The sequence below is a fragment of the Rhinoderma darwinii genome, chromosome 4 (assembly GCF_050947455.1).
Source record: "Rhinoderma darwinii isolate aRhiDar2 chromosome 4, aRhiDar2.hap1, whole genome shotgun sequence".
Lineage (NCBI taxonomy): Eukaryota > Metazoa > Chordata > Amphibia > Anura > Rhinodermatidae > Rhinoderma > Rhinoderma darwinii.
In genome coordinates this window covers 238114198-238258376 of record NC_134690.1, presented here as the reverse complement: position 1 = coordinate 238258376, position 144179 = coordinate 238114198, and the positions used below count along the sequence as shown (strand labels likewise).

At 43.1% G+C, this 144179-nt stretch overlaps 1 protein-coding gene across 2 annotated transcripts; it reads left to right on the top strand.

Annotated features, from left to right (window-relative positions):
• The first annotated feature begins 26651 nt into the window (after positions 1-26651).
• On the top strand, positions 26652-134030 carry LOC142759767 (amine sulfotransferase-like). 2 transcript variants are annotated; one of them, XM_075862302.1, is made up of 7 exons: positions 26652-26671; positions 96534-96709; positions 99433-99641; positions 101066-101192; positions 102653-102747; positions 103865-104045; positions 132494-134030. In XM_075862302.1, coding segments are annotated over exons 1-7 (921 nt in total). In that variant the 5' UTR covers positions 26652-26669; the 3' UTR covers positions 132625-134030. The 2 variants fall into 2 exon arrangements, with proteins under 2 accessions (XP_075718417.1, XP_075718418.1); XM_075862303.1 differs by lacking the exon at positions 26652-26671 and adding an exon at positions 96417-96470.
• Positions 134031-144179: the final 10149 nt, after the last annotated feature.

Below are 144179 nucleotides of genomic sequence, written 5' to 3'. Positions count from 1 at the left end.
TGCAGGGCATAGGACACAATGAACGTGAGCCGTTCATTGCTTCTGCTATCTGGCTCTGTACTGTCCTTCTCTCTCTCTCACAGACCCCCGCTCTCGTGACCCCCGGCGGGCCCCTCTGTCGCTAGATTTATTGTCAGTGTGGACGGTGTGCGGACTGTGAGAGGAGGTGAGGTATCCATCAGCAGGAGGTCGGGGAGGAGACTGTCAGCAGCAGATGGTTATTCCTATCACAGAGTGGTGTGACAGTCTCCTCTACTGCGGAGGAGACTGTCAGCAAGATTGTATGGTGATGCGTCCCCATCCAATCTTGCTGGAGAACACTGTCAGCAGGATTGTATGATGACGCTGGAGGAGACTGTCAGCAAGTCAGCTGCATTAAAACAATCACACCCAAAATTGCAGCCGGACACTGCATTTGAAGACACCTTTTCCTGGCTTGTGATTCCCTCCCACATTTATGTCAGATTGTGAGTCAGGTTGCTTTGCCTTATTCATCTTGCTGTAATTCTGGGAAGTGATCCCTCTAGTGGCCAACATAGGAAAACATGTAAAATTATTATTTCATTTTTAATACTTTCCACCATGTGGAAGGAAAAAAAAAATACAGCAAAAAACTTAAAAAATGTAATAGAAATAAGTAACTTAAAAAAAAAAAGTTTCATTCGCCACACATTCCCTTTAAAGAGGCTCTGTCACCACATTATAAGTGCCCTATCCCCTACATAAAGAGATGGGCGCTATAATGTAGATATCAGTGCTTTTTATTTAGAAAAACAATCTATTTTTACCACGTTAGGAGCGATTTTCGCTTTATGCTAATTAGTTTCTTAATGCCCAAGTGGGCGTGCTTTTACTTTAGACCAAGTGGGCGTTGTACAGAGGAGTGCATGACGCTGACCAATCAGCGTCATGCACTCCTCTCCATTCATTTAGTCAGCGCATAGTGACACTGCGTTGTTTACTATGTGCTGTCTTATACTGACATATTAACGTTACTGAAGTGTTTAGACAGTGAATAGACATTCCTTCCAGCCAGGACGAGATGTCTATTCACAATCCCGGCACTTCGTTAACGTTTCTGTGGTACTTACAGCAGAGCAAGCGTAATCTCGCGAGATCACGCTGTAAATGACAGGTTACAGCGAGATTACGCTTGCTCTGCTTTAATTACCCCAGAAACGTTACCAAAGTGTCGGGATTGTGAATAGACATCCTGTCCTGTCTGGAAGGAATGTCTATTCACTGTCTAAACACTTCAGTAACGTTAATATGTCAGTATAAGACAGCACATAGTAAACAACGCAGTGTCCCTATGCGCTGACTAAATGAATGGAGCAAAGTGCATGAGCGTACCGGCATTGTTTAAATAGCCCTGCGTCGGTGCGCTCAGTAGCTGGGACCTGCCCTCACCACTTCACCAATGACGCTCTACTTACCTGCTCCCCTGGACAGCGAGCAACCCTTTCATCCCTGTCCTAGCCCCACACTTTAACCCTCTCTCCCCCCTACTCTCCCAGGTTTAACCCTTGCTTCCCCTGAGTTAACTATTTACCATCTGCCTGAACCATTTACCTACCTGCACATCCCCTGGTACACATCCCTTGTTAACCCTTTCCCACCTGCCTGTACATTCCCATTGTTTACCCTTTACCTGACTTCCCTGGTAACACTTTATCCTCCACCTCTCTTGTTAACCCTTACTGTACAGGGACAGTTACCCCCCTTCCTGACCAGGCCCATTTCTAAGTTTTAGCCATGTGCCAATTTAAAAGCAAATTATTTTTCTATTGTTTTTCCAACCTACATGTATTTGGTCTTGTTTTTCTCAGAACATATTGGACTTCCATATTGTGTAAAAAAAAATACATTTTACTTTTTTAAGGAAAAATGGAAAAAAAAAGTTCAAAAAAAATGTGAATGTGTGATTTTAGGTGATTTTTTTTTTACATCTGGTGCATGCCACTAGGTAAACACACCTGAATACATATTTGCCAACTTCTGCTGACTTCAAAACCGCATCGGAATCGGCACCAATATACGGCCGAAATTGTTGTTTTTTCCTGCAGGGCTGGGAGGCAGAAAAAAATTGTTTTACGCCCGCGTCCTCAATGGCCTCGGGCAAAAAACACGGCATAAAAGGGCAGGCAGGTCTAAATCTTCCTCAGAATTCCTTCAGGAAGATGTTTTTCTGCCTGCAAAATACTCAGTGTACAGGTCGTCCGACCAAAGATCGCTACATCCCATAGCCTACACCGCAAGTAATGAAAGTCATTGTGGTTGCGTTGCGACCTGCAAGTAACTGCGACACGACAGTTTGGATTTCTTGCAACTGTCAGGTCGTGGCAACTTGCGTATTGCGACACAACCACATTGACTTTTTATTACATGCAATGTAGGCTACGGCACATAGCGATCTTTGGCCGCTCAACCTGTGTCGTGCGTGGCCAAATTCGCCGTGTAGCAGATAGACAAATTTATTTATAGAGAACATTTTTAATTTAAAAAAAAAGTGTGTGTGTTTTTTTTTGTTTTTTCTTCTCCCTCTCTGGCAGTGTGCCAGAGAGGGAGAAGATACAACTGGTGATCCCTGTGACAGGTTGTCACAGTGATCACCTGACCAGAAACCACTCTGAAACTTGGTGATACAGCTCTACTCCTTACTGTCGGCACGCATGTCATCGCTGTGAGAGGCTGTCACAGCGTTCACATAGCTGAGCTTCTTACCGTCGGTGCGCAAACGCTGCTGGGAGGAGAAATTTGATAACGGTGACATGCTGTCACAGCGATCACATGACCGGAGACCACACTGAGTGGTCTCCGGGTGAAAGCTCCGTGATATCAGCTGTATCACAGAGCTCCTCACATTTGGCACATAAGCGCTGCTCTTAGGAGCAATGTGATCGTTGTCACAATGATCACATGACCAGAGACCACGCAGAGTTAAAGTTCCAGGATACAGCTGTCTAGAGACAGCTGAATAATGCAGCTAAATGCTGCCGGGGCGCGGCAAACCTGCTAACTTTGCAAGACGTTCTGGAACGGCCCTGCAGAGTTAATTGCGGACCGCCCGGATGTTTATAGTCTATGAGCGGTCCTCAAGTGGTTAATTAGTAGCAAAAGCAATTAGACTAAGGTTAATACAGGAAAAAGGTAAGGGAACTAGGCATAACCCTAGTGACCCTGCCCAATTCTAATGAAATCTATCAAACACCTGTGGGGTCAAAATGCTCACTTTACCCCTAGATGAATTACTTAAGGGGTGTAGTATTCCAAATGGGGTCACTTTTTGGTAGTTTCCACTGTACTGGTATCTTAGGGACTTTGCAAAAGCGACATGGGGTCAAGAAACCAATCCAGCAAAATCTGTGCTCAAAAAGCCAAAAGGTGCTCCTTCCCTTCTTAGCCCTACCGTGTGCCCAAATAGCAGTTAATGACCACATATGGGATATTTCCATACTTGGAAGAAATTGCTCTACATATATTGGGTGGCTTTTTTTCCCTTTATTCCTTGTAGAGATTTTATTTTTATGTTTTTACGGCCAAATTCTAATGAAATCTATGAAACACTTGTTACGTCAAAATGCTCACTGCACCCCTAGTTGAATGCCTTGTGAGATTTAGATACCAAAATGGGGTCTCTTTTGGGGTGTTTCCTTTGTTTTGGCACCACAAGACCTTCAAACCTGACATAGTGCCTAGAATATAATATAATAAAAAGAAGCCCCCAAAATCCACTAGGTACTTCTTTGCTTCTGAGGCCTGTGTTACAGACCATTAGCACACTAGGGCCACATGTGGGATACTTCTAAAAATTGCAGAATCTGTGCAATAAATATTGATTTGCATTTCTCTGGTAAAACCTTCTGTGTTACAGAAATTTTTATATTTTAAATGGAATTTGCAAAAAAATTAAATTTATAAATTTACATACTCACTTTGCTTCAATTCCTGTGAAACACCTAAATGGTTAAAAAAAACTTTCTAAATGTGGGGGGCGGAGCTTGCCTTGCTGTGGGATCGTCGCTTGATCCCGACGCTCTGCACAGAGACTTCGCTAGGCTTCTACAGCTTGAGGACTGATTTCTTTTTCGCGATGGTCTGAACGAGCAGAAATAAAATTGGAGACTCTCAGGGGACACCAAGAATCTGTAAATCCCAATCTCAAATGGAGAAAATTTCTTCAAAATAATCATCCCTCCCTGGCGGAGAAAAGCAAGATAGTGAAGGAGACGCTGAGACTGCATGACGGGCGCCAGGATGAGAAGAGATCATGCAATAATTCAAATTCCACAGGTGGGCCTGTCCCCCTACCCATAAATAGAGCCTTTATAAAGAAAACACTGGCACAAACAAGGACTACGGTGTCCAAAGTACTATCCTCTATTAAGACAGACATACACAATATTGGCCAGAGAGTAGACGTGTGGCAGGAGACGCAGTCCGCCATCATACAGTATGTGGACGTTCTACAGGTTGCCAAGCTCGCCGAATTTTCACTTAATAACCGGGTCAGTAACTCGTCAGGGGTCTCCCCCTTTTTCTGTAATTTTGGGTTTAATCCACATTTCTCCTCCATTTCTTCTGATGGTTCCAACAATCCCGAGGTAGATGTGGTTCATCGGAAACTGTGCACAGTCTGGGCCCAGGTTCAGAAGAACCTAGAGGCATCCCAGAGCATACAAAAGACTCAGGTAGATAGAAGACGTTCTGCTAACCCCTTGTTTGTGGTGTAGGATCTGGTGAGGATCTCTTCAAAAAATTTGCACCTTAAGGTTCCATCCAAAAAATTTGTTCCCCGGTATATAGGGCCGTACAAGGTCATTGAGGTCCTTAACCCTGTCTCCTTCCGGCTGGAGTTACCCCCGTCTTTTCAAATACACAACGTGTTTCATGCCTCCCTCCTTAAACGCTGCTCCCCGTCCTTGGTTACATCGAGGAATCCTCCGGTCCCTGTTCTCACCCCTGAAGGGGTAGAATTCGAGGTGGCCAGGATTGTGGACAGCAGGATGGTCCTAGGCTCCCTCCAGTACCTGGTCCATTGGAGAGGATACGGGCCTGAAGAGAGGACTTGGGTACCCGCCCGGGATGTTCACGCTGGGGTATTGCTCAGGAGGTTCCATCTTCAGTTCCCTAATAAGCCAGGTCCACCTAGGAAGGGTCCAGTGGCCCCTCATAAAAGGGGGGTACTGTAAAGGATCTGCCAGACACAGCTTCTGTGTCGACGCCCGTGGATAATCAGTCTGCATCTGCTCCTAGGTCTGATAGTGACTTGAGCTGCTACCACTCAGGCTGGTAAGCTGAGGAGTGGGAGTACCTATCACAGCCTGGCCAGACTGTTCTAGCTCCCGCCCTCGGTCTATGTATACCTTCATTTGCTTCTTGTCTTTGACTGTGATTCTCTTGTTTCCTGGCTCTGCTGTTCCTGCTAATACTACTGACCTCTTCTTCATATAGACCCTGGCTTTACTGACTACGCTCCTGCTCTGCGTTTGGTACCTCGTACACTCCTGGTTTGACTCCGCTCGTTCACTACTCTTGTTGCTCACGGTGACATATACAAAAACACTGAAAAAGGCCATACTTACAAATGGACACAGCCAGGCCAGAAATGCTGATGAAAGGGCGAGCAGGTGCTTTAAATAATAATAGCCACTCCCACTAGTCTTGAGGGGAGTGGTGTGTGGTGCATGGGATGTGTAGTAAGAAATAATAAATGAATAGTGTGTGTGCAAGTGTAATACTATAAGTGAAATATAGGGGGCAGTAATAAATGAAGTGCCTCAATAGAAATAAATGGATAATGGGGTGCAAGTGAGTGAAACATGGAGGGATAGTGTGTACGTCATGAGGCACAACGTGTATAGCCAGGTAGAAGGCTATTTGTGACGCCTTGATAATTCATAGAGCGGGCTACCCTGCTTGCTATGCCAAACAACACACCATGCTCTCCCAGCATCAAAGACCCGGCTGTGTCCAAGAGAAGCGAATATACATAGTAATGAAAAATACCTGGGGTATTGGTAATCATTTTGGCCAAAAGGACGCAAGCTCGCAATCCACGACAAGGATCCCCAGACTTGCGAGTCCCTAAATCCTAAACTGGAACAGAATGTTCCTGATGCACAAACAGAACCGATAAAAACACAGGGACATATACAAAAACACTGAAAAAGGCCATACTTACAAATGGACACAGCCAGGCCAGAAATGCTGATGAAAGGGCGAGCAGGTGCTTTAAATAATAATAGCCACTCCCACTAGTCTTGAGGGGAGTGGTGTGTGGTGCATGGGATGTGTAGTAAGAAATAATAAATGAATAGTGTGTGTGCAAGTGTAATACTATAAGTGAAATATAGGGGGCAGTAATAAATGAAGTGCCTCAATAGAAATAAATGGATAATGGGGTGCAAGTGAGTGAAACATGGAGGGATAGTGTGTACGTCATGAGGCACAACGTGTATAGCCAGGTAGAAGCCTATTTGTGACGCCTTGATAATTCATAGAGCGGGCTACCCTGCTTGCTATGCCAAACAACACACCATGCTCTCCCAGCATCAAAGACCCGGCTGTGTCCAAGAGAAGCGAATATACATAGTAATGAAAAATACCCGGGGTATTGGTAATCATTTTGGCCAAAGGGACGCAAGCTCGCAATCCACGACAAGGATCCCCAGACTTGCGAGTCCCTAAATCCTAAACTGGAACAGAACGTTCCTGATGCACAAACAGAACCGATAAAAACACAGGGACATATACAAAAACACTGAAAAAGGCCATACTTACAAATGGACACAGCCAGGCCAGAAATGCTGATGAAAGGGCGAGCAGGTGCTTTAAATAATAATAGCCACTCCCACTAGTCTTGAGGGGAGTGGTGTGTGGTGCATGGGATGTGTAGTAAGAAATAATAAATGAATAGTGTGTGTGCAAGTGTAATACTATAAGTGAAATATAGGGGGCAGTAATAAATGAAGTGCCTCAATAGAAATAAATGGATAATGGGGTGCAAGTGAGTGAAACATGGAGGGATAGTGTGTACGTCATGAGGCACAACGTGTATAGCCAGGTAGAAGCCTATTTGTGACGCCTTGATAATTCATAGAGCGGGCTACCCTGCTTGCTATGCCAAACAACACACCATGCTCTCCCAGCATCAAAGACCCGGCTGTGTCCAAGAGAAGCGAATATACATAGTAATGAAAAATACCTGGGGTATTGGTAATCATTTTGGCCAAAAGGACGCAAGCTCGCAATCCACGACAAGGATCCCCAGACTTGCGAGTCCCTAAATCCTAAACTGGAACAGAACGTTCCTGATGCACAAACAGAACCGATAAAAACACAGGGACATATACAAAAACACTGAAAAAGGCCATACTTACAAATGGACACAGCCAGGCCAGAAATGCTGATGAAAGGGCGAGCAGGTGCTTTAAATAATAATAGCCACTCCCACTAGTCTTGAGGGGAGTGGTGTGTGGTGCATGGGATGTGTAGTAAGAAATAATAAATGAATAGTGTGTGTGCAAGTGTAATACTATAAGTGAAATATAGGGGGCAGTAATAAATGAAGTGCCTCAATAGAAATAAATGGATAATGGGGTGCAAGTGAGTGAAACATGGAGGGATAGTGTGTACGTCATGAGGCACAACGTGTATAGCCAGGTAGAAGCCTATTTGTGACGCCTTGATAATTCATAGAGCGGGCTACCCTGCTTGCTATGCCAAACAACACACCATGCTCTCCCAGCATCAAAGACCCGGCTGTGTCCAAGAGAAGCGAATATACATAGTAATGAAAAATACCTGGGGTATTGGTAATCATTTTGGCCAAAAGGACGCAAGCTCGCAATCCACGACAAGGATCCCCAGACTTGCGAGTCCCTAAATCCTAAACTGGAACAGAACGTTCCTGATGCACAAACAGAACCGATAAAAACACAGGGACATATACAAAAACACTGAAAAAGGCCATACTTACAAATGGACACAGCCAGGCCAGAAATGCTGATGAAAGGGCGAGCAGGTGCTTTAAATAATAATAGCCACTCCCACTAGTCTTGAGGGGAGTGGTGTGTGGTGCATGGGATGTGTAGTAAGAAATAATAAATGAATAGTGTGTGTGCAAGTGTAATACTATAAGTGAAATATAGGGGGCAGTAATAAATGAAGTGCCTCAATAGAAATAAATGGATAATGGGGTGCAAGTGAGTGAAACATGGAGGGATAGTGTGTACGTCATGAGGCACAACGTGTATAGCCAGGTAGAAGCCTATTTGTGACGCCTTGATAATTCATAGAGCGGGCTACCCTGCTTGCTATGCCAAACAACACACCATGCTCTCCCAGCATCAAAGACCCGGCTGTGTCCAAGAGAAGCGAATATACATAGTAATGAAAAATACCTGGGGTATTGGTAATCATTTTGGCCAAAAGGACGCAAGCTCGCAATCCACGACAAGGATCCCCAGACTTGCGAGTCCCTAAATCCTAAACTGGAACAGAACGTTCCTGATGCACAAACAGAACCGATAAAAACACAGGGACATATACAAAAACACTGAAAAAGGCCATACTTACAAATGGACACAGCCAGGCCAGAAATGCTGATGAAAGGGCGAGCAGGTGCTTTAAATAATAATAGCCACTCCCACTAGTCTTGAGGGGAGTGGTGTGTGGTGCATGGGATGTGTAGTAAGAAATAATAAATGAATAGTGTGTGTGCAAGTGTAATACTATAAGTGAAATATAGGGGGCAGTAATAAATGAAGTGCCTCAATAGAAATAAATGGATAATGGGGTGCAAGTGAGTGAAACATGGAGGGATAGTGTGTACGTCATGAGGCACAACGTGTATAGCCAGGTAGAAGCCTATTTGTGACGCCTTGATAATTCATAGAGCGGGCTACCCTGCTTGCTATGCCAAACAACACACCATGCTCTCCCAGCATCAAAGACCCGGCTGTGTCCAAGAGAAGCGAATATACATAGTAATGAAAAATACCTGGGGTATTGGTAATCATTTTGGCCAAAAGGACGCAAGCTCGCAATCCACGACAAGGATCCCCAGACTTGTGAGTCCCTAAATCCTAAACTGGAACAGAACGTTCCTGATGCACAAACAGAACCGATAAAAACACAGGGACATATACAAAAACACTGAAAAAGGCCATACTTACAAATGGACACAGCCAGGCCAGAAATGCTGATGAAAGGGCGAGCAGGTGCTTTAAATAATAATAGCCACTCCCACTAGTCTTGAGGGGAGTGGTGTGTGGTGCATGGGATGTGTAGTAAGAAATAATAAATGAATAGTGTGTGTGCAAGTGTAATACTATAAGTGAAATATAGGGGGCAGTAATAAATGAAGTGCCTCAATAGAAATAAATGGATAATGGGGTGCAAGTGAGTGAAACATGGAGGGATAGTGTGTACGTCATGAGGCACAACGTGTATAGCCAGGTAGAAGCCTATTTGTGACGCCTTGATAATTCATAGAGCGGGCTACCCTGCTTGCTATGCCAAACAACACACCATGCTCTCCCAGCATCAAAGACCCGGCTGTGTCCAAGAGAAGCGAATATACATAGTAATGAAAAATACCTGGGGTATTGGTAATCATTTTGGCCAAAAGGACGCAAGCTCGCAATCCACGACAAGGATCCCCAGACTTGCGAGTCCCTAAATCCTAAACTGGAACAGAACGTTCCTGATGCACAAACAGAACCGATAAAAACACAGGGACATATACAAAAACACTGAAAAAGGCCATACTTACAAATGGACACAGCCAGGCCAGAAATGCTGATGAAAGGGCGAGCAGGTGCTTTAAATAATAATAGCCACTCCCACTAGTCTTGAGGGGAGTGGTGTGTGGTGCATGGGATGTGTAGTAAGAAATAATAAATGAATAGTGTGTGTGCAAGTGTAATACTATAAGTGAAATATAGGGGGCAGTAATAAATGAAGTGCCTCAATAGAAATAAATGGATAATGGGGTGCAAGTGAGTGAAACATGGAGGGATAGTGTGTACGTCATGAGGCACAACGTGTATAGCCAGGTAGAAGCCTATTTGTGACGCCTTGATAATTCATAGAGCGGGCTACCCTGCTTGCTATGCCAAACAACACACCATGCTCTCCCAGCATCAAAGACCCGGCTGTGTCCAAGAGAAGCGAATATACATAGTAATGAAAAATACCATCAAATTCCTTGTCGTGGATTGCGAGCTTGCGTCCTTTTGGCCAAAATGATTACCAATACCCCAGGTATTTTTCATTACTATGTATATTCGCTTCTCTTGGACACAGCCGGGTCTTTGATGCTGGGAGAGCATGGTGTGTTGTTTGGCATAGCAAGCAGGGTAGCCCGCTCTATGAATTATCAAGGCGTCACAAATAGGCTTCTACCTGGCTATACACGTTGTGCCTCATGACGTACACACTATCCCTCCATGTTTCACTCACTTGCACCCCATTATCCATTTATTTCTATTGAGGCACTTCATTTATTACTGCCCCCTATATTTCACTTATAGTATTACACTTGCACACACACTATTCATTTATTATTTCTTACTACACATCCCATGCACCACACACCACTCCCCTCAAGACTAGTGGGAGTGGCTATTATTATTTAAAGCACCTGCTCGCCCTTTCATCAGCATTTCTGGCCTGGCTATGTCCATTTGTAAGTATGGCCTTTTTCAGTGTTTTTGTATATGTCCCTGTTTTTCTTCTTGTTGCTCACGGTGTTGCCATGGGCAACTGCCTCATTTCCCTTAGCTTCTGTGTACCCTTGTCTCTTTGTCTGTCATGCACATATTGAGCGTAGGGACCGTCGCCCAGTTGTACGCCGTCGCCTAGGACGGGCATGGCAAGTAAGCAGGGACTGAGTGGCGGGTAGATTAGGGCTCACCTGTCTGTCTCCCTACCCCGACATTACATAATCACAGGCCGATATACCTTTTCTACCCTGGTTCCTACTCTACTATGGACCCCCTTAAGACAATGGCTCAGCAAATGCAAGGTCTCTCCCTACAAGTCCAAGCCCTGGCTCAGAGGTGCAACCAGCGTGATGCTAACCAGGTAGTGCCCTCCATCTCACCTCTTGAACCCCACCTCAAGTTGCCTGACCGGTTCTCAGGGGACCGGAAGACTTTTTTCTCCTTTCGAGAGAGGTGTAGGCTCTATTTCCGTCTAAGGCCCCACTCCTCAGGTTCTGAGAACCAGCGAGTGGGTATAATTATGTCCCGGCTCCAGGACGGCCCCCAGGAATGGGCCTTCTCCTTTGCCCCTGACGCCCCTGAACTCTCTTCTGTTGACCTTTTCTTTTCGGCTCTCGGACTCATCTATGACGAGACTAACAAGACTGCCTTTGCCGAGAGTCAGCTGTTGACCTTACGTCAGGGTAAGAGACCCGTTGAGGAGTACTGTTCTAACTTTAGGAAGTGGTGTGTAGCTTCTCGGTGGAATGACCCTGCCTTGAGGTGCCAGTTTAGAGTGGTTCTGTCGAACGCCCTGAAAGACCTATTAGTTAGCTATCCCTCTTTTGACTCTCTAGATCAGGTTATGGCTTTAGCGGTACGTCTTGACCGACGTCTCAGGTAATGACGACTTGAACGTTTTTGTGCCTTCACCTCTGGCTCCCCCATGATGGCTCCCGAGGTTCCGTTGCTTCGTTCTTCCACGGAAAACTCGGACGAACCAATGCAACTCGGGGCCTCCGTGGCTCCCCAACAACGTAGAGAGCTCCGCAGGAAGAATGGTCTCTGCTTCTACTGTGGGAATGGCAAGCATCAAGTGAACAACTGTCCTAGGCATAAGAATAAGCAGCCGGAAAACTTCCGCGCCTAAGTGAACAACGGGGAGGTCGCTTGGGCGCACAGGTATTTCCCATAAATATGAAACCTAATAAGATCTTGCTTCCCTTTCAGGTCTCTTTTGAGGGTAGGTCTGCCACCGGCAGTGCCTTCGTGGATTCAGGGTCTTCTGCTAATATTATGTCTGTGGAATTTGCTATGTCTCTAGCTATGCCATTGATTGATTTGCATAAACCTGTCCCGGTAGTGGGTATCGACTCCACTCCACTTGCTAATGGTTATTTAACACAGCATACCCCTGTTTTTGAACTCATTGTTGGCTCCATTCATTTGGAGCAGTGCTCTGTACTGGTGAAGCAGGGATTATCGTCCGATTTGGTTTTAGGCCTTCCCTGGTTGCAGATGCATAATCCCACGTTTAACTGCAATACTTGGGATCTTACTAAATGTGGTAATGAATGCATGACGTCCTGTTTTTCTGTTAATTTTATTTCTCTCCCTGAGGAGGTGAACACTCTACCTGAGTTTATTCAGGACTTCGCTGATGTTTTTTCTAAAAAGGCCTCCGAAGTGTTAGCTCCTCATAGAGAATACGATTGCGCAATCAATTTGGTACCAGGAGCTAAGCTCCCTAAGGATAGGATATTTAATCTCTCTTGTCCCGAACGTGAGGCCATGAGAGAATATATCCAGGAAAGCCTGGCCAAGGGTTACATTAGCCCCTCTACTTCTCCGGTAGGTGCTGGCTTCTTCTTCATAGGGAAGGATGGTGGTCTTTGGCCGTGCATCGATTACCGAAACTTGAATAAGGTCACTGTAAGGAACCAGTATCCCCTTCCTTTGATTCCTGATCTCTTCAATCAGGTTCAGGGGGCCCAATGGTTCTCTAAGTTTGATCTTCGGGGGGCTTATAACCTTATCCGAATCAGAGAAGGGGATCAGTGGAAGACTGCGTTTAACACGCCCGAAGGTCATTTCGAATACCTCGTCATGCCCTTTGGGTTGTGTAATGCTCCCGCGGTCTTCCGGAATTTCATAAATGAGATTTTAAGAGACTACCTGGGGGTATTTCTTGTAGTGTACCTTGATGACATACTTGTGTTTTCCAAGGACTGGTCCTCCCACATTGAGCATGTCAGGAAGGTGCTCCAGGCCCTTTGGGAAAACAAACTCTTTGCTAAATCCGAAAAATGTGTGTTTGGGGTTCAGGAAATACCAGTTTTGGTTCAAATCCTCACTCCTAATGAATTCCGCATGGACCCTGCCAAGGTTCAGGCTGTGGCGGAATGGGTCCAACCTGCCTCCCTGAAGGCATTACAGTGGTTCCTGGGGTTTACTAAATATTAGAGGAGATTTATTGCTAACTTCTCGGTCATCGCTAAGCCTCTTACGGACCTTACTCGCAAAGGTGCTAATCTCCTCCACTGGCCTCCGGAGGCGGTCCAGGCTTTTGAGATCCTTAAGAAGTGCTTTATCTCTGCCCCAGTGCTGATTCAGCCTAACCAAATGGAGCCATTCATCATGGAGGTTGACGCCTCCGAGGTGGGAGTGGGTGCTGTCTTGTCCCAGGGTACCAGGTCCCCATCTCCGTCCCTGTGCCTACTTCTCCAGGAAGTTCTCGCCCACAGAGAGTAACTATGACGTGGGCAACCGTGAACTCTTAGCCATTAAGTGGGCATTTGAAGAGTGGCGCCACTTCTTGGAGTGGGCTAGGCACCAGGTAGCGGTCCTTACCGATCACAAGAATATGGTTTTCCTAGAATCTGCCCGGAGGCTAAACCCGAGACAAGCTCGATGGGCGTTGTTTTTTACTAGATTCAACTTTGTGGTCACCTATAGGGCTGGGTCTAAAAATATTAAAGCTGATGCACTGTCGCGTAGCTTCATGGCCAGCCCTCCTTTGGAGGAAGATCCTGCTTGTGTTTTGCCCCCAGGTATAATCATTTCCTCTATTGATTCTGATTTAGTCTCTGAAATTGCTGCTGATCAAGGTTCAGCTCCCGGGAACCTTCCTGAGAACAAGCTGTTTGTTCCCCTGCAATTCCGGCTAAGGGTACTCAGGGAAAATCATGACTCTGCACTATCTGGCCATCCAGGCATCCTTGGTACCAAGCACCTCATTGCTTGAAACTATTGGTAGCCTGGGTGGCCTAAAGACGTTAAGGCCTACGTCGCCGCTTGTGAAATTTGTGCTAGGTCCAAAACTCCCAGGTCCCGACCAGCGGGCTTACTATGTTCTTTGCTCATTCCCCAGAGACCTTGGACCCATATCTCCATGGATTTTATCACCGATTTGCCTCCATCTCAAGGCAAGTCGGTGGTGTGGGTTGTAGTAGACCGCTTCAGTAAGATGTGCCACTTTGTGCCCCTCAAGAAACTACCCAATGCAAAGACGTTAGCTACCTTGTTTGTCAAACACATCCTGCGTCTCCATGGGGTTCCTGTCAATATTGTTTCTGACAGAGGGGTACAATTTGTTACATTGTTTTGGAGAGCTTTCTGTAAAAAGTTGGAGATTGATATGTCCTTCTCCACGGCCTTCCATCCTGAGACTAATGGCCAAACTGACAGGACTAATCAGTCTCTAGAACAATATTTAAGGTGTTTTATCTCTGACTGTCAATATGATTGGGTCTCCTTCATTCCCCTCGCCGAATTTTCCCTTAATAACCGGGTCAGTAACTCGTCAGGGGTCTCCCCCTTTTTCTGTAATTTTGGGTTTAATCCACGGTTCCCCTCTGTTTCACCTGGTAGTTCCAACAATCCCGAGGTAGATGTCGTTCATCGGGAACTGTGCACAGTCTGGGCCCAGGTTCAGAAGAATACAAAAGACTCAGGCAGTTAGAAGACGTTCTGCTAACCCCTTGTTTGTGGTCGGGGATCTGGTGTGGCTGTCTTCAAAAAATTTGCGCCTTAAGGTTCCGTCCAAAAAATTTGCTCCCCGGTATATAGGGCCATACAAGGTCATTGAGGTCCTTAACCCTGTGTCCTTCCGGCTGGAGTTACCCCCATCTTTTCAAATACACGACGTGTTTCATGCCTCCCTCCTGAAACGCTGCTCCCCGGCCTTGGCTACCTCGAGGAAACCTCCGGTCCCTGTTCTCACTCCTGAAGGGGCAGAATTCGAGGTGGCCAGGATTGTGGACAGCAGAATGGTCCAAGGCTCCTTCCAATACCTGGTCCATTGCAGAGGATACGGGCCCGAGGAGAGGACTTGGGTACCCGCCCGCGATGTTCACGCTGGGGTATTGCTCAGGAGGTTCCATCTTCGGTTCTCCAATAAGCCAGGTCCACCTAGGAAGGGTCCAGTGGCCCCTCATAAAAGGGGGGGTACTGTAAAGGATCTGCCAGACACAGCTTCTGTGTCGACGCCCGTGGTTAATCAGTCTGCATCTGTTCCTAGGTCTGATAGAGTGACTCGATCTGCTACCACTCAGGCTGGTAGGCTGAGGAGTGGGAGCACCTATCACAGCCTGGCCAGACGGTACTAGCTCCCGCCCTCGGTCTATTTATACCCTCATTTGCTTATCCTTCATTTGCTTGTCCTTTGCCTGTGATTCTATCTTGTTTCCTGGCTCTGCTGTTCCTGCTATTACTATTGACCTCTGCTTCATATAGACCCTGGCTTTACTGACTACGCTCCTGCTCTGCGTTTGGTACCTCGTACACTCCTGATTTGACTCCGCTCGTTCACTACTCTTGTTGCTCACGGTGTTGCCGTGGGCAACTGTCCCATTTCCCTTAGCTTCTGTGTACCCTTGTCTGTTTGTCTGTCGTGCACATATTGAGCATAGGGACCGTTGCCCAGTTGTAGGCCATCGCCTAGGACGGGCCGTGCAAGTAGGGCTGGACTGAATGGCGGGTAGATTAGGGCTCACCTGTCTGTCTCCCTAACCCGACATTACAGATTTAGTCTCTACTCCACCTTCCTTCCTCTCAGTCATCCGTGGCTGAATGTAGGCCCAGCCAGTTACACTGGGGCCTAAAGTACTGCTGGAGGATGCGTCTGATGCGTACCACAATCAAACTTAGACTCAGCTCTACTGTCTCTAAACCAGGCTAATTCCATGTTTCAGCAACATCCATGTCGATGCGCCCTCAAGTGGATACCTAATTATTAGACCTCCACAGCTTCTACTGTGGTTTAAAGTGATAGTACATTTTTAATACATTGCATAGAACAATTATATAAGGCTATAACATGGTAACACATTAAAATGATTATGTCCACTTGCTGCACAACGTAGTGGAATAGAAGTACCATTTCTGGGACACTACATCCCCGATGATTAACCCCTTAGAAGTCGCGTTCAATAGCGATCGCAGCTTCTTCTGGGTTAAACCACCGTCGACGTCCCGCTACATGATAGTGGACGGCGATGATTGCTATGGCAACCAGAGGCCTAACAATGGCCTCCGGCTATGCCACCTACGGAACCCTAGTGGATCCTGACAAAGTCAGGACCCACTATGCTTGCTGTCAGCATGTAGTGCAGTGTATTAGAATTGTGATCAGGGCCTCCTACCTTCACGTCCCCTAGTGCGACAAAATAAAAAAAGTTTAAAAAAAAGTGGTGTAAAAATAAAAGTTTTACAGTAATAAAAGTAAAAATCCCTCTTTTTCCCTTATTTGTCCTTTTATTTAAAAAAAAATAAAATAAACTATACATAATTGGTATCGCCACGTCCGTAACGGCCTGAACTACAAAAGTATTTCATTATTTATCCCGTGTGGTGAATTCCATTAAAGAAAATAATAATAAACCATACCGGAATCACAATTTTTTAGTCACTTCACCTCGCAAAAAATTTAATAAAAAGTGATCAGTCGCATGTACCCAAAAATGGTATTGATCGTAACTACAGTTCGTTACGTAAAAAAACTAGTCAACACACAGCTTTTTATAGGGAAAAATAGAAAAGTTATAGCTCTCAGAACATTGGTTCCCAACCGGATTGCCGCGAGAACATTCCACTCCGCTCATCCACTGCAAAAAAAAGAATATTTTTTTATTTTTTTTTGTTACAAGATTCGCCCCCGCCCTTGTAGCAGACGTGCGCGGGTCACGTCTGCTACAAGTACCGCCCACCACTTCCTACTAGAAGAGCCTGATGGAGGGAGAGGATCCATTAATGCTGGGCAGGGTAAGTATTTTTTTCTTTAGTTTGTTAGCAATTGTCTGAGAACTGGAATTTTGGAAGTTGTAGTCCTCTCCTCTTATACCTCCTCACTGTAATGTCCTCTGATATCACATAACAGTTTGGTCATGCTGGTAGTTGTAGTTCTCTCCTCGTATATATCCTCCCTGTAATGTCCTCTGATATCACATAATAACAATCTAAACGTGCTGCAAGTTCTAGTTCTCTCCTCTTTTATACCTCCTTATTTATTCCTTCCTCAGCTGTAAGCACACTCTGTTTGTGGTGGTCACTTTACTAGATGGGCTGATGGTGACTTTACTGGGGGGGCTGATGGTCATTTTACTGGAGGGGACTGAGGCTGATGGTGACCTTACTGGGGGAGCTGATGGTCATTTTACTGGGGGGGGACTGAGGCTGATGGTGACTTTACTGAGGGGGCTTAGGCTGATGGTGACTTTACTGGTGGGGGGGCTGATGGTCATTTTACTGGGGGGGGGCTGAGGCTGATGGTGACTTTACTAGAGGGGGCTGATGTTCATTTTACTGGGGCGGACTGAGGCTGATAGTGACTTTACTGAGGGGGCTGACGGTCATTTTACCGGGGGGGGGGGGGGGGGGCGACTGAGGCTGATGGTGACTTTACTGGAGGGGCTGATGGTCATTTTACTGGCGGGGACTGAGGCTGATGGTACTTTACTGAGAGGGCTGATGGTCATTTACTGGGGGGACTTAGGCTGATGGTGACTTTAATGAGGGGGCTGATGTTCACTTTACTGGGGGGGCTAAGGCTGATGGTCATTTTACTGGAGGGGGCTTATGGTCTCTTTACTGGGGGGCTGATGGCCATTTTACTGTGAGTGGGGGGCTGATGGTCATTTTACTGTGACTGCGGGGCTGATGGTCATTTTACTGTGAATGGGGGGGCTGATGATCATTTTACTATGAGTGGGGGGTTGATGATCATTTTACTGTGAGTGGGGTGGCTGATGATAATTTTACTGTGAGTGTGGGGGGGGGGGCTGATGGTCTTCGAGTGGTTTCCGCCTCTGACCTCCCATTGAAATTAATAGGAGTCAGAAAAAACCTGCGTGCTTTTTTGCCTGCGGTTTTTGCATTAGCTTCAACGGCTTAAATAAAATGTGGGCAAAGCACATCGGACGCTGTCAATTAAAAATCTGCCTTAAGGAATTGAGGCAGATTTTTCTTTTCTGCCTTACAAAAAAATGCTGCGTGAACATACCCTAAGAGCATAGTGCTGGTTTTCTAAACAATTTTTGGTAGGGGTGCACTGAGCTAAAAAAAAATTTTTTCCAGAGGTGCCTCGAGCCTGAAAAGGTTGGGAAACTCTGTCTTAGAAAATGGCAACACAAAAAGTAAATGATTTTTTAATAAAAACGTATTTTATTGTGAAAAAGACATAAAAAACTCGAAACCTATGGTATCGCCGTAATCTTATCGTCACTCAGAATAAAGTGAATACGTCATTTATAGTACATTGAATGCTGCAAAAAAATAATATAAAAATGAATAAAAAACAATAGTAGAATTGTTGTTTTTTAGTCCCCACGCCTCTTAAAAAATAGAATAAAAACTGATCTAAAAGTCACATGCACCCCATGAAAACTACAATGAATTCCTCAAGGGGTCTAGTTTCCAAAGTGTCACTTTTAAGGGGTTTCCCTGTACTGGTACCACAGAAGCTCTGCAAATGCGACATGGCACCCAGAAACCAATCTAGCAAAATCTACATGCCAAAAAGCGCTCCTGCCTTTCTGAGCCCTGCCGTTTGTCCAACCATCAGTTTGTGACCACATATGGGTTATTGCGGTAATCGGGAGAAATTGCTTTACAAATGTTGGGGGGCTTTTTCTCCTTTATTCCTTGTAAAAAATAAAAATGTGTACCTTTTATCAGAAAAATTAGACTTTCAATTGCACAGCCTAATTCCACAAAATGCAGCAAAAAACCTATGGGGTTTAAATGCTCACTACACCCCTCGATAAGCTCCTTGAGGGGTGTAGTTTGCCAAATAGGGTCAATTTTGGGGGGTTTCCATTGCTTTGATACCTCTGGGGCTCTGCAAATGCAACATGACACCCAAAAAACAATCCAGCAAAATTTGGACTCCAAAGAACACATAGCACTCCTTCCCTTCTGAGGCCTCCCATGGGCCCAAACAGCAGTTTATCACCACAAATGGGGTTTCCACTGTTTTGGCACCACAAGACAACTTCAAACCGGACATGATGCCTAATAAAAAGGAGACCTCAAAATCCTCTAGGTGCTCCTTTGCTTTTGAGGCCAGTGTTTCCGTCCAGAGCCACGATTGGGAAATTTCTAAACTGCAGAATCTGGGCAATAAATATTGAGTTGCGTTTCTCTGGTAATACCTTTTTGTTTTACAGAAAAAATAATGAATCAAAAGGACTTTCTGACAAGAAAAAAAAAATTTGTAAATTTCACCTCAACTTTGCTTTAAATTCCTGTGAAACACCTAAAGGCTTAAGAAACTTTCTAAATGCTGTTTTGAATACTTTGATGGGTCTAGTTTTTAAAATAGGGGTTTCTCATATAGAAGGCCCTCAAAGCCACTTCAGAACTCAACTGGTACCTAAAAAAAAAAAAGAAGCTTTTGAAATTTTCCTCAAAATATGAGAAATTGCTGCTTATGTTCTAAGACTTGTAACATCCTAGAAAAATAAAAGAATGATGCCAACATATAGTAGACATATGGGAAATGTGAACTAGTAACTATTTTGTGTGGTATTACTCTCTTTCTTACAAGCAGATACATTTAATTTCAGAAATTCTATAAATTTTTCTTTTTTTCACAATTAACCCCTTCAGGACCCAGCCTGTTTTGGCCTTCAGGACACAGCCGATTTTTTCAAATCTGACATAGTTACATAGTTACATAGTTTGTACGGTTGAAAAAAGACACATGTCCATCAAGTTCAACCAAGGGATGGGAAAGGGGAAGTGGGATGGGAAAGGGGAAGTAAAAAATTTCTACACATAGGAGCTAATATTTTTTTGTTCTAGGAAATTAGCTAAGCCTTTTTTAAAGCCATCTACTGTCCCTGCTGTGACCAGCTCCTGCGGTAGGCTATTCCATAAATTCACCGTTCTCACAGTAAAGAAGGCTTGTCGCCTCTGCAGGTTGAACCTTTCTTTTTCCAGACGGAGGGAGTGCCCCCTTGTTTTTTGAGGGGGTTTTACATGGAACAGGATTTCACCATATTTTTTGTATGTGCCATTCATATATTTATATAAGTTAATCATGTCCCCTCTTAGTCTCTCTTTTCTCAAGGCTAAATAGGTTTAGTTCTTTTAATCTTTCCTCATAACTTAGATTCTCCATGCCCCTTATTAGCTTCATTGCTCTTCTTTGTATTTTTTCCAACTCCAGGGCATCCTTTCTATGAACTGGAGCCCAGAACTGGCATATTCTAGATGAGGCCTCACTAATGCTTTGTAAAGTGGTAATATTACATCCCTGTCCGGCGAGTCCATGCCTCTTTTGATACACGACAATATTTTGCTGGCCTTTGAAGCAGCTGATTGACACTGCATGCTGTTATTTAGTTTATGATTTACAATTACACCCAGATCCTTCTCATCAAGTGACTCCCCCAGTGTAGCTCCCCCTAGGACATATGATGCATGAAGGTTGTTTGTACCCAGGTGCATAACTTTACATTTATCTACATTAAACTTCATTTGCCAAGTGGACGCCCAAACACATAGTTTGTTTAAATCTGCCTGCAATTCACAAACATCTTCCATAGTCTGAACTATATTGCATAGCTTGGTGTCATCTGCAAAAATAGAAATAGTGCTATTAATCCCATCCTCTATATCATTAATAAATAAGTTGAATAATAGTGGTCCCAGCACTGAACCCTGCTTCACTTTCAGTATCAGAAATGTGATTATTTGACATTTGGGCCTTTTTATTTTCACTGCTGTTTTGTAACGAAAGGATCTCCTTATCTTGTTGCCTAGTCCTCTCCCCACCGTCTGTTTCTCCCCCACCAATATAGTCTGACCCCTCTCTAACCTAACTACCCCTTTATTTTCTACATTGGCCTCCCTCCTCAGCCCTAGTTTAAACACTCCGCCACCCCAGCTAGAATTCTCTCCCCCAGCACAGCGGACCCCCTTCCATTTAGGTGCAAATCATCTGCAGAATACAGTTTGTACCCCAATGAAAAGTCAGCCCAGTGCTCTAGGAACCCAAATCCTTCTCCTCTACACCAAGACTTAAGCCATGCATTTAACTCCCTGAGCTCCCGCTGTCTTTCCTGTGATGCGCATGGCACAGGCAGTATTCCTGAGAAAACAACCTTGGAGGTCCTTCCCTTCAGCTTGTAGCCTAGTTCTTTAAAATTATTCTTAAGGCTCCTCCACCTACCATTTATTCTGTCGTTGGTACCGACATGGACCACAACAGCTGGATCATCACCAGCCCCTCCCAGCAATTTGTCCACCCGTTCCACCACATGCCGAACCCTGGCACCAGGGTGACAGCAAACCATTCGGTTGAGGCGGTCTTGGCGACAAATGATTCTATCCGTCTTCCTGATTATAGAATCCCCTACAACTATCAATTGTCTTGGCTTACCTGCATTACCATCCCGCCGACTACTAGCTGGGCTGTTCTCCCGGCTGTTAGGAAAGGTATCCACTAGGGCTGCCATTTCTGAGACCGACACCCTTGCATCATCACCCAATTTGGCAATTTTGCTTGGAATGTCAGAAACCGGATCGGCCTTCCTTTTCTTTGACATGTGGTACTTTATGTAGTAATAACTCCGGAATGCTTTTACCTATTCAAGCGATTCTGAGATTGTTTTCTCGTGACATGTTGTACTTTACGTTAGTGAAAATATTTGGTCAATAAATTTGGTATTTATTTCTGAAAAACACCAAGATTTATAGAAAAGTTGCAAAAATTAGCATTTTTCTAAATGTAAACGTATCTGCTTGTAAAACAGATAGTAATACCACAAAAAATAATTACTAATTAACATTTCCCATATGGCTACTTTATGTTTGCATCGTTTTTGAACGTACTTTTATTTTTCTAGGACGTTACAAGGCTTAGAACGTTAGCAGCAATTTCTCATATTTGAAAGAAAATTTCAAAAGGCCATTTTTTCAGGGACCAGTTCAGTTCTGAAGTGGCTTTGAGGGCCTTATATATTCGAAAATCCCCATAAATCACCCCATTTTGAAAACTGCACAAGTTCCCCCCGTGTAGTTTTCGGCTGAGCTCTTACCTTCCTCAGGGATACCCCACGAGGTGAGATTTTGCATGGAGCCCCAGATCGATGTCGATTGACAGTCATTTTGTATGTCTTCCATTTTCTCACTATTGCACCAACAGTTGTCTCCTTCTCACCCAGCGTCTTACTTATGGTTTTGTAGCCCATTCCAGCCTTGTGCAGGTCTATGATCTTGTCCCTGACATCCTTAGAAAGCTCTTTGGTCTTGCCCATGTTGTAGAGGTTAGAGTCAGACTGATTAATTGAGTCTGTGGACAGGAGTCTTTTATACAGGTGACCATTTAAGACAGCTGTCTTTAATGCAGGCACCAAGTTGATTTGGAGCGTGTAACTGGTCTGGAGGAGGCTGAACTCTTAATGGTTGGTAGGGGATCAAATACTTATTTCTCTGTGCACAATGCAAATAAATATATATAATTTTGACAATGTGATTTTCTTTTTTTTTTTTTATATATATAATCTATCTCTCACTGGTAAAATTAACCTAGCCTAAAAATTCTAGACTGTTCATGACTTTGACAGTGGGCAAACTTACAAAATCAGCAAGGGATCAAATACTTATTTCCTCCACTGTAGTTAGCATTTAGACCCCACAGGTTTTTTTCAGAATTTATTAGAATTAGGCTGCGAAAATGAATATCACAATTTTTCCACTAAAACATTGAATTTCTCATTTTCACAAGGCTTAAAGGAGAAAAAAACAACCAATTTTTGTAAAACGATTTTTCCCGAGTACGGAAATACCCCACATGTGGTCATACATATTTTACTTAGAAATTAATTAACCCTTTCAGGACTGATCCATTTTTTGCTTTCTTATTTTCGTTTTTCACTCTCTGCCTTCCAAGTTCCATAACTTTTTTTCTTTTTCCGTCAGTGTGAGGGATTATTTCTTGCGGGAAGAGTTATAGTTTCTATTGACACCATTTAAAGTACCATAAAATGTACTGGGAAACTGCAAAAAAATTCTTTGTGTGCTGAAATTGGAAAAAAATCTGATTCCATTTTTTTTGGGTTTTGTTTTTACAGCTATCGCCGTGCGGTAAAAATGAAAACTTTACTTTATTCTGCGGCTCAATACAACGATGCGATTTTGGCGGTTTAAATTATTTAAGTTTTATACGGTGTTCACCTTACAAATTAAATAATGCTATATTGTAATAGTTCGGCCTTTTAGGGTATGTGCACACACACTAATTACGTCCGTAATTGACGGACGTATTTCGGCCGCAAGTCCCGGACCGAACACAGTGCAGGGAGCCGGGCTCCTAGCATCATACTTATGTACGATGCTAGGAGTCCCTGCCTCCTGCACTGTGTTCGGTCCGGGACTTGCAGCCGAAATACGTCCGTCAATTACGGACGTAATTAGTGTGTGTGCACATACCCTTACGGACAAAGCGATACCAATTTTGTTTATTTTTTTTACATTACTTTAGAAGAAAAAGGGGAAAAGGGTTTTTCTTTTAACTTTAACGTTACATTTTTTTTTCTCACTGCAAAAAACGTTAAATTCTTCTACACATTTTATTAGTCCCCATAGGTTACTTGAACCAGCGATCATTGGACCGCTGGTACAATATACTGCAATACTAACATATTGCAGTATATTGTTATTTTTACAGGCTTCTGTAACAGCACGATCGCTGTTCCTGTCCGTTAGTACCGGGTGTCAGTACGTGAGCCCACTCCATGCATCAACCCCCACACCATGACGTGCTATTAAGTCATAGTGCGCAAAGGGGTTAATGCACAGCGGATGGTTCAAAGTGAATATTGCAATTATCCACGGATATGCCATTTTAGTGCATAATATGTTGTGCCCAGTTTGTCCAACTGAAGACAAATACCTCAAAAAATGTTGAGCTGGTTCTCTCGGGTATGGCGATGCCATATATGTGGCCGCAAACGGCTGTTTGGGCACGCTGCAGGGCTCAGAAGGGAGGGACCACATTTTGCTTTTGGAGATCAGATTTTGCTTGGTAATAGTTCTGTTTGGGGTTTTACTGGTGTTTCAGTTTATAATGTGGGGGCATATGTAAGCTGTGTGGAGTACATCAGTGCATAATAAGAGGGTATAATAATGCGGTAAATAAATAATAATTCATAGATATGTGGCCGATGTCGCACTGATAAATGGGGCTGAAGCAAGCCCTCTGCAGGACGTACAGTTGCGGCGCAGCACTTGAAGAGGGGTAAACACTGAATATATCAACCAAATTTTACCACTAACATAAAGCCCAATGTGTCACGAGAAAACAATCTCAGAATCGCTTGGATAGGTATAAGCATTCCAGAGTTTATTACCACATAAAGTGAGACATGTCAGATTTGAAAAATGGGCTCTGAGCCTTAAAGAGGCTCTGTCCCCACATTATTGATGGAGTTAGGACCTATTTTAGCTTTATGCTAATGACTTTCTTAATGACCAACTGGGCGTGTTTTACTTTTTGACCAAGTGGGCATTGTGGAGAGAAGTGTATGACGCTGACCAATCAGCGTCACAGACTTCTCTCCATTCATTTACACAGCACATAGTGATCTAGCTAGATCACTACGTGCAGTCCCTTACTCACACATTAACGTTACTCGTGTCCTGACAGTGAATAGACATCACTACCAGCCAGGATGGGATGTCTATTCAGAATCCTGACACTTCGGTAACGTTTGTGTGAGATTTACTGCACAGCAAGCGTAATCTCGCAAGATTACGCTGTAAACTGTAATTTAAAGCGAGATTACTCTTGCTGTGCTGTAAATCTCACACAAACGCTACCGAAGTGTCAGGATTCTGAATAGATATCCCGTCCTGGCTGGTAGTTATGGCCTTTTTTGTGGTTTAGATATAAGGCTGGGTTCACACGACCTATTTTCAGACGTAAACGAGGCGTATTATGCCTCGTTTTACGTCTCAAAAAATACGGCTACAATACGTCGGCAAACATCTGCCCATTCATTTGAATGGGTTTGCCAACATACTGTGCCGACGACCTGTCATTTACGCGTCGTCGTTTGACAGCTGTCAAACGACGACGCGTAAATTTACTACCTCGGCAAAGAAGTGCAGGACACTTCTTTGCAACGTAATTTGAGCCATTCTTCATTGAAGTCAATGAAGAGCAGCTCAAGATTACGGGCGTCAAAGACGCCTCGCATAATGCGAGGAGCAGCTTTTACGTCTGAAACAGTCTGTCTTTTCAGATGTAAAAGACAGTTCTCGTGTGCACATACACTAAGATCTTGTCCTACTAGGAGTTTTGAATGTCTCGAGACTGTATGGAGCTCTGTGGAACTACAGGGATAAGAATAACCATCTGTACCCTCACTGGATCGCGGACTGTCTAATGCATTTTACTAGGAGATAAGGAGGTAAAAAATGGAATATCCGAGGGCGCAGCCGTACTGAAAATTGCTTTTATTTTTGTACAATAACAACAACAATGTGTTTCAAGGCCGTACCGGCCCCTTCGTCAGGTTAGGTACAAGTGATTAGTCTATTCACGATGTCTGTGGTTATATAGCTGGTTTAGAGATCGGTAGTCGAGATGGCTACCGGGTTAGGTTATAGGTCAGAAGGTCAATCGTGTAAGCAAGTGTAAGCAGTGAAGTATAAAAGTTATTCATTTTAAAAAACAAACCAGTTTTTCATTCATATTAAAGGCTATACAAAATGATGATAATGGGTTTAAAAATAAGCGTCTTATACAAAATAGTAGAAAATTAATTTAGAAACATTTACAAACATATAAAAATATATACAAAAATACATTTCAAGTGGAGTGTCTGAAATATATATTTATTTGTTAGGGATAGTATGCAGTTTTTTATTATTTGTATGTATTACGAGTGTTTTGTACTTCTAGTTTAAAACATCGTTCATTCAGAGCTGTCAGTGGTGTGTGCCGTCGTCTTGGTGATATGACGCTCCTAGATGTGAGTCATGTAAGCAAGGTGCGGCAATGAAGTATATAAGTTATTCCTTATTAAAAAGCAAACCAGTTTTACATTAATATTGAAAACCATACAAAAGGATAAAAGTAGGTTTAAAACTAAGCATCTTATACATAATCGTAAAAAAGTGATTTAGAAACATGTAAAAATATACAAAAATATATTTAAAATGGAGTGTCTTTGAAATATATATTTATTTACTAGGGATAGTATGAAGTTTTTTATTTATTATTTGTATGTACTTCGAGTGTTTGGTACTTCTAGTTTAGAACATCGTTCATTCAGAGCTGTCAGTGGTGTGTGCCGTCGTCATGGGGATATGATGCTCCTGGGTATGAGTCCATCTATGCAGAGAGTACTGCTGCCGACTCAAGGAAAGAGCCGTGCAGTTTGAGGAGGATTTATCAGAACAAGAATATACAGAAAAACGGGGGAAGGGAGTTGCCTGTATTATAGCCCACAAATGTGAGTATTTTTGTCTGTATATATGTATAAGAGGATTCTTTTATTTATTACTTTTAAAGTTGTGAAAAAGGTTACATAATGGTCTCTGTTATTTCATTAAGACCTGTTGGTTTTAATGTCTTAAGTTTATACATCCAAAAGATTTCTCTTTTGCAAAGAATGTTATAACGGTCTCTTTGATTTTCTGTGATCTGATCAATCGGGGTGATAGTTAAACAGTTGAAATCACTATCATGTACCAGTGTGCAATGGATATGTCTGGATATGCTGTGGAGTAAAAATGTATTTTTGCAGTTAGATCTATGTTTGTTTAATCGACAGTGTAAGGGTTGGATTGTTCTTCCCACGTATTGAACTCCACATTTACAGTTTATTAGATAGATCACGAATTTTGACTGACAGTTTAAATTTTCATTAATATTAAATATTTTTCCTGTTTGTTGGGACCGGAATGTATATGTTTTATCAGTGATGGATTGACAGCGCAGGCATCTTGTTGTTCCGCATTTAAAACTGTCTGTTTTAGATAATTGATTATGCTGTTGTATTTCTCGTTCAGAGTTGCCTTTTATTCCTGAGAGGTTCACCCGGCTTGGGGCTAGAATATTTTTAATAGTTCTAGCCCTTTTGAAAGTAATTGTAGCTTTTGCTGGTAGAATTTTTTGGAGAAAAGGGTCAGTTTGGAGTACATTGCCAATGATTGTTGAGAATGTCTCCTATTTTTTTGTATGATGTGTTATATTGTGTGATAAAGTTAAAACCAAAGTTCATAGTTGTTTTAATATGTTCTTGTGGTTCTATTGTGGCTCTTTGGTCACTAGTGGTTGGTTGTGGTAGACAGTCCTCTTGGTTGAGGATTTCGTTTTTTTTGTAGGCATCATTCAGAAGTGTATTTGGATAGCCTTTCTCCTTAAAGCGTTTATATAGTATTCGACTCTTTTAAAATCTGTTTTGAGTGTACAATTTTTTCTAATTCTCTTGTATTGGCTATAAGGAATGTTCTTAAGCCATTTAGGGTGGTGTCCACTGTTAAAGTTCAGGTAACTATTAGTATCCACTTTCTTAAAGTGGGTACGTGTGATAAAATTATTTCCTGATGAAATTATTGTGAAATCCAGAAAATCTATTTCTTTTTCTTGTATATTAGATGTAAATGTGATGCCCCAATTATTATTGTTAAGTGAGTGACAAAAATTCTTGGCACTTGTTTGATCACCGTTCCATATGAAAAAGAGGTCATCTATGTATCTTTTATATAATAAAATGTGGTTCATTGCCCAAGGGTGTTTCCAAATGAAATGATCCTCGAAAGCGCCCATGAAAATGTTGGCATAACTTGGTGCTACCCTAGTACCCATCGCAGTGCCCTTCCTGGTGATATATAGTTTCGTCAAAAGAGAACACATTGTTTTTAAGGATAAATTCCATACTTTTGCAAAATAACTGAATTTGAGGTGGTTGAAGTTCGGTGTCCCTCTCCAGGGTGTTTCTAAGGTTTTTAAGACCTAGGGAGTGTTCAATGTTACTGTACAATGCGCTTACATCTAGAGTGATGAGTAAATTGTTTTTAGAGAGTATCGGGTGGAGTTCACTAATGAGCTGAGTATAATCTTTTAGATAACTTGGTAAAGTTACTACATATTTTTGAAGGATGAAGTCTAGGTAGTGGGGCAGGTGACAGGTGGGTGATTGCATCCCAGAAATAATTGGTCTGCCCGGAGGATTTTTAGGGTCTTTATGGATTTTAGGTAGATGATAGTAAAATGGTAGATTGATATTTCTAGGTGTGAGATAATTCTTTTCATTTTTGTTTAGGATTTTATCTGTGAATGCTTGGTCTATCATCAATTTTAAACGTTTAGTGATGTCTTCAATGGGGTTATAGTCGAGGCTGTTATAATAATTGGTATCAGATCGAATTTGTATTGCTTCAGAGTAATAGTCTAGTGTGTTCTGGATCACTGTCCCTCCACCTTTATCAGCAGATCTTATTACGATCGAATTATTCTCTTTGAGGTTTTTTAGGGCTCGTTTTTCATTAAAAGTCAGGTAATTTTTATGTGGAAATTTATATTGTTCGAGATATTCCAAATCTCTACATACTAAATGGTGAAAGGTATTAATGAAATTGCCCTGGTTAGCTATGGGATAAAATTTTGATGGAGGTTTTAAATTTGTATGTTTAAAAGTTATATATGCTTCATTCTGTAAATCCACATCATTAGCTATGTCGACGTTGTTTTTTGCATTATCGGCTTTATGAGTTGTCAATTGGAAATGTCTTTGGAGAGTAAGCTTTCTGGTGAAACGATGTAGGTCAATGAATAAGTTAAAACCATTTGTTCCAGTAGTTGGACAGAAAGAAAGGCCTTTGTTAAGAAGAGAAATTTCTGTTTTATTTAAAATATGATCAGAGAGGTTCAAAATAGACATATACGGTATAGGGGAAGCTAGTATTATTCTCTTTTTCTTTTTGCCTCCCCGGGTTCCTCTATAACGTTTTTTTCTTTTTTTCGGGCGGAAAAAGTAGTTTATGGTCAATTGTAGGGGATTGGAGACTGGGGTAATTTCTAAAAAAGGAGTGTTTCCTAATAAAGGAGTATTTTCTAAAAAAGAAGAAGAGGCTTTTTCTTCTGGAATTGTAGTACATATTGCAGGGGTTAAAAATGGAACGACATATTAGAACCAGCTTTTGTGTTATCGATCGTGGTCATAATACTTGGGGATAAAGGTAGATCCAGGACAAATGCTCGTCCATTGACAAGTGTACTGTTATCGGATTCAATATTGTTGTCAGATTCAATATTAACAACTGTATGAGTTGATGAATCATTAGATGTGTTGTGTATTGTTAAAATAGATAGGTCTAAGGTATCAATTGGTGAGGATATGGCTACCTGTTCACTCATTGTGTTCGATTTATGAGTGGGGATGGAATTAGTGTTTGTTTTTTGCGTTTCTAAATTAGTAGTGTTCATTGACTGTTTTGTCGTTTTATTTGACCTAGTGTATTTGCTGTTTAAAAAAAGTCTATTTGATTTATTGTATGCAATTCTTCGATCTTCATTTGTTTTTGATGAATGTGCTGGCATTAACCGTTGCTGGATGTTTTTTAGGGTGTCAGCTCGTTTAGGGTGATGCTGTGGTGTGGGTTTACTCCAGGTTCTAATCTGATCTAATAGGTAGTCTAATCTGTCTCTGGCCAGTTTGATTGCTTTTTTCTCAATTAGGTCTTGTTCGAGTCTGAAAATCCGATTAGTGATGTTGTAATTGATGATGTGAAAATCATGGTGTAGATAATAAGGTTTGAGTAACTCTATAATAGTTTCTATTTTACATGTTATTGTTTCACACATGCATTGTCTTTTGGTGAGCAATCTACTCATCATCCCCCTTGTGCATTCCTCCATGTAATTCTCCCAGTCAGAGGAAAAAGTTATGTCATCTTTGAAAGTAGATGAAAAGGGCATGCGTAAGCCCCTCAGGGATATTTTTTCGTTCAGGTAAATGGTTAAAAAAAAGAACATCAATATGATGTTGCATCTCAATTTTGGAAAAATCTTCCAAATCTTTAAATAAACTAGTCATAAACTTCGTGTCCTCATCATTAAAAGTAGGGACAGTTACATCCAAAGGTAGATTGAACAGAGTACTTGCAGTTAGCTTTTGAACCAGTTGGACTGTTTATCCAGTGCCGTCTGAGCGGTAAAATTGTGCTGTGTTTTATTTTATGTTATTTAGGGTGTTTTGGATTCCACCCAATTTATTTTACCTGCTCCGGCCCGAGTTTATACACATTGTTGATATCAGAGCCAGGAGAAACTAATATATTTAATGATAAGGATATGCTGGAACAGGCTGTTTCACAAAAAACAAAAAAACCTACCCCAATCATTCCACCCATCATCTCGCTGCAAATCATATATGGACTACATTACTGATTAGAGGCAGAATAAACATTTACATTAAGTGACTCCACAGTGAGGTCTCAGATTCTAATTCTTTTTATCAATTCTTCTCCATCCAGTCCAGTCCTCTATGATGACTTCTCCCAGCCACAACCAATTTCTGCAGTTTGCCACTCAGATGTCTTCAGCTTCTCTCTTTTAAAACATTTCTGCACCTATTAACGAACATAAAATTCTCAACGCACCTAAAATAAATAGAGCCATACACTGTCCCTGATTATAATGGTACCATACACTGTGTCCCACACACACCATGCCCCCTGTAGACAGTGCCCTATAGCCCCCGTGTAGTGACTCCCAGAGAGCATCTGTAGATAGTGCCCTACATACAGCCCCCTGTAGATAGCATCCACATATGGGCTCCAGAGCTGCGAGGCAATAGTGCTAACCACTGAGCCACCGTGCTGCCTTACATATAGCTCCCCCATAGATATTGCTCCACTTATAGCCCACCACAGTAGATTGCGCCTCACATATAGCTCCCCCTGTATATAGTGTCCCATATATACCCCACCCCTGTAGACAGTGCCCTACATATAGTCCCCCTGTAGATAGTGTCCCAGAGGTAGCCCACCACTGTAGATAGTGCCCTACAAATAGTTCCCCTATAAATAGTGTTCCACATATAGCCCACCTCTGTAGATAGTGCCCTACATATAGCACTCTCTGTAGATAGTGTTCCACATTCCCACATATAGACCACCCTGTAGATAATGCCACTCCGTTTGATTAGAGAAAAAAAACCTTTACATACTCACATGATCCCGTTCCCATGCCTTCAGGTGGGAATGCAGACCTGCTCTCTTCTGAGCAGGTCTGCTGGTAGTGAACGACACAAGCAGCGTGATGACATCATCGCGCTGCTAGCGTTGTTTAACCCCTTAGTGTCTAAGCCTGTTTTGGCCTTGTGGACACAGCCGATTTTTGCAAATCTGACATGTGTTACTTTATGTGGTAATAACTCCAGAATACTTTTGCCTATCCAAGCGATTCTGAGACTGTTTTCTCGTGACATGTTGTACTTTATGATACTGAAAAAATGTTGTCGTTAAATTCAATATTTATTTGTAAAAAACACAAAAATTGTGAGAAAATTTGCAAAAATCTGCATTTTTCTAAATTGTAATGTATCTGCTTGTAAAACAGATCGTAATACCACACAAAATAGTTACTATTTAACATTTCCTATATGTCTACTTTATGTTTGCATCATTATTTGAACGTCCTTTTATTTTTCTAGGACGTTACAAGGCTTAGAACTTTAGCTAGAATTTCTCGCATTTTCAAGAAAATTTCAAAGGCTATTTTTTCAGGGACCAGTTCAGTTCTGAAGTGGCTTTGAGGGCCTTATATATTAGAAAGTCCCCGTAAATCACCCCATTTTAAAAACTTCACCCCTCAAAGTATTCAAAATAGCATTCAGAAAGTATTTTAACCCTTTAGGCATTTCACATGAAATAAAGCAAAGTAGAGGTGAAATGTACAAATTAAATTTTTTTTAATGAAATTCATTTGTAATAATTTTTTTCTTTAACACAGAAGGTTTTACGAGAGAAACGCAAATCAATACTTATTGCCCAGATTCTGCAGTTTTTAGAAATATCCCACATGTGGCTCTAGTGCGGTAATGGACTGAAACACAGGCCTCCGAAGCAAAGGAGCACCTGGTGGATTTTGGGGCCTCTATTTTATTAGAATATATTTTAGGCACCATGTCAGGTTTGAAGAGGTCTTGTGGTGCCAAAACAGTGGAAACCCCCCAAAAGTTACCCCATTTTGGAAACTACACCCCTCAAGGAATTTTTCAAGAGGTATAGTGAGCATTTTTAGCCCACAGGTTTTTTGCTAAATTTATTGGAACTGGTCTGTGAAAATGAAAATCTACTTTTTTTCTGAAAAAACATACAATGTTTTAGTTTTTACAAGGAATAAAGGAGAAAAAGCACCACAACATTTGTAAAGCAATTTCTCCCGATTACGGCAATACCCCATATGTGGTAATAAACTGCTGTTTGGACCCACGGCACGCCTCAGAAGAGAACGAGGGCCATTTGGATTTTGGAGCGCAGATTTTGCTGGAATGGTTTTCGGTGCCAAAGCCCTGGAGGGACCATAGCAGTGGAAACTCCCCAAAAGTGACCCCATTTTGGAAACTACACCACTCAAGGATTTTTTTTTCTAGGTGTATAGTTAGCATTTTGACCCTACACGGTTTTTGCTGAATTTATGGGAATTATGCAGTGAAATTGAAAATCTAAATTTTTTTCTAATAAAATGTAGTTTTAGCTCAGATTTTTTTCATTTTTACAATAGATAAAGGAGAAAAAACACCCCAATATTTGTAAAGCAAACTCTTCTGAGCACAGCAATACCCCATATGTGGTAATAAACTGCTGTTTGGACACATGGCGGAAGTTAGAAAGGACGGAGCGCCATTTGACTTTTGGAGCTCAAGTTTTGCTGGAATGGTTTGCGGCCCGATGTCACATTTGCAAAGCCAATGAGGGGCCAAAATAGTGCAAACGCGGCAAAAGTGACCCCATTTGGGAAACTATACCCCTCGTGGAATTTATCTAGCGGTATAGTGAGCATTTTGACCCCACAGTTTTTTTGCTGAATTATTGGAATTATATAGTGAAAATGAAAATCTACATTCTTTCCACTAAAATGTTGAATTTTTTTCATTTTCACAAGGAATAAAGGAGAAAAAGCGCCCCAACAATTGTAAAGCAATTTCTCCCGAGTACGGTAATACCCCACATGTGATCATAAACTGCTGCTTTGATACACCACAGGGCTCAGAATGGCAGGAGTGCTACTTGGCATGTAGATTTTGGTTGATTGTTTTTTGGGCACCATGTCGCATTTGCAGAGCCCCTGAGGTACCCATACAGTAGAAACCCCTGAGAAGTGACTCCATTTTGGAAACTATACCCCTCAGGGTAATCATCTAGGGGTGTATTGAGCATTTTGATCCCACAGGTGTTTCATAGATTGTATTAGAATGAGGCAGTATGAAAATTAAAAAAACATTTTTTTTCCCAAAAATATGTAGTTTTACACCCAATTTTTTTCCACAAGGGGTAATAGGAGAAAAAACAACACATAATTTGCTACCCAATTTCTCCCGAGTACGGCAATACCCCATGTGTGGCCCTAAACTGCTGTTTGAGCACATCTCAGAGCAGTGGCGGACACAGACTGCAAAAGGCCCCTGTGCAGATAATGTGCCAGGGCCCCCCCGCCCCCCCCCCCAATACCGACAAAGTTACCTAAACATATATATGCATATAAAAATAAACCTTACTAATAAAAATTATGAAGGAAGATTTATATTGTACATTTTATTACCAGTTTAGAACACAAGTAACACATTTTTTTCCGGGTTAAATTCTTATCTAAACTAAGTCCCTAAATGTGGGCAAAGAAAATGAAAAACCTATACTCACCTCCTCCGGCGCCTCCGTTCCCCCTCCGCAGCCCCTATCCCTTTCTGTGTTTACAAAGCTGCTGTGGTGACGCGCGGTCGATGGCACATGACCGCTGCAGCCAATCAATGCCCTCAACAGCGATTTGCTGTGGAACTACTGTCCTCAGCAGCACACCAATGAGGAGTTATTGGCAGCAGCGGTCACGTGCCATCGGCAGCGCGTCACCAGTGCAGCCTTGTACACTTGTAACACAGACCGAGACAGGAGGATGGGGGCTGCGGCGGGTGAACGGAGGCGAGGGAGGAGGTGAGTATAGTTTTTTTATTTTCTTTGCCCACATTTAGAGACTTAGGTTAAATTGAATCATTGAATATAACACAAAGCACTCATGCAACTGAGATGCAATAATTTAGATGATCTTATCATGCTTAGCTTACTGCACTGTTACCTATCAAGCAGGACTGAATCTCAAGATATCTACAGAGGGGGCTGTATGGCGTTATCTACAGGGGGGACTGTATGGCGCTATCAACAGAGGGGGCTGTATGGCGTTATCTACAGGGGGGACTGTATGGCGCTATCTACAGAGGGGTCTGTATGGCGCTATCTACAGGGGGGTCTGTATGGCGCTATCTACAGGGGGGACTGTATGGCGCTATCTACAGGGGGGACTGTATGGCGCTATCTACAGGGGGGACTGTATGGCGCTATCTACAGGGGGGACTGTATGGCGCTATCTACAGGGGGGACTGTATGGCGCTATCTACAGAGGGGGCTGTATGGCGTTATCTACAGGGGGGCTGTATGGCGTTATCTACAGGGGGCTGTATGGTGTTATCTACAGGGGGGACTTTATGGCGTTATCTACAGTGGGGTCTGTATGGCGTTATCTACAGGGGTTCTGTATGGCGTTCCCTACAGGGGGGGTCTGTAGGGAAAGTCATACAGCCCCCCCCTGTAGGGAACGCCATACAGACCCCCCTTTAGGGAACGCCATACAGACCCCCCTGTAGGGAACGCTATACAGCCCCCCCTGTAGGGAACGCTATACAGCCCCCCTGTAGGGAACGCCTTACAGCCCCCCCCTGTAGGGAACGCTATACAGCCCCCCCCCCTGTAGGGAACGCCATACACCCCCAATCACTCAAAAAAATGCGACCTACAGTGTGAAAAGACAAAAGACATGTATCCCCTATCCACAGGATAGGGGATACATGTGTGATCGCTGGCATTGATAGGGAGAGCGGGGGACCGAAAGTCCCCCGAAGTTCTCCATCACTCACCTCTGACTTCCGGTGTCTGCGCAGCTCAAGTGTGACCGGCGCTCCATTCATTTCTACGGAGCTGCCGACACAGACCCCGGAAGTCCGAGGTTTGTGATGGAGAACTTCAGGGGACTTTCGGTCCCCCGTTCTCCCTATCAATGCCAGCGATCACACACGTATCCCCTATCCTGTGGATAGGGGATACATGTCTTATGTTTAATGGCAGAGCGGGGAGATACTCCCTGCTCTGCCGTAGTGTTCCGTGGCATCGCGCTGTAGCAGCCATAGCGGCAGCTAGCGGAGATTCCGGCCAAGGTGGGGGCCCGTGCCGGCAGGTGACGCGGGCCCCCTCATGCCGCGGCCCCGTAGCAGCCGCTACGGCTGCTATAGCAGTAGTTACGCCCCTGTGTTAGGGGGAGTTCACACTGAGGTTTTTTTCGCGAAAAACGTCAGAAAGTGCCTCCCATTGAAATCCATGAAATTTTTCCTGCGAGCAGTAAAAACCGCATGCGGGAAAAAGAAGCGCAATGCCCTTTCTTCGGGCGTTTCTGTCTCTGACTTCCCATTGACAACAATGGCAGGCAGAAAATGCGTTTTTTGCTGCGTTTCCCTGCCCACGGCCCGATGGCCGAAAAACGCCACAAAAAAACGCAATGAAAAACGCGGGAAGTGTTCTACCGGCAGGTCAAAATATGCCTCAAAATTCCGGAAGGAATTATGAGGCAGATTTTTCTACATAAAAACTTCTCCCTTCTGACATGAACTTTTTAACTTCATCTACCTGTCCTCTGCAGTCTGCACGTCCTCCACTCGTCCTGTGTCTGTCCTCCGCTCATCCTATGAGTTCTCCGGCAGTCCTGACTGTACTGTCCAGCCGCCCGAAGTCTTACGTCGCACCGCCCCCTGTCCTCTCCCCTGCCTGAGCGCTCCTCCTACCACCAGCATCGCCGTCCTGTCCTATTCATCTGTGCCAGATTGGCAGTGCAGTGTAGCGGCTATCACCGGGCCCGGGCACCCGCCCCCTCCCTCCCGATTGGTAGTGCAGTGTGGCGGCTATCACCGGGCCCCCGCCCCCTCCCTCCCCTCATGCCTAGTGTTGTGATGCTACTAGGCATGAGGGGGCCCGTGCCGCCAGGCCTGGTACATAAAATGTAATGTGCCTGTCAGGGCGACACGGGCCCCCCCATGCCGCGGGCCCCGTAGCAGCTGCTACGGCTGCTACTGTGGTAGTTACGCCACTGAACGGGCCCCCTTCCCACGCGGGGCCCTTGTGCAGCTGCACCGGCTGCACATGCGGTATGTCCGCCCCTGTCTCAGAGCTCAAAATGGAAGGAGTGCCATGTGGCTTTTAGAGCACAGATTTTGCTGGACTGGTGTACGGGCGCCATGTCGCATTTGTAGAGCTTCCTTAGGTACCAGAGTAGAGTGTAAAACCCTGAGAAGTGACCACATTTTATAAACTACACCCCTCAAGGCATTTATCATTTGCCTGGACATATGACAGGGCTTAGGAGTGAAAGGCGCATGTGAGACCTATTTTGGTGATTTTCGCAGCATTAGCCCACAATGGCAGGGCTCTGGGGTCAAATAGTAAAACAAACCCCCAAGTAGTGACCCCCATTTTGGAAACTGCACCCCTGAAGGCATTTTATTAACGAGTGTAGTGAGTATTTTGACCACACAGGTTTTTTTTTTTCTATAATAAATGAATGCTCAGTGGATGGTGCAAAGTGAAAATTGCAAATTTCCACAGGTATATGCCATTTTAGTGCACAATATTTTTTGCCCAGTTCATGCCACGGAAGACAAATACCTCAAACTGTTAAGCGGGCTCTCCCGGGTATGGCGATGCCATATATGTGGACATAAACTGCCCGTTGAGCACGCTGCAGGGCTCAGAATGGAGGGAGTGCCATTTGGATTTTGGAGCGCAGATTTTGCTTAGTGGTAGTTTTGTTTGGGGTTTTGCTAGTTTATGATGTGGGGGTATATGTAAGCTGTGCGGAGTACATCAGGGGCATAATAAGAGGGTATAATAATGGGGTAAATAAATAATAATTCATAGATAGGTGGCTGGTGTCGCACTGATAAATGGTGCCTTATCCGCTTTTGGAACACTCTGCACATTTTGCATCGCCATATTCTGAGAGCCAGAACTTTTTTTTTTTCTCCACCGGAGCTGGGTGAGGGCTTATTTGTTGCGGGACAATCTGTCGTTTTCATTGGTACCATTTTGGGGTACATGCGATTTTTTTGATCACTTTGTATTTAATTTTTTTTTTGGCAAGCAAGGTGACCAAAAACCTGCAATTCTGATGTTTTTTATAAAAAAAAAATTTACGGTGTTCGCTATGCGCTATGAATGACAATTTTACTTTATTCTGCGGGTTGGTACGATTACGGCGATACCAGATGTATATAGTTTTTCTTATGCTTTGAAGCGCCTGCACAATAAAATCACTTTTGTTTCAAATAAATTTTTTGTGTCACCATATTCTGAGAGCGATAACTTTTTTATTTTTCCATCAAAAAAGCTGCGGGGGGGGGGGCTTGTTTTTTGCGGGACGGGCTTCAGTTTTTAATGGTATAATTTTGGGGTACATGCAACTTTTAGATCCCTTTTTTTATTCTGTTTTGCGAGGGGTAGTGACTAACAAACAGCGATTCTGGAATAGTTTTTTATTAAATTTTTTTACGGTGTTCACCGTACGGGTAAAATAGCGTGATATTTTTATAGTTTGGGTCGTTACGGACGCGGGGATACCACACATGTGTACTTTTTTAATGCTTTTCCTATAATAGACTTATTATAGGAAAAAAGGCTGTTATAGTGTTTTTTGCAACTTATTTTTTTCATGAAACTTAGGGTATGTTCACACGAGGGCGTCCGTTACGGCTGAAATTACGGGGATGTTTCAGCCTGAAAACATCCCCGTAATTTCAGCCGTACCGGCATGTGCAGGCGCTTGAACGTCGCGTCAATTACGGGCGTAATTAGCGCTGCTATTCATTGGAGTCAATGAATAACGGCTCCAATTACGGCCAAAGAAGTGACAGGTCACTTCTTTGACGCGGGCGTCTAGTTACGCGCCGTCATTTGACAGTGGCGCGTAAATATACGCCTCGTGTGAACAGACAAACGTCTGCCCATTGCTTTCAATGGGCAGATGTTTGTCAGCGCTATTCAGGCGCTATTTTCAGACGTAATTCGGGGCAAAAACGCCCGAATTACGTCCGTAAATAGGCCGTGTGAACATACCCTTATTGTTTTTTACTTTTTTACAACATTTTTATTAACTTGTTTTACCTTTTTTTTGTTTCCCACTAGGGAACTTGAAAACATGAAGCCCTGATCGCTATTCTAATACACTGCACTACCTACATAGTGCAGTGTATTAGAGCTGTCAGCTATTCACTGACAGCAAGCCTATTAGGCTTCGCCTCCCGGCGGGGCCTAATAGGCTTCCGTACTAGGAAGCGATTGTTAGGCTAAAGTTGCCATAGCAACCATTGGAACACCCGCGGGTGCCGATGGTTGTCATTAGCAACCATAGCGTGCGATCTAATCACTTAGATGCAGCGATAGCTGGATCTAAGGGGTTAATCGGCAGGATCGGAGCCTAGCTCCGGTCCTGGCCGTTAGAGCACGATGTCAGCTGTGACAAACAGCTGACACCCGCGCCCGTGGCAACCATCGTGGTTGCCGACAGGCTACAAGACACTTGGATACATCGATCGCGTTGATCGATGCATCGAAGGAGTTAATCGGCCGGATCGGAGCTCCGGTCCTGGCCGTTGCAGAGGGGTGCCGGACAGCTGATAACCGGCGGTGATAGCACTGGCTCAAGCTGAGTCAGCGCCATCACATACATCACGTCATGGAGCTGTGATTGGTCAGTCTGCTTTGACTGACCAATCACAGCAATCGCCGGCAGGAGACCGCTGTGAATGCTCCCCTGCCGTCTTACTGTGCCGGTCAACTGTCATAAACAGTTGACGGCACAGTTCTGTCACCTTGTCCTTTGACAGGGTGACAGTTTTTAGCCAGGACGCACCGGTACGTCCCTGTGACTTAAAGCACTTCAATGCAGGACGTACCGGTGCGTCCTGGTGCGTTAAGGGCACTCATTGGCAGGGCAGAATGACTTGCCCCGCTAATCAGCGCCTTTCAACAACGGAAACATAATCGCGCCGCTAGCGTTGTTAAGAAGCGCTGATTGGCGGGGCAAGCCATTTTGCCCTGCCAATCAGCGTCATTGTAAGGCGCTGAATGGTCGGGCACTAAACATTTCCGCCCATTCAGCGCTAATGCATGTAATTGTGTCTGCGTCCTATAGACACTGTTACAATTAGTGCAGGAGGGGGTGGCGGCGGCTGGTTTCAGTGGCGCCGCCGTCCTCTCAGAGAGGCAGTGTGACACCCATGGCCGCGGACCGTCGGGATTACTCATCCCCTGACGGCCGCAGCCATGGATCAGTGAGTGCTGGCCCACATCTCCCCCTCAGGAGATGACAGTGCTCACTTCCGCTATGCTCTGCGGTGTCCTGTAGGGTGCGTACGCACGCTCATGCCCGACCTTAAAGGGCCAGCGCACACACCTGAATTGTATATCAAATTAGCCCATGATCACCCTGGCCTTTAAGAAGAGCCCTGCCCCTTCCTACATTGCCTGAGCGTTGTTGTGTTTACTCGTGTTAGTCTTTGCAAATGGTCCCTATTTGTTTCCCAATTCCCGGTGTTCCCATACCTGTATCCCGTGCTACCATGTTAGGGGGTGCCATTGAGAGTTGGAGTCGTGTTGTGCCGCATACTACGCCTTACGTGTTACACCGCGCTTTGTGTTTGCCTGCTGCCAAGTTCCCGTCCAAGCCTACCATTGCTACTGTCTGAAGTTACCAAAGATACCCTTATTCGAACTATAGACTTTGACTTGGTATCCTGTTGGCCGGCTGCTATCCCGCTACGGCGGTATGGCCCAGTGGGATCATGCACCCATCTTAACAGACAGCAGGCCGCCACCTGAGCAAGAAGCTCATCTCACCTCATGGGCGGTGTGGCCCTGTCTCCTTGACAAATGCTATGACTAAGAACAGCTGTGCTCAAAATACGTGAGCGTCTGACATGTGCTGTGTTCACATTTTTAATGAGTTGCCATTAAAGAAGCTTTTTGTTATGTTTTCAAGCGGAGGTGCTGGAGAACACATTTTTCTTATTCATATAAATTATCCTTTAAAAGCCTACAAGCCCTCCTCAGTGCGCTCCAAGCCTGAAGGACTACAGACAGATTAGGCAAGTGTGGTGAGCCTGCTTACAAAATTTCCTCTTACCTTTTAGCTATGTGTTTGTGAATTAGTCTGAATCTTAGACAATCGCTTTAAGTCTATTCTGGACCTTTGAGCACAGTTGGAACTACATGGTAACATGGGTTGTGAAGACCTACAGATATGTCAGTCTGACATTGTAGTGTGCAGGACTGTCATGGTGCGAGGGTGCACCAGGGCACTTTTTCTAAGTATGGGACACTAAGGGTGCGACTTTACTAAGTAGAAGACCGTAAGGGGCACTTTTACTAAGTGGGGCACTAAAGGGGCACTGTTACTGTGTTGGGGGTACTATTACTGTGTTAGGGGCACTACAAGCTTGTCAGCATTGTGAGACCAGACCTCCACTATATACTTTGATCTAAGCAGCAAGGCATAATTTATAAACATGAACATGAGGTTATTTGTTAACATTTTGATCAAACTGTATAGGCACACTTGCCACTTCTCGGCGACCTCTTTCAAGTGAGTCCCTACTCTATCGGTTGCAGCACCGCATGGTGGCCACTGCCACTGCAGCATCGGCCCTGCAGAGGGAGCAACCTAGAGGCCCAAAATGACCCATGCTATCAAGCTATGCCAAGCCTCCTTGGCTCTGGGCCACTCCCCCCCCCCAACAAGTGCAGCACTACAGCAACAGATACCACCCCAAAGTACCACAACATGCTTTTGGGCCTCTGGGTTACTCCCTCTGCAGGGGCGATGCTGCAGTGGCCGCCATGCGGTGCTGAAACCGATAGAGTAGGGACTCACTTGAAAGAGGTTGCCGTGAAGTGGCAAGTGGGCTCATACAGTTTGATCAAAATAATAACAAAGAATCTCATGTTCATGTTTATAAATTATGCCCTTTGGCTTAGATCAAAGTTTATAGTGGATGTGCCATCAATGTCTAGTCTCACAATGCTGGCACTACAAGTTTGTGTTGGCACAAAGCGGGGCAATATTATTATTATATTGATGCCACTAAACCGGGCACTATTACTGAGTAGTTTACAAAGACGAGAATATTACAGTGTGGAGTACTATTACTGTCTGGGGCACTATCTGTTTCACACTATAATTTTTGGGTTAACTATAGGTATGACGCCATTATTTCTGAAGTACAGTCAGTATTTGTAACACTTTACTACACAGCAAATACATGTAAACAGTCCACCCTTTTGCTCACCTAACAATTAATAATAGAATGCATACACATGTTACAGTTTTTGCTACAATTTTCAAAAAACTGCAACAAAATGACACAGCGGTTTTGCAAAAATGCAGCATTTGTTGCAATAATTGTAGCTAAAAACAGCCATAACGCCATCATATTTTTTTTTAAACCCGCATCACATGGGTCCCGAATACAATGGAAAGGGGCCATACATAGCACAAATACAGCATCATAAATATTTTTTATTTTTTGAAATCAGATGCCATAAATTGGATCGGTTTTAGGATAAAAAATGGTCAGAGATAAGTAACTACGTGGCCCATATGGAACTATGTGGCCCAGAGTACGGTTCCATCAGTAGTGTAGCACCTACCTTTAAACATAAAAAAATTAAGAACTCTGAAAGGGTTTGGCCCATGAAAAACATTTAGGCGATAAATGTATGATCACTGCGTGTCCGACCACTGGGACTCCAGCGATCACGAGAACAAGGGTCCTATGTCCCCAGTTTGTATGGAGTGGTGGTCATACGTGTACACTACAGCTCTATTCATTCCCTGGAACTGCTAGAGATGGCCGAACGCTGTACTTTTACTATTTACGTTCATTACACACTGTTTGTTTAATATTTCATTAATATGTATTGTTTGTATACCTACTACTATTTGCAGCAAAGTCAAGTGAACACTAGAAAAGGTCCTGTTCACATCTGTGTTTGAGGCTTCGGAAAATACCAGAAATTAATTGGAAAATACTGAAAAATATCGGAAACCATAGCGTACCATACTGTGCTATTGTTTCCGGTTAAACCACGGACACCCTGACGGAAACCCGACGTTCTCATTAAAGTAAATGGCTTCTTTTGTCAGCCGGTGGTGTCCGTAATACAACAGAAACACTGCTTCCGTTATTTACATTTTTCTGCTCTTTCTGCCCTAACTACTGAAGACTGTAGCACGTATTGTTTCTTAAATAATTTTCAAGAACAAAGCACTGCCAAAACCGCAATGATTATAAGGCTTTATTTAGGGTATTTTACTACTTGTAGTTAAGTCATGTGATATTCCTGAAAATTATTTCCAGTTATATGACATTTTCTTCTAGTTTAAAATCTTTCATATTGTCAAAAATATCATGCCTATTTCTCAGACAATAGTAAAGATAGAAATATTTTAAAAGCATGTATATACTATTAACCAGAGCTAAAAGTATTCAATTGTATTATTACATGTTATTATTACTATATTACCATAAACCTGCAATAATATTTTTTCTATTGATATGTCACAATGGTATGTGGAACACTGTTCAACTGTTATTATACTTTGATTTGTATGAAGGCTTGCGTGATAAATGAAGAAAAGGGAGTTTTTTTTTTATTCTTTAGTTAATGATTTAGAAATTATCAACGTCAAACAAGAACTTGCCAGGCAACACCTGAGTCAATTAAGGTGAGCTAGCAGCAAATCCTGCCAGAAGTCCTCAGGTGACATTATGGAGTATGATAATAAAAGAACATCTATTTAACATTTTATTAACACCTTGGGGACATGTCACGTATACAGGGCCGGCCTTAGGGTAGATGGCGCCCCGTGCGAAATTATCTTTCGGCGCCCCACGCCATTATAAAAAATGGCCCATAAAAAAAGCATAATTCCTCCCCACAGTATAATGCCCTATATAGTGCCCCCACACAGTGTAATGCCCCTTTAGTGCCCCACACACAGTATAATAATAATATTTAATAATGTAATATATTATAACACCTTCAAAGACACAGTATTTTGTCCTCTAATTGTGCCCACACAGTGTTATGCCCCCTAAGTGCCACACACATTATATTGCTCCCTGTAGTGCCCCTACACAGTATGATGTCCGCTTAGTGGCCTTCACAGAGTATAATGCCCCCACAGCCCCCCTAGTAGAAAGTGCCCCCTGTAGATTGTGTTGTACAGCCTCCCTGTAGACAGTGCCATATCCTCCATCTCCTCCTTGTAGACAGTGCCATAATCCCCCATCTCCTCCTTGTAGACTGTGCCATACAGCCCCCATCTCCTCCTTGTAAACAGTGCCATACAGCCCCCATCTCCTCCTTGTAGACAGTGCCATACAGCCCCCATCTGCCCCTTGTAGTGTCATACAGCCCCACCTCCCTCTTGTACACAGTGCCCCCCACCGCCCCCTTGTAGACAGTGTCATACAGCACCCACCTCCCCATTGTAGAAAGTGACATACAGCCCCCACATACCCCTTGTAGAGAGTGACATACAGCACCCACCTCTCCCTTGTAGAGAGTGACATACAGCCCCCCACATCCCCCTTGTAGACAGTGCCATACTGCCCCCCACCTCCACCTGACAGGATCCTTGCGTAGGCCGGCTTGATCCAGAGATGTCATCACGCCAACTGCGCAGGGATCCTGTCCCTGCGCCTCATAGGCTGCAGGTGCCTCTGTAGCCTGCTACAGAGTTTCCCAACCTTTTCGGACTTGAGCCACCCCTGGAAAAAAAAAATTCCTCAGGGCCTCCCTACCAAAAATTGTTTAGAGAAAGACAGAAAATAGCTAAAAATAAACACTACATTCTTAGGGTATGCTCACACAGCGTTTTATGTAAGGCAGAAAAAATCTGCTTTTGAATTGACAGCGTTATTTGATGGGGATTTTTTTGCGTTTTTTTTTAAGCCGTTGAAGCGAATGCAAAAGACGCAGCAAAAAAAGCTCCAAACGAGCGCCACAGCTATTTTCTTCTTACTATTAATTTCAATTGGAGGTCAGAGGTGGAAACCACTTGAAGACCATCAGCCCCCCACTCACAGTAAAATGACCATCAGCCCCCCACTCACAGTAAAATAACCATCAGCCCCTCCACTCATAGTAAAATGACCATCAGTCCCTCCACTCATAGTAAAATGACCATCAGCCCCTCCACTCACAGTGAAATAACCATCAGCCCCTCCACTCATAGTAAAATTACCATCAGCCCTCCACTCACAGAAAAATGGGTTCACACACACTATTTACGGACGTAATTCGGGCGTTTTAGCCCAGAATTACGTCCGAAAATGCGGCTCAAAAGCGTCGGCAAACATCTGCCCATTCATTTGAATGGGTCTTACGATGTTCTGTGCCGACGGTCATTTTTTTTACGCGCCGCTATCAAAAGACGTAATTGGAGCAGTTTTCCCTTGACTCCATGGAAAAACAGCTCCAATTACGTCCGTAATGGACGCAGCGAAAAGCGCCTGCACATGCCATTACAGCTGAAATTACGGTGCTGTTTTCTCCTGAAAACAGCTCCGTAATTTCATCCGTAACGGAGGCTGCCGTGTGAACATACCCTAAAATGACCATCAGCCCGTCCACTCTCAGTAAAATGACCATTAGCCCCCCACTCACAGTAAAACAACCATCAGCCCCCCACTCACAGTAAAACAACCATCAGCCCCCCCACTCACAGTAAAATGACCATCAGCCCGCCACTCACAGATGCCCCCTGTAGATAGTACCACACAACCCCCTGTAGATAGTGCCACACAGCCCCCTTGTAGGTCGTGCCACACAGCCCCCTTGTAGGTCGTGCCACACAGCCCCCTTGTAGGTCGTGCCACACAGCCCCTTTGTAGGTAGTAGGGATGTCACAATACCTGAATTTGGACTTCGATACCGATACTTTGTGTAGTATTGCGATTTCGATACCAAAACGATACTTTGCCAACAGTAATAAAAAAAAGTTCTTCCATTTTGTGATGTGAGGCGCGAGGTGTGATGATGAATTTAACCTCCATTTGCCTCACATTAATAGTAATTAACCCCATCATGTTTCTCAGTCATAATGGGTTAATGTGTAAGGTACATGATGGGGTTAATTACTATTAATTTGAGGCACATGGAGGTTAAATTCATCACACCTCGGGCCTCACATTAATGAAAGAAGTTTTTTTTTATTTATTTTTTACAGCGTACACATCATAAATGACGCAAAAAAATTGTTGTGCAGGTTATTACGGCCACGCCAATACTGAATGTGTGTATATTTTATATATTGAGACTTATTTTAATGTTTATTGTAAAAAAAAGGTGTATGTGTATTTTTTTAAATGTAACATTACTTTATGTTTTTACTTTATTTTTAAACTTTAATATACTGGCATATATCAGATATATGCCAGTACATTAGCCGGTGTATGTATAGTACACAGGCAGTTGTTGGGACATACCTAAGTATGCCCTAACAACAGGAAATATGGTAAGACGGCCCTGGGGTCCTTCAATAGACCCTGAGCTTTCTGCCCATATATGGTATGGCCCTCGATCGCGTCACAGGAATTCCCTGTGACGCGATCCAGGGGCATCCCCCCTCCTCACTTTCCCCTGAATGCTGCAGTCAGCTTTGATCGCAGCATTCAGGAGAATAGCGGCGGAGATGAGCGGTTTCTCTGATCTCCGCCGTTATTGAGCGGGGCTGCGGCTGTGTAATAGTCATTGTCCCGCTCCTGACATTAAGTGCACGCGCGCTCAGCATGAGGTGATGCGGCCGGTGCTACAATAATGAGCGGCGGTTCAGGCACTGAAGACAGAACACGGGGGTGCGGCCGCCATGTTCTGTCTTCAGTGCCGCCGCTCATTAGTGCAGCGCTGGCCGCATCGCATCATCCTCGCGGCGCGCACTTGTCAGGACTCAGGAGCGGGGTAATGGCTGTATTACACAGCCGCAGCCCCGCTATCATTCATCATGTATTACTACACTTAGCTGTGTGGCTCGAACCATTTGGGGATGCACAGTATCGCAACAGTATCGAAGTTTCGATGCATTGTGCATCCCTAGTAAGTAGTGCCACAAATCCCCCTCTTGCCGCACAGCCCCCTTGTAGGTAGTGCCACACAGATCCCTTGTAGTGCCACACACACCCTTGTAGGTAGTGCCACACAGCCCCCGTGTAGGTAGCACTCCCTTCCTGTAGATAGCGCCACTGTAGCTCCCTGTGGCTGGGGATTCCGCTCCTTGACGGAGTGCTTGATGTCTCTGTCCATATGTGAACAGTGACATCAGGGGCAACTAACTCAGACGCTGTGACCGGGGATTCCACTCCAGGAGAAGCCCCTGACGTGTCTGTCCATTTAGTCGGGGGGTGCTATCTACAGGGGTTCTGCAAAAAAATCTCCTCCTCCTCACATCCACTTCGTGCTATGAGGAGGAGAGAAAGCACGTCCGTGGCAGTTGTCCAGAGGAGTGTCGCAGCACCCCTGGAGGGTTCTCATGGGAACCTCATGTTGGGAACCACCAGCCTAGTAGATCACAGAGCAGGGAGATACCTCCCTGCTCTGCTATAGTGTTCAATAGTATCTGCGTCCTTAGCAGGGCCGTATTTACATCTCACGCTGCCCTAGGCACTAAGCCTGAATATACCCCCATTAAAGGCCTATTTAGTTTAGCCAATTATCCTCATGATTCGCCAGTTTCTGACCAATTATAATGATATTTGGTCAGTGTTAACAAAGGGGAAGATCAATGATAAAAACTTTGCTTATCGTTAATCTCAAATGAGAAAAAAAAAGGTAATACACCCGGCCGTAGTCATCGCGATGCGTATTCTGTTTTGAGCGTAGCCCGGCCTCCAGGGATGACGATGCATCCCATGTGACAGCTGCAGCCAATCAAAGGCTGCAGCTGTCACATGGACTACAGCGCCATCGCAGGAGGCCGGGCTACGCTCAGAGAGAGAGAGGGACTACGGCTGAAAGTATTAGCTTTTTTTTTAATTTATTCCTGCAGTCTTTCCGCCAAAAAAACTGCACCAAAATTTGGTGCTGTTTTTCAGGTGAAATTCCCTGCGGTTCTCAGGACGTATGCACTGTCTAGTTTTACGTATCCGCCCTGTGTGTTCCTACCCTTATAATCAAGTTGCTCTCCCCACAAATATTATCTCTAAGGGCTTATTCAGACGAACAGGATATATGTCCGGACCTATATTAGTCTATGGGGCCGTGCAGACATGTGCGTGATTTTTACTCAGCGTGTGTCCGCTGCGCAAAAGTCACGACATGTCCGTTCTTTGAGCGTTTTTCGCGCATCACGCACCCATTGAAGTCAATGGGTGCGTGAAAACCACGCATGCCGCACGGAAGCACTAACGTGCGAACAGCGTGATTCGCGCAACAGCTGTGAAAAGGATGAATGAAAACAGAAAAGCACCACGTGCTTTTCTGTTTACAAACATCCAAATGGAGTGTCATAATGATGGCAGCTGCGCGAAAAGCACACAGCCGCGCATCATATGCTGCTGACACACGGAGCTCTCAAGTGCATTTTGCGCAGGCAAAACGCCGTGTTTTTTGCTTGCGCAAAAGGCACACGCTCGTGTGAATCCAGCCTAAGGGTAAGGCCACACGGAGCGGCCCTGACACGGTCGCAACGCAGCTAACAACCACGCCGGTACCATGTTCAGTGCGGCTGTGAAACAGCCTGTTAGTGGCCGCACGTATTCCAGTTACATTCGCACGTCCACTGCCGCTCCATTCATTCTCTATGGGAGCGCCGGAGATAGCCAAGTGCAGTGTTCGGCTTTTTCCAGCGCTCCCATATAGAGAATGAATAGGGGGTAAGTTGTTGTAATTTGCAAAATCGTGCGGCCATAAAGGGTGTATTAATTCATGGCCGCACGATTTTGCAGATAAAGGGACCGTTTACCCGCGTTAACGTGCGGCCATGAATTGATTACACCCTTTATGGCCGCACGATTTTGCAAATTACAACAACTTACCACCTATTCATTCTCTATGGGAGCGCCAGAAAAAGCCGAACACTGCACTCGGCTATCCCCGGCGCTCCCATAGAGAATGAATGCAGCGGCAGTGCGCATGCGAATGTAACCGGAATACCCCTTAACGAGGTATTTGACAGCCGCTCCTACATAGTGCCAGCGCGGTAGTTGGCCGCGTTGCGACAGTGTGAGGGCCGCTCCGTGTGGCCGTACCCTAAAGAATCCTTTCTCCCCATACAGAACACTAAGTTCCCTTCCCCCATGATTCATAATAAGCTCCTACACCACTAAATAAACTATACAGAAGTCCCCCTCCCCACAAAATACATTTATAAAGAATCCCCCCACACTCCTATAGCATTTAGGGCAATGTCCCCTCACCCTCAAAATCGATCTGTAAAAAATACAAACACACACAAAGTACCTATAATCGATCTTTGTAAAAAAAATTAAAAGAAAACATCCTGTTACACATCACTAAAAGCCCCCTCTTTCCTCCTCCCTCACACAGAACATAAATAAACATAGATTAAGCTAAAGCTGCTGCTCTTCTTACCTGACACTGGAGCTCCGTGGAGGAGTCTTCTCTGTGGCAGCAGCACAGCAAGAAGGATCTGCGTGAGGTGCTGAGTCTGTGTGAGTACAGGCTGTGCCGATTGGTGGAGCAGACAGAAGCACCTGCTGCTGCTCCTCCAATCAGCGCTCACTTCACACAGCCGTGGAGAGGAAGGAACATTTCTCCTCTCTTCGGCTCGTACCCACTGGCGCCCCCCCCCCCTTACAGCATGTCAGCCGGCGCCCTGTGCGACCGCACGTGTCGCACATAGCTAAGGCCGGCCATGCACGTATAGTTATGTCGCTGTTGCCAAGGTCTTGACGCAATCCAACATACAGTTATGTTGGAGCGTTAAGCACACTCCCCGTCGAAGGACACCGTAACCGAGTAAAGATGACTGTTGTTCCTGACAGAAGGCCATCTTTACTCATCGCCTAGGGAGCTATTGCGGCCCCCTGCATTGGTGATCGCTGCGATAGTCCGGTCAATTCGGACCAGCTAAACGTGGCTTTTGACGGCACAAACCTATCATTGTGCTACAGGGTGCAGTGATATGGCGGTAATTCAAAACAAGAAAAAACAATAATAATTCCAGAAACAAAACAAGCACTCTTTGGGATAATATAAATTTTGTATACATTTTATTAAATTCTATCAAAAGATTTTTTCTTTAAATATACATTTATAGAAAAAGGGGGGACTTTGGATAGAACTACTTTCTCCAAACTGGATGTATACAATTATTATTAAATTCCATAAAGAGATTTTCCCTTTAAATATAAATCTATAGAAAAAGGGATAGAACTACTTTTTCCAAACAGGATGAATACAATTATTTAATTAAAATATCTCCTGGCCAGGATACAAACACATATACTTATGGCAATGCTTCCATTCATATATCCCTATTCATAAACAGCAAATTACATGTATCACGAAATATAATTTGAACAGTGTGGACTTCCTACAAATAGTATAAGAGAAATCTGATAAGAAATGTAGCAAAAGCTTTTTACTTCGTTTTCAAAAAAACCCTGGTCTCAGTTCACACTTGCATTTTTTACATATTTCTATATTTCAATCAGGAGCTGGCAAGAGTGATTCATCTGATATGATGGTAATCATAATATAGACTGAAATGTTAACTTGGTATACATTTCATACTCATCTGTTCGGAGATTTTACGCAAATGGGGTAATACACTTGAGATTCTTTCCTTATAGAAATTGTTAATTGTATCTTAAATAGTGGGGGGTGTCTCTGTGCAGGGCCGATTCTAGCTTTTCTGCTGCATGTGGTGAAAATTGAAAAGGCGCCCCCCCAGATTTTGATTGACATCCCTCTGGCTGTTCTACATCACTACTAGCCTCCTCAAACTCTTGCGGATGCGCCGTTGCCTTGCACTCCCCTGGAATGTGCGGTGCAGCGATTAAGCCGGGCAGAGTACACCTCGCTGCAAGGTATGTTCCCAAGTAGTACAAGGCAATGGCGCATCCGAGAAAGCTGTATCTGCCAGGGGGATGTCCATCAAGTATGGAAAGGTGGGTTTGGCTGAAGGACTATGTGACCCTTCAGGATATTGGCACCGCCCCATGACCCTTTCATGAGTAATTAGCATACAGCGTGTGTCGTGTGGATTTTATAGATTTTTACTGCATCTGAAAAAAACCATACATTTGGAAATACTGTCAGGCCATGTATTACCACATTGTGGCGGTTCAAGGGGTTAAAACTACCAGACAGGTTCCCATTAAATATACAATGAATTCAAACAATTCCATCTGCCCTGTAATTTTGTTATTATAAATATATCCTATATAATTATAGCATCCGAACCAAGCTCTGACATATACGGCTCCAGAACCAAGCTCAGTACATATATACAGCACCAGAACAAAGTTCAGTGCATATATACAGCACAATCACAAATACAGCTTAATTTAGTGCAACCCCTGCCGTATAGGTTTGTAAGGCGTAAAACTATAGCTCCCAGCAAGGCCTGAACGATGGTAAGGATATAAAACACAGCACAATTTTACCCCTCAGACGGCACTGGTTAAACAGTCCAACTTGTAATCGGTATGGGACACTCTCTCCCAGTAAAATGCTGTAGACAGTCTGTGATCCAGTGAGGGTATAGATGGTTATTCTTATCCATGTAGTTCCACAGAGCTCCGTACAGTCTATCTCTCGACATTCAAAACTCCTGGTAGGAAAAGATCTTTTTTCTCTAGTAGATGGGAAAAAAGAGACATAGTGCAACACCCTCTAGAAACGGTTTGCTCCACGATAGGTTTAATCCATACTCACAAAAATAACAATGAATTAAAGCATCAAATAGGTAAAACACAATAAGAGTTTGTAAGCGGCACGCCAAACACTTTCGCCTGACCCTGGGTTTCGCCCTTCCGGCTTCCTCTTATCGTGTTTTACCTATTTTATGCTTTTATTCATTGTTATTTTTATATGGATTAAACGTAGCGTGGAGCAAACAGTTTCTAGAGTGTGTTGGCCAATCTCCCCCCCCCCCCCCACAAGTGCAGCACTACAGCAACAGATACCACCCCACAGTACCACAACATGCTTTTGGGCCTCTGGGTTGCTCCCTCTGCAGGGGCGAAGCTGCAGTGGCCGCCATGCGGTGCTGAAACCGATAGAGTAGGGACTCACTTGAAAGAGGTTGCCGTGAAGTGGCAAGTGGGCTCATACAGTTTGATCAAAATAATAACAAAGAATCTCATGTTCATGTTTATAAATTATGCCCTTTAGCTTAGATCAAAGTTTATAGTGGATGTGCCATCAATGTCTAGTCTCACAATGCTGGCACTACAAGTTTGTGTTGGCACAAAGCGGGGCAATATTATTATTATATTGATGCCACTAAACCGGGCACTATTACTGAGTAGTTTACAAAGACGAGAATATTACAGTGTGGAGTACTATTACTGTCTGGGGCACTATCTGTTTCACACTTTTATTTTTGGGTTAACTATAGGTATGACGCCATTGTTTCTGAAGTACAGTATTTGTGGCACTTTACTACACAGCAAATACATGTATACAGTCCACCCTTTTGCTCACCTAACAATTAATAATAGAATGCATTCACATGTTACAGTTTTTGCTACAATTTTCAAAAAACTGCAACAAAATGACACAGCGGTTTTGCAAAAATGCAGCATTTGTTGCAATAATTGTAGCTAAAAACAGCCATAACGCCATTATATTTTTTTTTAAACCCGCATCACATGGGTCCCGAATACAATGGAAAGGGGCCATACATAGCACAAATACAGCATCATAAATATTTTTTATTTTTTGAAATCAGATGCCATAAATTGGATCGGTTTTAGGATAAAAAATGGTCAGAGATAAGTAACTACGTGGCCCATATGGAACTATGTGGCCCAGAGTACGGTTCCATCAGTAGTGTAGCACCTACCTTTAAACATAAAAAAATTAAGAACTCTGAAAGGGTTTGGCCCATGAAAAACATTTAGGCGATAAATGTATGATCACTGCGTGTCCGACCACTGGGACTCCAGGGATCACGAGAACAAGGGTTCTATGTCCCCAGTTTGTATGGAGTGGTGGTCATACGTGTACACTACAGCTCCATTCATTCCCTGGAACTGCTAGAGATGGCCGAACGCTGTACTTTTACTATTTACGTTCATTACACACTGTTTGTTTAATATTTCATTAATATGTATTGTTTGTATACCTACTACTATTTGCAGCAAAGTCAAGTGAACACTAGAAAAGGTCCTGTTCACATCTGTGTTTGAGGCTTCGGAAAATACCAGAAATTAATTGGAAAATACTGAAAAATATCGGAAACCATAGCGTACCATACTGTGCTATTGTTTCCGGTTAAACCACGGACACCCTGACGGAAACCCGACGTTCTCATTAAAGTAAATGGGTTCTTTTGTCAGCCGGTGGTGTCCGTAATACAACATAAACACTGCTTCCGTTATTTACATTTTTCTGCTCTTTCTGCCCTAACTACTGAAGACTGTAGCACGTATTGTTTCTTAAATAATTTTCAAGAACAAAGCACTGCCAAAACCGCAATGATTATAAGGCTTTATTTAGGGTATTTTACTACTTGTAGTTAAGTCATGTGATATTCCTGAAAATTATTTCCAGTTATATGACATTTTCTTCTAGTTTAAAATCTTTCATATTGTCAAAAATATCATGCCTATTTCTCAGACAATAGTAAAGATAGAAATATTTTAAAAGCATGTATATACTATTAACCAGAGCTAAAAGTATTCAATTGTATTATTACATGTTATTATTACTATATTACCATAAACCTGCAATAATATTTTTTCTATTGATATGTCACAATGGTATGTGGAACACTGTTCAACTGTTATTATACTTTGATTTGTATGAAGGCTTGCGTGATAAATGAAGAAAAGGGAGTTTTTTTTTTATTCTTTAGTTAATGATTTAGAAATTATCAACGTCAAACAAGAACTTGCCAGGCAACACCTGAGTCAATTAAGGTGAGCTAGCAGCAAATCCTGCCAGAAGTCCTGAGGTGACATTATGGAGTATGATAATAAAAGAACATCTATTTAACATTTTATTAACACCTTGGGGACATGTCACGTATACAGGGCCGGCCTTAGGGTAGATGGCGCCCCGTGCAAAATTATCTTTCGGCGCCCCACGCCATTATAAAAAATGGCCCATAAAAAAAGCATAATTCCTCCCCACAGTATAATGCCCTATATAGTGCCCCCACACAGTGTAATGCCCCTTTAGTGCCCCACACACAGTATAATAATAATATTTAATAATGTAATATATTATAACACCTTCAAAGACACAGTATTTTGTCCTCTAAGGGCATGACCACACATGGCGGAATTCCTCCGCAACTGTCCGCATCAATGCCGCACCTAATCCGGGTTGCGGATTACGGCTGCGGATCTGCACAAAATGTGCAGAAAATTGATGCGGACTGGCCGCTGCGGACTGCAGGAAAAGTGCTTCCCTTCTCCCTATCAGTGCAGGATAGAGAGAAGGGACAGCACTTTCCCTAGTGAAAGTAAAAGAAATTCATACTTACCGCCCGTTGTCTTGATGACGCGTCCCTCCTTCGGCATCCAGCCCGACCTCCCTGGATGACGCGCCAGTCCATGTGACCGCTGCAGCCTGTGCTTGGCCTGTGATTGGCTGCAGCCGTCACTTCCACTGAAACGTCATCCTGGGAGGCCGGACTGGAGACAGAAACAGGGAGTTCTCGGTAAGTATGAACTTATATGTTTTTTTACAGATACATGTATATTGGGATCGGTAGTCACTGTCCCGGGTGCAGAAACAGTTACTGCCGATCGCTTAACTCTTTCAGCACCCTGGACAGTGACTATTTACTGACGTCTCCTAGCAACGCTCCCGTCATTACGGGAGCCCCATTGACTTCCTCAGTCTGGCTGTAGACCTAGAAATACATAGGTCCAGCCAGAATGAAGAAATGTCATGTTAAAAAACCAATACGCTCCGCACCACACATAACATGTGCATGACAGCTGCGGACTTCATTGCGGAACTTAGAATCTCCATTGAAGTCAATGGAGAAATTCCGCCATGAGTCCGCAACCAGTCCGCCACTGCTCCGCAACAGACAGAGCATGCTGCGGACACCACATTCCGCTCCGCAGCCTATGCTCCGCAGCGGAATTGTACGCATCGTGTAAACGAACACTGCGAAATTAAAGTGAAAGTCAATGGAGAAACGGCTCCGCTGCGGATTAACGCTGCGGAGCGTCCGCAGCGGAATTTAAGTGAAAATCCGCCATGTGTGAACCCGCCCTAATTGTGCCCACACAGTGTTATGCCCCCTAAGTGCCACACACATTATATTGCCCCCTGTAGTGCCCCTACACAGTATGATGTCCGCTTAGTGGCCTTCACAGAGTATAATGCCCCCACAGCCCCCCTAGTAGAAAGTGCCCCCTGTAGATTGTGTTGTACAGCCTCCCTGTAGACAGTGCCATATCCTCCATCTCCTCCTTGTAGACAGTGCCATAATCCCCCATCTCCTCCTTGTAGACTGTGCCATACAGCCCCCATCTCCTCCTTGTAAACAGTGCCATACAGCCCCCATCTCCTCCTTGTAGACAGTGCCATACAGCCCCCATCTGCCCCTTGTAGTGTCATACAGCCCCACCTCCCTCTTGTACACAGTGCCCCCCACCGCCCCCTTGTAGACAGTGTCATACAGCACCCACCTCCCCATTGTAGAAAGTGACATACAGCCCCCACATACCCCTTGTAGAGAGTGACATACAGCACCCACCTCTCCCTTGTAGAGAGTGACATACAGCCCCCCACATCCCCCTTGTAGACAGTGCCATACTGCCCCCCACCTCCACCTGACAGGATCCTTGCGTAGGCCGGCTTGATCCAGAGATGTCATCACGCCAACTGCGCAGGGATCCTGTCCCTGCGCCTCATAGGCTGCAGGTGCCTCTGTAGCCTGCTACAGAGTTTCCCAACCTTTTCGGACTTGAGCCACCCCTGGAAAAAAATAATTCCTCAGGGCCTCCCTACCAAAAATTGTTTACAGAAAGACAGAAAATAGCTAAAAATAAACACTACATTCTTAGGGTATGCTCACACAGCGTTTTATGTAAGGCAGAAAAAATCTGCTTTTGAATTGACAGCGTTATTTGATGGGGATTTTTTTGCGTTTTTTTTTAAGCCGTTGAAGCGAATGCAAAAGACGCAGCAAAAAAAGCTCCAAACGAGCGCCGCAGCTATTTTCTTCTTACTATTAATTTCAATTGGAGGTCAGAGGTGGAAACCACTTGAATGACCATCAGCCCCCCACTCACAGTAAAATAACAGTCAGCCCCTCCACTCATAGTAAAATGACCATCAGTCCCTCCACTCATAGTAAAATGACTATCAGCCCCTCCACTCACAGTGAAATAACCATCAGCCCCTCCACTCATAGTAAAATTACCATCAGCCCTCCACTCACAGAAAAATGGGTTCACACACACTATTTACGGATGTAATTCGGGCGTTTTAGCCCAGAATTACGTCCGAAAATGCGGCTCAAAAGCGTCGGCAAACATCTGCCCATTCATTTGAATGGGTCTTACGATGTTCTGTGCCGACGGTCATTTTTTTTACGCGCCGCCATCAAAATACGTAATTGGAGCAGTTTTCCCTTGACTCCATGGAAAAACAGCTCCAATTACGTCCGTAATGGACGCAGCGAAAAGCGCCTGCACATGCCATTACAGCTGAAATTACGGTGCTGTTTTCTCCTGAAAACAGCTCCGTAATTTCATCCGTAACGGAGGCTGCCGTGTGAACATACCCTAAAATGACCATCAGCCCGTCCACTCTCAGTAAAATGACCATTAGCCCCCCACTCACAGTAAAACAACCATCAGCCCCCCACTCACAGTAAAACAACCATCAGCCCCCCCACTCACAGTAAAATGACCATCAGCCCGCCACTCACAGATGCCCCCTGTAGATAGTACCACACAACCCCCTGTAGATAGTGCCACACAGCCCCCTTGTAGGTCGTGCCACACAGCCCCCTTGTTGGTCGTGCCACACAGCCCCCTTGTAGGTCGTGCCACACAGCCCCTTTGTAGGTAGTAGGGATGTCACAATACCTGAATTTGGACTTCGATACCGATACTTCGTGTAGTATTGCGATTTCGATACCAAAACGATACTTTGCCAACAGTAATAAAAAAAAGTTCTTCCATTTTCTGATGTGAGGCGCGAGGTGTGATGATGAATTTAACCTCCATTTGCCTCACATTAATAGTAATTAACCCCATCATGTTTCTCAGTCATAATGGGTTAATGTGTAAGGTACATGATGGGGTTAATTACTATTAATTTGAGGCACATGGAGGTTAAATTCATCACACCTCGGGCCTCACATTAATGAAAGAAGTTTTTTTTTTTTACAGCGTACACATCATAAATGACGCAAAAAAATTGTTGTGCAGGTTATTACGGCCACACCTATACTGAATGTGTGTATATTTTATATATTGAGACTTATTTTAATGTTTATTGTAAAAAAAAGGTGTATGTGTATTTTTTAAAATGTAACATTACTTTATGTTTTTACTTTATTTTTAAACTTTAATATACTGGCATATATCAGATATATGCCAGTACATTAACCGGTGTATGTATAGTACACAGGCAGTTGTTGGGACATACCTAAGTATGCCCTAACAACAGGAAATATGGTAAGACGGCCCTGGGGTCCTTCAATAGACCCTGAGCTGTCTGCCCATATATGGTATGGCCCTCGATCGCGTCACAGGAATTCCCTGTGACGCGATCCAGGGGCATCCCCCCTCCTCACTTTCCCCTGAATGCTGCAGTCAGCTTTGATCGCAGCATTCAGGAGAATAGCGGCGGAAATGAGCGGTTTCTCTGATCTCCGCCGTTATAGAGCGGGGCTGCGGCTGTGTAATAGTCATTGTCCCGCTCCTGACATTAAGTGCACGCGCGGTCAGCATGAGGTGCTACACTAATGAGCGGCGGTACAGGCACTGAAGACAGAACACGGGGGTGCGGCCGCCATGTTCTGTCTTCAGTGCCGCCTCTCATTAGTGCAGCGCTGGCCGCATCGCATCATCCTCGCGGCGCGCACTTATCAGGACTCAGGAGCGGGTTAATGGCTGTATTACACAGCCGCAGCCCCGCTATCATTCATCATGTATTACTACACTTAGCTGTGTGGCTCGAACCATTTGGGGATGCACAGTATCGCAACAGTATCGAAGTTTCGATGCATTGTGCATCCCTAGTAAGTAGTGCCACAAATCCCCCCTTGCCGCACAGCCCCCTTGTAGGTAGTGCCACACAGATCCCTTGTAGTGCCACACACACCCTTGTAGGTCGTGCCACACAGCCCCCGTGTAGGTAGCACTCCCTTCCTGTAGATAGCGCCACTGTAGCTCCCTGTGGCTGGGGATTCCGCTCCTTGACGGAGTGCTTGATGTCTCTGTCCATATGTGAACAGTGACATCAGGGGCAACTAACTCCTGAAGCGGAATCCCTGTCCTCAGCGTTGCAGACGCTGTGACCGGGGATTCCACTCCAGGAGAAGCCCCTGACGTGTCTGTCCATTTAGTCGGGGGGTGCTATCTACAGGGGTTCTGCAAAAAAATCTCCTCCTCCTCACATCCACTTCGTGCTATGAGGAGGAGGAGAGAAAGCACGTCCGTGGCAGTTGTCCAGAGGAGTGTCGCAGCACCCCTGGATGGTTCTCATGGGAACCTCATGTTGGGAACCACCAGCCTAGTAGATCACAGAGCAGGGAGATACCTCCCTGCTCTGCTATAGTGTTCAATAGTATCTGCGTCCTTAGCAGGGCCGTATTTACATCTCACGCTGCCCTAGGCACTAAGCCTGAATATACCCCCATTAAAGGCCTATTTAGTTTAGCCAATTATCCTCATGATTCGCCAGTTTCTGACCAATTATAATGATATTTGGTCAGTGTTAACAAAGGGGAAGATCAATGATAAAAACTTTGCTTATCGTTAATCTCAAATGAGAAAAAAAAAAGGTAATACACCCGGCCGTAGTCATCGCGATGCGTATTCTGTTTTGAGCGTAGCCCGGCCTCCAGGGATGACGATGCATCCCATGTGACAGCTGCAGCCAATCAAAGGCTGCAGCTGTCACATGGACTACAGCGCCATCGCAGGAGGCCGGGCTACGCTCAGAGAGAGAGAGGGACTACGGCTGAAAGTATTAGCTTTTTTTTAAATTTATTCCTGCAGTCTTTCCGCCAAAAAAACTGCACCAAAATTTGGTGCTGTTTTTCAGGTGAAATTCCCTGCGGTTCTCAGGACGTATACACTGTCTAGTTTTACGTATCCGCCCTGTGTGTTCCTACCCTTATAATCAAGTTGCTCTCCCCACAAATATTATCTCTAAGGGCTTATTCAGACGAACAGGATATATGTCCGGACCTATATTAGTCTATGGGGCCGTGCAGACATGTGCGTGATTTTTACTCAGCGTGTGTCCGCTGCGCAAAAGTCACGACATGTCCGTTCTTTGAGCGTTTTTCGCACATCACGCACCCATTGAAGTCAATGGGTGCGTGATAACCACGCATGCCGCACGGAAGCACTAACGTGCGAACAGCGTGATTCGCGCAACAGCTGTGAAAAGGATGAATGAAAACAGAAAAGCACCACGTGCTTTTCTGTTTACAAACATCCAAATGGAGTGTCATAATGATGGCATCTGCGCGAAAAGCACACAGCCGCGCATCATATGCTGCTGACACACGGAGCTCTCAAGTGCATTTTGCGCAGGCAAAACGCCGTGTTTTTTGCTTGCGCAAAAGGCACACGCTCGTGTGAATCCAACCTAAGGGTAAGGCCACACGGAGCGGCCCTGACACGGTCGCAACGCAGCTAACAACCACGCCGGTACCATGTTCAGTGCGGCTGTCAAACAGCCTGTTAGTGGCCGCACGTATTCCAGTTACATTCGCACATGCACTGCCGCTCCATTCATTCTCTATGGGAGCGCCGGAGATAGCCAAGTGCAGTGTTCGGCTTTTTCCAGCGCTCCCATATAGAGAATGAATAGGGGGTAAGTTGTTGTAATTTGCAAAATCGTGCGGCCATAAAGGGTGTATTAATTCATGGCCGCACGATTTTGCAGATAAAGGGACCGTTTACCCGCGTTAACGTGCGGCCATGAATTGATTACACCCTTTATGGCCGCACGATTTTGCAAATTACAACAACTTACCACCTATTCATTATCTATGGGAGCGCCGGAAAAAGCCGAACACTGCACTCGGCTATCCCCGGCGCTCCCATAGAGAATGAATGGAGCGGCAGTGCGCATGCGAATGTAACCGGAATACCCCTTAACGAGGTATTTGACAGCCGCTCCTACATAGTGCCAGCGCGGTAGTTGGCCGCGTTGCGACAGTGTGAGGGCCGCTCCGTGTGGCCGTACCCTAAAGAATCCTTTCTCCCCATACAGAACGCTAAGTTCCCTTCCCCCATGATTCATAATAAGCTCCTACACCACTAAATAAACTATACAGAAGTCCCCCTCCCCACAAAATACATTTATAAAGAATCCCCACACACTCCTATAGCATTTAGGGCAATGTCCCCTCACCCTCAAAATCGATCTGTAAAAAATACAAACACACACAAAGTACCTATAATCGATCTTTGTAAAAAAAATTAAAAGAAAACATCCTGTTACACATCACTAAAAGCCCCCTTTTTCTCCTCCTCCCTCACACAGAACATAAATAAACATAGATTAAGCTAAAGCTGCTGCTCTTCTTACCTGACACTGGAGCTCCGTGGAGGAGTCTTCTCTGTGGCAGCAGCACAGCAGGAAGGATCTGCGTGAGGTGCTGAGTCTGTGTGAGTACAGGCTGTGCCGATTGGTGGAGCAGACAGAAGCACCTGCTGCTGCTCCTCCAATCAGCGCTCACTTCACACAGCCGTGGAGAGGAAGGAACATTTCTCCTCTCTTCGGCTCGTACCCACTGGCGCCCCCCCCCTTACAGCATGGTCGGCCGGCGTCCTGTGCGACCGCACGTGTCGCACATAGCTAAGGCCGGCCATGCACGTATAGTTATGTCGCTGTTGCCAAGGTCTTGACGCAATCCAACATACAGTTATGTTGGAGCGTTAAGCACACTCCCCGTCGAAGGACACCGTAACCGAGTAAAGATGGCTGTTGTTCCTGACAGAAGGCCATCTTTACTCATCGCCCAGGGAGCTATTGCGGCCCCCTGCATTGGTGATCGCTGCGATAGGCCGGTCAATTCGGACCAGCTAAACGTGGCTTTTGACGGCACAAACCTATCATTGTGCTACAGGGTGCAGTGATATGGCGGTAATTCAAAACAAGAAAAAACAATAATAATTCCAGAAACAAAACAAGCACTCTTTGGGATAATATAAATTTTGTATACATTTTATTAAATTCTATCAAAAGATTTTTTCTTTAAATATAAATTTATAGAAAAAGGGGGGACTTTGGATAGAACTACTTTCTCCAAACTGGATGTATACAATTATTATTAAATTCCATAAAGAGATTTTCCCTTTAAATATAAATCTATAGAAAAAGGGATAGAACTACTTTTTCCAAACAGGATGAATACAATTATTTAATTAAAATATCTCCTGGCCAGGATACAAACACATATACTTATGACAATGCTTCCATTCATATATCCCTATTCATAAACAGCAAATTACATGTATCATGAAATATAATTTGAACAGTGTGGACTTCCTACAAATAGTATAAGAGAAATCTGATAAGAAATGTAGCAAAAGCTTTTTACTTCGTTTTCAAAAAAACCCTGGTCTCAGTTCACACTTGCATTTTTTACATATTTCTATATTTCAATCAGGAGCTGGCAAGAGTGATTCATCTGATATGATGGTAATCATAATATAGACTGAAATGTTAACTTGGTATACATTTCATACTCATCTGTTCGTAGATTTTACGCAAATGGGGTAATACACTTGAGATTCTTTCCTTATAGAAATTGTTAATTGTATCTTAAATAGTGGGGGGTGTCTCTGTGCAGGGCCGATTCTAGCTTTTCTGCTGCATGTGGTGAAAATTGAAAAGGCGCCCCCCCAGATTTTGATTGACATCCCTCTGGCTGTTCTACATCACTACTAGCCTCCTCAAACTCTTGCGGATGCGCCGTTGCCTTGCACTCCCCTGGAATGTGCGGTGCAGCGATTAAGCCGGGCAGAGTACACCTCGCTGCAAGGTATGTGCCCAAGTAGTACAAGGCAATGGCGCATCCGAGAAAGCTGTATCTGCCAGGGGGATGTCCATCAAGTATGGAAAGGTGGGTTTGGCTGAAGGACTATGTGACCCTTCAGGATATTGGCACCGCCCCATGACCCTTTCATGAGTAATTAGCATACAGCGTGTGTCGTGTGGATTTTATAGATTTTTACTGCATCTGAAAAAAAACATACATTTGGAAATACTGTCAGGCCATGTATTACCACATTGTGGTGGTTCAAGGGGTTAAAACTACCAGACAGGTTCCCATTAAATATACAATGAATTCAAACAATTCCATCTGCCCTGTAATTTTGTTATTATAAATATATCCTATATAATTATAGCATCCGAACCAAGCTCTGACATATACGGCTCCAGAACCAAGCTCAGTACATATATACAGCACCAGAACAAAGTTCAGTGCATATATACAGCACAATCACAAATACAGCTTAATTTAGTGCAACCCCTGCCGTATAGGTTTGTAAGGCGTAAAACTATAGCTCCCAGCAAGGCCTGAACGATGGTAAGGATATAAAACACAGCACAATTTTACCCCTCAGACGGCACTGGTTAAACAGTCCAACTTGTAATCGGTATGGGACACTCTCTCCCAGTAAAATGCTGTAGACAGTCTGTGATCCAGTGAGGGTATAGATGGTTATTCTTATCCATGTAGTTCCACAGAGCTCCGTACAGTCTATCTCTCGACATTCAAAACTCCTGGTAGGAAAAGATCTTTTTTCTCTAGTAGATGGGAAAAAAGAGACATAGTGCAACACCCTCTAGAAACGGTTTGCTCCACGATAGGTTTAATCCATACTCACAAAAATAACAATGAATTAAAGCATCAAATAGGTAAAACACAATAAGAGTTTGTAAGCGGCACGCCAAACACTTTCGCCTGACCCTGGGTTTCGCCCTTCCGGCTTCCTCTTATCGTGTTTTACCTATTTTATGCTTTTATTCATTGTTATTTTTATATGGATTAAACGTAGCGTGGAGCAAACAGTTTCTAGAGTGTGTTGGCCAATCTCCCCCCCCCCCCCACAAGTGCAGCACTACAGCAACAGATACCACCCCACAGTACCACAACATGCTTTTGGGCCTCTGGGTTGCTCCCTCTGCAGGGGCGAAGCTGCAGTGGCCGCCATGCGGTGCTGAAACCGATAGAGTAGGGACTCACTTGAAAGAGGTTGCCGTGAAGTGGCAGGTGGGCTCATACAGTTTGATCAAAATAATAACAAAGAATCTCATGTTCATGTTTATAAATTATGCCCTTTAGCTTAGATCAAAGTTTATAGTGGATGTGCCATCAATGTCTAGTCTCACAATGCTGGCACTACAAGTTTGTGTTGGCACAAAGCGGGGCAATATTATTATTATATTGATGCCACTAAACCGGGCACTATTACTGAGTAGTTTACAAAGACGAGAATATTACAGTGTGGAGTACTATTACTGTCTGGGGCACTATCTGTTTCACACTTTTATTTTTGGGTTAACTATAGGTATGACGCCATTGTTTCTGAAGTACAGTATTTGTGGCACTTTACTACACAGCAAATACATGTATACAGTCCACCCTTTTGCTCACCTAACAATTAATAATAGAATGCATTCACATGTTACAGTTTTTGCTACAATTTTCAAAAAACTGCAACAAAATGACACAGCGGTTTTGCAAAAATGCAGCATTTGTTGCATTAATTGCAGCTAAAAACAGCCATAACGCCAGCATGTTTTTTTTTAAACCCACATCACATGGGTCCCGAATACGATGGAAAGGGGCCATACATAGCACAAATACAGAGTCATAAATATTTTTTATTTCATTTTTTTAAATCAGATGCCATAAATTGGATCGGTTCTAAGGTAAAAAATGGTCAGAGATAAGTAACTACGTGGCCCATATGGAACTATGTGGCCCAGAGTACGGTTCCATCAGTAGTGCAGCACCTACCTTTAAAAAATTAAGAACTCTGAAAGGGTTTGGCCCATGAAAAACATTAAGGCCTCATTTACACGAGTGTAATATACGCGCTTGCGACGCGCGTGCTTTTCACGCGTGTCGTACGCACCTATATTACTCTATGGGGCAGTGCAGACGATGCGTGAATTTTGCACAGCGTGAGTGCGTTGCGTAAAACTCACGACATGTTCTATAATCGTGCGTTTTTCACGCATTACGCACCCATTGAAGTCAATGGGTGCGTGAAAACAACGCATGACACACGGACGCTCCTGCGTTGCATGCGCGAAAATCACGCAAGAGCTGTTATCTCCATGCAAAAGAGTCTATAAAGCTAGACAAAGCAAACCCAAACCAGGAAGTGTCTGCGTTTCCATTGCGAGGAGGCAAGCCTAGTCAGTGTCTGGAGACTGTGTCAAGCTTGCTTGCTGTGTGTGAGATAATCTACTGCCATGCCGCGGGGGATGGACGTCGAGCGCCTCATCCTCTTTGTCCAGGACCATCCTGCAATCTGGGACACGCGCTCAGAGGAGTACCACAACAGGACGGTCAAGGAGGACGCCTGGGAGGTGGTCGCCCCAAAACCTTTTTGAGCAGGAGTGGGAGAGTGGCCGAACCCGGGACCGCACTCGGTTGGGTGAGTACCACGCATTTTCTGTCAATGCCTGTCATCCCTGTAGAAGACCTGGGGCCCTGTATGTGTATTCAGCGCATTAACACGTGAAACTTTGGTGAAGCAGGCGCATCACCGTGTCCCACGTCATTGGCACTGCAGGGCCCTTCATTTAGAAGTGAGAGGTGATAGTTCTGATGTCGTGTTATGTGTTTGTTAAATCCAACAGTCCAAGATATCAAAACACGGTGGCGGAGCTGCCGTGATCAATTTCGCCGAGAGATGAGTGACAGGGGACGCAGCGGAGATGGCGCATCTCGCAAACGCCCCTATATCTACACCAAGCAACTGATGTTCTTGAAGGACATCATGGAGATGCGCACGTAAGAGTTTATGCCTTTGCATGTGTCTAATGTGTGTTTGGCCATGTCCTGTTTGCCAACGTGTTGGTGTGGGCATTGTTCAATCTTCTATTCTGACGTTTTTTTCTCCTTGTAGAACCACCGACAATTTGGAGGACACCGCAGAGGAGACTGACGTCGCCGAGTCTCAGCAAGAACCTCCTGCACCCAATGTCCTGCCGCCCAGCCCAGAGCCGACACCCCAGGAGCCCGCACCTGGCCAGTCTGCAGGGGCCGTCGCCTCTCCAGCAGAGGAGCGCCCCGTGCGTGTCCGCACTCGCCGTGTCCGTGCTCCACAGCCCGCCACAGCTGCCCAGGTAGATACTCATGTCCTCGAGTACCTAAGGCGAGCCGCTGAAGAGGACGGGAATGACGCGTTTGGGCGCAGCATAGTTCCCCTCCTACGGCTAGTGCCCATGGACCGTATGGGGCGTCTGCAGGCATCGATAGTCACATTGATCGATGCTTCCAGACCGCCCCACAATCCGAACATCTGCTTCACGGCCATCGAACAATGGCGCAGTACAGCCATGCCGGCCACCATGCCCCAGGTGCCTGGGCCATTCCACCCTGTCCCCCATATGGCACGGCCGCATCCATACATGCGCCCTATGCCTCCCCAGTTCCCTGGGCCAACATTCCACCCCCAACATCAGCACCACTATGCTGGCGAGGAACAAGCTACCCAGCTGCAGGTCCAGCATAGTGGTGCTGAAATGCAGGCGTATGCCTCCCCGGGCCAACAATACCAACACCTATGAGTGTGTTGGTGCGAAGATTTTAGGAAGCCACAGTTGTGTGTGGTGCAGGCCTGCCAACGTTTCTTTCGTTCTCCTTTGTTTAATGTGAATTAATATACACCATGTCGGTGTTTTTATTTTGATGGCCAAAGTTAGAGTTGTGGCCAAACACAGCATTAAAAAAAATTATTGTTAATGGTTTGATTTTGTGTTATTATTCATTGATACCACACAACACAAGGTTTGCCACACATTTCCTTTGCCTGCACTCTCACACACTTCTGCCCTTTTGGTCCAATGCATACACACGTGATATGAGGTTTTAGTTAATCTCTCGGGGTTTGACATGGATTGCAAGCGGTGGCAACGTTTAGGAGCTGCCATGGGCCCCGAAGCAAACTAAGTACACTTGCAATTGGACTTTCCGAACTTTAGGCCGCACCACATGCTATCTCCGGAAAGTAAGTCGGCAACTGTCCTAAAGTCCTGCTCAAACCCCGACAGATGTAAGCTTGCAACCCGCGTCAAGGGTCCTCATGTTTTGCGAGTCCCTAACCCAACACCAACCACAAAAAAAGACAAAATAAATGGTCATATGTGACGTGTGTAGTGAAGCCGCCAAACAACAGACACCCCTTCAAAGGTCATCACCCCCCCACGGTGCCGGTCCAGATGGGCACTCAAAATATGCCGCCAAAGTATCCCGCACTCGAAGGCCGGAAGAGACAGATCGGCCGAGAGGAATCACCGGGCCAATGTCACTGGTGCCTGCATGTGTTAGGATATATTCGGCATCAAAGGTAGCATCATTAATGCGGCAGAAGTTATGCAGAACTACACACGCTTGTATAACACGTGTGACATTCTGCATGGACAATTGCATTGTTGTCAGATAGACACGCCACCTGTTCGACATAATGCCAAAGGCACATTCCACACATCGCCGAGCTCGGCCAAGGCGGAGATTGAACATGCGCCGACGGTCATCCAAGCCCCTTCTTGCAAAGGGACGCATGACTTGTCTTGTGAGTGCAAACCCCTCATCCGCCACGATTACATTCGGGACTGGGGGGCCGCTGGAGCCCGGGAGGATGGAAGGTTCCGGCACCGCCAGACGATTATTCACGAGTCGCTTCCCCATTCTTGATGAACGGAATATGCGTGCATCTGCCGAGCTTCCATACGAGCCAATGTCAACAATAGTGAAACAATAATTAGTGTCCGCCAAGGCTAACAATACCATAGAAAAAATACTGCTTGTAGTTATAGTATTGCGAGCCACTGCGTGGGGGCTTTCTCACACGAATGTGTTTGCCGTCTAGGGCACCAATGCAATTTGGAAATTCACTTGCTCTAAGAAATCCCTCAGAAATACTTAGCCACTGTTCTGTCGTGGGCTGAGGCATGACCGTGCTCTTTAACCTCTTCCACAACACGACACAGGTGGATGTGACAATGAACGAAATGGTGGTCACTCCCAAAAGAAATTCAAAATGTAACGAATGATAACTATTGCCTGTGGCCAGAAATCTAGAAAACAACGAGAAAGAAAAACAAAGGCAGAACACATGTTAGGGGGGCTGTTGAAGCAGACAGCGTCATGGACTAAGTAATAGCAGCTGCACACATACCTCAAGGTCACAAGCAGCCGTTCCTCGGCCGAAATGCAGCGTCTCATGTTGGTATTCTGGTAGGTGAGACCAGAGCGAGTTTGCTCAAGCAGAAGGTCAAATGTGGCCACAGACATGCGGCAGAAGGCTCGAAACTTTTCAGGATGCCGGCGTAAGTCCTCATACAGGGTATGGAAATGGCCTTTTATCGTACGTTGGGCCACAAGTGGATGAACCCAAATGCGACTTCTTACAGGCGTCTGGTGCTGCAGCATGTGTCGGCGCTCGCCAAACCGACGTGAGATCATCCAGACAAGAAGCACACGCGCCAGCGATGGCGAAGGCATAATTGTGTCGTGTCAAGGCGATTACAACGTGAAGGGAGAAACACACACTGTGGTTTCTGCAGAGGCGGGAATAAGGTTCTAAACAGGCTTCTCCCAGCAAGCAGGGGTTGGGCCAGCTGGCCTATTTGTAGGCTGGCGTCCCAGTAATCCCCTCTGCGTTTTTTACGCGCGCTGCAAACGCTAGTCGTGCGCACGTTTTATACGCAACAACGCTGCGTATACGCAGTGCATACGCAATACCAACGCGCGCAAAACGCACACGCTCGTGTAAATCAGGCCTAAAGTGATCAATGTATGATCACTGCGGAACGACCACTGGGACTCCAGCAATCACGAGAACAAGGGTCCTATGTCCCCAGTTTGTATGGAGTGGCGGTCATGCGTGCACACTACCGCTCCATTCATTCCCTATGGGACTGCCAGAGATGGGCAAACGCTGTATAACTATTACTATTTGCATCAAAGTCAAGTGAACACTAGATAAGGTCCTGTTCACATCTGTGTTTGAGGCTTCGGAAAATACCAGAAATTAATTGGAAAATACTGAAAAATATCGGAAACCATAGCGTACCATACTGTGCTATTGTTTCCGGTTAAACCACGGACACCCTGACGGAAACCCGACGTTCTAATTAAAATCAATGGGTTCTTTTGTCAGCCGGTGGTGTCCGTAATACAACGGAAACACTGCTTCCGTTATTTTAATTTTTCTGCTCTTCTGACAGAGCAGAAAAAAAACGGAAAGACCAACGCGTGTGAACCTGCCCTAACTACTGAAGACTGTAGCACGTATCGTTTCTTAATTATTTTATGTAATTTTCAAGAACAAAGCACTGCCAAAACCGCAATGATTATAAGGCTTTATTTAGGGTATTTTACTACTTGTAGTTAAGTCATGTGATATTTCTGAAAATTATTTCCAGTTATATGACATTTTTTTCTCGTTTAAAATCTTTCATATTGTCAAAAATATCATGCCTATTTCTCAGACAATAGTAAAGATAGAAATATTTTAAAAGCATGTATATACTATTAACCAGAGCTAAAAGTATTCAAATGTATTATTACACGTTGTTATTATTACTATATTACTTACCATAAACCTGCAATAATATTTTTTCTATTGATATGTCACAATGGTATGTGGAACACTGTTCAACTGTTATTTTACTTTGATTTGTATGAAGGCTTGTGTGATAAATGAAGAAAAGGGAGTTGTTTTTTTATTCTTTAGTTAATGATTTAGAAATTATCAACGTCAAACAAGAACTTGCCAGGCAACACCTGAGTCAATTAAGGTGAGCTAGCAGCAAATCCTGCCAGAAGTCCTCAGGTGACATTATGGAGTATGTTAATAAAAGAACATCTATTTAACATTTTATTAACACCTTGGCGACATGTCACGTATAGTTATGTCGCTGTCGCCAAGGTCTTAACGCAATCCAATGTACAGTTACATTGGAGCGTTAAGCACACTCCCCGTCGAAGGACACCGTAACCGAGTAAAGATGGCTGTTGTTCCTGACAGAAGGCCATCTTTACACATCGTCTTGGGGGCTATTGCGGCCCCCTGCATTGGTGATCACTGCGATTGACGGCACAAACCTATCATTGTGCTACAGGGTGCACTGATATGGCGGTAATTCAAAACAAGAAAAAAAAATTCCAGAAACAAAACAAGCACTCTTTGGGATAATATTAATTTTGTATACATTTTATTAAATTCTATAAAAATATTTTTTCTTTAAATATAAATTTATACGTTTGGATAGAACTACTTTCTCCAAACTGGATGTATACAATTATTATTAAATTCCATAAAGAGATTTTCCCTTTAACCCCTTAAGGACGCAGCCTTGTTTGGGCCCTAAGGCTCAGAGCCCATTTTTGAAATCTGACATATTTCACTTTATGTGGTAATATCTTCGGAATGCTTAAACCTATCCAAGCAATTCTGAGACCGTTTTCTCGTGAGACATTGGGCTTTATGTTAGTTCTAAAATTTGGTCGATATATTCAGTGTTTATTTGTGAAAAATTGCAAAATTTAGAGAAAATTTGGAAAAAATAGCATTTTTCTGAATTTAAATGCATCTGCTTATACCACCCAAAATAGTTACTAGTTCACATTTCCCATATGTCTACTTTAGATTGGCAGAGTTTTTTTAACACTTTTATTTTTCTTGGACATTACAAGGTTTAGAACATAAACAACAATTTCTCATATTTTTAAGAAAATTTCAAAAGCCTTTTTGTTAAGGTACCTGTTCAGTTCTGAAGTGGCTTTGAGGGGCCTATGAATTAGAAACCCCCATAAAACACCCCATTTTAAAAACTAGACCCCTCAAAATATTCAAAACAGCATTTAGAAAGTTTTTTTTAACCCTTTAGGCATTTCATTTGTCTTGCTGAATTTCAATTTTATTCCATTTTTTTCATTAACACAGAAGGTTTTACCAGAGAAAAACTACTAAATATGTATTGTCCAGATTCTGCAGTTTTTAGAAATGTTCCACATGTGGCTCTACTGTGCTCGTGGAATAAAACACAAGCCCCAGAAGCAAAGAAGCACCTAGTGCATTTTGAGGCCTCTTTTTTATTAGAATATACAGTATTTTAAGCAGCATGCCAGGTTTGAATAGGTGTTGAGGTGCCAAAACAGTAGGAATCCCCCAAAAATCCCCATTTTGGAAAATACACCCCTCAAGGAATTCATTTATGGTTGTTGTTACCATTTTGACCCCACAGTTTTTACACAGCACGTATTTGAATTGGGCTGTGAAATTAAAAAAAATTACATTTTTTCCAATAAGATGTCATTTTTGATCAAAATTTCTTATTTTCACAGAGATACTCCATTTTGTTTCCCAATTTCTCCTGAGTGCAGCAATACCCCATTTGTGGTGATAAACTGCCGTTTGGGCCCATGGGAGGCCTCAGAAGGGAAGGAGCACTATGTGTTCTTTGGAGTCCAAATTTTTCTGGATTGGTTTTCGGGTGCCATGTCGCGTTTGCAGAGCCCCAGAGGTATCAAAGCAATGGAAACCCACCAGAAGTGACCCAATTTTGGAAACAACACCCTCAAGGAATTCATATATGGGTGTTGTGACCATTTGAATTGGGCTGTGAATTTAAAAAAATGTAAATTTTTCCAGTTTTGAAGTTGCTTTAAGGAGCCTATATATTAGAAACCTATATTAAACACCCCATTTTAGAAACTAGACCCCTCAAAGTATTCACAACAGCATATAGAAAGTTTATTAACCCTTTAGGTTTTTCACAAGAATTTAGAGCAAAGTAGAGGTGAAATTTACATATATTTTTTTTGTTGTCAGAAAATCTTATTTATTTTTTTTTTTCTGTAAAACAGAGGGTTTTACCAGAGAAACGCAACTCAATATTTATTGCCCAGATTCTGCAGTTTTGAGAAATATCCCACATGTGGCCCTAGTGTGGTAATGGACTGAAGCTCCGGCCTCCGAAGCAAAGGAACACCTAGAGGATTTTGAGGCCTCCTTTTTACACCGTGTTCCAAATTATTATGCACATTGGATTTAAGTGTCATAAACATTTAATTATTAGTTTTTCAATTAAACTCATGGATGGTATTGTGTCTTAGGGCTCTTTGGATCATTGTAATCAATCTCAGACACCTGTGATAATTAGTTTGCCAGGTGTGCCCAATCAAAGGAAAACTACTTAAGACGGACGTTCCACATTATTAATCAGGCCTCAGTGCAGGATAGAGAGAAGGGACAGCCCTTTCCCTAGTAAAAGTAAAAAGAAATTCATACTTACCCGGCCATTCTCTTGGTGACGCGTCCCTCTTTCGGCATCCAGCCCGACCTCCCTGGATGACATGGCAGTCCATGTGACCGCTGCAGCCTGTGATTGGACTGAAGGAAGAAGCAGGGAGTTCTCGGTAAGTATGAACTTCTATTTTTTTTCACAGGTTGATGTATATTGTGATCGGAAGTCACTGTCCAGGGTGCTGAAACAGTTACTGCCGATCGCTTAACTCTTTCAGCACCCTTGACAGTGACTATTTACTGACGTCGCCTAGCAACGCTCCCGTAATTACGGGAGCCCTATTGACTTCCTCAGTCTGGCTGTAGACCTAGAAATACATAGGTCCAGCCAGAATGAAGAAATATCCTGTTTGTAAAACCAATACGCTCTGCAGCACACATAACATCTGCAGACTTCATTGCGGAATTTTGACTCTCCATTGAAGTCAATGGAGAAATTCCGCAATGAGTCCGCAACAAGTCCGCTACACGTCCGCAATAGTCAGTGTATGCTGCGGACACCAAATTCCACACCGCAGCCTATGCTCCGCAGCGGAATTGTCCGCAACATGTAAACGAACCCTACTAAAAAGCTGTGGAAGGCAATGGAGAAACGTGTACGCTGCAGACTTTGTCAGGATCCACTAGGCTTCAGTAGATGGCATAGCCAGATGCCATTGTTAGGCGTCCGGTTGCCATAGTGATGTCCTCTCCCAAAAATTATTTGGTTAAGATATTGTTATAATTTTTTGGAGAAGACATCGCTGATCATTCAAATATGACAGGGATGGAAAATTATACTTTGTGACTTATTGTTGGTATGTAATATGATTTTCTATATATATGTGTATTTCCTTATATGCTTGTCTGATTGAATATTCATGATAATTTATAAAAATAGGGAAAGATATACATGACCTCATCTTCAATATACTAATTTTCATGATAGAATCAATATTTTTGTATAATTAAAAAAATTGGGGACTGGTCCCCTTTAAGCTCGGCACTATAAATATGCCAGACCCTATTGCATCTATGGAATGGCTCTGAGAAAATCCCTGTCAGGGATGAAATGCGTCAGCTGATCTAATCAAGGTGCGCTCGGCAGGAAAAACAGCACAGAACAAATTTGTACTTCTCTGGCAAATTGTGCTTCCCGTTGGACTATGTGTCTCTCCATTTGTCTTCTCGGCTGCCTCCGAGTATTTGGAAGTTGAAAGCCTGAAATACAGATGAGTTTTGAGACTGGCTGGATACATGAGGCCCTGTTCACACAGAGTATTTTGACAAGCTTTTTGGAGCGGAATCCGCTTCGCAAAACTCGTCAAAAACCATCCGAAAATGGCTCCCATTGATTTCAATGGGAGGCGGAATTTTGAGGCAGAATTTTTCTCCTGCAAAAAACTTGGTGTGAGCGAGGCCTAAGAGTGTCTGTGTGGCAATCATGGATGCCCACTCGGAGATTTAAGGAGGGGAAAAAGAAATCTGACCGGACCGGTCTATAACATATACCATCATTCACCCTCGCTCCTTAGAATAGGATGCAAATTAAAGGAAATAATCTCAAGTGTATTACCCCATTTGCGTAAAATCTACAAACAGATGAGTATGAAATGGATACAAAGTTAACATTTCAGTCTATATTTTGATTACCATCATATCAGATGAATCACTCTTGCCAGCTCCTGATTGAAATATATAAATATGTAAAATACGCAGACTGAGACCAGGATTTTTTTGAAAACGAAGTAAAAAGCTTTTGCTAAATTTCTTATCAGATTTCTCTTATACTATTTGTAGGAAGTCAACACCTTTCAAATTATAGTTCATGATACACTACCGTTCAAAAGTTTAGGGTCACTTAGAAATGTCCTTTTTTTGAAAGAAAAGCACAGTTTTTTTCAATGAAGATAACATTAAATTCATCAGAAATACACTCTATACATTGTTAATGTGGTAAATGACTATTCTAGCTGCAAACATCTGGTTTTTAATGCAATATCTACATAGGTGTATAGAGGCCCATTTCCAACAACCATCACTCCAGTGTTCTAATGGTACATTGTGTTTGCTAACTGTGTTAGAAGGCTAGTGGATGATTAGAAAACACTTGAAAACCCTTGTGCAATTATGTTGGCACCGCTGTAAACAGTTTTGCTGTTTAGAGGAGCTATAAAACTGACCTTCCTTTGAGCTAGTTGAGAATCTGGAGCATTACTTTTGTGGGTTCGATTAAACTCTCAAAATGGCTAGAAAAAGAGAGCTTTCATGTGAAACTCGACAGTCTATTCTTGTTCTTAGAAATTAAGGCTATTCCATGCGAGAAATTGCACAAACAGGCTCTAACCAGAGTAGAAAGAGAAGTGGGAGGCCCCGCTGCACAACTGAGCAACAAGACAAGTACATTAGAGTTTCTAGTTTGAGAAATAGACGCCTCACAGGTCCTCAACTGGCAGCTTCATTAAATAGTACCCGCAAAACGCCAGTGTCAACGTCTTCAGTGAAGAGGCGACTCCGGGATGCTGGCCTTCAGGGCAGAGTGGCAAAGAAAAAGCCATATCTGAGACTGGCTAATAAAAGGAAAAGATTAATATGGTCAAAAGCCCACAGACATTGGACAGAGGAAGATTGGAAAAAAAGTGTTATGGACAGACGAATCGAAGTTTGAGGTGTTTGGATCACACAGAAGAACATTTGTGAGACGCAGAACAACTGAAAAGATGCTGGAAGAGTGCCTGACGCCATCTGTCAAGCATGGTGGAGGTAATGTGATGGTCTGGGGTTGCTTTGGTGCTGGTAAAGTGGGAGATTTGTACAAGGTAAAAGGGATTTTGAATAAGGAAGGCTATCACTCCATTTTGCAACACCATGCCATACCCTGTGGACAGCGCTTGATTGGAGCCAATTTCATCCTACAACAGGACAATGACCCAAAGCACACCTCCAAATTATGCAAGAACTATTTAGGGGAGAAGCAGGCAGCTGGTATTCTATCTGTAATGGAGTGGCCAGCGCAGTCACTAGATCTCAACCCCATAGAGCTGTTGTGGGAGCAGCTTGACCGTATGGTACGCAAGATGTGCCCCTCAAGCCAATTCAACTTGTGGGAGGGGCTTCTGGAAGCATGGGGTGAAATTTCTCCCGATTACCTCAGCAAATTAACAGCTAGAATGCCAAAGGTCTGCAATGCTGTAATTGCTGCAAATGGAGCATTCTTTGACGAAAGCAAAGTTTGAAGGAGAAAATTATTATTTCAAATAAAATCATTATTTCTAACCTTGTCAATGTCTTGACTATATTTTCTAGCCATTTTGCAACTCATTTGATAAATATAAGTGTGAGTTTTCATAGAAACACAAAATTGTCTGGGTGACCCCAAACTTTTGAACGGTAGTGTATATTTAAAGCGAAAATCTCTGTATGGAATTTAATAATAATTCTATACATCCAGACTTTTTTTTTCCTGTTTTGTATATCTGTTTTCCGAAATGGCACCGTGCTATATATTCATTGCATATTTTGGGATCTCTATTAGGCATGGTTTAAAACCATTTCCTTTTCTTAGTTTATATGGTGGTAATTCCCTGCCATGTATTCATGGGGCGGTGGTGCCACCTCCCCGATTGGTCAGTGCATAGACCGACCAATCGCATCCATGGCGGGTGTTTTAAATACCCTGCACCATCTCTGCCCACCTCATTCCATTTAGAAACAGTGAGCAGAGCTGGTGCATAACCTTCTCTGGCTATATTGATCATTACAGTGGCCTGTTTTGCTGGCGATCGTCTGCTTCTTCATCCTGCTGAGTAATCATAATCATGAACTGTGCTGCTGCTGATTTTTTTTTTATAGCTGCAGCACTGTAATCTAACCATAAATTTCCCTGTCCATTGTAAAAGCATGATAGACCCTATCCCCGGTGTAGAAATAAATGTTATATAGACATGTTAAAACATTACACGTCGCCATATAAATGTGTCCCAGTCATCCCAAAGGATCTATTCTGCAGAGGAGGCATACGCCCTCCCGGCCTCTGACACTAAGGCATCATTTACACGACCGTGATATACGTCCGTGCGATGCGCGTGCTTTTCACGCGGGTCGCACGGACCTATATTAGTCTATGGGGCAGTGCAGACAGTCCGTGAGTTTTGCGCAGCGTGAGTCCGCTGCGTAAAACTCACAACATGTTCTATATTTCAGCGTTTTTCGCGCATCACGCACCCATTGAAGTCAATGGGTGCGTGAAAACCACGCAGGTCGCACGGTAGCACTTCCGTGCGAACTGCGTGGTTCGCGCAACAGCTGTCAAACTCTGAATGCAAACAGAAAAGCACCACGTGCTTTTCTGTTTACAAACATCCAAACGGAGTGTCAAAATCATGGTGGCTGCGCGAAAATTACGCAGCCGCGCATCATACACTAATGACACACGCAGCTGTTAAGTGCATTTTGCGCACGCAAAACGCTGCATTTTTTTGCGTGCGCAAAACGCACACGCTCGTGTAAATAAGGCCTAATACATCCAGCGAGGGAGAAGAGGAGTTTGCCCTATACGTCTTGTCCTCCTCCTCCTCACAAAGGCGCCACAGAACCCCCCCCCCCCCAAATTAGTGAGCTCGTGTGGAACCCACCACCTGAGAATTATGAGCCTGAAATCCCTGATTTCATGGGCAGCTCCTAAATTAATTATGAAACTGCAGGTCTTCCAGAAATTAATTTACATTTTTTTTAAGGTTCTTATTCAGTGAGAATTTTGAAAATTTAATGGTGGCCCAGACCATTTTATACACCCAGAACCCCACATCATCATATGCTAGACCCCTCAGTTGGAACTCCGTAGATACAGCAGAGATTATGACATTTTGGGGACATGTGCTGCATATTTGGCTAGTAAAGAAGCCAAAGGTCAGGCAATGCAGGAGTACAGATATTTTGTACAACACCCCAATTTACCGCTTGACCATGCCCCAAACTCTATTTCAAGTGATTTTAAAGTTCTTGCATTATAATAATTATGTACAGTGTCCACCCCAAGATGACCCCACATATGACCGTCTATTTAATATCAAGCCAGTCATTGATCATTTCAGCACCAAATTTAGTCAAGCGTACAACCCCAAAAGAACATTTCAATAGATGAGTTCGTTGTACATTTTAAAAGGAGGCTAAAATTCCGCCAATACTTGCCCAGTAAGGGCAAGGTATGGAATAAAGATGTACAAGCACTTTCCCAGCGACGTTCCTCAAACTGTAAAAAATGGAAAGTCGAAAAAAAAGGTGCAGAGTGTGTTCCAAAACGGGGATAAGAAAGGACACCACTTATCAGTGTGACACCTGCCCAGAAAAATCTTGACTGTGCATAAAGGTGTTTGGCCCCAAAATATGCAACACATGGCCGCAAAATCTTGCCTGTGCATAAAGGAGTGCTTCAAAGTGTACTACACATCTATGGGTTATTAATTTTATTATATATGTACACTTTTTTTTATACGCCCCCCCCCTTTTATACTCGCTTATTATACCTCAGGTTCTTTGCCAATGTGATATCGCACTTGAAAACCTATCCAGCAAAATCTGCATGCCAAATAGCGCTTCTTTCATTCTGAGAGTGTAGTTTCCCAAATAGGGTCACTTTTTGGGGGTTTACACAGTTTCGGTCCCTCAAATTATTTGCCAATGCGACATGGCACCTAGCCAGCAAAATCTGCATGCCAAATAGTGCTTCTTCCATTCTGAGCCTACCATGTGCCAAAACAGCAGTTTAAAACCACATATGGGGTATTGCTGTGCTCACTAGAAGTTGCTTTACAACCGTTGGGGTGGTCTCTTTTTTTAGCCCTTGTGAAAATGAGAAAATCTGAGCACAGACGACATTTTATGGGAAAGAATTTTAGTTTTTTACTTTCACGGCTTAATTTCAATAAATTTGAGCTCCAAAAGACAAAAAAAATGCACCTTCCCTTCTAAGCCCTGCCGTGTGTCTGAACAACAGTTTATGACAACATATGGGGTATTGCTAAGTTCAGAAGAAATTGCTTTACGAATGTTGGGGTGCTTTTTCTCCTTTAGCCCTTGTGAAAATGAAAAAATCTAAGCTAATACTAGCCTAATTCCAATTAATTCAGCAAAAAAATCTGTGGGTTTAAAATGCTCACTATACCCCTAGAAGCATTCCTTGAGGTGTATAGTTTCCCAAGCAGAGTTACTTTTGGTGGGTTTCCATTGTTTTGATGCCTCAGGGGGTTTTTAAATGCGATATGTCACCTGAAAACCATTCCAGCAAAATCTGAGCTCCAAAAGCCAAATGGTGCTCCTTCCGTTCTAAAGGACTGCCATGTGTCCAAACAGTTTTTTTTTACCTCATATGGGGTAGTTTTGTAATCAGGAGAAATTGCTTTACAAATTTTATTTTTTCTTCTTTGTTCCGTTTAAAAATGAAAAAATTGTAGGTTTTAAATGGAAAAAAATAATTAACATTTTCACTTTCACGGTTTAATTCAAAGAAATTTAGCAAACAATCTGTTGGGTCAAAATGCTTACTATACCTCTATATGAATATTTTGGGGGCATAGTTTCTTAAATTGTGTCTTTTGGGGGGTGTTTCCCATGTATTGGCATCATAAGACCTCTTCAAACCTGAAATCGTGACTAAAATGTTTTCAAACAAAAAGGAGGCCTGAAAATCCACCATTATTTGAACGGTGTAAAAAAAAAAAATGTTTAAAGCCTCAGAATCGTTGTTTTTTGGTCACCATAGCGCTAAAAAAATGAAATAAAAAGTGATAAAAAAATCGTATGTACCAAAAAATGCTGCTAATGAAAACTACAGCTCGTCCAACAAAAAATAAGCCCTTACACTGCTCAAGCGATGAAACAATGCAAAAGTTATGGCTCTCAGAATGTGGTGAAAGCAAACAGATTCTTTTTTTTAAACAATCGTTTTTTCTTTGTAAAAGTAGTAAAATATTATATTTTTTTTTCCTATTTTCTGTTGTTTAAAACCTGGGTGCTTCTTAGTCAGGTGTGTCTTATAGTCCGAAAAATATGGTAGTTTGTTGACATTTGGCACAAGAATATGTTTCTAAAGGAGACATTTTAGATTGCAGATGCGGGGTGATATAAGCCCTATGAAATATCATGAGAGCCATTTTCTGGTATGCACTTATTGGGACAGCCCTAGGTAGATGAAGAGTAGCTTCTAATAAATCTTTTGTGGAGTATTCAGAAAGTTGGAATGGTCATCTAGCAGCCACGGTGGATTCACTAGACCAATCTATGCAAGTTCTTAGAACACTATTATTGGAACTTATTGAGGTTTGAGTAGATCTTTTGAAAAATAGTTATAATTTGTGATCAAGTGCGTCAATCTAAGGTAGGGTTCACACGGTCTATTTTCGGTCGTTTTTCGGGCCGTAAACACCCCGAAAAACGGCTGAAAAATCGGAAGCAGAACGCCTACAAACATCTGCCCATTGTTTTCAATGGGAAATATGGCATTCTGTTCCGACGGGGCGTTCTTTTACGCCTCGTTTTCTGAAAACAGCGCGTAAAAAGATGCCTGCGAAAAAGAAGTGCATGTTACTTCTTGGGATGTTTTTTGAGCAGTTTTTCATTGATTTCATTGAAAAACAGCTCCAAAAACGGCCGTAAAATACGCCGTGAAAAACGCGAGTTGCTAGAAAATCGTCTAAAATCAGGAGCTGTTTTCCCTTGAAAACAGCTCCCTATTTTCAGACGTTTTTAGTCTAGCGTATGCACATACCCTTGGTGTCCCATAGCTTCATCAATATGACTATGCATCTGCAAATATATTATATGCTTTCCTTCCAGGATCGGACATTTTTCACTGGCTGCAGAAAAAGATATAACTTTATAGTTAGAGTCCAACATGTCAATCGAAAAGGCACATCTCTCAGAGAAGATTTGAATATATATAGCAGATGGCGTACCCGTTAGGAAAGATTGGTTTACCACTAAAGGGAGTAATAACATGTACTTTTATGGTAGCTTATAAAATTTTCTAATTTGTCTCCATGCCAGGATAATAGACCAGAGCAAAAGATTATCCCTGATCTCAAACATGAACTTATACCTCTAAAGATGTAGCATGGCTTCCAGGCGATTTTAAAGGAAATAAATTCCTATCCTGAAGCACATTAGTGAATTAATCCCACCGTCTGCTTTAAATTGTCATTTATATGTACTAATTCTAGTGGCCCACCCACTTTCCAAATGAAGGTCCTAAAATGTTTAAGTAAAAGTTTGTCATCAGAAGACTTAAGTAAAGCAGGAAGTGTTTGCAGGACATATAGGATCTGAGGGAAAATGATCATTTTTATTAAATGACAACACCCAGAATATGATCAATCAAAATGTTTCCATTGGGAAAGTAAAGACATGGCACTAGTTATAACCGGGGTGATGTGGTGATGTTTAAATTATATAGGTGTGATAAGTTGGAGGGTAGTTTAACATCCAAATAAGGCCGGATTCACACGAGCATATTCAGTCCGTGATATACGGTTCGCAGGTCGACAGCATTTCCCGGACCGAACACAGTGCAGGGAGCCGGGCTCCTAGCATCATCGTTATCTATGACGCTAGGAGTCCCTGCCTCTCTGCGAAACTACTGTCCCGTATTGAAAACATGTTTTCAGTACGGGACAGTTTTCCTGTAGCGAGGCAGCGACTCCTAGCGTCATAGATAATGATGTCAATAAGGGTATGTTCACACGGCCTATTTTCAGACGTAATTCGGGCGTTTTACGCCTTGAATTACGCCTGAAAAAACGCCCCTAATACGCCTACAAACATCTGCCCATTGCTTTCAATGGGAATTACGATGTTCTGTTCCCACGAGCCTTTATTATATGCGTCGGTACACAAAACACGGTGCGTAAAAGGACAGCTCGTCAAACGAAGTGCAGGACACTTCTTGGGACGTTTTTGGAGGCGTTTTTCATTGACTCTATTGAAAAAAGCTCCAAATACGGGCATAAAAACGCTAATGGCTTCAAAAACGTCTGAAAATCAGGAGCTGTTTTCCCTTGAAAACAGCTCCGTATTTTGAGTCTTTTTTGAGTTTGTGTGTGAACATACCCTCAGCTCCCTGCTCTGTGCTCAGTCCGGAAAATACTGTCGACCTGCGGACCGTATATCACGGACTGAACACGCTCGTGTGAATCCGGCCTAAGTAATAGAAGTCATCTGCCATTTGAATGGAAATAAGTCTCCCCAACCTCTTGTGGCAGCCTTAAATATTGGTAATGCTTCGGATTTTTCATAGTTTATCAAAAACCCTGAGACTTATGGAAATATCAATCAAGACTTCCAATAATATCAGGTAATGCTGACTTTGGGTCAGATATACATAACAAGAGATCATCTGCATAAGCCAATGTCTTTGTTTCGTACGAGCCTACTTTAATCCCTGCGAAAGAAGGTAGTGATTGTAATATTCAGATCAGAGGGTCTAGAGACAAATTAAAGAGTAAAGGGGATAAGGTACAGCCTTGTCTGATTCCTCTCTGTATAGAAAAGCGACGGAACATGCAGTTATTTAATGAAATTGAGGAAGTGGGATCATCATATAAAGAGTTAATTGTAGTTATGAACTCCTTTCCGTAATGACAAAATTTTAATATTCGGATTAAATGTGTCCAGTCAAAATTCTTGTCTGCATCAAGACTCAGAAGTATGGCTTTAGCAAAGTGAATAGGGGCTATCGCCCCAAGAGCTGTTCGTACTTTATAAGTTATAGATTTTCCATGAACAAATCCAATAGGTGTAAGTAAGGCAGGAATAATCAATTGGAAACGAGTAGCTAATATTTTCGTTAGAAATGTAAAATCTGTATTAAGCAGGCAAATTGGTCTGTAGGAGGCAAGAAGGTCTGGATCTGTTCTTGGTTTCTGTAATAACATAAAGCAAGTGTCATTAAATCTATCCAGGACACTTTTATTAAGAAACATTTCTATAAACAAAGTATGAAGGTGTGGCAGGAGTTGTGTGTTTTGTAACATTCATTGAAAAATCCATCTGGGCCCAGGAATTTAGAAAGTTTAAGAGTTTTTATGGCACAAACAATTTCCTCCTTAGTAATCAGACGCACCGATACATCCTGTATTGCAGTGCTTTAAGGCACTGTGACGTACCGGTGCGTCCTGGCTAAAAACTGTCACCCTGTCAAAGGACAGGGTGACAGAACTGTGCCGTCAAGTGTTTATGACAGTTGATCGGCACAGTAAGACGGCAGGGGACCAATCACAGCGGTCCCCAGCCGGCGATTTCTGTGATTGGTCAGTCACAGGAGGCTGACTAATCACCGCTCCTTGAGAAGATGTATGTGATGGAGCTGTCTCAGAAGCTGAGCCAGCGCCATCACTGCCAGGTGTTGGCTGTCCGACATCCCGCTGTAATGGCCAGGACCGTAGCTAGGCTCCGATCCGGCCGATTAACCCCTTAGTCAAATGCGATCGCTGCATCTAGATGGCTTCTAGCCTGTCGGCAACCCTGATGGTTGCCATGGGCACGGGTGTCAGCTGTTTGTCACAGCTGACATCCTGCTGTAATGGCCAGGACCAGAGCTAGGCTCCGATCCGGCCGATTAAACCCTTAGATGCAGTGATCGCTGCATCTAGGTGGTTAGATCTTACCCTATGGTTGCTAATGGAAACCATCGGCACCCACTGGGGGTGCCGATGATTGCTATGGGAATTGTAGCCTAATAATGGCTTCCTAGTACAGAAGCCTATGTGCACACGATAAGTGGCTTTTACAGAGCCTATGTGCACACGATAAGTGGCTTTTACGTCTGAAAAGAAAGACTGTTTTCAGGAGAAAACAGCTGCGTCGTTTCAGACGTAAAAGCTCCTCCTCGCATTATGCGAGGCGTCTTTGACGCTCGTAAATCTTAAGCTGCTCTTCATTGACTTCAATGAAGAACGGCTCACATTAAGTTGCAAAGAAGTGTCCTGCACTTCATTGCCGAGGCAGTCATTTTACGCGTCGTCGTTTGACAGCTGTCAAACGACGACGCGTAAATGACAGGTCGTCTGCACAGTACGTCTGCAAACCCATTCATATGAATGGGCAGATGTTTGCCGACGTATTGTAGCCCTATTTTCAGACGTAAAACGAGGCATAATACGCCTCGTTTACGTCTGAAAATAGGTCGTGTGAACCCAGCCTAATAGACTTACGGTCAGTGAATAGCTGACAGCTCTAATACACTGAACTATGTAGATAGTGCAGTGTATTAGAATAGCAATCAGGGCTTCATGCCTTCAAAGTCCCCTAGTGGGACAAAAAAAAGTTAAAACGAGTTAAAAAAGTTTCACGTTAACAAAACTATGAGGGTATGTTCACACGCTTAACGAAAAACGTCTGAAAATACGGAGCTGTTTTCAGAGAAAACAGTCTCTGATTTTCAGGCGTTTTTGAAGCTGAAAATGAAGCTTCTTTTATTTTGGAGCTTCTTTTGAGGCTTCTTTTCAGGCTTCTATTGAGGCGTTTTTTGAGAGGTTTTTCATAGAGTTCAATGGAAAATCAGTGCCAAAAAACGCCTCAAGAATTGACATGCACTTCTTTTTACGGAGCGTCTTTTTACGCTCCGTTTTTTAAAACTGCGGCATAAAAAGATGCCCTGTATGAACTAAATGCTATTTTTCCCATTGATTTCAATGGGCAGATGTTTGTAGGCGTTCAGCTTCCATTTTTTCAGGCGTTTTTCGAGGCGTAAATGCCCAGAAATATGCCTGATAACACTGCGAGGGAACATACCCTAACAGCCTTTTTTTTCATAATAAGGGTATGTGTACACGATAACTGCAATTACATCTGAAATTACAGAGTTGTTTTCAGGAGAAAACAGCTCCTGAATTTCAGACTTAATTGCATGTACTCGCGTTTTGCGGGGCGTCTTTTACGGACGTAATTTGGAGCTGTTCTTCATTGAAGTCAATGAAAAACGGCTCTAATTACGTCCCAAGAAGTGTCCTGCACTTCTTTTGACGAGGCTGTAATTTTACGTGCCGTCTTTTGACAGCGACGCATAAAATGACAGGTCGTCGGCACAGTACATCGTAAAGCCCATTGAAAGTAATGGGCAGATGTTTGCCGACGTATTCGAGACGTTTTTGCAGACGCAATTCGAGGCGTAAAACGCATCCATTACGTCTGAAAATAGGTAGTGTGAACCCAGCCTAAGTCTTATTATAGGGAAAAACAGAAAACATTAAAAAAAGTACACATATGTGGTATCTCCTCTTCCGCAACGACCCAAACTATAAAAAATATCATGCTATTGTACCCCAAAATTATACATTTAAAAACTACAGCCCGTCCCGCAAAAAACAAGGCATTCCACAACTTAATTGATGGAAATATTTAAAAAGTTATGGCTCTAAGAATATGGTGACACAAAAAATAAATTATATGAAGCAAAAGCGATTGTGCAGACACTGCAAAACATAAAAAAACTATATACATATGGTATCGCCATAATCGTATCGACCCGCAGAATAAAGTAAAATTGTCATTTATAGCGCATGGCAAACGCCGTAGAAAAAAACCATTATCAGAATTGCTGGTTTTTGGTCACCTTGCTTACCAAAAAAACGAAATACAAAGTGATCAAAAAAATCGCATGTACCCCAAAATGGTTACAATGAAAACTACAGATTGTCCCACAACAAATAAGCCCTTACACAGCTCCGGTGGAGAAAAAAATAAAAGTTCTGGCTCTCAGAATATGGCGATGCAAAATGTGCAGAGTGTTCCAAAAGCAGATAAGATTCAGCACCATTTATCAGTGCAACACCAGTTACATATCTATGAATTATTATTTATTTACCGCATTATTATACCCTCTTATATGCCCTGATGTACCCCGCACAGCTTACATATGCCCCCACATTATAAACTGAAATACCAGCAAAACCCCAAACAAAAACTACCACTAAGTGAAATCTGCGCTCCAAAAGCCAATTGGCGCTCCCTCCCTTCTGAGCCCTGCAGCGTGCCCAAACAGCAATTTACGTCCACATATATGGCATTTCCATACCCGGGAGAGCCCGCTTAACAGTTTGAGGTATTTGTCTTCAGTGGCACGAACTGGGCACAACATATTGTGCACTAAAATGGCATATACCTGTGGAAAAATTGCAATTTTCACTTTGCACCAACCACTGATCGTTCATTTCTAATGAAAAAAAACAACTTGTGAGGTCAAAATGCTCACTACACCACTTAAAAAAATGCCTTGAGGGATGCAGTTTCCAAAATGGGGGTCATTACCTGAGGGTTTATTTTACTATTTGACCTCAGAGCCCTCCAATTGTGGGCCAATGCTGCGGAAATCACCAAAATAGGCCTCACATGCCCATTTGCTGTTTCACTCCTAAGCCCTGTCATATGTCCAGGCAGATGATAAATGACTTGAGGGGTATAGTTTACAAAATGGGGTCACTTCTCAGGGCTTTGCACTCTACTCTGGTACCTAAGGGAGTTCTGCAAATGCGACATGGAGCCTGTACACCAGTCCAGCAAAATCTGCGTTCTAAAAGCCAAATGGCGCTCCTTCCATTTTTAGCTCTGCCATGTGCCCAAACAGCAGTTTAGGGCCACACATGGAGTATTGCCATACTCGGGAGTAATTGGGTAACAAATTGTGTGTTGTTTTTCTCCTATTACCAATCGTGGAAAAAAATTGGGTGCAAAACTACATATTTTTTGGTAAAAAAATAATTTTTCATTTTCACTGCCTCATTCTAATACAATCTATAAAACACCTGTGGGATCAAAATGCTCACTACACCCCCTAGATGATTACCCTGAGCGGTATAGTATCCAAAATAGTCACTTCTCAGGGGTTTCTACTGTACTGGTACCTCAGGGGCTCTGCAAATGCGACATGGCGTCCAAAAAACAATCAACCAAAATCGACATGCCAAGTAGCACTCCTGCCATTCTGGGCCCTGCGGTGTGTCCAAACAGCTGTTTATTACCATATATGGGTCATTGCTGTACTCGGGAGAAATTGCTTTACAACAAATGTTGGGGTGCTTTATCGCCTTTATTCCTTGTGAAAATGAAAAAATGCAACATTTTAGAGGAAAGAATGTAGATTTTCATTTTCACTGCCTAATTCCAATAAATTCAGCAAAAAAATAGTGGGGTAAAAATGCTCACTATACCACTAGATAAATTCCATGAGGGGTGTAGTTTCCTAAATGGGGTCACTTTTGGGGGTTTGCACTATTTTGGCCCCTCAGTGGCTTTGCAAATGTGACACGGCACCGCAAAACTTGAGCTCCAAAAGTCAAATGGCGCTCCGAACTTTCTAAGCCCTGCCGTGTGTCCAAACGGCAGTTTATTACCACATATGTGGTATTGCTGTGCTCAGAAGAGTTTGCTTTACAAATGTTGGGGTGCATTTTCTCCTTTATCTATTGTTAAAATTAAAAAATATGAGCTAAACTACATTTTATTAGAAAAAATTTAGATTTTCAATTTCACAGCATAATTCCCATAAATTCTGCAAAAAACATGTGTGGTTAAAATGCTAACTATACCCCTCTAAATATTCCTTGAGGGGTGTAGTTTCCAAAATGTGTCACTTTTGCGGGGTTTCCGCCGTTTTGGTCCCTCCAGGGTGTTGCAAACACGACATGGCACTGAAAACTATTCCAGCAAAATCTGCTCTCCAAAATCGAAATGGTGCTCCACGCTTGTGAGCCCTGTCGTGGGTCCAAACAGCCGTTTATTACCACATATGGGGCATTGCCGTAATCAGGAGAAGATGCTTTACAAATGTTGTGGTGCTTTTTCTTATTTATTTCTTGTAAAAATGTAAAATTTCTACGTTTTTTCATTTTCATTTTTACAGACTAATTCCAATAAGTTTAGAATATAAACTGTGGGGTCAAAATACTAACTATACCCCTAGATACATTTCTTAAGGGGTGTAGTTTCCAAAATGGGATCACTTTTGGGGGGTTTCCACTGTTTTGGCACCACAAGACCTCTTCAAATCTGACATGGTGCCTAAAATATATTCTAAAAAAGGCGACCCCCAACTTCCACTAGGTGCTCCTTTTGCTTCTGAGGCCGGTGCTTCAGTCCATAAGAACACTAGGGCCACATGTGGGATATTTCTAAAAACTTCAGAACCTGGGCAATAAATCCTGAGTTGCATTTCTCTGGTAAAACTTTCTGTGTTAAAGAAAAAAATCTATTACCAATGAATTTTGGCAAAAAAAATGAAAATTCTAAATTTCACCCCTACATTGCTTTAATTCCTGTGAAATGCCTAAAGGGTTACGAAACTTTCTGAATGCTGTTTTGAATTCTTTGAGAGGTCTAGTTTTTAAAATGGGGTGATTCATTAAGACTTTCTAATATATAAGGCCCTCAAAGCCACTTCAGAACTGAACTGGTCTCTGAAAAAATAGCCTTTTGAAATTTTCTTGAAAATGTGAGAAATTGCTGCTTTAGTTCTAAGGCTGGATACACACGAGCATGTTCGGTCCGTAAAGGAGTCCCTGCCTCGCTGCGGGACAACTGTCCCTTACTGTAATCATGTTTTCAGTACGGGACAGTAGTTCCACAGAGAGGCAGGGACTCCTAGCGTCATACAAAACTATGATGCTAGGAGCCCGGCTTCCTGCAGTGTGTTTGGTCCGGGACTTGTGGTCGAAATACGTTCCTTCCTTTACGGACCGAAAATGCTCGTGTGAATCCAGCCTAAGCCTTGTAACATCCTAGAAAAATAAAAGGACTTTTAAAAAACGATGCCAACATAAAGTAGACATACGGGAAATGTTAACCAGTAACTATTTTGTGTGGTATTACTATCTGTCTTACAAGCAAATCCATTTAAATTTAGAAAAATGCTAATTTTTGCAAATCTTCCCTGATTTTGGGGTTTTTCACAAATAAACACTGAATTTATCTACCAAATGTTACCACTAACATAAAGCACATTGTGTCATTAGAAAACAGTCTCAGAATCGCTTGGATACATAAAAGCATTCCAGAGTTATTACCACATAAATTGACACGTCAGATTTGAAAAAATTGTCTGTGTCCTTAAGGCCAAAACAGGCTGTGTCCTTAAGGGGTTAAAGTGTAACTAAATGTTCAACAAACTTTTGACATGTCATAGTGACATGTCAGAAATTTTGATTGGTGGGGGTCTGAGCACTGAGACCCCCACCAATCGCTAAAATGAAGCATCAGAAGCGCTCATGTGATCGCTCAGCCGCTTTATTTCTGTTTGGCTTTTTCCGGAAAGCCGATGCAGTGGAGTACGGGCTCATAGACTTTCTATTGAGCCCATACTCTAATACATTGATCTCTGGAAAAATCCAAACAGAAGCAAAGCGGCTTAGCGCTTACACAATTGCTTCTGCAGCTTCGTTTTAGCGATTGTTGGGGGGTCTCCGTGCTCGGACTCTCACCAATCGAAACTTCTGACATGTCAGAAGTTTGTTGAACGTTTAGTTACACTTTAAATAAGTCTTCCAAATATTCACAAAATTCCTCTATTACATGTTCAGGTTTAGTATGCAAGTTCCCCTGTTTGGATCAGATTTTATGTACCCTAGTGGCTTTCCGGAAAGGTCTAGTTAAAGAGGCCACTAAATGGCCAGGTTAATTACCCCAGCGAAAGTATTTATTTCCCACATAATCTAACTGAAGGGATGCTTTTTCTTGTAAGGTAATGTAAACACGGCCTATTTTGGGCCGTTTTTGGGCCGTAAACGTCCCGAAAAACGGCTGACAAATCGCAAGCAGAATGCCTACATACGTCTGCCCATTGTTTTCAATGGGAAATACGGCGTTCTGTTCCGATGGGAAAAGACGCCTACGAAAAAGAAGTGTATGTCAATTATTGGGACGTTTTTGGAGCCGTAAATGGCCGTAAAATACGCCGCGTAAAACTTGAGTTTTCAGACGTTTTTAGTCTAGTGTGTGCACATACCCTTAGAGTGTGTCTAATGCAGACTTTGCTTCCAGGCATAAAGTTCTATTAGAAGGTGTTTCAGTTAAATGTGTTAGCCTTATTCCATGCTGATTGAAAGGGATTACGCTTTCTACTAACATGAGCGATGAGATACCCCCATATTACTGCTTTAAAGGTGGACCAAAATAGTGACGATACTAGAAATGTTATCTACAAATGTCTCCCATTGACCTAATTGAGGATTTTTAGAATATGATGGAAACACCATCGTGTAGCATTGGATTTGGTTAGGGTGAGCAATATTGGGGCATGATCAGATGACAATGTTGGACAACTCTGCTGATTTAACTGAATGTGACCGTGAAGAAGAAATGAGCCAGTGATCAATCATAGAGTGTGTGTTGTGTACGTGAGAAAAATTTTAAAAGTTTTTATCTATAGGATTACAATGACGCCAAGGATCTATGACATCTAGGTAGTCAATCAGGAATTGAATTGTGTTCGTAGCGGTTTTTCTTGACTATCTAGAACTGAATCATGTATACAATTCAAATCTCCACCTAAAATTAGAGAAGAGCAGTCCCAACTGGACAGAGTAGTGAGCAATCTACGGAATAAAAAAAATGTAAGGAGCATAAACGTTTACCAGGCAATATAGATGGGCGTCAATTGTAACAAAAATAATTAAATACCTGCCCACTGGGTCAGCACAAAAATCATGAACTGTATAGTCTAAAGAATGAAAAGTAAATGCTACTCCTCTACTGTTATCAGTATGTATATGAGGCTTCATAACTGTCTGGAAAAGGACGATTCACTAAAGTAGGATGTTTATCGTTTACCCAGACAATTAAGAACTTTCTTTCTTTTGACCGGGCTATTAAGGCCATCCACATTCTAGTAGCACCATCTAAGATGGCCTCCTGATGTAGAATGAATTAAAGGTACAGACACCATTACCTATTCCTGTTTTCCAGAAATTTGTATTGTGAATTAAGCAATGTGAGGACTCAGTCCTGTCCCAGCGTGCAGGCATCATCCCCAAAAATTTCAAGCAACAATGAATCAGGTGGTGACATGTCCCCCCCCCCCCTAACATAACAAAACTAAGAAAAACTTTGTCCCCAGAAACATATGCCAAGAAATGGCATGTCAAAGGTATCAAAAGATACAGAGTGTTCAAAAATAAACATGGAGAAAATATCAGGTGACTTCTAACACATATTAAGTAGGAGATGATTGTAAAGAGGATCTTGATGGAGAAGCATGGCTTGAAGGATTGAGTAACATCATGGCGGCATGCGGATCATCAAAAACATTAGAGCATCCATTTAGAGTGAAGTGTAGCTTGTCAGGATAGGTCAGGTTGAATCTAATTTGATGGTCAAATAGAAGTTTGCAAGCAGGTTGAAAAAGACGTCTTTTGGAAATCACAGAGGCGGAGAAGTCCTGAAATAGGAGTATATTATGTCAATCACATTGTTCAAGCTGATGTTTGCGATATGCATATTGGATTTGGACTTTATCTTGATAGTTCAGAAATTTGAATATCGCTGGCCTTGGTTTGGCAGAAGACTCTTGTGGAGTAAAGCTACAACATTCAATTCCACTACTCAGTCAATGGAATAAATATTACACGGTGCTGTCCGGGATAGATGCAATACAACAAGACCAAACAAAAATAGTCGTTTCCGAACAAAACAAGCACGTACAGAGCTCAAAAATAATTAAATTTTATTTAAATATTAAAGAATATGTATATAGGAAAACAATTTCCCTGAACAATACCTATTACAACAATTTTTAGAAAATTCACCCGCATCACCTGGCCAGGCAATTAAATAGCAGAAGTACCGTATATTAATATATGAAAGATAATCCAAAATTTCAATAAAATGGTAAAAATAAACTATAATATACCACTTATTATAACAAGCGAAAAAAATTTACCAAATTATAAATATGGGAAAATAGATTAAAAGAAGGTTCAAATTGTCCCAGTATGTCTCACTTGTGGTGTATCCAGAAGACCTGTTTGTACAGCCTGTATGCATGCAGGTCGAGTGCACTGCCTGATGATGTCACTCACAGCCATGACCCAAGAAAATCATTAGATAGTTTAGATAATGCCACAGTGCCCTCTGTAGATAGTACCACTGTTCCCTCTCTAGAAGGTGCCACAACCCCATAGGTAATGCCACAGTGCCCCCTGTAGATAAAGCCACAGGGCCCTCTGTAGATAATGCCACAGTGCCCTCTGTAGATAATGCCACAGTGTCTTCTGTACATAATGCCACAGTGCCCTCTGTAGATAATGCCACACACACCCCCTTGTAGATAGTGCCATACACCTCATAGCTAGTGTTAAACATACCCCCGTAGATAGCGCCACACGACCCTCCCTGTAGATAGCTCCATTATCTTTCTAGGAGTAGAAACCCCAGTCAGAGTGTCAGAGCTATCTACAGGGAGGGGGGTGTAACGCTGTCAAGAGGGAGGGAGTGTTGCTCCTGGGGTGTGCAAGGAGCTATCTACAGGGGGGTGGCACTATCTATGGGGGGATTGCACTGTCAGGTATGTATTTCAGGGTGGCTTCCGTCCCCTGTTATTTCACACCGAATAACCACCTCTGTAAATTGAAAGCTGAAGGCATGCCTGGAAGAAGTAAACCAGCCAGAGATGTTGGTACACAGCTTTCCCCAAATCAGACAGGAAGCGAACTAACTTTATTCAGAACAAAGAAACACAGGAAAAGACACATGTCTCCTCCCTAGGGATGTGGGAGTGCCCAAGCCCCCACCGGCTTCTCAGCTGCAAGTTCTTCTGTACACTTTTCTTGCATTCCAGGGGGCGGTGTCTTCCATAGGCGTGTCCGACATGAACAAATAACTTGTTATATATATCAGTATATTACACAAAGAACTGAAATGTATATACATATGTGTGAGGATAATATTTTTGCAAACAATATACATGGTAATGATCCCTGACAGCACTATCTACAGAGGGGGGGGGGGGCACTTTCTACAGGGGGGGGTGTGGCACTATCCACAGGGGGCTGTGTGTGGCGAAATCTACAGGGGGGTGGCACTTTCTACAGAGGGGTGTGTGTGGCACTTTCTACAGCGGGGTGTGTGGCATTATCTACAGGGGATTCCAGTCCAGGAGGAGCCCCGGACCTCATTGTTCATATATGGACAGTGACGTCGGGCTACCTCTAGGAGTGGAATCCCCGGCCATAGTGACGGCAACTCTCTGGACGGGGATTCTGCTTCTGGAGGAATGAGCAGGGAGCGGATAGTTTCATGCTCTGCCATAATATTCAATTGTATCTGCGTCCTGAGGATGCAGATACATTTGAATAAAGCAGTTGCCTAGACACGTCCGGGACAGCAATTTGTCGGGACTGTCTTTGTAAATTCGGAACAGTCCCGGCAAATTCAGGACTGTTGGCAACTATGCAGTATATAGATCCGTTTGAGGTGAGATACATAAACAGGTAGCTATAGACTGAGTCAGTAATATGAAATTAGCGAACCTTTATAAGAATAAATCCATATAGTGTGCACACCGATGGCTGTATCCATCGACACTTGTCCCTCCTGGCTGCCTGCAGCCTTCACGCCTACTCCATGTGCCGCTGCCCAGTAAAAAGAAGATGGCCGCTCGTACAGGCCGCAGCGTTCTGGTCCAGCCGGAATTATGAAGATGTCCGACTCCGGGGATAAAAAGTGAGCCGGTCGGTATGTACCCAACACTATCCTGCACTGTTTGGGTGGTTGTGGGTATCGCCCACTGTATTATAAGGGCCGCAAGGGTCTATTTAGTTGGCCGGGCGTAGGAGTTCAATAAAAAGCGGCCAGCGCTAGCACCACCTCCCGGAAGTCCTGTAAAGTCCTTTTTTTTTTTAAATTCTTTATTCAGTTTTGTATATAAAAGGGAGTGAAGGGAGGGTATACAAAGCAAGGGGGGTTGGGATATAATTAAAAAATTCTTACAAACAACAAAATTAAAGGAGAACATAAAATATTTGTCTCTGACGAAGCACTCAAGATTAAATGTATACATTGATATATCTGATACAGAAGTATTAAATCAAGAATCATCAACAAGTTTAATCGCTGCTAGATGGTGAGTCCGTGTGAGACGGCTGATAATATCTAGTGTTTATAATAATGATTTAAAAAACTGAGAGTCTTTAAGTTTTGTCCAGTCTTCCCAAACTTTGTTATGTGTATCTATGTTTTGATCTATCGACCATTTTGTTTTTTCAAGCGATTGAATTAAATTAACTTCTTTTGTCCATTCTAATAAGGAAGGTGTGTCGGTTTTCCTCCAATTCCTTTTTAACCCGTTAGTGACCACCCCATCGTGTTTCTACGTCGGTCACTAACGGGCCTTATTCCGATGCCATAGACTTTTTACGTTTTGGCATCGGAATAAGTTTACAGAGCAGGGAGCTGTCAAATCTCCCTGCTCTCAGCTGCTAGAGGCAGCTGAGGGCTGGGAGCGTCCCTGCTCTGCCGTGTGAGATCGATATTAGTATCGATCTCACACGTTTAACCCCTCAGATGCGGTGCTCAATAGCGAGCTCCGCATCTGGGTGGTTTTGGAGAGAGGGAGGGAGCTCCCTCTCTCCCCCACCGACACCCGGCGATACGATCGCCGAGTGTCTGTGTCTCTAATGGCAGCCGGGGGTCTAATAAAGGCCCCCAGGCTGCCTGGAGTGAATGCCTGCTAGATCATGCCGCAGGCATGACCTAGCATATGCCTGTCCGTTTTAAACGGACAGGCAGTAATACACTGCAATACAAAAGTATTGCAGTGTATTATAAATGCGATCGCAGAATCGCATATTATAGTCCCCTAATGGAACTAGTAAAAAAGTGAAAAAAAGTTTAATAAAGTTAATTCAAAAAAAAATGTGAAAAAAATGAAAAACACAGCTTTTCCCCTTACAAAATGTTTTACTTTTAAAAAAACAAAATAAAGTTAAAAAGTTACACATATTTGGTATCGCCGCGTCCGTAACGACCCCGACTATAAATCTATTACATTATTTAACCCGCACGGTGAACGCCGTAAAAAAAATAATAAAAAACTATGGAAAAATTGCTGTTTTCTGTGAATACTGACTTTTAAAAAAATGTAATAAAAAGTGATCAAAAAGTCGCATCTACTCCAAAATGGTACCAATAAAAACTACAAGTCGTCCCGCAAAAAAAAAGCCCTCATACAACCGCATCGGCGAAAAAAAAAAAACGTTACGGCTCTTCAAATATGGAGACACAAAAACAAATAATTTAGAAAAAAAAGCGTTTTTACTGTGTAAAAGTAGTAAAACATACAAAAACTATACAAATTTGATATCGTTGCAATCGTAACAACCCGCTGAATAAATTTATTGTGTTATTTATACCACACGGTAAACGGCGTAGATTTAGGACGCAAAAAAGAGTGGCGAAATTTCTGATTTTTTTCTATTCCCCCCCAAAAAAAAGTTAATAAAAGTTAATCAATAAATAATATGTACCTAAAAATGGTGCTATTAAAAAATACAACTTGTCCCGAAAAAACAAGACCTTATACAGCTATGTCGACGCAAAAATAAGAAGGTTATAGCTCTTGGAATGCGACGATTGAAAAACGTAAAAAATAGCTTGGTCATTAAGGTCCAAAATAGGCTGGACATTAAGGGGTTAAACAATGTGTTTCAGATAATATCTAGTCTGGACTAGGTCTCTCTGTGAAATTAAAAATACTATCCAATTTTGACTACCTTTACACCCTGTAGTTACTATTTCAGCAGCTCCTGCCATCCTGCTCCTTAAAAGTATGTTTACATGGCATTTTTTCAGCCTGTAACTGCCCCAAAAAACAGCTGAAAACACTGGGGCTAAACGCCTACAAACATCTGCCCATTGGTTTCAATGGGGAAAAAAAGCCCCGTAAAAAAGAAGTGCATGTCCCTTCTTGAACCGTTTTCTTAAGCCGTTTTTCATTCTGTCAATAGAGAAACTGCTCCAAAAACGGCCGTACAAAAACGCTTGATGCATAAAAAATGGCTGTAAATCAGAGGCTGTTTTCCCTTGAAAATAGCTTCGTATTTTACAGCAGTTTTTAGTTTGCCGTGTGAACATACCCTACAACAGTATTTGTTTGCTATAGGACAGTATGCTGGTTAATTCTACATATTGGCACAGATATGTTCTCTGTTTTACAGTTTATATATACATATAATCTAAATAAAATGTTGGGCATTAAGAGAAAAGTAAAGCAATAAACCGTACATACAAAGCTACTTAAGTTTCATGTAAAATAATTCTATATGTAAACTGTGGAGATTCACTTTAACTTTTCTTGAAACAAGTGACTAGTAACAGCATTCTGTAAAGCAGAGGCGTAGCTAGCAGGGGGTGGTGGCCCCGGGCCCACTGAGAGGGTGGTGTCCAGGGCCCAGTGGTGGTATGTCCAAACATCCTCAGGAAGCAGACACAGTTGAATTCAATGCTGGCGGCTACTTGCTCCGGCATTCACTATGTAATGCCGGCTGTGAGTGGCTCGGCGCAGACCTGTGCGATGCAGTAACCTCATCGCACCTGTCTGTGCCGAGCAACACACAGCACAGACCGGAGGAGTAGAGGCATTTGATCCACTCGTTGTGGGAACAGGGATAGGTGAGTATTTATTTTATTTTTATTTTTTATTAGGCACTATGGGGGCATTATAATGGATATGGGGGGCTGCTATGAAGCAATATATTGTGTGGGGCAGTATGGGGGCATTATTCTGTGTGGGGGAAGCTATGGGATAATTATACTGTATTATGGCAGCTATGGGGGCATTATACTGTGTGGGGACAGCTATGGGGGCGTTACACTGTATTGGGGAAGTTATGGGGGCATTATACTAGGTATGTGAGGCTGCTATAGGATAATTATACTATACTGTATGAGGGCAGCTATGGGGGTATTATACTGTATGGGGGAAGCTATGGGAGCATTATACTGTTTGTGGGACACTAATTGGTCATTATACTGTGAGGAGGCATCAATGGGGCATTGTTCTGTGAGGGGGCCAGCTTTAGGGCATTATACTGCGTGGAGGAAGCTATAAGGGCATTATACTGTGCAGGGGCCCCTAAGGGGTCATCATACTGTGTGTGGGGGCCCACTGAAATGTGTCCCCCCCCCTGTGCTAAACCCCTAGCAACGCCTCTGTGTAAAGGTCAAGAGAAAATACATGCACTGAAAAAGGTTCCCGAGATACCTTGTATTGCAAAATAAAAACATATATATCCTGACAGCTAAAGTCTATGGACACCTTTTTGAGGGCATTTAAAAAAAAAAAAAAAAATAATAGATTAGTCCGTGCGTTTAGTGTAACTTTGAAATTAGTCTTTATTGAAAAATAGTTTTACTTTTAGAGATACAGCTGTTCTGTAGTCTCTATACAGAGCAGCTGTATCATTCGTTTTACACAAAATCAGTCTCTCCCGCGGACCTGATGGTATCAGTGTCGGCGGGTCCTGCGTGTCAGCCACCTGTAACCAATCACATCTAAGTTATGAACTTAGATGTGATTCCTGTGTGCCAAAGACACGCAGGACCCGCCAACAATGAAACCATCAGGTCTGCGGGACAGAATACAGAACAGCTGTATCTCCAAAAGTAAAATGATTTTTCAATAAAGACAAATTTCAAAGTTACACTAAACACACTGACTAATCTATTTACAAAAAAAAAAAAAATGCCCTCAAAAGGTGTCCATAGCCTTTAAGTCATATTATATAAAAAGTTTAAAAGAGTCATGCCCGAGGACTGGTATCATTTTTACAATGAAAATTCTAACACTAAATAAATTATTATTCACACAAGATCTGAAATCATGTTGTGCTTTGCAAGTTTAATTCAGTCCAGGGATGGTTAATAAATAATAGATTTATCTTCAAGCAATCTAATTGGTCCAAAAATTACAAACTCAAAGGTTAGATAAGTCCTATATAAATAAGCATAATCTGAGCTCAACTATTACTGCTTCATCTTAATATAAAAGACCACATTTGCCTAAAAGGTAATAAAAAAATATTAATTTTAAGTTTATATAGCCTAAAATAACACATTTATACATTCATAGGGTCGAGGAAGCAGCAATGGACCGAGATGCACTTCATGAAACTCTGACTACTTATTTGTTTAAACATAAAGGCATATACTTTGATGCCAAGTTAACATCACCTGAAGTCATAAATGATGTAGAGCATATGAAAATTAGGGACCATGATGTATTTCTTATCACCTACCCAAAATCCGGTAAGTTCACTGATTTTAAATTTTTATCAAATAGCGCTGTAATAATACTTTAGATTTTTAGTGTAGTCTGTTTAAGAGAATCTTACATCTGAGGCTGGGTTCACACACCCTATTTACGGACGTAATTCGGGCGTTTTAACCTCGAATTACGTCCAAAAATACGGCTCCAATGCGCCGGCAAACATCTGCACATTCATTTGAATGGGCTTTAGGATGTTCTGTGCCGACCGTCATTTTTTTTTACGCGTCGCTGTCAAAAGACAGCGCGTAAAAAAGACACCCACGTCAAAGAAGTGCTTGTCACTTCTTGAGACGTAATTGGAACCGTTTTCCATTGACTCCATGGAAAAACAGCTCCAATTACGTCCGTAATGGACGCAGCGAAAAGCGCCTGCACATGCCACTACGTCTGAAATTCCGGAGCTGTTTTCTCCTGAAAACAGCTCCGTAATTTCAGCCATAACGGAGGCTGCCGTGTGAACATACCCTTAGTGTGTACTCATACTATGGGCTCATAGGTTGTTTTTACAATATAGTCTACGTGCCTTTAATAAAGGTTATTTTCATTATTACGAATTATGTGAATAGAACAATTCAATACCTTAGTGTGGACAATAGGGTTAGTTGCCTTATGGGTAAATTGCGAGGCCTATTAATAAATTCGGAATATCTCTGTCTATCAGTGTGCCAGAAAGGCAAATCTACTCCAGATATGAACTGGAGTAGACTTGCGCTATACGTAACTTATGCCTCTTTCTGGTGTAGCGTAGCCTCTGGGTGGTCCCATCCCTTAAACTCCGCTCCAGCCACTTCTTTAAAAAAGTACGGAGAGTTGGTTTAATGTGACAAAAGTCTGGCAAAGGTTTGATAAATTTCTCTCTCTCTCTGTACTTTTATATTAAAAATGGAAAGGATAGGTTTTATCAATGCAACCTTTCCTAATATGGTGTAATATTTCCAGTTGGGGGTAACTTGTTGGAGGTGGTCATTATTTTTCCACTATTTTGCTTTTCAGCCAATGTATTCATTTTATGAGCTTAATTGGATCCTTTAAAACAACTGCTAACAGACTAAGACTTTCTATACAGCAATTGTGAATGATTCACTAGGATATGCCATCAGTGTTCATTCAGTGGAGGTCTAAGGTCCGACCACTGAGACCCCCACCAATCCTGAGAACTAATGTGCAACGGCCCAATTTGCTGTTTTCGGATATAGCCTCAATCCTGACCAGACGCTGTGTCTAGCACTACAACTCATACCCATATAAATGAATCTGTGCTGTAGTTCCTACAGAGTTACTCCCAAACCACAGTCCCTTCATGCTTAAAGAGGCTCTGTCACCAGATTTTGCAACCCCTATCTGCTATTGCAGCAGATAGGCGCTGCAATGTAGATTACAGTAACGTTTTTATTTTTTAAAAACGAGCATTTTTGGCCAAGTTATGACCATTTTTGTATTTATGCAAATGAGGCTTGCAAAAGTCCAAGTGGGCGTGTTTAAAGTAAAAGTCCAACTGGGCGTGTATTATGTACGTACATCGGGGCGTTTTTACTACTTTTACTAGCTGGGCGTTCTGACGAGAAGTATCATCCACTTCTCTTCAGAACGCCCAGCTTCTGGCAGTGCAGACACACAGCGTGTTCTCGAGAGATCACGCTGTGTCGTCACTCACTTCCTGCCCCAGGTCCTGCATCGTGTCGGACGAGCGAGGACACATCGGCACCAGAGGCTACAGTTGATTCTGCAGCAGCATCAGCGTTTGCAGGTAAGTCGATGTAGCTACTTACCTGCAAACGCTGATGCTGCTGCAGAATCAACTGTAGCCTCTGGTGCCGATGTGGCCGACACGATGCAGGACCTGGGGCAGGAAGTGAGTGACGTCACAGCGTGATCTCTCGAGAACACGCTGTGTGTCTGCACTGCCAGAAGCTGGGCGTTCTGAAGAGAAGTGGATGATACTTCTCGTCAGAACGCCCAGCTAGTAAAAGTAGTAAAAATGCCCCGATGTACGCACATAATACACGCCCAGTTGGACTTTTACTTTAAACACGCCCACTTGGACTTTTGCAAGCCTCATTTGCATAAATACAAAAATGGTCATAACTTGGCCAAAAATGCTCGTTTTTTAAAAATAAAAACGTTACTGTAATCTACATTGCAGCGCCTATCTGCTGCAATAGCAGATAGGGGTTGCAAAATCTGGTGACAGAGCCTCTTTAACGTTAGTGATAATACTAGCGGTTGGTCACTATCGATCATTCATTGATTGCATATCCTAGCAATATAGCATAATTGTATATGGTGGCAATGCCACTTGAATAAAATAGCTAGAGACAGAGCGTCACTGTTCACATTGTAAACGGGGCTAGACTTATAGCTTGAATACAGAAGAGGAGGTAACCGAAGCCCCATTTATCCCATGAACTGTGACATGCCGATTAAAAAGGGAGGGGGTGCAGTTTTCCATGTGCGGCGAAGCTGAGACGCTAACGCTAAGTACTACACAACTTCGTGGTCACGGTGAATGACATAGGATCGTGGACAAGCACTGGATTAACATAGCAGCAGTCAATTAGTGCTTTACTTTTTCAAGCTAGATCTATTGCTGTATATTTTGTTTTAGCGGCCAGAATACCCCTTTAACAAAAATCTTGTTTTACAACTTGTCAGTATTAGAAATAAATACAAAAAACTATAAAAGCTAGATGTTATTTTTCAGGCACCGTTTGGACACAACAAGTTCTGAGCCTAATATTTAATGAAGGCCATCGAAACGGCACAGAACATATTGACAATATGACAAGAGTGCCATGGATTGAATATAATATTAACAACGTTGACTTTGAAAGCCGGCCATCTCCTCGTCTTTTCACAACTCACCTGCCATATTATCTAATGCCAAGAGATCTGCGGTTCAGGATGGGAAAAGTAAATCACATAAGCGTTGTTTTACACTATTTCTCATATTAATTGATGAAAAGCATGCATGGCATTTTGTTTTAAAGTGCATAATATTGGTTTTTGAGTAGTTTTTACCAAAAAGAAAAAGGAAAATATTTCTATATTTAATTTTTTTTGTATCTTCTGCTTGAAATTCCCATGAATTTTGTCAGCATTGTCCCCCACATCATAAAAACAATTTAGCCTATCATACAGCAAACAGACAGGGCAAACTGTAAAAGGATAAATATGGAATAAATCAAATTAATTCAGAAAACACACAACACCAAAATATGTTTATAGAAAAGGGGTATACATAAGGTGGGGTTAGGGGGTTACCAGCCTTCCTATGCAATCATTGTGACTCTGTTAGAGGTAGCCTGTGGTTACTATCTCTATACTACTATATAAAACACTGTGCATGAGCAAAGACCTCTGTGCCGCTGGCAGGATTATACGTCATTTAAACCATTATACAACTTCCTTATGAAGTATATTCCTGTGGATTCTGTGCATTGTCTTATATAGTAATGCAGATAAAGTAACCACAGGCTGCCTTTGCCTGGTGCTGCTTCTACGTGCCAGTGTAAGGGGTCATTACTATGTGTGTAAGTGTCTGTTTTATGTGTGTGTGTGTGTGTGTGTGTGTGTGTGTGTGTGTGTGTGAATTTGTTATGTATATGTAGTATCTGTTCTCATAGGTATGTTGTGATCATGTGTATACAGTATGTGCATACTTGAATATGGTATGTGTGCATCCATGTATGTAGATAGTGTGTGTATGTTGATGTGCATCTGTCTTTGCATGCATGTACGTACGTACGTACGTGTTAATCCATGTATGAAGTGAGTGGGCAAGTGTATACACGCATCTATGTAGCGAATGTGTGCTCGCATGCGTAACTACTTTTTGCTGTACTTTTATATGAGGGCACTGACTGTCATTCAAGTGCCTGTGCGTAAATGTGCATGTGTATTTGTGTTTTCGCGCACTCTTATATTGATAGCCATGAATCCCTCCTTGACTAAATAGATTTAAACGTCAATGTGCCAGCAGCACAGCATATGTCAAGGATGCTCTCCTCTTTCTCTCAGATGAATTTGTCCAAGAATCGACAATTATCACCTATCCACAGGTTAGAAGTCTACTCAGAAGTCTGTTGATTCTACCTTTGCAACCCCAGGGGAAGCAAAAAATGTTTATATTACTACACTGGTTCGAAATTGGAGTAATTGTTATTATTATTATTATTATTATTATTACAGAGGCCCCTTTAGATGTTTAGATCTTGTTTGATAAAAAAAAAATGATATTACTATTTTTTATTGAATATTTATTAGCTATTTGACATTATTACAATGTTATTTTAATCCAATGTAACTAAGTGCTAATTTTTTACTTTTTCTTTCAGATTATATATGTGGCTCGAAACCCAAAAGATGTAATGGTCTCCTTTTATCACTTCTACAAAATGATTCCTAATATAAAACATACGATAAATTGGGAAACATTGATAGACCTCTACATATCCGGGACAGGTAATAACAAGCAAACAATTATTTTTGTCATTTGAATATAAGCAAATTAATTGCAAGGTTGTTGTTTTTTTAGTTGTTTTTTTTATAGCTTTTAACATTTAGTATTTATTTCATCTGAATCAGAATCATGGGCAGCCCAATATTTTTCTTAAAGTTAGCCCTGGAATCTTTCATATATTCCATAAGGATTAAGGGACAAATTACCTAAAGGGCTGTTTACTGTACATGAAACATTGATAAGGAACCTCTGAGTTAGTGTTACTGTTGCCTTCCGAATATTTCAGGGTATTCTAAAACTTAGGCTCTGTTCACATCTAGGTTGAGGTTTGCATTTATAATGGAGCCACCAGGTCAGACTGCCCCCATTGAGGTCCTTCAGGTTCCATTGTGGAAAAATAGTTTACAGCACTGTTTTTCCCATCAAATCTGACCGGATCTGAATGGAAGCTTAGATGTGAACAGAGCCTTACAGTAATACCACATAACTAGTCTATAATTTTGAGATCTCTCCCTGCTTCCGCCATACTACGCCAGATTCGATAAAAACAAAATGCAGCATACAGCAATTAATGTTGCTGCTTTGTTTTTGCTAAATTAAATCTGGTGGCCTGTTTACAAGGGTTTTATTATGGTATGTTTACACGTGGCATTTTTGCAGCATTTTTTTGTAAAAATAGCTAGAGAAGATGTCACATGTGAACATAACCGTGGATATCAGGTGTCCTGTTTCCTACTGAGACCAAGACAGGTGGCAGAGTCATTGATCTCTCTCAGTTAGGCTGGGTTCACACACCCTATTTACGGACGTAATTCGGGCGTTTTAGCCTCAAATTAAGACCGAAAATACGGCTCCTAAGCATTTTTTTTAGGCGCCGCTGTCAAAAGACGGTGCGTAAAAAAGACACCCGCGTCAAAGAAGGGCATGTCACTTCTTGGGACGTAATTGGAGCCATTTTCCATTGACTCCATAGAAAAACAGCTCCAATTACGTCCGTAATGGACGCTGCGAAAAACGCCTGCACATGCCATTACGTCTGAAATTCAGGAGCTGTTTTCTCCTGAAAACAGCTCCGTAATTTCAGCCGTAACGGACGTGCACGTGTGAACATACCCTATCTCCTTCGCAACAGACTGCCACGTTGCTGTCAGTTTGTCATGAAGAGTACTTGCTGATGCGAGTTTGTAGTTTGTTGCTTATCATACAAATGACATAATATTAAACGTGAACCTACTCCATGTCATGTTTTAGTTTGAAAAGACACTTATTCTGTATACGACAGGGAATTAAAAAAACAAAACCTATTTATTTATTCATATATAACATTTATCTGTTGCTGCTGTTCACACTTGTTTTAAGATATTGTACGGAAAGACTGATTCGCAAAATGTGAACTTAGTAAGTTCTGAACTTTTTATGTATTTGCAAATTCTATAAAGAAAATTGTCATCTTATTTTACAGTCTTAGGTGGCTCGTGGTTTGATCATGTTAGGGGCTGGTACACGCACAAAGAGGATTTTAACATACTTTTTGTGACATACGAAGAAATGAAAAAGGTAATTAGTGGTTTATTTTCAAATGATAAGAAGATGACCAGTGTATAAAGTGAACTTGACAACTGTGGCATTCATTTGGAATTCATATACACAAACTGTACAGTGCACAATTGGAGGAGAGTAGCCCCGGTTCACATGGTGAGCACCAGTTTCCTGCCATTGATCTATGAAATGATTGCCAAGGGAGCAAAACGGGGTACTTGAACAAGTTAGGGCTCGTTCAGACGAGCGTGTTCCTCGTCCATGTGCTGTGCATTGAAATAACCTACTGTATATAATATAATAAATATTAAAAGAAAAAGAAAAAACTTTTCCTATTTTTTACCTTAAAGTAATGCAGATGCCCCAGGACAGAGCCAACAGAAAAAGGGCGAGTAGAAGAGGTAATGGGCAAGTGGGATAACCTACATATATAGTTGGTATGTACAGCACTTATAAGTGTACAGTGCAACAGCAGAACAATTGGTAAGAGATAGTCCTCATAGCTGCAGCACCTGCCATCAAACGTGGAACTACAAATCTTTTATAATTGTAGGGCCAACCATAGGGGTGTGCAACCTGTATGACTGCACCTGGAGCATGATCTGCCCCTACTGAAGGTGACACCTCAGATGGATCCTAATATTAATTGCGTGGAAGTTTTATTTAGAAATTGTATAGAATTTATTAGATTACTTTATGTATGGAGCGGTCATTCAGTCACTGTATTTTGGTATTTGAGCACTGTATGGGATATTTACATTGTGTGGCACTGCTACTTTGGCAATGTATGGTATATTATGTATATTGTAATGTATGTTTGTGGCAGTACTGTATAGCATTTTTGTTAAGGCAACTGTATGGCACTGTTATTTGGGAACCATACTGTATATCACTTGTAGTTAGACATTGTTTAATCTGGTTATTCGTACACTGTATAACAGTACAACATATGGGGGGGGCAACAAAAGGTATTGCACAAGGCACCATTCAATGTAAGCATGGCACTGTTAAATTGGCATAGATGGAATAGCGGTTTCCTAGATAACTCTATGATATGATACTGCTCGCAATCATAAAACCACATTTAGTTTTCTCTTACTACTATGTTTTCAAATTATTTTTTGGTCTGTTTTAGGACCTTCGATCTGCTGTGCTGAAAATATGCAAATTTGTGGACATAACCCTTGATGAAGAAGCAATAGACACAGTGGTGGAAAGAGCAACTTTTAACAAAATGAAAGATGACCCTCTTGCTAATTATAAATTTGTTCCAAGTGAAATTTTAGACGGAAGTAAAGGAGATTTTCTACGTAAAGGTAAAGTAAAGTCGGAGATGGCATATGTTATACACACAAAGAAGGATCAGCTCCAGTGGAGTAGCTTTAGGGTTTGCAGCGGTTGCTGTTGTGACTGGGTCCCTAAAACATTAGATACATGATGCACATGTCACTGTGTCATGTGTCCATTGTCTGAACGCAGTGTGTGGCATTTGTCCGGTGTCTCAGCAGCGTGTGTGGCATGTGTCCTGGGTCTTAGTAGCGTGCAGGGCTGGTCTTAGGAGTGTGCGTACTGTGCTAGTGCACAAGGCGCTGCAGCCTCCCCGCATGTAGGGGGTGCCACTGGGCAAGTTGTTGAGCTCTATGTTCTCTGCTCCTTGTTACACATACGGAGGAAACAAGAGAAGCAAGAGGAAAGAAGGAAGCTCAGTCCGTCCTGCAAGAAGCCTGTGAGCTTGTCAGCAAGGATTGATGGTAAGTGCCTATGTGTGTCTTTATGTGTTTGTGTATATATATCTGAGTGTATATATATATATATATATATATGTCTCCGAGTGTGTATGTTCCAGTATGTGTGTTACTTATCTATATATGTGTCTGTATGTGTATATTTTTCTGTTTGTGTGCCTGTTTGTGTGTGTGTGTGTGTGTGTGTGTGTGTGTGTGTGTGTGTGTGTGTGTGTGTATATATTGTAAGATCTTGGGCTAAGTTAGCTCACAGGGTAAGATGGTTGTCACACTTAAGAATTTTCACAGTGGATTCGGTCTGAAACTGGCCGCAACCAGCTTTATCATCTTCATACATGAAAAGCAATTGTACAAAACAGTTAAAAAATAAACCCTAGGCTGTCCAGCCTCTAACTAAACATACAGCTTCCCTAGCTATCAGGGTGAAAGGCCTTCTGCCCAGCACATCAGAACAAACGTTACCAGAACTCTTTGACTCCCACATGCTGGCAATACCTGTCTTCCTCAGACTGGGAGCTCTGTGTGAATAGATCACACCTTTCTTAAAGAAGCCTTAACAGCTGGGAGCTAATCAGACTCATAAGGCAGCCCAAACCCTGTAGTGTCCTTAAGACGGAGTGGAACTTTTACTATTCTCTTCCACTCCAGCAACCCAGACCTTTTAAATATATAATTCCGGGCCCAAATCCTGCCCCTTAGTAGCTGCACTGCTACATAACCTCCCCCTCTGATCACAACCATAGGTGGGATCACTTGACTACAACCCAGGGGCGTAACTAGGAAAGACTGGGCCCCATAGCAAACTTTTGACTAGGGCCCCCCCTCTGCTGGGTATCACGCAACCCCCCCTTTTGTAGATAGTGCCTCCCTATAGATTCCACCACACAGCGCCCCCCTATAGATAGCACCATACACAGCCCCCTGCAGATAACGCCATACAGCCCCCCTGTAGATAACGCCATACAGACCCCCTGTAGATAACGCCATAAAGTCCCCCCTGTAGAGAATGCCATACAGCCCCCCCTGTAGATAATGCCATACAGAACCCCTCTGTAGATAACGCCATATAGCCCCCCCCCCCAAAAAAAACGGCCTATAGTTTGTCCTACAAAAGACATGCATCCCCTATCCACAGGATAGGGGATACATGTGTGATCGCTGGCAGCGATAAGGAGAATGGGGGACCGAAAGTCCCCCGAAGTTCTCCATGACAAACCTCGGACTTCCGGCGTCTGCGCAGTTCAATAAAAATGAAAGGAGCGCTAGTCACGCATGCGCACAAGCGCGACCGGCGCTCCATTCATTTCTACGGAGCTGCCGACACAGACCCCGGAAGTCCGAGGTTTGTCATGGAGAACTTAGGGGGGACTTTCGGTCCCCCGTTCTCCTCATCGCTGCCAGCGATCACACATGTATCCCCTATCCTGTGATTAGGGGATACATGTCTTATGTAGGAACAACCCCTTCAGTGGCGTCGTGCTGTAGCAGCCATAGCGGCTGCTAGCGGAGCCTGCTGCCATGGGAGGGGGCCGTGCCGGCGGGTGGCACGGGCCCCCTCATGCTGCAGGCCCTGTAGAAGTCGCTACGGCTGCTATAGCGGTAGTTACGCCACTGCGTATAGGTTTGTACGGCGTAAAACTACAGCTCCCAGCATGGCCTGAACAATGATAAGGATATGCTGGGAGATGCGGTTTCACAAAAAAAATCCTATCACCCATCATCTCGCTGCAGATCATACAGTGACTACATTACTGATTAGAGGCAGAATAAACATTTACATTAAGTGACTCACCGGTGACGTCTCAGATTCTAGTTCTTTTCTTCTCCCTCCGGTTCAGACATCTATGATGGATTTCTACCGGCCATGACCCATTTCTGCAGTTTTCCGCTCAGATGTCTTCAGCTTCTCACTTTTAAAACATTTCTGCACCTGTAAACAAAGTTACAATTCTCAACACCTCTAAATATAACTGTCACAAACACACAACGTGGCCCCTTTAGATAGTGACCTACATAGAAGCCCCTATAGATAGTGCCCACATATGGACTCCAGAGCTGCAAGGCAATAGTGCTAACCACTGAGCCACGGTGCTGCCCTACATATAGCTTCCCCTATAGATAGTGCTCCACGTATAGCCCACCTCTGTACATAGTGTCTCACATATAGCTCCCCCTGTATATAGTGTCCCACATATAGCCCACCCCTGTAGACTGTGCACTACATATAGCCACCCTGTTGCTAGTGCCCCACAGGTAACCCACCCCTGTATATAGTGGCCCACATATAGACCCCCCTGTATATAGTGGCCCACATATAGACCCCCCATGTATATAGTGGCCCACATATAGAGCCCCCTGTATATAATGGCTCACATATAGAGCCCCCTGTATATAGTGGCCCACACCCCCACATATAGACCCCCCCTGTAGCTACTGCCCCACATATAGACCCCCCTGTAGCTACTGCCCCACATATAGAACCCTATATATAATAGCCCACATAAAGATGACCCCCCCCCCCCCACTATAGATAATGCCATTCACATTTTTATGAGGGGAAAAAAACAAAAACTTGACATACTCACATTCTCCGGTTCCCACGCTGTTCACTGGCGATGCAGACATGCTCTCTTCTGAGCATGTCTGCAGGAGCTGAACGAGCGTCCTCCAATGACGCTGATTGGCGGGGCAGAATGACTTGCCCCGCCAATCAGCACCTTCTAAGCATGGAAGCGGCGCGATGATGTCATCGCGCCGCTAGCCAATCAGTGTCATTGTAAGGCACTGGATGGTCAGGCACGGAACATGCCCGGCCATTCAGTGCTAATACATGTATTTGGCTGCCGCTAGCACTGGGGCCCCCTCCGGTGCTAGCGACACCTACAGGCATGAGAGGGCCTGTGTAAGGCTCGGCGTCGCGGGCCCCACAGTAGCGACGCTACCGCTGTAGTAGCCATAACGGCTGCTAGCGGCGCCACCGGGCCCCCTCAAGCCCCGGGCCCCGTAGCAGCCGCTACTGCTGCTACCGCGGTAGTTACGCCACTGCTACAACCCCCGGGGTCAAAGTTCCTGCAATGGGGTACTATCTCACATAAACTATATGATATACCATCTAATTGGAGGCACTGTCCTACATCATATATTTGACTCGTGTCTGTCATTCCCTTATCAATATGTGTACTTTCCACTATGAGAGGGACACAAGACACTTTCTCTGCAATATCAAATATTTTACAACATTTCAATCCATGTTTATGAGATACAGTTTCTTCAACCACGTCATCTGTTACTTTACCAGAGGTTTTAACCAATTGCTCCTGCAGTGATAAAGATAAAGAGTATACATCCCGGTCATGTGACTCCGTGTGATCCACCAGATCTATTTTGTACTCTGACAACTTAATAGGATCAAGATAAACTTCAGAGACAGATGTGTATACATTACCACTATGTTCTCCACTGCAATCATATAGATCTGCAGCAAACTCAGAAACGTAACAATCAGTTCTTGCAGTAATTGTGGGACACAATTTGTTCCTTTCTGTTAAACACACCTCAAAATCACATCTTCTTCTTTTGTTTAACCCCTTCCCGACATTTGTCGTATGGATACGTCATGGAAAGCTAGTGCTACCCGCATTTTGCCGTATCCATACGACAAATGCTGGGCACCGGCTCAGAAGCGGAGTCGGTGCCATCATCGTAGAATGTCGGTGGTATCTTACAGCTGACATCCAGCTGTAATGGCGGGGACCAAAATTAGCTTCGATCCCCGCCATTAACCCCTTAAATGCAGCACTCAAACACGATCGCTGCATTTAAGGTGTTTGCTGCTCATCGGAACCCCAGCAATGAAATTGCCGGTGTTCCGGTGGCTGTAATGGCAATCGGAGGCCTAATACTGGCCTCCCGGTCTGCCTAGCACAGAAGCCGCTCAGGACCCGCCCGGCGGTGGAGCCTGAACGGCCTCCGTAGCCACCGGCAAGATGGCACCAATATACAATATACATAATATACCACTAAGTCTATGAAAAAATTAAATTATTTAAGGCTCCAATAAGTCAGGAAAGAAAAAAATGCGGTTGTGCAGGTCTGAGGGGAACATTTCTTCTGTTTCAAGAGGTGATTTATCAAAGCCCTAAAATTACTGAACCAGGAAGGGGAGGGCCCAAACATATCTGCCAGAAGCGAGGGTGCCCGTATTATACCAGGACAACACTTCCCAGCAAAATTACCCAAACTGAAAAGGTGCGGAGTGGGGACCAAAAGGGGGATAAGAAAGGACACCATTTATCAGTGCGACACTGGCCTGTGCAGAAAGGATTGCTTCACAGCGTAACACACATCTATGGATTATTTTATTGTTTACCCCATTATTATACCACCTGACTATGCCCCTAATGTACTCTGCCCAGCTTACATATGCCACCACATCATAAACGGAAACACCAGCAATACTCAAACAAAACTACTACCAAGCAAAATCCGCCCTCCAAAAGCCAAATGGCGCTCCCTCCCCTCTGAACCCTACAGCGTTCCCAAACAGCAGTTTACTTCCACATATATGGCATCACCATGCCCGGGAGAACCCTTTTAACAATTTTTGCGGTGTGTGTCTCCAGTGGCACAAGCTGGGCACGACATATTTGCCACTGAAATAGCATATCTAGTGAAAAATATACATTTTTAATTTTCACCATCCGCAGCGTATTCATTTATGGAAAAGACCTGTGGGTGAAAATGCTCACTACACTCCTTAATAAATGCCTTGAGGGGTGTAGTTTCCAAAATGGTGTCACTTCTCAGGTTTCTTTTATTATTTCACATCTGAGCCCTGCAATTGTGAACCAATACGTTGTAAATCGCCGAATTAGGCCTCAATTTTACATGGTACTCTTTCACTCCTGAGCTCTGTCAAATGTCCCGTCAAAATATGTAGGGTGTTTCTAAAACCGGGAAACACCGCATTATAATTAAAGAGCTATCTTGTTATGGTGGCACAAGCTGGGCACCACATATTTGCATATCTATGGAAAAAGTCCAATTTTTACTCTGCAATATTGAGTGCACACTAATTTCTACAAAACACCTGCGGGGTTAACATGCTCACTACACCTCTAGGTGAATGCATTGAGGGGTGTAGTTTCCAAAATGTGGTTACTTCTGGGGGGGGGGGGGTTCCACTGTTTTGGTCCCACAGGCGCCCAGAAACAACTCCAGCAAAATCTGCACTCCAAAAGCCAAATTCCACTCCTTTCCTTCTGAGCCCAGCCGTGTACGCAAACAGCAGTTTATGACCGCATATGGGGTATTGCTGTACTCTGGAGAAATTGCTTTACAAATGTTGGGTTCTTTTTTTCCTTTATTTGTTGAGAAAATGACATTTTTTTTGCTAAAGCTACGTCTTATTGAAGAAAAGGAATTGTTTTTATTTTCACTGCCCAATTCTAATACATTCTATGAAACACCTGTGGGGTCAAAATGCTCACTACACCCCTAGATGAATTCCTCAAGGGGCGTAGTTTCCTAAATGGAGTCACTTTTTGTGCGTTTTCATTGTTTTGTCCCCTCAGGTGATTTGCAAATGTGACATGGCCTCCGCAAACCATTCCTGCTAAATGTGATCTCCAAAAGCCAAATAACGCCTTTTCCCTTCTAAACCCTGCCGTGTTTCCAAATAGCCATTTATGACCACACGTGGGGTATTGTTTTACTCGGGAGAAATTGCTTTAACAATTTTGTGGTGCTTTTTCTCCTTTAGTCTTTGCGGAAATGAGAAAAAAAAATCGCTAAACCTACATTTTCTTTGAAAAAATTTGGATTTTAATTTTCACGGCCTACTTCCAATCATTTCTGCAAAAAACCAGTGCGGTTAAAATGCTCACTATACCCCTAGATAATTTCCTTGAGGTGTGTAGTTTCCCAAATGGGGTCACTTTTGGGGGATTTCCACTGTTTTGGCACCGGAAGAGCCCTTCATACCTGACATGGTGCCTAAAATATATTCTAATAAAAATAAGGCCCCAAAATCCACTAGGTGCTCCTTTGTTTCTGAGGCCGGTGCTTCAGTCCAGTAGCACGTGAGGGCCACATGTGGGATATTTCCTAAAACTGCAGAAAATGGGCAATAAATATTGAGTTGCATTTCTCTGGTAAAACTTTTTGTGTTACAAAAAACAAATGGATTAAAAATGTATTTCTGCAAAAAAAATATGAAATTTGTAAATTTCACCTCTACTTTTGCTTTAATTCCTATGAAACATCTAAAGGGTTAAGAAACTTTCTAAATGCTGTTTTGAATACTTTGAGGGGTGAAGTTTTTAAAATGGAGTGACTTATTGGGAGTTTCTAATATATAAAGCCCTCAAAGCCACTTCACAACTGAACTGGCCCCTGTAAAAATAGCCTTTTGAAATTTTCTTGAAAATGTGAGAAATTTCTGCTAAAGTTCATAGCCTTGTAACAACCTAGAAAAATAAAAGGATGCCAATCTAAAGTAGACATATGGCGGATGTTAATTAGCAACTATTTTGTGTAGTATTACTACCTGTCTTACAAGCAGATACATTTAAATTGAGAAAAATAAAAAATTTTGCCATTTTTCGCTAAATTTTGGTGTTTTTCACAATTAAATACTGAACGTATCGAGCGAATTTTGCCAGTAACATAAAGTCCAATGTGTGACGAGAAAACAATCTCAGAATTGCTTGGATAGGTAAAAGCATTCCGAAGTTATTACCACATAAATTGAAACATGTCAGATTTGAAAAATGAGGCTCTGTCAGGAAGGTCAAAAGTGGCCAAAGGGGGAAAGGGTTAATCCAACATTAACAGCATGGGAATAATTTACATCCTCCATATTTGTCTCTTTCTCACCTACCCAACACTAGGGCATCATAATATCAACCTCATCCCGAGTACATGCTACATAATGCAGGTCACTGCGCGGATCAGAACAATTGGTCTCTTCTCTATCACACATGTCATCTTCTTCGACCATCTCCTCAACATGAGGTTGTAGACCTTTCTCTATGGAAAGACCATCATCTATTTGCTCTGCAGTATTAGCACATGATTCTTTATCACTCTGCATTTTGCTTTCATGTGACAATGTTACGTCAGTTACTGCACATGAACGGGTGAGCACGTACATTGACTTGGCTCACTACAATCTGCCTGACTCGCTCTGAGCCCTAGAACCTGAGCATCATTACATATACACCCATTGGATGTGGTACACAATGTATCATCAGCTACATCACCACTTTCAGTAGCTTTACTCCCTTCCATCTTGGAGTCTAAAACATGTGTCTCAGCATGTAAATGCTCAGACTGGCTAGCCAGGGAGAATTTTCCATGACACTGTTCAAACACTACAGGTTTAAGATTATTAGCCAAAGAGTGGTCATCTCCACAGCAGCGTTAGGTCCCTGCTCCTGCTTAATGGCAGAACATGACTTGTTGCCATTAGCAACCTTATTTACCTCACATGCGATGTCAGTGGTGAAGCATACACTGTAGTAGCATCCACTGAACATGGCTCGTTGCCAATAGTAACCTGTTCTATATCACATACAATGTCAGTTGCTGAAGCATACACTATAGTAGCATTCACTGAACACGGCTTGTTGCCATTAGTAACCTGTTCTATATCACATACAATGTCAGTGGCTGAAGCATACACTGTAGTAGCATCCACTGAACACAGTTTGTTGCCATTAGTAACCTGTTCTATATCACATACAATGTCAGTGGCTGAAGCATACACTGTAGTAGCATCCACTGAACACGGCTGATTGCCATTAGTAACCTGTTCTACATCACATACAAGGTCAGTGGCTGAAGCATACACTGTAGTAGCATCCACTGAACACGACTTGTTGCCATTAGTAACCTGTTCTATATCACATACAATGTCAGTGCTGAAGCATACACTGTAGTAGCATCCACTGAACACGGCTTGTTGCCAATAGTAACCTGTTCTATATTACATACAATGTCAGTGGTGAAGCATACACTGTAGTAGCATCCACTGAACACGGCTTGTTGCCATTAGTAACCTGTTCTATATCACATACAATGTCAGTTGTGAAGCATACACTGTAGTAGCATCCACTGAACACGGCTTGTTGCCATTAGTAACCTCTTCTATATCACATACAATGTCAGTGGTGAAGCATACACTGTAGTAGCATCCACTGAACATGGCTGGTTGGCAATAGTAACCTGTTCTATATTACATACAATGTCAGTGGCTGAAGCATACACTGTAGTAGCATCCACTGAACATGGCTTGTTGCCATTAGTAACCTGTTCTATATCACATACAATGTCAGTGGCTGAAGCATACATTGTAGTAGCATCCACTGAACACGACTTGTTGCCATTAGTAACCTGTTCTATATCACATACAATGTCAGTGGCTGAAGCATACACTGTAGTAGCATCCACTGAACACGGCTTGTTACCATTAGTAACCTGTTCTATATCACATACAATGTCAGTGGCTGAAGCATACTCTGTAGTAGCATACACTGAACACGGCTTGTTGATATTAGTAACCGGTTCTATATAACATACAATATCAGTTGCTGAAGCATACACTGTAGTAGCATCCACTGAACACGGCTTGTTACCATTAGTAACCTGTTCTATATCACATACAATGTCAGTGGCTGAAGCATACACTGTAGTAGCATCCACTGAACACGGCTGATTGCCATTAGTAACCTGTTCTACATCACATACAAGGTCAGTGGCTGAAGCATACACTGTAGTAGCATCCACTGAACAAGACTTGTTGCCATTAGTAACCTGTTCTATATCACATACAATGTCAATGCTGAAGCATACACTGTAGTAGCATCCACTGAACACGGCTTGTTGCCAATAGTAACCTGTTCTATATTACATACAATGTCAGTGGTGAAGCATACACTGTAGTAGCATCCACTGAACACGGCTTGTTGCCATTAGTAACCTGTTCTATATTACATACAATGTCAGTGGCTGAAGCATACACTGTAGTAGTAGCATCCACTGAACATGGCTTTTTGCCATTAGTAACCTGTTCCATATCACATACAATGTCAGTTGTGAAGCATACACTGTAGTAGCATCCACTGAACACGGCTTGTTGCCATTAGTAACCTCTTCTATATCACATACAATGTCAGTGGTGAAGCATACACTGTAGTAGCATCCACTGAACACGGCTGGTTGGCAATAGTAACCTGTTCTATATTACATACAATGTCAGTGGCTGAAGCATACACTGTAGTAGCATCCAATGAACATGGCTTGTTGCCATTAGTAACCTGTTCTATATCACATACAATGTCAGTGGCTGAAGCATACATTGTAGTACCATCCACTGAACACGACTTGTTGCCATTAGTAACCTGTTCTATATCACATACAATGTCAGTGGCTGAAGCATACACTGTAGTAGCATCCACTGTACACGGCTTGTTACCATTAGTAACCTGTTCTATATCACATACAATGTCAGTGGCTGAAGCATACTCTGTAGTAGCATACACTGAACACGGCTTGTTGATATTAGTAACCGGTTCTATATAACATACAATATCAGTTGCTGAAGCATACACTGTAGTAGCATCCACTGAACACGGCTTGTTACCATTAGTAACCTATTTTATATCACATACAATGTCAGTGGTGAAGCATACTCTGTAGTAGCATACACTGATTAGTAACCTGTTCTATATCACATACAATGTCAGTGGCTGAAGCATACTCTGTAGTAGCATACACTGAACACGGCTTGTTACCATTAGTAACCTGTTCTATATCACATACAATGTCAGTGGCTGAAGCATATATTGTAGTAGCATCCACTGAATATGGCTTGTTACCATTAGTAACCTGTTCTATATCACTTACATTGTCAGTTGCTGAAGCATACACTGTAGTAGCATCCACTGAACATGGCTTGTTACCATTAGTAACCTGTTTTATATCACATACAATGTCAGTGGTGAAGCATACTCTGTAGTCGCATACACTGAACACGGCTGGTTGCCATTAGTAAACTGTTCTATATCACATACAATGTCAGTGGTGAAGCATACACTGTAGTAGCATCCACAGAACATGGCTTGTTACCATTAGTAACCTGTTTTATATTACATACAATATCAGTTGCTGAAGCATACACTGTAGTAGCATCGACTGAACACGGCTGGTTGCCATTAGTAAACTGTTCTATATCACATACAATGTCAGTGGTGAAGCATACTCTGTAGTCGCATACACTGAACACGGCTTGTTGATATTAGTAACCAGTTCTATATAACATACAATATCAGTTGCTGAAGCATACACTGTAGTAGCATCCACTGAACATGGCTTGTTACCATTAGTAACCTGTTTTATATCACATACAATGTCAGTGGTGAAGCATACTCTGTAGTAGCATACACTGAACACGGCTTGTTACCATTAGTAACCTGTTCTATATCACTTACAATGTCAGTTGCTGAAGCATACACTGTAGTAGCATCCACTGAACATGGCTTGTTACCATTAGTAACCTGTTTTATATCACATACAATGTCAGTGGTGAAGCATACTCTGTAGTCGCATACACTGAACACGGCTGGTTGCCATTAGTAAACTGTTCTATATCACATACAATGTCAGTGGTGAAGCATACACTGTAGTAGCATCCACTGAACATGGCTTGTTGCCATTAGTAACCTGTTCTATATCACATACAATGTCAGTGGCTGAAGCATACACTGTAGTAGCATCCACTGAACACGGCTTGTTGCCATTAGTAACCTGTTCTATATCACATACAATGTCAGTGGTGAAGCATACTCTGTAGTAGCATACACTCAACACGGCTTGTTGATATTAGTAACCAGTTCTATATAACATACAATGTCAGTTGCTGAAGCATACACTGTAGTTGCATCCACTGAACACGGCTTGTTACCATTAGTAACCTGTTTTATATCACATACAATGTCAGTGGTGAAGCATACACTGTAGTAGCATCAACTGAACAAAGTTTGAAGCCTAACTCCTGTGTTTCCCCCAACTCCTTGGAATGAGTGAGCGTTACATCAGTCTCCTTTTCTACAGGATAAGAATGACCTGTAGGGGGCAACATTTCTAAAGGTGCTACAGTCACATCTATTGCACCATGCACATTTTCATCACAATCATTAGGAATGGCAGGGCTGAACTCCAGGTTACCATCAACAATCCCAACCTCTAGGGAAATCTCCTCAGATACTCCTGATTTATTACATGGTACAACCTAAGGGGAAAAAAAAGAGTACACAGCGCCACATGGTGCAAGATAAACCTGATGGAAAAGGTAGAAAAATTTAAAGGAAGGTGATAGCGCTCACCTTTACAGGTTGTACAATTCAGGTACAACACTGATGTACGCATGTAAGAATTTGAACAAACAGCTGCTGCTCCCCAATCCAGATGACGGTATCATGGAAGCGTGGTACCGCAATGTAATAGTAGAATTGGAAGAAAAATGTATGGATAACATTTTCCTTGGCCTGACGAAGACACATGTCCTGTGTTGAAACGCGTTGCCTATATTTAATAAATCAAAGAATTTACCATTGTTAACCGTTTACTTACTAGTAGCGCTCCCCTGTATATCCATACATTTTTCTTCCAATTCTACTATTACATGGTACGTCTGTGTCCAAGGACACATCCACCACCGCATACACCTCACTGGCTCTATATAACAGTTCCCTCTCTCCTGTAAAATGTGGAAAAGTCTTTTCAGCATCTTCGGTATCAACCTCTATGAGAGAACTTTCAGTTTTTACTCAGGGTCACCCCTACAGCTTGCATTTTGTCAAATTCACCCACTCCTCCAGTAAAAAATTATTTGATCACAGACAATCACAGATGCACAGTAGCAACCACATTAATTTCACCAAAAACTTACATGGCAACATTATTCTCTGGGTTACCATTAGTAACAGCACGCACATCACATGTGACACTTTCGACATTCTCAACTCCAGCCTCGAGGGGCGCACTTGAGCTCATGTCTTCTGTCTCATCTGCTATTTCTTTACCAGCCCGATCACACACTGTATTTATCTGTTCAGACTGTGCAACGTGTTCATGTGTTACAGACATGTTAAGTGCAAAACTGGACATTTCGTTAGTGTCATCACATACCTGTTGTGTGTAATTTTTCACAGATATTACAGAAAACACATTTTTATCATCAGACACAGTTACAACAGGTGCACGTCCCCCTTTAGAATTAGCAGTAGCATACTCTGAAGAAGGCTTCTCCCAGGAATAGCTACCATGGTTATTTGGCATACTGTCTTTTTCCCATAGCTGCCAAAAATTAGGAAAGTCTCTGCCAAGCACAAATTCCACAGCAAGTTCCTTACATTTTATAAGTCTGTGCTGTACAGTCCCAAAATCAGTTTTAAAAGTAAGTAGAACAGTCTCACCACTCTCAGGATTCTTCTTAACGAATAGCAATTGTGATGTCCATGGCCGCGGGCCATCAGGCTCAATCACCTCCTGACGGCCACAGCCATGGGTCTGCGAGTGCTGGACCCAGTCTCACTTCCGCTTACCTTGGCTGGGTCCCGTAGGGTGCGCGCACAGATGCCGATCCTCCTAAGGAGTCTGTGGGGATGGACCAGTTTAAGCTATCTACCCTGGAGAGACAACGCAGACGCACTATGGGACTCTGTCTTTATTGCGGCCTCGGAGGCCATCTTGTGCGTCTGTGTCCCAAAGCCTAGGGTTGGTAGGAGAGACAACCTTGGGTAAAGAAGGACTTCCGTCTAAATTGTCCATGCCCGTGACCATAGTGTCCGGCGAGAGAATGCATCGGGTCTCTGCGTATCTGGACTCTGGATCCACTGTTAATTTCATTTGTAGAGACCTGTTGGATATTCTCCAATTACCCACTACCCCTCTGGAGAGGGCGTTGATGGCTGCATCAGTAAATGGACTACCTCTGCCAGTCCCAGTTATAGCTGTGACCATGCCGCTGAGGCTCCAAGTGGGAGCTCTCCACTTCGAGCTGCTATCGTTCTTTGTCTTGTCCAAGGCCGTTAACCCCATGCTGCTGGGCTTGCCTTGGCTCCGACTAAATGCCCCGGTACTGGACTGGAACTCTGAAGAGGTTCTCCAGTGGGGCCCCGAGTGTCACAACCGTTGCCTGGTACAAATTAGTTAGGCTCAGCCTGCTCTGCCTCGGTCATTGGCAGGATTGCTTGGTCATTATGCTGCATTTTTGGACGTCTTCAGCAAGAGGGAGGCGGAGAAGCTGCCCCCACACCGGGTGTATGACTGTCCTATCGAGCTGATTCCTGATGCATCCCTTCCCCGTGGTAGGGTATATCCTCTCTCCTTGCCAGAGACTCTGTCCATGTCCGCCTATGTTAAGGAAAACTTGGAGAGGGGCTTCATACAGAAGTCTTCCTCCCAGTGCATTAGAGCGGTCAGCTACTCGCTGACAGCAACCATAGTGGGTCCTGACTTTGTCAGCAGGAGTAGCGAAGAAAAAGGCGGATACCTCTAAGGCGCAGCCGGTTTGTGGATGATCCACGGTTAGAATTGTTCATTCATCTCAGTCATGTGGACAAGGTGAGTATAAAGGATTTTATTGAGTCAATAAAATCCTTTATACTCACCTTGTCCACATAACTGGGAGGAACGAACAATTGTAACCATGGATCATCCACAAACCGGCTGCGCCAGAGAGGTATCTGCCTTTTTCTTCGCTACTCCTGCTGTCCAAATATAGAGGCTTCTTTTAGCTCTCGAACCGGATCTCAGGCTGCAACCGGACCCAAGTAACTACATCCCATAGAAATTTTGGAAAATGCTACACTGGATGTTATGCTCCTAGCATAACTTTACAAGGTCAGCACAACTTGAACCCAGTACACACTAAACCTCTTTATCGTTTCATGCACTATGTGCGCTTTGTTGCTTTTTTTCTTCTTTGTCCTGACTTTGTCAGGACCCACTAGGCTTCTATAGATTGCATAGCCGGATGCCATTGTTAGGCGTCCGGTTGCCATAGCAACCATCGCTGCCCGCTATCATGTAGCGGACCGTCGATGGTGGTTTAACCCCTAAGAATTGCTATTGAATGTGGCTTTTAAGGGGTTAATCAGAGGGGACACAGCAATCGGTCCCGCTATAGGAGCTGCACCAGCTACTGTACGAGACCGCAGCTGTCACAGCTCCTGTATGTGTCGGGAAGACGGCCGAAATGGCCGTTGCTCCCGTGATGTATTATTCCATCATGGAGCACGAACGCTATGGTTACCATGACGGAATAGTACGTCACTGAGCGCGAAGGGGTTAAATGCCAGGTTTTTGTCATGTTACAAAGTCAGTCCTAGATTAATCATTTCAGAACTTTTTCCGCCTTTAATGTGACCTACTATAATCTGTACAATTGTATTGAAAAACAAACTGAAATCTTTTAGAGTGGAAAATAAAAATAAAGAACAAATAATGTGGTTGCATAAATATGCACACCATTAAACTAATACTTTGTTGAATTACCCTTTGACTTTATGACAGTATTCAGTCTTTTCGGGTAGAACATCATCTATCAGCATGGCACATCTTGACTTGGCAATTGTTGCCCACTCTTCCTTGCAAAAGCGCTTCAAATCTGTCAGATTGCGAGGGCATCTCCTGTGTACAGCCCTCTTCAGGTCACCCTGCAGATTTTCAATGGGATTCAGGTGTGGGCTCTGGTTGGGCCATTCCAAAACTTTGATCTTCTTCTGGTGAAGCCATTCTTTTGTTGATTTGGAGGAATGCTTTAGGTCGTTGTCATTCTGAAAGGTGAAATTCCTCTTCATCTTCAGCTTTTTAGCAGAGGCCTGCAGGTTTTGTGCCAATATTGACTGATATTAGGAACTGTTCATAATTCCCTCCACCTTGACTAAAGCCCCAGTTCAAGCTGCAGAAAAACAGCCACAAAGAATAATGCTGCCTCCACCATGCTTCACTGTGGGGATGTTGTTCTTTTGGTGATGTGCAGTGTTGGCTTTGCAGCAAACATCCTTTTGGAATTATGGCCAAAAAGTTCAACCTTGGTCTCATCAGACCATAACATGTTTTCCCACATGCTTTTGGCTGATTGGCTAATTCTGAACACAACCACATCACCAATTATAAGACGGTGTTCACACTTATGCAATCACATTATTGTAGATTTTGTTATTTTTATTTTTCCCCTCTAAATGAAAAAGTTTTGAAATTATTCATCTTGGACTGACTTTTTAACATGACAAAAACCTGGAATTTTAACAGGGGTGTGTAGACTTTTTATATTCACTGTATGTACATAAAGTATATATGTACCAGTATGTGTGTGTCTATATAGGTGGTTCATTTTTGGTTAGTCCCTCACAGGGCGCCATTCAACCTAAGTCCGGTCCTGGTAGCATGTGTTTTGTGTCTTAGAAGCGTGTTTGTCATGTGTCTTAGCAGCACATGTGCGGCATGTGTCCTGTGACTTAGAAGCGTGTGTGGCATGTGTCCTGTGACTTAGAAGCGTGTGTGGCATGTGTCCTGTGACTTAGAAGCGTGTGTGGCATGTGTCCTGTGCCTTAGTAGCGTGCGTGACATGATTCTTGTGTCTTAGTGGCATGTGTGGGATGTATCCTGTGTCTTAGCTGCGTGTGTGGCATGTCTCCTGTGTCTTAGCAGCATGGGTCCTGTGTCTTAGCAGCATGTGTGGTATGTCACCTGTGTCTTAGCAGCATGTGTGGCATGGGTGCAAAGCTGGTGTAGTTTTTTACTTTGAAAGTACACACTTCTTGCACTTTAGTTTCAGTGTCCACCCCACTCTATTTATGTGTGTACATCAGTGTATATATTTCTGTGCAAAATCTGTAATCTGCTCAAGTTTAACTCCTTCAAGTCCAAGCTCATTTTGGCCTTCAGGACCAGACCCGTTTTTTCAAATCTGACATGTGTCACCTTATGTGGTAATAACTTCGGAATGCTTTTACCTATCCAAGCGATTATGAGATTGTTTTCTCATGACATATTGTACTTTATGTTAGTGAAAAAATTTGGTCGATAAATTCATTGCTTATTTGTGAAAAACACCAAAATTTAGATAGAATTTGAAGAAATTATGATTTTTCTCATTTTAAATGTATCTGCTTGTAAAGCAGAAAGTAATACCACACAAAATAGTTACTAATTAACATTTCCCATATGTCTACTTTATGTTTGCATAATTTTTTGAACATCCTTTTATTTTTCTAGGACGTTACAAGGCTTAGAAATTTAGCAGTATTTTCTCACATTTTTAAAGAGGCTCTGTCACCAGATTTTGCAACCCCTATCTCCTATTGCAGCAGATCGGCGCTGCAATGTAGATAAGAGTAAAGGCCCTGTTCACACAGAGTTCAAACAGCGCCAAAAAACTCCTCAAAAACCGCCCGAAAATGCCTCCCATTGATTTCAATGGGAGGCAGACGTCGTGGTAAAAAGAAGCAACATGACCCATCTTGAGGCGGTTTCTGCCTCCAAAACCCCATTTCAATGAGTCAGAAAGAGGAAAAAAAAACCTCGACCAGTGTTTTGACGAGTTTTTGTCAAACCACTGTGCAAAAACCTACTGGAGCAGTTTTTGCAGGAGGAATTTTCCTCCTGCAAAAAACTCAGTGTGAACACAGCCTAACGTTTTTGTTTTTTTTTTTAAACGAGCATTTTTGGCCAAGTTATGACCATTTTTATATTTATGCAAATGAGGCTTTCTAAAGTACAACTGGGCGTGTTTAAAGTAAAAGTACAACTGGGCGTGTATTATGTGCGTACATCTGGGCGTTTTTACTTCTTTTACTAGCTGGGTGTTGTGAATGGGAGTGTATGATGCTGACGAATCAGCATCATCCACTTCTCTTCGTTAACACCCAGCTTCTGGCAGTGCACAGACACAGCGCGTTTCTCGAGAAATCACGCTGTGACGTCACTCACTTCCTGCCCCAGGTCCTGCATCGTGTCGGACGAGTGAGGACACATCGGCACCAGAGGCTACATTTGATTCTGCAGCAGCATCGGCGTTTGCAGGTAAGTCGATGTAGCTACTTACCTGCAAACGCTGATGCTGCTGCAGAATCAACTGTAGCCTCTGGTGCCGATGTGTCCTCGCTCGTCCGACACGATGCAGGACCTGGGGCAGGAAGTGAGTGACGTCACAGCGTCTGTGCACTGCCAGAAGCTGGGTGTTAACGAAGAGACGTGGATGATGCTGATTCGTCAGCATCATACACTCCCATTCACAACGCCCAGCTAGTAAAAGAAGTAAAAACGCCCAGATGTACGCACATAATACACGCCCAGTTGTACTTTTACTTTAAACACGCCCAGTTGTACTTTAGAAAGCCTCATTTGCATAAATATAAAAATGGTCATAACTTGGCCAAAAATGCTTGTTTTTTTTAAAAAAAAAACGTTACTCTTATCTACATTGCAGCGCCGATCTGCTGCAATAGGAGATAGGGGTTGCAAAATCTGGTGACAGAGCCTCTTTAATAAAATTTCAAAAGGCTATATTTTCAGGGACGAGTTCAGTTCTGAAGTGGTTTTGAGGGCCTTATATATTAGAAACCCCCATAAACCACCCCATTTTGAAAACTGCACCCCTAAAAGTATTCAAAACAGCATTCAGAAAGTGTTTCAACCCTTTAGGCGTTTTACAGAAATTGAAGGAAAGTAGAGATTAAATTTTCAAATTTCATTTTTTTTGCCCAAACTCATTTGTAATACATATTTTTCTGTAACACAGTAGGTTTTACCTGAAAAATGCATCTCAATATTTATTGCCCAGATTCTGCAGTTTTTAGAAATATCCCACATGTAGCCCTAGTGCACTAGTGGACTGAAACTCCGGCTTCAGAAGCAAAGGAGCACCTAGTGTATTTTGGGACCTCCTTTTTTTAGAATATATTTTAGGCACCACGTCAGGTTTGAAGAGGTCTTGTGGTGCCAAAACAGTGGAAACCCCAAAAGTGACCCTATTTTTGAAACTACACCCCTCAGGGAATTTATCTAGGGGTATGGTTAGCATTTTGACCCCACAGGTTTTTTGCTAAATTTATTGGAATTAGTCTGTGAACATGAAAATCTACTTTTTTTCTGGAAAAACGTACGACTTTCACATTTTTGCAAGGGATAAAGGAGAAAAAACAACCCAACATTTGTAAAGCAATATCTCCCAATTACGGAAACACCCCATATGTGGTAATAAACTGCTGTTTGGACCCGCGGCAGTGCTCAGAAGGGAAGGAGCGCGATTTGGATTTTCGAGCACTGATTTTACTGGAATGGTTTTCGGTGCAGTGTCGCATTTGCAACGCCCTGGAGGGACCAAAACAGTTGAAACCCCCAAAAAGTGACCCCTATTTTGGAAACTATACCCCTCAAGGAATTTTTCTATTGGCATAGTTAGCATTTTAACCCCACAGGTTTTTTGCTGAATCTATTGGAATTAGGCCCCATGCACACGAACATATTTTTTCCTGTCCGTAAATACTGGCGTAAATACGGGTCCATTGTCACCCGTATTCCACCCGTATTTACGGACCCAGTTTCTCTGCAGGATACAGAGAAGGGGCAGCCCTTTCCGCAGTAAAAGTAAAAGAAATTCCTACTTACCCGGGCCGTTGTCTTGGTTACGCGTCCCTCTTTTGACATCCGGCCCGACCTCCCTGGATGACGCGGCAGTCCATGTGACCGCTGCAGCCTGTGATTGGCTGCAGCAGCCCATGTGTCCGCTGCAGCCTGTGATTTTGCTGCAGCGGTCACATGAGCTGAGATGTCATCCCAGGAGGCCGGACTGGAGGAAGAAGCAGGGAGTTCTGGGTAAGTATGAACTTTTTTTTTTTTTTTTTTTAAAGGGTTTATCTATATTGTGATCGGTAGTCACTGTCCTGGGTGCTGAAAGAATTACTGCCGATCGTTTAACTTTTTCAGCACCCTGGACAGTGACTATTTTCTGACGTCGCCTAGCAACGCTCCCGTAATTACGGGTACGCGCACGTAGCCACTCGTAATTACGGGAGCCTCATAGACTTCTATGGGCCTGCCCGTGCCGTAATTACGGCGTAAAATAGGACATGTTCTATATTTTTCAATGGCACGGGCGCCTTCCCATAAGCAAACGGGAAGGTACCCGTGGCCAATAGAAGTCTATGGGCCCGTAATTACGGGCGTTTTTAAATTTGTGAGCATGAGGCCTTAGTCTGTGAAGATGAAAATCTAATTTTTTTCTGAAAAAACGTAGCATTTTTATAAGAAGTAAAGGAGAAAAAGCACTCCAACATTTGTAAAGCAATTTCTCCTGATTACGGCAATACCCCATATGTGGTAATAAACTGCTGCTGGGCTCAGAAGGGACGGAGCACCATTTGGATTTTGCAGCTCAGATTTAGCTGAATTGGTTTCTGAGGACCATGTCGCATTTGCAGAGCCCCTGAAGTACCAGTATAGTAGAAATTGGCAAGGGTCTAAAGGGAAAAAGCGCAATTTCCTTTATGGAGTTGAGATTTCACAAAATTGGTTTTTGCCGCCATGTTGAATTGCGCTGAGGTACCAGTACAGTGAAAACCCCTGAGAAGTGACCCCATTTAGGCAACTATACCCCTCAAGGAATTCATCTAGAAGTTTAGTGAGCATTTTGACCTCAAAGGTTTTGCAGAAATTAGTGCACAGTAGATGTTGCAGATTGAAATTGCCATTTTCCACAGATATGCTATTTCAGTGCCCAATGTATTGTGCCCAGCTTGTACCACTGGATACACACACACCATAAATTGTTAACCCCTTTGGGACGAAGCCATTTTTTTATTTTTCATTTTTGTTTTTTACTCCCCGCATTCCAAGAGCCATAACGTTTTTATTTTTCCGTCAATAAAGTGGTGTGAGGGCTTATTTTTTGCGGGAGGAGTAATAATTTATTTTGGTACCATTTATAGTTACTTATAATGTACTGTGAAACTGAAACAAAATTCTTTGCGGGCAGAAAATGGAAAAAACTGTGATTCCTCAATTGTTTTTTGGGTTTCGTTTTTACAGCTTTCACCGTGCAGTAAAAACAACAACTTATCTTTATTCTGTGGCTCAATATGATTACGGTGATACCAAATTTATAAAGTTTTTTTTTATATTTTACTACTTTTATTGATAACAAAACTTTTTGTTAAAAAAAAAAATGTTTTGTGTCGCCACATTCTGAGAGCCATAAGGTTTTTTGTTTTTTTTCACCAATTGAGCGGTTTGGGGGCTTATTTTTTGTGGGACAAGCTGTAGTTTTTATCGGTACCATTTTTTAGTACATAGAACTTTTTGATCACTGCTCCAGGCTGTTAGTCCCGGGTGTCCGCTGTCCAAACATCAACCCCCGCATCCGGACGTAATGGCATGTCAGGGTGCGCAAAGGGGTTAAGCGGTTCTTCAGAGTACAGTAATACCCCGTATGTGATCATAAACTGCTGTTTGGGCACACTGCCAGGCCCAGAAGAGCCGCCATTTGGCTTTTGGAGCGCAGATTTTGCTTGGTAGTAGTTTTGTTTAGTATTTTACTGGTGTTTCAGTTTATAATGTGGGGGCATATGAGAGCAGTGTGGAGTACATCAGGGTATCAGTAAGCTGTGCGGAGTACATCAGGGTATATGTAATCTGGGCGGAGTACATCAGGGCATATGAGAGCAGTGTGGAGTACATCAGGGTATTAGTAAGCTGTGCGGAGTACATCAGGGTATATGTAAGCTGCGCGGAGTACATCAGGGTATCGGTAAGCTATGCGGAGTACATCAGGGTATATGTAAGCTGGGCGGAGTACATCAGGGTATATGTAAGCTGTGCGGAGTACATCAGGGTATATGTAAGCTGGGCGGAGTACCTCAGGGTAGATGTAAACTGGGCGGAGTACATCAGGGTATATGTAATCTGGGTGGAGTACATCAGGGTATATGTAATCTGGGTGGAGTACATCAGGGTATATGTAATCTGTACAGAGTACATCAGGGTATATGTAAACTGGGCGGAGTGCATCAGGTCATAATAGGATGATGTAATAATGGGGTAAATGAATAATAAAATTAATTATCCATGGATAGTGACGTCCGCTTTGAACCAATTCTTTATGCACAGGCCAGATTTTTGGCTGCAGGAGTCGCACTTCTAAAGAGTGTCCGTGGTATTGTACAAAATATCCACACTCCAGCATTGCCTAATCCTTGACTTCTTCACTAGCCCCATATGTAGCACAGACCCCAAAATGTCATAGTTTCCGCTGCATTTAGGGTGGATTCACACGAACGTGTATTGGGTCCGTGCGGGCCGCGTGGTTTTCACGCACCACGCACAGACCAATACAAGTCTATGGGGCAGTACAGACAGTCCGTGCTTTTTGCTCAGCGTTTGTCCGCTGCGGAAAAAGCATGACATGGTCAATATCTCCGCGTATTTCGCGCATCACGCACCCATTGAAGGCAAGGGGTGCGTGAAAACCACGCAGGTCTGACCTATAAAAATATTATATTATTCATCCTGCACTGCCTGTTTCGCGCACCAGCTGTCAAAAGGATGAATGTAAACAGAAAAGCACCACGTGCTTTTCTGTTTACAAACATCCAAACGGAGTGTCTTTGAGATGAGCGAACCCGGACAACCGAACCGAACTTCACCGGGTGCGGCCGAACTGTTTCAGCACCCTGGACAGTGACTTCCGATCCCAATATACATGAACGTGTAAAAAAAAAAGAAGTTCTGACTTACCGATAACTCCCGGCTTCTTCCTCCAGTCTGACCTCCCGGGATGACAATTCAGTCCAAGTGACAGCTCCAGCCAATCACACGCCAAGCACAGGCTGCAGCGGTCACATGGACTGCGGCGTCATCCAGGGAGGTGGGGCCCGATGTCAAGAGAGGCGCGTCACCAAGGACGCGTCACCAAGGCAACGGCCGGGAGGGAAGTTCTCGGTAAGTACGAACTTTTTCTTTTTTTTTAACAGGTTTCTCGATATTGTGATCGGCATTCACTGTCGAGGGTGCTGAAAGAGTTACTGCCGATCAGTTAACTCTTTCAGCACCCTGGACAGTGACTGACGTCGACTAGACTCATCTCTATGATGGCGGCTGCGCGAAAAACACGCAGCCGCGCATCATACACGGATGACACACGGAGCTGTCAAGTGGTTTTTGCGCGCGCAAAAGGCCGCGTTTTTTGCGCACGCAAAAACGAAACGTTCGTCTGAATAAGCACTTACAGGGTCTACCAGTGGGTGCTGCAAATGATGACATGGGGTATTAGGTGAAGAACTGCTACACATATAAATTAGTCTGGCCCGTCGTTTTGCATTATTGCGTTCCAAGAGTCATAACGTTTTATTTTTCCGTTGACGAGCTTTGTGAGTGCTTGAGCTTCAAGGGACAAGCAGTAGTTTATTAGAATCATTTTGGGGTACGTGCGATTTTTTTGATCAGTTTTTATTCAATATTTTTTGGGAGGTGAGGAGACCAAAAAACAGAAATTATCTCACTGTTTTTTATAAATTTTTAACGCCGTTCTCTGTGCAGTATATGCAACATGTTTACTTTATTCTGCGGTTCGATACGATTATGTCAATACCAAATTTATATCATTTTTATATGTTTTACTACTTTTACACAATAAGCTGTGTAAGGGCTTCTTTTTGCGTGACAAACTGTAGTTTTTATTGGTACCATGTTGGGGTACATGCAAATTTTTGATCACTTTTATTCCATTTTCTTGGAAAGAACGTAACCAAAAAAGGAAATTCTGCCATTGTTTTTATTGTATATTTTTACCGTGTTCACCGTGCAGGATGAATAATATAATATTTTTATAGGTCAGCCCGATACGAACGCGACGATATCTATTATGTATTGTTTGTTTTTCATTTTTCTAATTATAAAGGGCTTGATCAGGGAAACAGGGCAATTATTGTTTTTATTACATAAAACTTTTATTTATTCATCTAAAACTTTTTTTTGCTTTTTTCACTTTTTTTTTACTCGTACTAGGAGACTTGAAGATCAGATCTTCTGATACCCTGTACAATACACTGCACTACTTGTGTAGTGCAGTGTATTGTAACTGTCATTTTACAACTGACAGTTAAGCCTTGGGCAGGACCTAATAGGCTTCCGTACCAGGCAACCAGGAAGCCGTTCCTAGGCATCCTGGTTACCATTGCAACCACCAGCAGCCCACATTTTTTAGCGGGAGGCCAACGGGGTACAGAGGGGGCCACCTCCCTCTGTGTTAATCACTTAATTGCCGCTGTCGCTATTGACAGGAGCATTTAAGGGGTTAAACGGTGGCGATCAGAGAGAACTGTGATCACCGCCATTGCAGCAGGATGTCAGCTGTATATTACAGCTGCCTGTGCCCGCTTCATCCTGAGGGCGTTACTGTACGCCCATTTGCGGGAACGCACCGCTAAAAAGGACGTACAGTAACGCCGATTTGCAAGAAGGGGTTAAAAGGGTTTTCTGGGCTTTTTTTTATTGATGGCCTATACTTCGGATAGGTCATCAATATCAGATCAGTGGTGATCCAGCACCCAGCCCTCACACCGATCAGTAGTTCGGGCTGCCTCTGGGCCCAGAACCTTACCATGGACGGAGTCTGAGGGTATGTGCACACGATGAGAGGCTTTTACGGCTGAAATGACAGGAGAAAACAGCTGCCTCGTTTCAGCCGTAATTCCTCCTCCTCGCATTTTGCGAGGCTTCTCTGACAGCCGTAAATTTTGAGCTGTGCTTCATTGAGTTCAATGAAGAACGGCTCAAATTACGTCTGAAAGAAGTGTCCTGCACTTCTTTTGACGAGGCTGTATTTTTATGCGTCGTTGTTTGACAGCTGTCAAACGACGACGCGTAAATGACAGGTTGTCTGCACAGTACGTCGGCAAACCCATTCAAATGAATGGGCAGATGTTTGCCGACGTATTGTAGCCCTATTTTCAGACGTAAAACGAGGCATAATACGCCTCGTTTACGTCTGAAAATAGGTCGTGTGAACCCAGCCTGACGCAGACAGCTCTGTTAAGTGTATAGTGGCCATGCTAGAGAACTGCAGCTCAGCTCTTATTCAAGTGATTTCCTATGCAAAGGGTGCTGCCACATGTGATGGCTCTGGCTGCCAGTGATTTCACTTAATAAAGTAGAACATTTACTGATTATCGGCTGGTACTTGATTTGCCTGTTGCCACTAACGCACATGTATTAGCACATTTAGGATAAGCTATTAAAGTTTTACTCTCAGACTCCTTCACAGTATGGTATACAGTATGTATTAATGAATGAGCAATGCATTAAGTCCTTTATAACAGCCGTCCCCAAAATGGAAATAAAATAAAAATGAAAAAGTTTTAAGGCTCAGTTCACACATTGCGTAAATACTGCAGATTTTCCGCAATGGAATTTGTTGCGGAAAATCTGCAGCATAATACAATAGCAGCAAAGTGGATGAGAATAGAATAAATCTCATCCACACGCTGTGTAAATAGTGAGCGGAAAAAAACGCTCAGAAATTGACATGTGGTGCAATATTTGCGTAAACGCTGCTTATCTTTTGCGGGTTTTCTCTATTGTATTCAATGGGGCGGTAAAACCCACAACAAATAGCAGTTGTTGCTTTTATTGTGGCAAAATCGCAACTCGAAAGAAAAAAAAAAACGATACTTATCCAGAAGTCTGTGTTTCTTCCTCCTGGCCAGCCTCCTGGGATGACGTTTCATCTCATGTGACCGCTGCAGCCAATCACAGTCTGTAGCGGCAGTCACATGAAACGTCATCCCAGGAGGCCGGCCTAGATTATGTCAGAGGGCCGGCCTCCTGCGATGACTTTTCATCCCATGTGACCGCGGCTGCAGGTAATCACAGGCTGCAGCGGCTTCCTGGGATGAAACATCCCTGGAGACCGGCCTGCTAGCAGGCCAGCTAATTGCTGCAGTTTTCTGCAGCCGACATTCCGGGTGAAAAACTGCACCACAGTTTGGTGTGGTTTTTCACCCAGAATTCCCTGCAATCACCGCAGTGGATACCGGATACCGTGGCCCGGTACCAAATGATCCACGAGCTGGTATTGGTCTGCAGCCCGGTGGTTGGGGACCACTGCTCTATAATAAGCCTCTACACAGCAAAATTTCCACTCAAAGCGGGAAAAACCCCTGTGATGTCCATATGGACTGTGGTTGACCTGAGGAGCTTGTTTGAGGTTCGTCCATTTTTGATAAAATTTGTAAAGAGGTCAAGGAAAATGTTTTAATATGTATAGAATTTACTTTTACATAATTTATATATATGATCGATGCTGTAATGTAGATCACAGCAGTGTTTTTTATTTAGAAAACCGATCATTTTTGACGGAGTTATGACCTATTTTAGCTTTATGCTAATGAGTTTCTTAATGGACAACTGGGCGTATTTTACTTTTTGACCAAGTGGCACTCTCTATGAGGGGGGCTGTGTGACAGTCTCTACGAGGGGGGCTATGTGGCACTCTCTACGAAGGGGGCTGTGTGGCACACTACAAGGGGGGCTGTGTGGCACACTACAAGGGGGCTGTGTGGCACACTACAAGGGGGGCTGTGTGGCCCTCTTTTCCAGGTGGGGGCTGTTTGGCCCTCTACAATGGGGGCTGTGTGGCAATCTCTACACTGGGGGGGCCGTTTGGCACTCTGTACAAGGGGAGGCCGTGGTGCCCTATGTACAAGGGGGCCATTTGGCACTCTGTACAAGGGGAGGCCGTTTTGTCCTCTGTACAAGGGGGGCTGTGTGCGCTCTGTAAAAGGGAGGCTATATGGCACTCTGTACAAGGTGGGCTTTGTGACACTATCTACAAGAGGGTGTGTTTGGCGCTATCTGCAGGGGAATGTGTGTGTTGGGGTATGTACAGGGGGCTTAACTGGGGCATTATTACTGTGTTGGGACATGGTTAGTGAGGGGGCACTTTTATTGTGTCGAGCACTGAGGTATCATTTGTTATGGAATCACTGGTTGAGCAATTCCCAGAGTGAAAGTGGATGGAATTGCTGTGTGAGTGATTCCCCAAAGGCAGCTGTAAACTGTCTTGAACAAGTGTGCAATTAAATGTGCTACCTCAAATCTGTCACAACTCTGATCAGCAGAGTTTAAGGCTACTCCATGTTCTTCACCAGGGCCCACCGTGAGGCGGGTTGTGTCAGGTTGCTTTAACAGAATTTGGTTTTGGATAAGACATGCAATGCAGGCAATACCAGAACACATAACAAGACAGCCAGAGGGTTTACAGGAAGTCCTAATCACAAAGCTAGAGTATATCAGGAAGTGCAGAGGTCAAAAGTCCAAATCACAAAGCTAGAGTATATCAGGAAGTGCAGAGGTCAAAACCAGATTGGAGCAGAATGTCCAAATAAGTAAGCAAGGTGTAAATTCAGAGACAAGCCGAGGTCCAGTTCCAAAAGTTTAAATACTCAAAAGTACAGGGTATAATCAGGAGCTTGATCAAACACATGCAAACAAGGAGAATCACAAGCAAAGAAGACCAAACCAAACCAGATTTAAATATTCCACCTTTCAATCTGATAGGAAGAAAGACAGAGAAGTGGGATAGGCTCTGCAATTAAAACCAGAGTCACTCAGAAGCTAGACTAGTAGTCATGGCAATCTTAAAGGGACAGACGTTTCCTAACATCATTATTACCATTTGGGGCACTGTGGATTAATATAAATGTAACTGCTCCTTAACAGTTAAGCGAGCTGTTACATTTATACAGTCTTACTATTAGGCCGGGTTTACACGAGCGTGTGTGTTTTGCACACGCAAAAAAACGCGTTGTTTTGCGTGCGCAAAAGGCACTTAACAGCTCCGTGTGTCATCAGCGTATGATGTGCGGCTGCGTGATTTTCGCGCAGCCGCCATCATTATGACACTCCGTTTGGATGTTTGTAAACAGAAAAGCACGTGGTGCTTTTCTGTTTTCAGTCATCCTTTTCAGTGCTGTTGCGCAAATCACGCTGTTTGCACGGATGTGCTTCCGTGTGACATGCGTGGTTTTCACGCACCCATTGACTTCAATGGGTGTGTGATGTGCGAACAGCGCACAAATATAGAACAGGTCGTGAGTTTTTCGCAGCGGACTCACGCTGCGTGAAAATCACGCACCTGTCTGCACGGCCCCATAGGCTATTATAGCTCTGTGCGACGCGCGTGAAAATCACGCGCGCTGCACGGACGTATAACACGCTCGTGTAAATGAGCCCTTACAATTGGCTCTTTGTAGGCAACCATAAGGCTGATGTGGCCCTCTGTGAAAATGAGTTTGACACCCCTGCTTTAGATGATATGACCATGCTACAAGGCCTTTGTCATGAGGAATTGATGTATATAATGCAACCATGTCACATATTTAGTTTTTGTTCCAAGTCAGATTCTCTAAAATGTTGTGTACCTTCTTGCTGTTTTTTAGTGTATGCAAATTTAGTGTATGCAATTTATCTTTTAATCAAATTTATATGCAAATTAATTTATATCTTTCCAGGAGGAATAACACAACATAACATTCTAAGAAAATATGCTCCAGCATTGTTATTCCATGGGAAATATTAACATTTATTAAAACGGAGAGGTTTTTTTTAATTGACATTCATCAGCATTAGAGTTCATTTAAAATATTATATTCATATTGTGCAGAGTTTTTTAATAAACCATAACAAAACATCTTTATAATGCAGAATTCTAAAAGGTAAAATTTTGTTCTGGGAATCGAGGCCCAAACAAAAACCCAGTTATAAAAGGACTAAATAAACAGGAGTAGAAGTAAATGCAATTACAGATCCCAAATTAAATGTTGGCAACGATGCATACTCTATCAGATTTTTTTTCTATATTCTGTCTATATTCATGACTTTCTATATTCATTCTATATTCTATGTTATTTGTACCTAAAAACACTGGCTAAGCTTTTGTCTATACCCTTTACCAGGGACTGTTGGCGACTGGAAAAATAAAATGACTGTGGCACAAAGTGAGATGTTTGATAAAGTGTACAAAGAGAAGATGGGAGATCTGCCAATCAAGTTTTTGTGGGACCTCAATGAAGAACCTTCCCCATAGTGTTCTGTTATCTTCATAACCTTAAAATATCTGAAACGTTAAAGGCTATGTACACTTTTGCACTGAATTTTTGTTTGTTTTTAATTTGCTTCCTAAGTGTAAACTTAAAGAGGATGTCCAGGATTAGTAAAAAAAACATGTCTGCTTTCTTAAAAAAAAAAAGACTTCACTTCACCTGTCAACAGGTTGTGTGTGGTATTGCAGCTCATTACCATACACTTTAATGGAGCTGAGCTGCACTACCAGACATGAATCATGGACAGATGTTTTTGCTATTTCTGAAAGCAGCAATGTTCTAAGGCCTCATTTACACGAGCGTGTGCGTTTTGCGCGCGCAAAAAACGCTGCGTTTTGCGCGCGCAAAAGGCACTTGGCAGCTCCGTGTGTCATCCGTGTATGATGCGCGGCTGCGTGATTTTCGCGCAGCCGGCATCATAGAGATGAGGCTAGTCGACGTCCGTCACTGTCCAAGGTGCTGAAAGAGCTAACTGATCGGCAGTAACTCTTTCAGCACCCTCGACAGTGAATGCCGAACACAATATACACCAACCTGTGAATAAAAAAAGACTTTCATACTTACCAAGAACTTCCTGCTTCCCCCAGTCCGGGCTCCCGGCCGTTGCCTTGGTGACGCGTCCCTCTCTTGTCATGCGGCCCCACCTCCCAGGATGACGCCGCAGTCCATGAGACCGCTGCAGCCTGTGATTGGCTGCAGCCTGTGCTTGGCCTGTGATTGGCTGCAGCTGTCACTTGGACTTAACTGTCATCCCGGGAGGTCGGCCCGGAGTTATCGGTAAGTCAGAACGTCTTTTTTTTTTTACAGGTTCATGGATTTTCGGAGCGGAAGTCACTGTCCATGGTGCAGAACCAGTTTAACGCTTTCAGCACCGTGGACAGAGACTGTCTCCTGACGTCGCGTACCCGAACATTTTTTACCGGTTTCGGTCAAAACGAGTTTGGCCGAACCCGGTGAAGTTCGGTGCGCTCATCTCGAATTTGACACTCCGTTTGGATGTTTGTAAACAGAAAAGCACGTGGTGCTTTTCTGTTTACATTCAGGAGTTTGACAGCTCTTGCGCGAATCACGAAGTTCGCACGGAAGTGCTTCCGTGCGGCATGCGTGGTTTTCACGCACCCATTGACTTCAATGGGTGCGTGAGTGCGCGAAAAACGCACGATTATAGAACATGTCGTGAGTTTTTTTCTGCGCACACGCGCTGAGCGCAATTCACGCATCGTCTAAACTGCCCCATTGACTAATATAGGTGCGTACGACATGCGTGCAAAGCACGCGCGTCGCACGCGCGTATCTTACGTTCGTGTAAATGAGGCCTAATTCTGTAAAACCGCTTTGAGGAACTTAATTAAATAGCTAACTATTTAAAAATTAAAAATGTCCTACCATTTTTCTGCTGTAGAGTCTGTGCATCTCCTTTACATAGGTGGTTGTCCTGATAATTCTGACAAAATCGACAGCACACTGGTTCTTTCTGTCATTTGCTCTATCTGCTCTCCCCCTCCCTTCTTTGAGAGTGAGAGATAGCAGGTTATATGGCAGATCAGAGAGTGGAGAGGGAGAAAAGCATCCAAGTCTTCAGGAAGGGCAGATCAAATAAGCTGTACTGAATCAGTGTGGATAAAGAACAGCATAGGGGAAAGGCAGATCACATAGGCTTAAAGAGGCTCTGTCACCAAATTTTGCAACCCCTATCTGCTATTGCAGCAGATAGGCGCTGCAATGTAGATTACAGTAACGTTTTTATTTTTAAAAAACGAGCATTTTTGGCCAAGTTATGACCATTTTCGTATTTATGCAAATGAGGCTTGCAAAAGTACAACTGGGCGTGTTGAAAAGTAAAAGTACAACTGGGCGTGTATTATGTGTGTTACATCGGGGCGTGTTTACTACTTTTACTAGCTGGGCTTTCTGAAGAGAAGTATCATCCACTTCTCTTCAGAACGCCCAGCTTCTGGCAGTGCAGATCTGTGACGTCACTCACAGGTCCTGCATCGTGTCGGCACCAGAGGCTACAGATGATTCTGCAGCAGCATCGGCGTTTGCAGGTAAGTCGATGTAGCTACTTACCTGCAAACGCTGATGCTGCTGCAGAATCAACTGTAGCCTCTGGTGCCGACACGATGCAGGACCTGTGAGTGACGTCACAGATCTGCACTGCCAGAAGCTGGGCGTTCTGAAGAGAAGTGGATGATACTTCTCTTCAGAAAGCCCAGCTAGTAAAAGTAGTAAACACGCCCCGATGTAACACACATAATACACGCCCAGTTGTACTTTTACTTTTCAACACGCCCAGTTGTACTTTTGCAAGCCTCATTTGCATAAATACGAAAATGGTCATAACTTGGCCAAAAATGCTCGTTTTTTAAAAATAAAAACGTTACTGTAATCTACATTGCAGCGCCGATCTGCTGCAATAGCAGATAGGGGTTGCAAAATCTGGTGACAGAGCCTCTTTAAAGAGGCTCTGTCACCAGATTTTGCAACCCCTATCTGCTATTGCAGCAGATAGGCGCTGCAATGTAGATTACAGTAACGTTTTTATTTTTAAAAAACGAGCATTTTTGGCCAAGTTATGCCCATTTTTGTATTTATGCAAATGAGGCTTGCAAAAGTCCAAGTGGGCGTGTTTAAAAGTTAAAGTCCAAGTGGGCGTGTATTATGTGCGTACATCGGGGCGTTTTTACTACTTTTACTAGCTGGGCGTTCTGACGAGAAGTATCATCCACTTCTCTTCAGAACGCCCAGCTTCTGGCAGTGCAGACACAGAGCGTGTTCTCCAGAGATCACGCTGTGACGTCACTCACAGGTCCTGCATCGTGTCAGACGAGCGAGGACACATCGGCACCAGAGGCTACAGTTGATTCTGCAGCAGCATCAGCGTTTGCAGGTAAGTAGCTACATCGACTTACCTGCAAACGCCGATGCTGCTGCAGAATCAACTGTAGCCTCTGGTGCCGATGTGTCCTCGCTCGTCTGACACGATGCAGGACCTGGGGAAGTGACGTCACAGCGTGATCTGCCAGAAGCTGGGCGTTCTGAAGAGAAGTGGATGATACTTCTCGTCAGAACGCCCAGCTAGTAAAAGAAGTAAAAACGCCCCGATGTACGCACATAATACACGCCCACTTGGACTTTTACTTTTAAACACGCCCACTTGGACTTTTGCAAGCCTCATTTGCATAAATACAAAAATGGTCATAACTTGGCCAAAAATGCTCGTTTTTTAAAAATAAAAACGTTACTGTAATCTACATTGCAGCGCCTATCTGCTGCAATAGCAGATAGGTGTTGCAAAATCTGGTGACAGAGCCTCTTTAACTATATCTATCAGAGTGTAGATAGGAATGAAAGCACAAGGAGGTGAGGAGGGAATCACACTGGTATCAGTGCAGAGAGAAAGGAGAAAACCCATGGACAATCTGCAGGGGAATGATGAGCCTCACCAGCGAGAACATGTGGATGTCTGGACCTTACCATTAGACAAAATCCATGTTAAAGAGGCTCTGTCACCAGATTTTGCAGCCCCTATCTGCTATTGCAGCAGATAGGCGCTGCAATGTAGATTACAGTAACGTTTTTATTTTTAAAAAACGAGCATTTTTGGCCAAGTTATGACCATTTTTGTAGTTATGCAAATGAGGCTTGCAAAAGTCCAAGTGGGTGTGTTTAAAAGTAAAAGTCCAAGTGGGCGTGTATTATGTGCGTACATCGGGGGCGTGTTTACTACTTTTACTAGCTGGGCGCTCTGATGAGAAGTATCATCCACTTCTCTTCAGAACGCCCAGCTTCTGGCAGTGCAGACACAGCCGTGTTCTCGAGAGATCACGCTGTGACGTCACTCACAGGTCCTACATCGTGTCGGACGAGCGAGGACACATCGGCACCAGAGGCTACAGATGATTCTGCAGCAGCATCGGCGTTTGCAGGTAAGTAGCTACATCGACTTACCTGCTAGCGCCAATGCTGCTGCAGAATCAACTGAAGCCTCTGGTGCCGGTGTCCTCGCTCGTCTGACACGATGCAGGACCTGTGAGTGACGTCACAGCGTGATCTCTCGAGAACACGCTGTGTGTCTGCACTGCCAGAAGCTGGGCGTTCTGAAGAGAAGTGGATGATACTTCTCGTCAGAGCGCCCAGCTAGTAAAAGTATTAAAAACGCCCCGATGTACGCACATAATACTCGCCCACTTGGACTTTTACTTTTAAACACGCCCACTTGGACTTTTGCAAGCCTCATTTGCATAACTACAAAAATGGTCATAACTTGGCCAAAAATGCTCGTTTTTTTAAAATAAAAACGTTACTGTAATCTACATTGCAGCGCCTATCTGCTGCAATAGCAGATAGGGGCTGCAAAATCTGGTGACAGAGCCTCTTTAAAGATAAATCTCACTTTGGCCTGCATGTATTAATAATGGATTATTCTATGTCCGTCTTATTTTTATATATATATGTGGCTTGCATTTTATGTTAGCATGCTGGTGGCGATAAGATATGAGTATTTTGTGCCTTTTTAAACAAATTCTATATACTAAATATGGCTAATAGGTAACTCTGTTCAAAAGTATGCCTACTTAACAAATATGAACCAGAAAGTGGGGCATGCGACACAAGCATTAACCCCTTAATGACCGGGCCTGTTTGTACCTTAATGACCAAGCCAGATTTGTCAAATCTGGTATGTCTGACTTTATCAGAGAATAACTCTGTGAAAGTTTTGAATATCCAAGTAATTCTGACATTGTTTTTTCGTCACATGTTGTACTTTATTTTAGTGGTAAAAGTAGACTGATACAATTTGCGGAAATTAATTAAAAAATAGAAAAATTGAAGACATTTTGTAAAAATTACAATTTTTCCCTATTTTTAACTGCAATATGTCACATATGTACATACATACTGTACAATTTTTTAAATTAAATATGTATTTCTATCTCTTTACTCTATTTTGGCAGCACTTTTGAAAAAATAAAATACATTTTCAGCAATTTAGAGGACTTACAAATTGAATAATAATTTTATAAATTTTGAAGTACATTTTGTTTTCCTGCACCGAGCCAGGTTTTCAGAGGCTCATAGGTCTCAGAGTGATGGAAACCCCCACAAATGACCCCATTTAGAAAACTAGACCCCTTAAGGTATTTACCTAGGGGTATAGTAAGTATTTTGACCCCACAGTTTTTTGTTAAATTTAATGCATAACAGGTGAAAAAAAAATTATTTCACTTTTTTCATCAAAGTATCAGTTGAAGACCGATTTCTTTGTAAAGCGAACATGAGAATGATGAAACACACCACAAAATCTATCACCCTGTTTCTCCTGTTTTCAAAAATACAAACATTGTGGCCCTAATGCGCTGCCTGGACACACGGCAGGACCCAAAAGGAAGGGAGCACCCGGAGGCTTTCAGGACTCATATTTTGCTTGAAAATGTTTTAGGCCCCACTGTACATTTAGAGAGGCTTTGAGCTGCCAGAACGATAGAAACTCCCCATAAACGACCCCATTTAGAAAACTAGACCCCATAAGGTATTTTTTTAGGGGTATAGTAAGTATTTTGACCCCACAGTTTTTTGCTAAATGTAATGCATAACAGGTGAAAAAAAAAAATATTTCACTTTTTTCATAAAAGTATCAGTTTGAAGACCGATTTCTTTGCAAAGCGAACATGAGAATGAAGAAATACACCACAAAATTTATCACCCTCTTTCTCCTGTTTTCAAAAATACCCACATTGTGGCCCTAATGCACTGCCTGGACACACGGCAGGGCCCAAAAGGAAGGGAGCACCCGGAGGCTTTCAGGACTCATATTTTGCTTGAAAATGTTTTAGGCCCCACTGTACATTTGGAGAGGCTTTGAACTACCAGAACGATAGAAACTTCCCATAAACTACCCCATTTAGAAAACTAGACCCCATAACGTAATTATTTAGGTGTATAGTAAGTATTTTGACCCCACAGTTCTTTGCTAAATCTAATGCATATCAGGTGAAAAAAATAATAATTTCACTTTTTTCATAAAAGTATTAGTTTGAAGACCGATTTCTTTGTAAAGCGAACATGAAAATGAAGAAACACACCCCAAAATCTATCACCCTCTTTCTCCTGTTTTCAAAAATACCCACATTGTGGCCCTAATGCGTTGTTTGGACACACGGCAGGGCCCCAAAGGAAGGGAGCACCCGGAGGCTTTCAGGACTCATATTTTGCTTTGAAAATGTTTTAGGCCCCACTGTACATTTGGAGAAGCTTTGAGCTGCCAGAACGATAGAAACTCCCCATAAACGACCCCATTTCGAAAACTAGACCCCTTAAGGTATTTATCTAGGGGTATAGTTAGCATTTTGACCACACAGGTTTTTCGCTAAATATATTGGAATTAGTCTGTAAAAATTTAAATGTACTTTTTTTCTGAAACAACATATACATTTTTATTATTTACAAGGAATAACGAAGAAAATGCACCCCAACATTTGTAAAGCAATGTCTCCCGATTACGACAATACCCCATATGTGGTAATAAACTGCTGTTTGGACCCACAGCAGGGCTCAGAAGGGAAGGAGAGCCATTTGGATTTATGATTTTGCTGGAATGGTTTTCGGTGCCATGTCGCATTTGCAATACACTGGGACCAAAACAGTGGAAACCCCCCAAAAGTTACCCCATTTTGGAAAAACCTTCAAGGAGTTTTTCTAGGGGTATATTGAGCATTTACACCCCACGGGTCTTTTGCAGAGTTTATTAGAATTAGGGAGCGAAAATTAATATCAAAATTTTTTCCACTAAAATGTGGAATTTTCTCATTTTCACAAGGGATAAAGGAGAAAAAAAACAACCATTTTTTATAAAGCAATTTCTCCCGAGTCCGAAAATACCCCACATGTAGTCATACGTTTTTTCATTAGAAATTAATTAACCCTTTAAGGACTGAACCATTTTTTGCTTTCATATTTTAGATTTTCACTCCCCGCTTTCCAAGAGCCATAACTTTTTTATTCTTCCATCAATAGAGTGGTGTGAGGGCTTATTTCTTGCGGGAGGAGCTGCAGTTTTTATTGGTACAATCTTTTGGTACATAAAAAGTGATTCATAAGTTGTATTACATTTTGTTTTTTTTAGAGCGAAGGTGACAAAAAAAAAAAACAGCGATTTTGCCGGTTTCAATTATTACATTTTTTTAAGGTGTGCACTGTGCAAATTAAATAATGGTATATTGTAATAGTTCGGACTTTTACGGACGTAGCGATACCAATTTTGTTAATTTTTTGACATTACTTTAGAAGAAAAATGCGAAAAGGTGTTTTGTTTTTTTTAACTTAAAAAAAAAAAAGAGATTCTCACTACTAATAACTATAATTCTTCTACACATTTTATTAATCAATCCCCTTAGGGGACTTGATCCAGCGATCATTGGATCACTGGTACAATACACTGCAATACTAATGTATTGCAGTATATTGTTATTTTTACAGGCTTCTGTAACAGAGCGATCGCTGTTCCTGTCCGTTAGTACCGAGGGGGCCTGCTGTAATACACAGCCGACATCCGCAGCATATGGAGCGGGCTCAGCACGTGAGCCAGCTCCATACATCAACCGCCGCACCATGACGGGCAATTAAGTCATAGTGCGCAAAAGGGTTAATGCAATTTTCCACTGATACGCCATTTTAGTGCATAATATGTTGTGCCCAGTTTGTGCCACAGAAGACAAATACCTCATAAAACGTTAAGCGGGTTCTCTCGGGTATGGCGACGCCATATATGTGTGGGCGCAAACTGCTGCTTGGGCACGCTGCAGGGCTCAGAAGGGAGGGAACGCCATTTTGCTTTTGGAGCGCAGATTTTGCTTGGCAGTAGTTTTGTCTGGGGTTTTGCTGGTATTTCAGTTTATAATTTGGGGGCGTATGTAATCTGTGCGGAGTACATCAGGGTATATGTAATCTGTGCGGAGTACATCAGGGCATAATAAGAGGGTATAATAATCCGGTAAATAAATAATAATTCATAGATATGTGCCCGGTGTCGCACTGATAAATGGCGCCCGATCTTATCCACTTTTGGACACTCTGCACATTTTGCATCGCCATATTCTGAAAGCCAGAACTTTTTTATTTTTTCACCACCGGAGCCCTGTGAGGGCTTATTTGTTGCGGGACAATCTGTACTTTTCATTGGTACCATTTTGGGGTACATGCGATTTTTTTGATCACTTCTTTATAAAATTTTTTTGCAAGCCGGGTGACCAAAAACAAGCAATTCTGACAATGTTTTCTAGTTTTATTTTTTGCGGCGTTCACCGTGCACTATAAATGACCATTATATTTTATTCTGCGGATCGGTACGATTACGGAGATACCATATGTATATAGTTTTTTTATGTTTTGCAGCGTTTGCGCAATAAAATCACTTTTTTATAAAATAATTTATTTTCTGTGTCACAATATTCTGAGAGCCGTAACTATTTTATTTTTCAGTCTAAAAAGCTGTGTAAGAGCTTGTTTTTTGCGGGACTGGTTGTAGTTTTTATCGGTATTATTTTCGGGTACATGCGACTTTTTGATCACTTTAAAAATAGCGATTCTGGTGTCGTTTTTTATTGATTTTTTTTGGGGTGTTCATCGTGCGGGAAAAATAACATTATAGTTTGATAGTTGGGGTCGTTACGAACGCGGTGATACCAGATATGTGTATTTTTTTTAACGTGTTTATTTTTTTCCTATAATGAAAGTCTTATTATAGGAAAAAAATGCAGTGTTTGTTTATAGAACTTATAACTTTTATTTTTACACTTTTTTTAAAACATTTTTATTATCTTTTTTTTACTTTTTTCACTTGTCCCACTAGGGGACACTTAGACTTGCAGCTTTGATCGCTGCTGGAACACATTACACTACACACGTAGTGTAATGTACTCTCAGGGTATGTTCACACGCTGAGCCAAAAACGTCTGAAAATGCGGAGCTGTTTTCAAGGGAAAACAGCACCTGATTTTCAGACGTTTTTTGAGCAACTCACGTTTTTCGCTGCTTTTTTCGTGCCGTTTTCGCTCCGTTTTTTCGGCCGTTTTTGGAACTGTTTTCAATAGTCTATGAGAAAACAGCTCCAAAAACGTCCCAAGAAGTGTCCTGCACTTCTTTTGACGAGGCTGTAATTTTACGTGTCGTCTTTTGACAGCTGTCAAACGACGACGCGTAAATTACAGGTCGTCGGCACAGTACGTCGGCAAACCCATTCAAATGAATGGGCAGATGTTTGCCGACGTATTGGAGCCGTATTTTCAGGCGTAAATCGAGGCATAATACGCCTCGTTTACGCCTGAAAATAGGTCGTGTGAACCCAGCCTCAGGGTATGTGCACACGTAATGACCAAAAACGTCTGAAAATCCAGAGCTGTTTTCAAGGGAAAACAGACACTGCTTTTCAGACGTTTTTTGACCAACTCGCATTTTTCGAGGCGTTTTTCGCGCCGTTTTCGCTGCGTTTTTTACGTCCGTTTTTGGAGCTGTTTTCATTGGAGTCTATGAGAAAACAGCTCCAAAAACGTCCAAAGAAGTGTCCTGCACTTCTTTTGACGAGGCTGTATTTTTACGCGTCGTCGTTTGACAGCTGTCAAACGACGACGCGTAAATAACAGGTCGTCTGCACAGTACGTCGGCAAACCCATTCAAATGAATGGGCAGATGTTTGCCGACGTATTGTAGCCCTATTTTCAGACGTAAAACGAGGCATAATACGCCTCGTTTACGTCTGAAAATAGGTTGTGTGAACCCAGCCTCACTGTCATTGTGACGTGACAGTCACACTGACAGGAAGCCTCGGAGGACCGGCCGGAGGCTGCTCCTCCGAGGCTTCCGTACATGGCAACCCGGAGGTCATTGTCTGACCTCCGATTGCCGTGACAAGCATCGGTAGCCCCCATGATCACTTCGTGGGGGCTGCCGATGTGCTTCAAACCACTTAAATTCGGCGACGGCAATCTGTCGCCGCACTTAAGGGGTTAATTGCCGAAAGCAGCGGCGATGGTCCGCTGTCCGGCGAGACTGATATGTCAGCTGTCTAGGACAGCTGTCAGCGCGGGTCTGTCACTCTGTGTTTACACAAAGTGACAGTTTTAAATACTGACGAAAATGAACGTCCTGGGGCAGGAACTAGCAGCCGACCAGGACGTTCATTTTCGTCCTTGGTCGTGAAAGGGTTAAAGCCTATGGATACCTTTGTGCATAACAAATCAATATACATACATGTATGTTACGAAGTCCCTGCAGAAAAATAGTTGCACTTATCTGTTTTATGCATTGAGTTTTCCTTTTTATGGCTTCAACAGCTGTCATAACCAGTTTGCACATTTTTCTTCATTCAAACTTCTTCTTTAGGGCCGTTCCCCTACACTGGCCACATGTTATCTTCTCTTCTCTAGGGGCGTTCCCCCAGCACTGGTCACATGTTCTCTGTTCTGACTGTGTGGATTTCTCATGCACGAACACAGCCTTCTCTCTGCTCTCCCCTCTGCTCTCCCATCTGCTGCTTCTGAGGCTGTTTTGCATAACCACACCCACACAGATACACATTGTGTCTATGTATTTCCCGTCCCCCCTCCCCCTTTTGAGCTTCTGCTCACAATCTTCCCCCTACTCTATAGCTCTTTGCTAACACAGGGGACATGTTGCATTGTGCAAGCCCAGCTAGCTGTGATTGGGAGAGATCACTGGGCATGCACTGTAGTCCTCAGTAAAGAGGAGAAAGTGGCTATTGAATAACTCAAGGGGAACTGTTCTCATCTGCACAGCCCACACCAGTGAGTAGGACCTTGCACATGCGCAGATGTCACACTAAATGCTTGTTCATGAGTCTACAAAGAAGGAGCTGCTGAGTTTGGATCAGAGAGAGAACTGAATACAGCAGCTGCCCAATTATAAATGTGTTTTATTTTGCAAAAAACATACAATGCACTAAAAAAACACAAAAAACTGTTCAAAGGTGTACATAGCCTTTAATTTATTTTGCCATAAAGATTTCCATAGAAAATGGGCCAAAAATGACACATGGAGCTTGATACATCTGCCTGGGCCTTTGTTTCCTAAACCTAGCATGACATTAAAATAAGAATAAAATCATATAAATCAAAATAATAAAGTTCTTTGTACATCATTTTTGAACTTTTGGAGAACAACAATAATAATAAAATAAAAAATAATAATCTAAATTAAATGCATCATTGCTGGCCCACTGGCTTGTCGGAAGTAGACAGGGCTAAGGCCACCCCTCCCCGACACGGGCTGGCCTGACAATAGAGGGCCTAGTAGGCCACAAATGGCTGACTGCTTGCTGTCACGTGAAAAGGCTCCTGCCCGTATCCACACTGCCCACCCGACTCTTGCACTCTATCGCAGGAAGGCACCTGCTCGTCACCCGCAACTCGCTCCAGGAGCACAGACACAGGACCAGCGAAGTGCCTTCATTCTCCGGCAGTTCCAGTCATTCCTAAAACTTCGCTGTGCTGCAGCTCTCTGAAGCACACACTCTCTCTCTCTC

Excerpts from the sequence above, each read along its gene's own strand:
- LOC142759767 (XM_075862302.1), top strand. Across the intron at positions 99,642-101,065 it reads TGCGGTTCAGGATGGGAAAA|ATTATATATGTGGCTCGAAA; the intron begins GTAAATCACATA and ends TTTTTCTTTCAG. Across the intron at positions 102,748-103,864 it reads CATACGAAGAAATGAAAAAG|GACCTTCGATCTGCTGTGCT; the intron begins GTAATTAGTGGT and ends GGTCTGTTTTAG.